Below are 121,896 nucleotides of genomic sequence, written 5' to 3' on the forward strand. Positions count from 1 at the left end.
CCACCTGGGCTTAAATATCAGCTTTTAAAAAATAGAAATGAGAGATATGTATGACATTGTCTCCAATATCTTGTGGCGTTATTTATAGTATCAGAAAGTTGGGAAGGATCTGAAGCCCATCAGTAGAGATGCTCCACTGTTCAGTCACCGTGGACCACTGTGTGGCAGTACCTGGGTACTAGAGAGGAAGTGCTAGACTGACACTCACTCATGCTGATTTGGAACTGCACAAATGAAGGGTTGCCCCAGCAGTTAAGAGTGCTGCTCTTGAAGAGGACCAAAGTTTGGTTTTCAGCACCCACATCAGGGGACTCTCAAATACCTGTAACTACAGCTCCAGAGGAATCTGGTGCCTCTGGCCTCTAAGGGCACCTGTACTCACACACAGATATACATGTATGTATATAACTAAAAATAATTTTTTAAAAATCAGTCTTCACATAATAATACCTTAGAGCAACCAGTTAGCTACATTTTGAGTAAACTTTATTTAATACAGTTCCCAAAATGGATATGACACTTTCCAAAACAATAAAATAAATGACCAACTGAGATGACCTAAGGATATGATTTGTTGGCGGGTGTTTTTACATAAAATCTATTTGGTATTATTATTTGCCTATGACCATTCAAATTCAGCTTTTAGAATACAAGTTAGAACACTGCCAGTGACTCAAACGGCTGCATTCTGGCATCGTGGATCTGTGACACAGACGGTAATTCTCCAGTGTTAGCTCAGCACACAAAGTCAGCATGCACAGGGCAGTGAGGAACTGAAAGGCAAGACATTGCCACCTGGCCCATTTAATGAAGTGCGGCAAGTGGTCGAGAAGACTGAATGTGTAGAAGGAATAGCGAGTGATCTCGGTCACAGTCCAGGAGACCAGAAAAAGCACCACGCTCTCTTCGTTCTGGATCTGCAGATCAGAGAAAGCCACAGTGCTGTTGAACCTTGGGCTTTCTGTTCAGTGAGATAAGTATTTCCTTCTATTATTTTGTTGCCTTTTATTATAATGGAATACAGGACACAATGCGGTCGTTCATTCTGTAATTGGTTATAAATGTGAACCTTAACTGTGTCCTGTAGTTGGAGTGGCTGACTACTTACTGATATTTTCCCCCTTCGTTCCTCAGCACAGCCAGTAAGTGCAACATCCCAGGACAACATCATTGCCTTAAAAGCTGAATGGGAACAATTGACCCTTCCAACTTCCTATTAGTCATTAAATCATATAAATTCTACTGTGATACCATAGCGGGTTGAATGAGAATGGCCCCCATAAGCTCATATATTTAAATGACAGCAATGGCACAGTGACTACAACACACACCAATTCTCTAATCTGGCCATTCATCTTCATCCCTAACATTCATATTTCAATTGGGGCCTTATCATGTCTCAGCTGGACCATTACAACCATTTCCTAAGTGGTTTTCCTTCTTTTATTCTCCTCTCAGATGAAAGTTTTCTTAAAAACAAAACAAATAGTAATGTTGTAGAATATTGTTTTAAAATATGTTACATTTGTTTATTCTGTGGAACATTTGTTTAATGATGCAAAGATGTGTTGCATTCTTTTATGTTGCATTTGTTTAACTCTGTGAAGCTGTGCTACTTTGCCTGTCTTTTTAAAACACCTGATGGTCTAATAAAGAGTTGAATGGCCAGTAGCAATGCAGGAGAAAAGATAGGTGGGGCTGGCAGAGAGAATAAATAGGAGGAGAAATCAGGGAAGAGAGACCGAGAAGTAAGAAAAGGAGGCGAGGAGCACTCAAGGGGCCAGCCACCCAGCTACACAACCAACAATGGAGTAAGAAAGAAAGGTATACAGAAATAGAGAAAGATAAAAGCACAGAGGCAAAAGTTAGACAGGATAATTTAAGAAAAGCTGGCAAGAAATAAGCCAAGCTAAGGTGGGCATTTCTAAGTAATAATAAATCTTCATGTGTATCTATTTGGGAGATGGGTGGCAGAACCCCAGGAGAGTAAAGAGTAAAAAAACAACTACATAATAATAGTAATTATTAAATAAGTCATATGATGTGAAACTTCACATTGATCTCTCATTGCTTAACAGGCTAAAAAGGTAAATTCTAACACCAGAACACTACATAAAGGTCCTTACAACCTGATCTGCAGTGACTTAGCCCTCCCACTTTCTCACTGTGCTGATGCTGATGCTATACTTCGTATTATTTCCAGACCGTGCCTTGGAATGTCTCTGTCTTTACACAATTAGAACTATTGTTTCCTATGCAGAACCCTTTCTGATCTCTTAAGACCCACCTGGAAGATCACAGCCCCTGCAAATTTTCCTGTTATGGTTTAAATTGGAAATGCCCCCCCCCCCAGGCTCATGTGTTGAACATGCCCGGCGGTGACACTACTTGGGGAAGCAATGGAAACTAACAGGTGGGACCTAGCTGGAGGGCACGGGTCTCTGGGGCAAGATCTCTTAAGGTGATACCTGATCCCTGGTCCCTTATTCTCTCTGCCTCCTGCCTACTATGAGGTGAGTAACTTGCACCATGATCCTGCTGCCAGGCTGCTCTCCCTCCTCTGGTCCATAATCAATGGAGCCCAGGACTATGTGCTGAAACCTCTAAAGCCACGACCTAAAATGAATCTCTTCACTCTTAAGTTACTCATGTCAAACATAACTGTCACAGTGATTCAGGCCAACACACGTCCCAAACCTCTCTCGTGCCTGCTCAGCTTCTGGACCACCTTCCCATTCTGACATTACTTTTTAGATTTAACACTCATCAATCTGAACTGAAATTTTCCCCACTCTTTCACATCAGTCAGTGCTCAGCTTACATATGCCTTGTCTATGGAAGCCTTCAATTACTTTCTAGAAAAGACTAAATTCTAGGTATATAATGTAATGCATACTGTGCTCTATTCTCAAAACACTTACACCAAATGCCATGGAGTCAGCATTTGCATAACTCCTTATTTGGCTTTTATCCATCACAGGCTCCAGAGAGTAAGAACCACGTTGGCACCATTGACAGCCACGTCCTCAGCACAGCGTCAGGCACAGAGTGTCTACATGGCTGGTACCTCCTATGACCAATGTGTCCCAACATCCAGCACAGTGACAGCGGTAGTTGTCTTATTCATTTTTGGAAATCCAGATATATAGAATTTGTTCAATAAATGTTGGTTTAAGTAATTAAGGAGTGGGTGATAAATGTCATTGGGAAGCTACTGTTGGATAAAAATCAAATAGTAAAATCAAGGGATAGATCCTCTGGGGTGTGAAAGGACCTGGAGTATCTTTTCCTCTTTAGGAACGCCCCATTTCTAACTTCTCTTTAATAAGTCCCCTCTAGGTAGTATTGGCTACCCGACTCTGTCTTTCTTTTCCCTCCTACCTCAGTTTCTCTGAAGTTCTGGCTCAATTATTATATTCATTCACTGCCTGGAATCATCTTTCTGCTGTTGTCAGTGTGGGAGTCCTGTTTCTAAACTAGTAAGCAGCTTTAGTGAGACCTTGGGCTGTGTGTGAGGTACGCACTCAGTACTGTCTGTGCTGAAGCCCTGGTTAGGGACAGGTGGCTCAAGTCAGCTGAATGAAAGATCCCAGTCATGAGGGCCAAAGTGCAGCGTAGTGAGAGGGCACGAGGTCAGCGATCTGTCCCCACACAGACGGGAGGCCAGTGAGGCTCAGAGGAAATGGAGAGGAGGTTCAGTGTCAGTCCCAAAGCACAGAGGAGACAAGAAGGGGATCTGCGGGATGGAAAGGGGGCCAGAGATCTGTCCTCAAGTGGACAGGAGATACAGAGGCTGTTAAAAAGGTCAGAAGGGTTGAGCTGAGAAATGTTTCTGACATGGGTTTAAAAGGCCCAACATCCTCAGAGAGACATGCATAGTGTTTGTTTTGTCTACATGGTTGAAAGCACTAATTAGATTCAGTAGTTAGGTCTGTCTCCTGTCAAGCCTCCATAAATAATGTGTCTTTTTTTCCTCCAAGTTCCTCAACTTTAACTTTCAAATTTTATTTTAATTGGCAAATTAAACTGCACATATTTATGGTACATAACATGCTGTTCTAAAATATGTATGCATTACAGAATGGCAAATGAAGCTAATTAACTTGAACTTTACCTTGGCATATTTCTTATTTATTTGGGTAAACACTTAAAATCTACTGTCAACAATTCTCAAGTAGGCATTGTCGTCATCTGTAGTCACCATGTACAACAGCTCACTTCAACTTACTCTTCCTGTCTGAGATTTGTATGTTTGGATTTAAAAATTCTAACTTTTAATTCAGGTCTTTTGCTTGTTCGTTCAGGTGTATGGAACTACATTGACTTTTGCCTATTCCTATAACACCTTGTGCTAAACAAGGAAAAGCAAATGAGTGATTTACAATGACAATTCCAAAGATTAAAAAATAAATAAATAAATAAATGACTTGGTTAAGAAGAACTGTCGTAAAAGAGAAAAAAAAAATACGGTTGGCTGGAGATGAAGGTTCACCTGACCATCCAGAAAACACAGGAGGAAGAGACAGAGCAGAAGCTAACAGACCACTCATCTTTCTCAGTGGAGAATATTTAAAGCCCTCCTCTTCTTTGCCCAATCATTCTTCCCCCCCCCCAAAAAAAAAACATGGCAGTATTCATACTTTAGGTCTCTAAGAATGAAAAGCTCCCCTGCGACTCAAGGAGACAGCGTGTCTACATCACTTACGGGTTTTATACTGTGAGTGATGAGCCATACCATGAAGATTCTTGAACTCACTTGGACCCCTGTCACAAGCACAGAAGTGGGTACAATTCCTGGAAGAGAAATCAAGTTAGTGACTGCCTCAAAGGCAGCTTAAAACAATAATATAAAATTAAGGCAAAAACTCACCAATCAGACAGTGGACTACCTGTGGGGAAATTGAGAAATCAAAAGTCAATAATATGAATATCAAATACCCACCAGCAGGAGTAGTCCACAAGTCCACAGGTGCTACTTAATTAGCAAATTAGGATTTGCATTGTTCAACTGAAGTGTTTGCAAATAGACACTGTAGCAGACTAACAACATATTAAAAAAAAAAAAAAAAAAAAAAAAACTTACCTCAAGCAAAGCAAATGTTTGGAAAAATTTAAGTGTCTTCTGAATGCTTTTATATAAACCTCTGTGTGTTCCTTTTTCCATATAAAAGCGTACCATAGCAATAGCTAGAACCAACCACCTAGAGAAAATAAAAGCATTTTACAAAGTTCTATCAAAACTAATATTACTGATCATGTGCATGCTATTATAGCAGCATTATTTACTATTAGCAATAGCTAAAAGATGAAAGCAACCAGGGTATTGATCACGGACTGAACAGATACTTTATGTGGGCTATCAATATTTTGCTTATGTTTCAAAGTCATTCTTCTATAACACTAAGTCAATCTACAATATCTAAATTCAAGTCCACCCTTTTTTTTTTCACTCATTTTGATTCCTGATATACCAGTATTAATATTTTAGATTCCTATCCATGAGAAGCTTTCCTTCAGGCCCAGAATATTATCTGGTCTTTAAAAAGAAGGGACTTCAATACATGATATGCCATAGATGGACCCTGAAGATATTGTACTGAGGGAAATAGATCAATTACAAAAGGGCAAATACTGTACTTCATTTACACAAGGCATCAGAGTTATCAGTCACAGGCATGGAAAGAGTGGTGGTTGCCAGGAGCTGGGAGAAAAGGGTGAATGGGAGTTAATGTTTAAAGGGCACAGAGTTTTGTTTTGTGGGATGAAGTTAGGGATATGAATGGTGATGACGGCCACACAAACTGGGAATGTACTTAATGCCACAGGACTATATATGTTACAAAGTTTAAGACGGTCCATATCACGTGTGTTTACCCCAGCTTTAAAAACTCACTAAACCTCTTGAAAAGAAATGCCAAAAACCATACAATATTATTTGTGTTTTATCATTCTTAGTTCATTATGCTAAAAAAAAAAAGCAGCCCCCAGGAAAAAGACAACAAATGGCATTCTATAGAATACACATGGTGCCAACTACTAACAAAACAATGACGAGGATATTTGTGTTTTCAGCAACTAAACTGACAGACTAATGAAAATAGCTGCAGTACTAGAAATGACATTATCAAAGCATTTCATAATTGTAGGATGCTGTGGTCCCAGTTTCTTTCTATTTCTGTGATAAAACATTCGGATCAAAAGCAACTTGGGGAAGAAAGGGTTTGATTCAGCTTATACTTCCAGGTTACAGTACATCATGGAGGGAAATCTGGGCAGGAACTGAACCAAAAACCATGGAGGAATGGCTTACTGGCTTGCTTCCTTGTTCATGCTCAGCTAGATTTTTTTTTTCTTTATAGAGCCCAGACCCACTGGCCTAAGGATAGAACAACCACAGTGGGTTAAACCCTCCCACTTCAATCATCAGGCAAGACAATGCCCCACAGACATGCCAATCTGATCTTGGCAACTCTTCAGTAGACTTTCTCTCTGCCCAGGTGGCAAGTTGACAATAAGTAAACCAACCAACACAAGTCTCAAAATGAATACCTGTCAAAAGCTGTTTTCATATAAAAATATAGTATATAATTTATATAGGCGCACATAGAAATCTTTAATCAAAATCATTTATTGATTTCCACTAAACAAAACAATGGCTATAATATAGAAGAGATACATACAGACCAGGTATGAGCCTGCTTTCAAAGAACTACTGTTGTTTTGGAAACAGGATCTTACTATGTAGGTCTGGCTGGCCTAGAACGCACGGTGTAGACTAGGCTGGCCTCAAACTCACAGAGATATGCCTACCTCTGTCTTCCACATGCAAGGATTAAGGATATATGCCACCACACCCAGCCAAAAGTCGATGTTTTTAAAAGAGACAAGAACATATATTGACCCCTGTCAGCTTAAAGATGCATGTTAAATATGCACTCTCCTCCATGAACTAACACTTAAAAGCTCCACTTGTGGACAACAGCTTTCTAGAACACACATCTTACTCTTCCTGCAATTCCTGGTGAGAACTAACTTCTTCCTGGTTTCCCTCTCCACTCCTAAAGTATGCTGAAGTTTAAGAAAGTTGCCTTAGCAGTAGCTTTTAAAAGCCTGGAACATTCCATCCACGGACATGAGTAGCTATTCTAGGCTTTAAGACAGGGAGGTATCCAAGTGTACAGTCAACCAGATTTCTGCACTATATGATTATCATAGCTCAGTTTTTTTTTTTTTTTACTAAATGGCTTAAATGAATTCCTGCAGAGACTAATACAGACCTGACAGAACCAAAGGACAGAGTGAAACATGCTGGACCACTCTCCCCTCCCCTTGCTCAGCATAGGACGCACTGAACAAAATGACACAAAGCCAAGCAAATGCCTAAAACCATCAGACTTTTGAGATGCAGAAATATTAACGATTACAGCAAAGGCAGTGAGTGGCTCTTCAGATCTATGTTTCAGACGTGGCCACACAACCAATGTTTGGTCCTTGCAGTAAGCTTCTGGAGGATTATTCTCTTTTCCTGCTGAGCAAGCAGACACAGAGAGAGGTACACACAGCCGAGGCAGCTGAGACCTAAAGCCCCCACTAAGGCCAGCCTGCTCCTGAGCCACTGCGATGTCACAGATCCGCCTCAATCACTATGATCACAGAATCATCTATGTTTATCTCATTGTTAAAGTCATAAGAAGAGACTATGCTCAAATATTTTGATAGTATTATTTCAAAAAGTTTGCAGGCCGCTCTCAGAGTGAAGACATTAATTTACTAAGCCTACCACTGAGGACATAGCTCAGTGATAGATTAGATTGCCTACCTCATATGTATGCAACCCTAAACTCCATCCTTGGCACTTAAAAAAGAGAGAGAGAGAGAGAGCAATACTGAACTTGGAGTAAGATAATGGGCAAGACTGGAATGGATCCTCTGAAGTCCCCAAACCTCTGTCCTACCACATCACAGTTTTATTTGACTCAGCTCATGATCCTGCTTTTTATAAGGGCCATTTCTGGAATCAGCACTGAGCTAAGCCTAAAGCGCTGGTTTGACTGTGTTTTCATGTTTTAGGTACCTTCCCAGCCCAAACTGTAAATCCGCCTCAGTTCTATGTCCCCATGGTTCTAATAAAACCAAAGTTAGTGAAGACATATTCATCCACACTTCCACACACCTGTCCTTTGGAGGTAGAGACAATTTAGATACCTATAAAATTTAAATTTGAGAGACAGTCACTAAGTTTAAAAAGTCATCAAAGCATTAAGTGTGCATTTTAAACAGCATTTATGTGGTACTTCAAGTTTGATTCTGTCCCATAGGTGGCAGCATTGTACCACCTACAGGCTACACAGTACAAAAACAATCGATCACACTGGGGTTGGAAAGGACCACCACGGCATTAATTCCAACTCCATCTGGTTTTCAGTAAACAAGGCCAAGAACTTCTATAAACTAATCAGAGCTCGCTTCCCAAGCATGCCTTCCCAAAGACTGTCCAAAGTTTCTCTAAAGGCCCTACATTTAGCCAACTTTGGGTGTCAGTTTAGCAATTAAAGAAAAGAAAAACATCAATAGGCAACTGGAATTTCTCTCACTAGAAATTAGTTTGGGGGGTGATCTGTTTCTGTTTTGTTTTTAAATGTGCCAGGGATATTGATTCCATGAACTCAAATGGATCCCATCAGTCCTTGACAAACCAGATGGAATGGTGTACACCTGTAATGCTAGCATTCCAGAGGCAGAGGGAAGAGGATAGCTTCAAGTTCGAGGCCAGCCTGGTCTACATAGCAAGTTCGAGGCCAGCCTGGTCTACATAGCAAGTTCCAGGCAAGCCAGGGCTACATAGTGCAGTTGTCTCAAACAAACAAACAAAACCATCAGATCCTCTTTGGGCAAAAACAAACAAACAAAAACTGTTTCAAAGAATTTTTTGCTTGTTTGATTTCACTCATTCATTAATTCATCTCTCAACAAGTATTATTAAGACAGGTAGGTGCTAAGCTAAATGCTGGGAACTAAAGATAAGCAGGACATGATTTCTTTTGACCTGGGCACTAAACTAGCAAGTAAAGATAAAAGGACAGTGCTGTAACAAGAAGCATAAGCCAAAACCTACAAAATGAAAGAGCCTTTTTATGTCACTCTGCCTACAATGTCCTTAAAGAAAGCTTATCTCTTTTTTCTAGCTATCTTCTAGCCTTTCCTTTTCTTCTAGATTTCTTAGACACTACACCTGTTCTTTGAAACACTTGGTTATCTACATTCATATCTCCTTTGGAAAACTTCCATTAAAAGTTCTCATGTGAACATGGCGGAGGCAGGAGTGATCTGTGAGCGAAACCTCCACCAAGAGTCTCCTCAATAAACCCAAGAGTGAGGTGACCCCAGAGGAGCTGCAGAAGCGGGAGGAGGAGGAATTCAACACAGGTCCCCTCCCAGTCCTCACACAGGCAGTCAAGAACAACACACAAGGGCTCATATAACTGTCGCAGCAACAGGAAGCTCCTGGGACGGGTGAAGGCCTTTGACAGGCACTGCAACATGGTGCTGAAGAACGTGAAGGAGATGTGGACAGAGGTCCCCAAGAGTGGTAAGAGTAAGAAGAAGTCCAAGCCTGTCAACAAGGATCGCTACATCTCCAAGATGTTCCTGCTCGGGGATTCAGTCATTGGTGGCGCTGCGGAACCCACTCATCGCCAGCAAATAGAGTAGAGGCCTCTTCCCTCTATGAGAGCCTGCTCCCTGCCCTGCTGAGCCCTGCCCAATGGGATGGAAATAAAACCAGGGGGGTTTTGTTAAAAAAAAAATTTTCATGTAAGCAGCTTAAACTTACACAAAGTTACAGAGAATGATAAAATGATGTCACCAAGTGCCTACTGACTAGCCTCAAGGATGACCATGCGGTAGTCAATCTTGTTCCATCCAAGCCTCTACTCCTTATTCTACCCTGGTTAATTTGAATCCACAATACTCTCTAATATGGTCCACAATGTTTTATTGTATGTCTCTAAAATCATTTTCTTTAAAAGCAAAACTAGAATTCCAGTACCCAACCTGAAAATAATAGCTTCTGGCTGTCACAAAACATAGAGGGGCTAGCAAGATGGCTAAAAAGGTGCCTCCCACTAAACCTGGTGACCTGAATTTGATGCCTGTGGTGGAAGAAGAGAACTGACTCCTGAACTTGGTCCACTGACCACATGAGCATAGCAAGCTTGCACACACACACACTCACACACACACACACACACACACACACACACACACACACACACAGAGAGAGAGAGAGAGAGAGAGAGAGAGAGAGAGAGAGAGAGAGAGAGAGAGAGCATTAAATTTCCTTAATTGTCTCATTTTTTTAAATCGTGGTTGAAACAGAATTCATATACTCAATTATCTGGTGTGTCTCTTGTTACTCTGGAATCTGCAGGCCTCCTTCTTCCCTCCTCCTTCCCTCCAGCCCTCCCTTTCAAGCTGTCTGCTGAACATGGGGTGGCTGGGCCTGCCGAGTGCCCCACTGTCTAGATCTTGCTAACTGGATACCTTACGTCATTTACTATGTTCTGCCTCCTACATTCCTGTAAATTGGCAGTTAGTTCCAGGGGCTCCATCAGACTCTGGCAAGGGTACTTAAGTTGTCCGGCACATTTCTAAAGGAGCAAACAATTTCTAGCTGTTCTTTCTTTGTGATGTTAGTAGTAGCTATCGATCCTCACTGCCTAGATCCCCCATTTCAACCATTGTTGAAAACGACACCCTAATTTGAAACTTCTCCTTTGTACCTCCTTCAAGTTAACAGGCCTGCAGAGAGATGGCCTCCTCTCACACAGCTGTGCTTTCATATATAATCCATTAACACCTCTTGATTGCATTTCCTAGACTAAATTAATACTTCCTTTTACAGCCAACACATGCTTTCACCAACTGCAACTAAGCACTCTTGTGGATAGAGTTAAACTGGAAGGTTCATAGACTTAAGATTATGACCACCTGCTCGTTGAGAGCCACTGTTAGAAGATGAAAGACAAGCTGCAACCAGAAGAAGATATTTGCAAATCTCATACCTGGCAAAGGACTATTTAAAGAGTTCTTAAAAGTTAATATTAGGAAACCAAACAGCTCATCAAAGGAAAAGAATTGGCAAAAGATGTAGACAGACATTAAACCCAAGAAGACATACAAGCTTGCCAGGGAGTAAGCCATGAAAACATATCCAGTGTCACTGGTTATAAAAATGAAAATAAATTCACAATGAGGATATACAATAGACTTACAGAGTGTGGTGGCTAAATTTAGGTGATACAGGCTAGAATCATCTGAGAAATCGGAACTTCAATTGAGAAAATGTTCTCATAAGATCAGGCTGCAGGCAAGCCTCTAGGGCATTTTCTTTTTTTTTCTTTTTTTTTTTTCTTCTGGGTTTTTAGAGACAGGGTTTCTCTGTGTAGCTTTGCGCCTTTCCTGGAGCTCACTTGGTAGCCCAGGCTGGCCTCGAACTCACAGAGATCCGCCTGGCTCTGCCTCCAGAGTGCTGGGATTAAAGGCGTGTGCCGCCACCACCGCCCAGCTCACAGCTTTATTTATAATAGCCTCAAACTGGAAATACCCACCAACAAGTAAATGGATAAACCAATTGTGATATATCCAGCCACTGAATCTACCATCCTTAGCAATCAAATGTTATCTAAAAGATATGGCTATAACTTAACATTTTGGAAAATGAAATTGGATTTACTGTTCTATCAAAGCACATTCAGTATAACAGTGAAAAAAATCTCAAATAGTTTCTCTTGTAATTTCAAATTAACCACTAGGGATTGGAACTAGTATCTTAATGAGTACAGTGCCCATCAAACACTTCTGCTAAGAACTTCAGATTCATACCTCTACCCCTTGTCATACTCTATCAAAGGAGCTGTGTTGTTCCAGTTTTACAGATGGGAAAAGTAAGGGTCAGAGGTCAAATAACGTATCCAACTTGACTCCCCTACAGAGCAGTAAAACAGAACCTTTAATGAATCGTGTACTGTTTACAAAATGAAAACCACACATCAGCAAGGCACCTGAGGCCTTGCAGTGGATGGGCCAAGCCACCTGTCTGTATTTCAGGTCCATTGTTGTTGTTGTTGATTCGGTGCCTCCCAACCTCACATCTCTGTCTTCACACATGCTGTATCCTCACCCATGTCGGGTAAGTCCTCTTCACCTTCAAAGACCCACGCAAATGCTTTCACCTCCTTCACAATGGTTCTTCTTAGTACCCCCCCACCCCCACCCCGCGCCCCAACCCCGTCCTCAGACACCTGTTATGTATGTACTTATCTAGTTATCTTTATTGCAATTGGCCTCTATATATAAATGCTCAGGCTGTGCTTCTTCAAGGATGAGCCTAGAATAGTTGTCTCATATTCCCCGCTTGACCTAAAACAATGCACTAGTACCTCTAGGCTCAAAAGTGTTTGTTGAAAAGCAAGGCACAGATGCTCATGACTCTAGTCAAGAACCTATTGTTAGTAACCCATAATATACCATAAAAATCCTCCCATCCTTCAAAGGTGCCCCCAACTCTGGATCTACCTAAAGCCACTAATTCCACAGGGACAGGGTAGGCGGACTTTAATGTCACTGGGGACTGACTTCATCTGTGATTGTACATTACTTCGGTACAGTCCTATGTAACAATGAAAAGTACTGAAAGACCCTAACCCTTCAGGCTTACACCCCCAAGCCACAGGAGAATACGGAACTAAAAAGAAAACTAGTTCCATGGGCAACCTGACTCAGCCATGATTCAACCACCCCTGCCACAATGTAACAATGTAAAGAGATTTCTATTAAGAGATGCGCTCAACTGTGACTGGGATAGTTGCAAGTGCTCCAGGAAGGACCACTGTGACCTTTATGTAAACTCCACTCCCGCCCTGATACCCCCCTTGAGGTTTCATGAAGAATGTACATGCGGACGTGACTGTACCCACTCTGTGATCAGACCATGATCTTGTGAAACGAAATTGTATGGAAATTGTAATCTTATGGCTTTTGTGGGTTTTTCCTTTAAAAGTACCCATGTGATTGCAATAGGTGCGACTCTTGCTCTTTGGAGCTGAGTTAGCCCAACTGTACAGCCGCATTAATAAACACCTCTTGCTGTTGCATCAGCTGGATCGGAGTCTGGGTTCTTGGGGCGCCCCCTCGAGAAGGTAGTACCCTGGCTGGGGTCTATCATTATAACTACAAAAATCAGAATGACTGAATTAAATATTAAGTGAAAATCGGAGCTTATACAGTAGATATTCATCACCAATGCTTTACAAGATACTCATTGATTCACTCAATAGACATTTATTACTTCTTGGAGACTGCAATGAAGAATTAGTAAAAACACATGGTATTGCCAAATGGCAGTAAGTGGGATGGAGAAAAACCAAGCAGTCAAGGTGTGCCAGGACATCCATGAAGATGCCCAGGTAAAGTATCCCTGAGGTAAGAGCTCTGAGCATAAACTTCGAAGAAATCAGATACCCAAACCACAGTAAGGAAAAAATGAAAGATTATCTATAGGAGGCTTGTAGAATTACATGGATTACTCTGCCTTGATGAAAATAACACTGGACCCTCTCCGTGCGAGCAGACAGACACATTTAGGATAACCCTGGCTTGCTGGAAAGAGCAGAACAGGAGTGAAGGGCGAGAATGCAAAGCACGGGATCATTTTAGCTTGTTTCCGGTGAGGCCAGGGGAACCTAGTTCAAACAAGCTGACTCAGTCACCAGAACAAGGATGACACTAACTCCCTAAAAGAGTGAACAACCTATGAAAAGTCAGAAGGAGCTGTAAAATGCACACTGAAAAGTAGGGAGTTGGGGATTTCAAATGGAGGAAAACTGGAAAGATAAACGGGGGAGCATGTTGAAAATGGTCTTCAATGACCACAGCCCTGGGACCACTGTGGCCATTTAAAACTATTCATTCAAGATTTTAAACTGGGATTGTGAGGTGAGTTTTCACTTTTGAAATAGTAACATGGCCTTAAAAAATGGAGACTGGACTGTACAGAGAAGGGACAGCCAATCAACTAACATAGGGTGGGTATTCCAAAAACATTTACTAACTGGATGAGACTATCTCAGAGCAGAAGTGAGTCTCTCAACCCCTGCTGCATTTTAAGGCAACAGAGCATTGCGGGCAATGAACTGTCTCCCAGTTGTTTTGGGCCTGTTAGTTTTCTGAAATCGAGGGCAGCAAGAAGATGAAGTTGCACAGCTCTGGAGTCAGTCTCAGTGGAAACCCATGCCTGACACTTTCTGGTTGTGATCTCTAGACAGTGACTTAAGGTCTCTCCATGCCTCACTATAAAATATTGTTCTGTACCCCTCACGGGATTGCAGAAGACCAAAAATGAGGTGATATACCCAAAAGAAACAGCACAGTCCCTGGCACACAGTAACCACCAATAAATACATATTTATGACCTACATTTGCTGCTCAGTATCATAAATATACATGATCAACAGGAACACTTGTTAAATAGGACAATAGCATTTTTCTACATTTGACCAAGAGGTCAATTCAATCACACTTTTTTCTATGAAGCTCAGAGACGGTTTAAAATACTAAACATTTCCTAACATTCATTCAGTGTAAGTTAAAACTTCGGAGGATATTTAAAAAGCAACTCTTTCTAAAGACAAGATAGCAAAGGGCATTTCCATAATAGTTTGAGTCACCGGTAGACACAAAACTCATTTGACATTTCTTTGAAGACTGATCTTGTATAAACCCTAACTTCCACGTCACACTAAGCCTGAATTTTTAAAAAATGGACAGGATTCTGGGAAGGATAAGGCCATAACGATGCTGGACACCTGCCTGGTCCCAATCAGGTTAAGTGTTCAAAGTCCCAAGTAAGCATTTCTAAGTGCGGTGCTTTAAAAGAAACAGTAGGTGAAGACACTGCCCCACGATTGCAGGCAGCTCCAGGAACCACATGCCCGGGGTCCAGTGTGCACTGCCCGCGGACAGCTCCCGGCTGGGGTGAACAGACCCCGGCGTTTCTTCAACAGCAGCGGGAGGCGACAGGGGCGGCCGGGGCCAAAGTCGCCTCCCCCGTGGGTCGGCCCCGCATTCCTGCCCGGGTCTATACTTAACCTCCGGCCCGCGCCCCGCGCCGCCGCGCCACGCCGTGCACCGTATTAGGCAATGCCCAGCGAGCGGCGGCCGGCCGCCCCGCCCCGCTCCATTCAACCCGGCTGCGCCCCTCCCCCACCGCGCCGCGCGCGCCCCCGCCGCGCCGCGACCCCCCAGGGGCCCAGCACGCGCGTTCTCGCTCTATGCGCCCCGGACGCGCGCCCAGAGCGCTCTGACCATAAGCCACCAAGCACCTGCGCTCCGGCTCCATGTGCGCCCGCGGCGCCCCGACTCCCCCCCCCCCCCGCCCAACACGCGCGCTCTGGCTCCTTAAGCCCCCTCGCCGCGCGCCTCCGCCTCGACCCCTTCAGTGTTTCCCCCCTCGCGCGCTCCCGTCCCACCCCATGCGCGCGTCCTCCCCGCGGCTCGACCCTCCCAGCAGCCCCGGGAGCGCGCGCTGCCCCGCGTCCCCGAGCCCGGAACGCGGAGAGATGGCACAACTGCGCGCGGCGCGTGGCGGGACCTTCGCGCGCACGTACCCGGCGGTCATGGCGATATTGTAGAAGGTGAGCCAGGCGGTGGCCAGGAAACCTAGACGTCTCCGCTTGCCCGGGGCTTCCTTCTCGTCGCCGGCCTCGGAGGCACCGTTGGTGCCGTCCTCCTCACTGGACGCCATGGTGACCGCGCACGCTGGCCTGGAGGAGCAGCGCACAGGAGCGGGAGGGGCCGGCTGAGCGAGCCACTGAAGCGCCGCTGTCCGCTGCCGCCGCCTCGGCCCAGCGCTCCATGTGCGACGCGCGGGGGGTCGGCGCCGCCAGCCCGGCCGCCCGCGAGGGGGAGGAGCGCGCCCCCGGCCGCGCGCCCCGCCCCGGCGCCGCCTCTCGGGAGCGCGCCCTCGGGGCCCCGGGGTGGGCCAGCCGGGGTCACGGGCTTCGAGGCGGTGCTGCGCAGCGCGCTCCCGTGGAAGAGCTGTCCGCGCTGGCTGCGACCTCTTCCTAGAGAGACGCGGGCGGGGACGCGCGTCCTGGCAGTGGGTGCCCGGCGGGTACGCCTTGTCCAGGCAGCGAGCGCACCTCGGGTGGCAGGGGTTCTGTCCCGGGAGCAGGGTCTCCCCACCAAAGACTCAGTCTTCCAAGCTTCTGGAGAAACAGCACCCGCCTCACCTTGTCCCGTATTATTGCTGGGCCGGACCGGTATGTAGGTTCTAGGGAGTCTGTTCTAAAGTTGCAAAGGGAAGCTGGGTGAAAGGGCCTAGAAAAACCCGCATAGGTGTTAGGGTTCATACAGGAAACCCAGACGCGGGGTTAACAAGTTCCCTGTCCTGTTGGAAAGAAATGTCCCGCTGCTCTGCACATGTAATCTCTCGTTTTTCTCTCTCCCTTTCAAGAACCATGCTTCTGTTAGCTTCAGTTCCCTTTATAGCACGTGGATAAGAAAGCAGGCCCTGGAGTCAGCTTACCGAAATTCAACCCCCAAATTCCTGACTCCATCCGTCTGTGAATTGGTAGTTTATGTATGCCTAAGTTTCCTGAAATGAAAATGAAGTAACATACCTCATAGAGATGTAGGATTAAATAAAATATCCATCAAAAGCAGGTACTGTCATGCTTCAGTTTGTCAACTCAAATATGCATATTAATACTTTTTCTGGTGACCTTGCTTATAATCCAGAGACAGAAATTTTGCAAAGGGCAATCACAGATGTTGGGCAGTTCCTGAACGGAAGTCCAGACACCGGCAGAGGGGAGAAATGACTGTACAGGCCAACCCATGAGCTTCTCTCGGTGTGCACATCATCCTGGTTATGGAATGGGACCTGAGGGAGCTAATCATGGCCAAGGAGCACAATTCACCCAATTTGGGAAATGTGGGGGATTGGGAAAGGGGGTAAGGAAAATCTTCCAACAGGGAAGTGTAATAGGGATACGTTTACTAAAGCGCATGCTAGCCTGTGCACTGAACACTAATTCACTGCTGCAAGATAGGCCTCGGAATCTCAATGTGTTGAAATGTCAGTTCTCTCCAAAGGCCAGTGGATTTTGACAAGCTAAAATCTAAAAACCCATGAAAGTGTGTGTGTATGTGCATAGCCTATTCTAAACCTTGCCATGAAGCTACCATCTAAAACATCACATAGTAAGCAAAAGGGAGGCAGGGAATGGTGTGACGACAGAGTCCAAATACACTAAAAGTAGAGGTAATTCGATATGGGAATTGTAATCTTCCAATAAGGAGGAAACTGGACGACCACATACAAATGAATCTCAAACCACAGACACGTGCTGACTTCTGAGTAATCATAGAACTGAGCACAGACACAAGCACTATACAACCTCTTGAAGAAGACAGCAGAATCTGTGAACCTAGGGCCGGCTAAGACTTCGGAGGTGTGCCTTCCACAAAGTGAGGAAGAATGAAGGGTGGGCTGGGGGACAGGGCGCGATGGTACTACAATGATGGACACACAGGAAACCCAGATGTGGCCCTAGTGAGTTCCTGTCCCACTGGGAAGAAGTGCCCCACTGCTCTCCATACTGAACTCTCCATCCTTCTCTCTTGCTCTCAAGAACCATGTTCTAATAGCCTCTTTCTCTTTCCCTTTATAGCATGCAGCCAAGAAAGCAGGAGGGAGGAGACAGAGAGGCAGAGAGAATAAGACTCTAAAACATAAACATAAAAATGTAAAAATATATTCCAAAAAATAACTGTAAAGTGAAAAATATTCACAATACATTCACCTAGCAAGGGAGCTATATCCAGATTGTATGATGACTTCATAATTCAATAAGATGGGCTGACGAGATGGCTCAGTAGTTCAAAGTGCTTGCTGCTCTCTCAGAAGACCTGAGTTTGGTTCCTAGCATCCAGGTCAGGTGGTTTATAGCCCTGTAACTCCAGCTCCTTTTCTGGCCTCCTCGGACACACATACAACACACACACACACACACACACACAACACAACACAGTAAAATAAAGCATTTTTGTAATTCAATAAGAGTCTGAATTTTTTAGCAAATAAAAGAATGTAGACCACAGGAGAATGTAGAAACAGCCAGTGGTACACGCAGAGAGGCTTTGCCTCGTTAGTTATTTGGGAAATTAAACCCACAGGCAGAACAAAAGCACCGTTGAAGAGGCTAACGTTTCAAAGCGCTGGCTAGGGTGTGCAGCAGTTGGCAATTGGCCTTCTCCACAAGACTGAAGCGAGCACTGCTTTGGAAAACAATTTATCAACTTATTTAAAAGATCAACACCTTTAGTCGTCCTATGGCCCAGCAATTTCCTCCTTTGTGTTTAACCGAGACAAATAAAACCATATGCCCACACAAAGAATTAGACACAGATATTCATAACAGCTTTAGTCTCAGTAGCCCCAAACTAAAAATAACCCACGTGTCTACTAACACATGAATGGATAGACAAATGGTAGTGTATTTGTTGAATAGGATATTACTCAGCCGCATAAAGAGATAAGCAGCGGTCCGTTCCACATAAATGAATCCCATAAACTCTGTGCTGAGCTAAAGTAGCCAAACCAAATGTGTGATGTATGATTATTTCTCAGGAAACTAGAAAGAGAAAAACTACGGTGACAGGATTGCTTGAAGCTGACGATGTCTTGGGAGAGGACAGACCAAGACTAAACAAGGACCCTGTTTGTTCTGATTAGTTTTCACACTAAATGAAGGATGGGTTCATTTATGTATGAATTATTACCTGGAGTTGATCTTAAAATACCTTGCATATTATTTTAAGATGTGTGCTTTTACATATTAGTGATGACATGAGACCCAATATTATGGCAGAGGTGAGTTTTATTTTTGTGGTTAATAGTCTCCCTTCCCAATAGCCCTTTAAAACACTGAATTTGAGTCGCTTCTTGGCCCTTGGGCTGAGATTAGTGCAAAATGCAGAAGCTGGCACAGGTTTGTACTTAGTTTTCACAATAGTGATGTTTCTTGCAAAATTCAAAATGTAACAGTTTGGAAAAAATAGCATCAACGGATTTATTAAATTGTCCCTTTGAAAATGAATAATTTGTTATGTATAGTTGTAAATAGATTATACCGATGAGTGAAAAAAATGAGAGTATATCTTCACAAAGCAGAATTTTAGAGGGAAGAAGGAAAACTAGTCATATAAATGAACAAGGTATATTCTCTATCTTTGAGTAATAAGATGTGTTAGTTGCATAACACCTCTCCTACCTGCGAGTTGTTTTAATAATCTCTTTATCTCTTATGGATGACAAGAAGGCCCCTTAAGTCCTAGACAGAATCTAAAATCTCCTTCAGAATGGAATCAGTTTGAGAGATTGATATCCTGTGAGCTGGAAACCAAGACTTTCTCAGTAAAAACCTTATGCTTATAGATACGTTGTTATAAGAACTTTGATTTAAAAATTATTTCATGCATAACAAAATCGATCATGAAAATATTCATATGCTATGATAAACAGTCATTTGTGCATGACTGAATATAACCTCAGGAGGAGGTATTTTAAGTTTTCCTTTAGATTTGGTGTTCAAATAAGCAGAGATAAAGTCCAGGGAACTTTAGAATGTATATGCTTTTCTTCTTGTGAATCTCCCTACAGCAAGCATCTGCATGTTTCAGTGCTAAACACTGAATTCCCTTCAAAACTGAACTTAATTTAAAAAAAAAAATCTTAGCATGGCAAATTGCTTTGGAGAAGCAGATTCCTTGGTGAGGTCTTCCTTCCAAAGATCCTTCATGATGTATCAGCTGCAGACCCAAGCAGAGGAATCACCTAAACCCAGACTAGCTGGTTGATGCTGGTCATCCACTAAACAGCCCGTGGCAGTTATTAAGTGTTAGGTGTGATCGCTGTTATGGGAAAGAGGGAAAGTCCCAAGGTGAATTGCTATAAACTGGGGATGCTTGTATGTGTTATAAAAACCATCGTTGGTTATGAAGAGGTTATTTACAAACTTTGGCATTATAAACAGTAGTTCAACCTTTCCCATGCCCCCTGAAAAGAACATGTCAGAAGCAACAGCTATTCAAAAGTACCTGTTAGGAAAGGGAAAGCAATCTAAGGATGGGAGAATGCTGAAATTTTCAAGCATTTTTACCTTTTTTAAAAACTTTTTTTCTCCTGTAATTATTAACATTTATTTTGATACAGCAAGCCACACAGCAGTGTTAAAACACAATATGCTGAGTATACAAAATGTCTCACGGGTGAATGCTGGCAAAAGGAGTAGATTATTTCAATCTTTTCCTTATCTTTTAGTAATATTTCTGTTAATTCTTCAAGAATTTCATATAGTGTGTCTTGATCATATCAGCCTTCCAGATCAATCTACGAACCCATCCAACTTATAGCTTTTTTTCAAACTTATTTTATTCTTAATTAAAATATAATTATATCATTTCTCCATTTTCTCACCTTCCTTCTATCCCTTCCATGCCTCCCACCCCCACCCCACCCCCACTTCCTCCCAAATTCCTGGCCTCTTTTATTATTGTTACGTATATATCAAAATAAATATAAAAATACAACCTACAGAGTCGGTTTTGTGTTGCTTGTAAGCATATGTTTTAGTGTTGACCACTGGTATTGGACAACCAATTGGGAGGATCATCCTTCGAGAACTAATTCTTTCTCTCTCCCCAGATGTTAATTCCCTGTAGTTCTTCATCTATGGGCAGTGTCCCATGAAATTTCACTGCATTCATTTTGGCATTTCAACTGGTATTGTCATTGTTGAGATTTTATGGGTGTAGCTTTCATGGCATAGTTGGAGGACACAATTATAGTTTTTTTTTTTTTTTAAACTCTTTGCTCTTTGAGGGCACTCCACCCAGCTCCCAAATAAATACACTGAGACTTATTCTTACTTATGAATGCCCAGCCTTAGCTTGGCTTATTTCTAGCCAGCTTTTCTTAACTTAAATAATCCCATCTACCTTTTGCCTCTGGGCTTTTACCTTTCTCTATTCTATATACCTTTCTTTCCTTCTTACTCCAGCTGGCTGTGTGGCTGGATGACTAGTCCCTGGCATCCTTCTCTCCTTCTCCTTTCTTTCTCCTCCCTCTTCTTCTATTTATTCTCTCTGTCTGGCAGCCCCACCTATTTCTCTCTGCTGCCTAGCTATTGAATGTTCAGTTCTTTATTAGACCAATCAGGTGTTTTAGACAGGAAAAGTAGCAGAACTTCACAGAGTTAAACAAATGCAACATAAAAGAATGCAACATACCTTTACATCATTAAACAAATAATCCACAGCATAAGCCAATGTAACACAGCTTAAACTAATATTCCACAACACACAATCTTGCAGAAGGTTTCCTGATTTTCTGGCTCTTATGATCTTTCTGCCCCTTCTTTTTTCATGTCCCCTAGGTCTTGAGTATAAAAGTTGTGTTGTAGATGTATCAATTGAGCCTGAGAAGCCCACAGTCAGTTGTTCTCTGTATTTTGACCAATTGTGGCTTTCTGTGTGGACTCTGTCTGCTGCAAGGAAGAAGCTTCTTGGATGCTGGGTGAGAGTAACACTTATTTCTGGGTATAAAGATGAGTGTTAGGAATGCAGTTAGGAATTTAGGTAATTTAGGAAAGTGGTAGTAGTAGGTTCTCTAAGACCCATTACCTCACTAGCCATGGGTAGTTGGCTAGGTGTCTTAGTTAGGGTTTCTATTGCTATGACCACCGCCATGACCACAGCAATTCTTAGAAAGGCAAACATTTAATTGAGTAGCTTACAGTTCAGAAGTTTAGTCCCTTATCATCATGGCAGGACATGGTGGTGTGCAGGCCGACATGGTGCTGGAGAGGTAGCTGAGAGTTCTAAATCTTGACTCACAGACAACAGGAAGTGAACTGAGACACTGGGTGGTATCTTGAGCATAAATGAGACCTTGAAGGCCATCTTCACAGTGACACACTTCCTTCATCAAAGCCATACCTTCTAGTAATGCCATTCCCTGTGAGCTTTTGGGGCCAATTACATTCAAACTACCACATTCCTCTCCCTGGCCCCCATAAGCTTGTAACAATATCATAATGCAAAATGCATTTAGTCCAATTTCAAAAGTCCCCATAGTCTATCACAGTCTCAACAATGTTTTAAAAGTTCAAAGTCTCTTCTGAGATTCATAAGATCTCTTAACTGTTATCCCCATTAAAATCAAAAATCAAAAAGCAGATCACATACTTCCAACATATAATGACACAAGATACACATTTTTATTCCAAAATTCAGGGAGCACAATGAGGACATATTGGACCAAAGCAGGACTAAAAACCAGCTGGGCAAATTCCAAAACTCTGCATCTCCATTTCTGATATCAAAACACTTTTCAGATCTCCAACTCCTTTCATCATTGTTGACTGCAACATATTTCTTTGCTGGGGCTGGTTCCATTCCCTAATAGCAGCTTTCCTCAGTAGGTATCCCATGGCTCTGACTTCTCAAACATCTCGTGGTCTCCAAGGCAATCCAAGCTTCCACTTCACAACTTCATGCAATGGCCTCTGTAGGCTTTCATTCAGGGACACCCCTGACACATGCCTGGCCTCAGTGGCTTTCCTTTGTCACAGAGACAAATTCCATAATGCCTTCCTTCTATCCTTGACTCTAAAGCCAGAATCATGTGGCCAAGCTACCAAGTTATGCGGCTTGGTGGGGTCCCCTTGTTTAATTAATTCTTCACCAGCTTTCTGTTTTCCATAGTTTTCTTCACTGCCTAAGCTCCGCAGTGAAGCTTGGCTATCCTGGAACTTGCTCTATAGACCAGGCTGACCTCAAGCTCAGAGATCCACCAGCCTCTGGGATTAAAGGCATGTACCACCACACCTTGCACTAAGATTTTCTTTAATTCCTTTTCACAAATTGGGAATTTAGCTGGGTGGGATTTTGCCCTGAGGTCATCATTCCATTTATTCCATTTCTTAAACTGTTTATTTCCTTGAACACAGAATTTAGCTTCATTCCACTTTCTGGTGTTCCTTTTCTCCTCAAATATTTTCCCTTGTTCAACTTGCTCCTTTTCATTAGAGTTAACACTAGTAATCACACAACAGAGTCTATACTAGGCTGTTTTGAGATGTCCTCTGTCAAGGGAACTAATCCCAAAGTCTTCACTTTAGCCTCAAGCAAACTTTTTTGACAAGGGCAAAAAGCAACCATATTCTTCATCAAATATCAAAAGAATTATTTCTAGGCAACACACTAAAATTCTTCTCCTCTGAAACCTCTTGAGTTCCCCCACAGTTCAAATCACTCTTAGCACCACTGTCTTCCATGTGCTTACTTGTATGGCCCATTAAGCAGCACTTAAGACATTCCACTGCTTTCCTAACCCAAACTCCCAAGGTCCAAATTCGTCCAAAGAAAATCATCCGGCCTTTCACTGTAATACCCTAATCCCTGGTACCCACTTCTATCTTAGGGTTTCTATTGATCTGAAGAGACACCATGACCAACTTATAAAGGAAAGCATTTAATTATGGTGGCTCGCTTACAGTTCAGAGGTTTAGTCCATTATCGTCATGGCAGGAAGCAAGGCAGCATGCCGGCAGACACGGTGCTAGAGAAGGAGCTGAGAGTTCTTACATCTTGATTCACAAGCAACAGGAAGTGGTCTGAGACACTGGGAAGTACCTTGAGCATATAGAACACCTCGAATACTGACTCCACAGTGACACACTTCCTCCAACAGGCAATACTCACTCCAACAAAGCCACACCTCCTAATAGTGCCACTCCCTATGAGCTTATGGGGGCCAATTATATTCAAACTACCACACTAGGTTTACAATACTAAGTGTGATTTTCCTCCTGTTGGGTGAGTCATAAGTCCAATTAAATAGCTGTTCATTACCGCCAAGCTATGAGTGTCACTATTGCACCTTTAGGGATATCTTGTCGTTCATAAGTGCCACAGTGTGGTAGAACTGTTGATTGCTTTCTTCCCTTGGCAGCTTGCATAGCACCTATGAAAGCTAGTATTCCTTTAGTCCTGTGTATGAAGTGCAATTTGAAGATCCCATCTTACTCCAGTTATGATGGCTAAGATCAAGAAAACAACTGACAACAGGTGCTGGTGAGAATGTGGGGAAAGGGAAATGCTTGTTCAGTGTTGTAGGATTGCAAAATGGTGCAGCTGCTCTGAAAATCAGTGTGGAGAATTCTCAAAAGGCTAAAAATAAATCTACCGTATGACCTGTCTAGACCATTCCTTGGCGTATACCCAAGGGACTGGACATCTGACCCCACAGATACTTGCTCCAATGTGTTCTTTGCCACTCTGTTTACAATACATAGGAAATGGAACCAACATAAATGTCTTCCAACTGATGATTGGATAATGATAATGTGGTATATATACACAATGGAATACTATTCGGCTCTAAATAAAAATAAGTAATGATGAATGGATAAAGAAAATGTAGTATATTTATACAACAGAATATTACATAACCATTAACAATGAAATAATGAAATTCTAAGGTAAATGGAACAAGAAAAAAGCCATCCTGAGTGAGGTAACCCAGAAAGACAAATATAGTATTTATTCACTCATGTGTAGATATTAGCTGTTAAGTCTATGATAACCAAGTGTGGGGAGGGGAGGGGGAAGGGGGACAAGGGAAGGAATATAAGGAGAGACAGATAAAATTAAGGGCCATTTGAGGAGTCGTATGGAAACCTAACACAGTAGAAGCTTCTCTTTGTAGCCTCAGCCCCCACATACTGGGATTTCAGGAGTATTGGGATTATACACATATCTACCATGTGCAGCTTGGAATTTCATTGTTAAAAATACCTATAGGCAAAAACATTTAAGTCACCTGGCTGCAAAATTGAATTTACAAACTTTAATCAAGAAGATTATAGATTGACTCCATCCAGGAAAACAGATCAGTACCTTGTTGAACTATCACCAGAGAAGCTCGCTCCTGCAGCAGATGGGAACGAATACAAAGACCCACAGCCAGATATTATGCAAAGAGTGAATGAGAGACTTTGGAATAGTCAGCCCTAAATGAGATGTCTCCATCAAATTCCTCCCTTCAGGCCCCAGGGAACCCTGCATAAGAAAATGAACTCAACTGCATCTTTGGAGGATCCTTGTCTCATAATGTCATGCCAGGACTTTTTTATTTTATTTTATTTTATTTTAATTTTGTTCTTCTTTCATATTTTACATCCTGATGACAGTCTCCCTTCCCTCTTCTCCTCCAAGTCCCTCTCCCCTCCCCTCCCCAAGACCCACTCTTCCTCCATTTCCCTTCAGAAAAGGGCAGGCCACAGAAGTCTCTGTGTAGATCAGGCTGGCCTTGAATTCATAGAGATCTACTTACATCAGCCACCAGAGTGCAGGGATTAAAGGCATGTGCCACCATGGCTAGCTGGGTCCTCACCCTTAAGATGAAATGGGATGTTATGGAATAGTCTTTCTGTATACTGTGAAGATGTGCTGCTTTCATTGGTTTAATAAAGAGCTAAATGGCCAATGGCTAGGCAGGAAGGAGCTAGGTGGGGATGAAAAAGGACAGAATCACACCAGAAATAAGGTCATCGAGGGACAAATATGCACCTCATTTTAGACTGTCCAGGAAGTGCAACGAATTGCTGTGTGCTGTGCATGAGGGCTTACCATCCAATTGGGCCATTTTCTTTCTGGCATGTTTTCCATCCAGGATGTGATTACTTCATATACAGTGTGCCCAGAAAGACTGTCCAGTGTGGTGAAGTAATTGTTAAAAGGAAAATCAGCTTCCTTGGCAAATGGCAAGCCATAGTACATCATCGTCCTCTTGATGCTCTCTGCTGAGGCTTCAGTCCCCATGAACCTGGAAGAGTTGGCGAACTTTCTTGTCTTTGTTCAGTTGGAACCTCCAATTCACCCCTGTATGATCTGGAAAGCCTCATTTCTGTCTCTCTCTCCAAACCCCGCCCATTCAGAAAGTCTCCAAAGAAAAGGCACCAAAAAACCCAGTTCCACATTCTTGGTGGCTACAGCAGCCTCCTCCCCTGAAGTAGCCATCCACCCAAGTCCCCACCTAAAGTGCTCAGCTTTTGACCATACTTGGGCACAAACCCACCTTGTGATGGACACGTCCTCACCCCTCACCTACCATCTATATAATCTCCCTGCATTAGTTCAGTCACGCAGCTTCTCCAGCCTCTATCTCTAGGACTGCAGAACTCACCCAGGAATTGCTTTGCTCAAATAAACCTGTTGTTATACTTTAAAGAAAAAAAAGAAAAGGGCAGGCCTCCCAGGGCTATCAATCAAATGTGGCATATCATATTGCAATAAGACTAGGTATATCCCCTTATATAAAGACTTCAAGACAACCAAGTCAGAGGGAGAGGGTCCCAAAAGCAGGCAAAAGAGTCAGAGACAGCCCCTGCTCCCACTGTTAGGAGTCCCACAAAAACCCCAAGCTACACAATCGTAGTATATATGCAGAGGGCCTAGGTCAGACCCATGCAGGCTTCCAGATTGTTGGTTCAGTCTCTGTGAGCCCCTCTAAACTCTGGTTAGCTGATTCTGTGAGTTTTCTTGTGGTGTCCTTGACCCCTCTGACTCCTACAATACTTCTTCCCCCTCTCTATAGGATTCTCTGAGCTCTGCCTGATGTTTGGCTATGGGTTTCTGTATCTGCTCCCATCAGATGCTGGATGAGGCCTCTGATGACTATGCCAGCCTCCAGTCTACAAGTATGGCAGGGTATCATTAGCAATCATTTCATTGACCTCCCCACACCCCCCACATCCCAGACGTGTTTGGTTCTGTCCTGGGTCTCTGGGCTACCCAGTCTCTGGTTCTTGGCCCTCAAGACAGTGTCAGGTGTAGACTCAATCTAGTGGCATGGGTCTCAAGTTGGACTATCTATCTATCTATCTATCTATCTATCTATCTATCTATCTATCATCTCTCCCTCCCTCTCTCCTACAGGCCCTTTATGTATATATTATAGTTTCCAGTTTTGTGTTTTTATGGGATTCCTGAGTGTGTGAATGAGTAGGTCTCTGCATCTACTTTCCCTATGTCTTTTCTTGAGCTCTTTTCCTTCTGTTGTGTACTATTCTAATGTGTTAGTTTTTGTTTTATCTTATTTTACTATTAATTGATTATTATTATTTATTTTTTAAAAGAAATAATGAAATTTGCAGGTAAATGCATGGAACCAGAAAAAATATTGAATGAAGTAGCATGGACCCTGAAACACACACACACACACACACACACACACACACACACACACACACGGTGATATTATGTTCCCCAAAATATATTGTGCACCCTAATAAATTTATCTGAGCCAGGCGGTGGTGGCGCACGCCTTTAATCCCAGCACTCGGCAGAGCCAGGCGGATCTCTGTGAGTTCGAGGCCAGCCTGGTCTCCAAAGCGAGTTCCAGGAAAGGCGCAAAGCTACACAGAGAAACCCTGTCTTGAAAAACCAAAAAAAAAAAAAAAAAAAAAAATTATCTGGGGTCAGAGAACAGAACAGCCACTAGACAGACATAGAGGCCAGAAAATGGCGGCACTCACACTTTTAATCCTAGCCTTCTGGAGGCAGAGATCCATCCAGATCTCTGTGAATTTAAAGCCACACTGGAAACAGCCAGACATGGTGACACACGCCTTTAATCCCAGGAAGTGATGGCAGAAAGCAGAAAGGTATATAAGGTGTAAAGACCAAGAACTAGCTGGTTAAGCTTTTAGGCTTTTAGCAGCAGTTCAGCTGAGATTCATTCTGGATGAGTACTCAGAAGCTTTCAGTTGAGGAAACAGGATCAGCTGAGAAGTTGACCAGGTGAGGTGGCTGTGGCTTGTTCTGCTTCTCTGATCTTTCAGTGTTCACTCCAATAACTGGCTCCCCGTGTTTTTTTTTATTAATGAGACCTTTTAAAATTCATGTTACACAAGGATGTTCTGTTCTTCTGTGGTTTCTTAGCCCTAAATCTTCAGATGTGAGTATATAACTTGAAGTAACCATAGAAACCAGGAAAATAAAAAAAGAGCCACGGTGTGGAGAAAGGAGCTTTAGAGAGGGGCCCTGCACTGTGGTCAAGGGCCATGTTGATGTCTGTGGTCTATGCTGCTGGCGTGTGGGTGTCCATGGTCTGGGCTGTTGCCAGAAACCATATGGGTGTCCAAGAGCCATGCTGCCACGGACTGTAGAGGGCGAAGAAGCTTCTCTTGCAGTGGTACTGGTGACTGCAGACTCAGAGTTGAGAGTGAGTGGCAATGAAGGCTTCTGTGACAGACACCCCCCCAACACACACACACATACACACACCACAAAGAGAGAGAGAGAGAGAGAGAGAGAGAGAGAGAGAGAGAGAGAGAGAGAGGATGGAAGAAAGGAAGGAAGGAAGGAAGGAAGGAAGGAAGGAAGGAAGGAAGGAAGGAAGGAAGGAAGGAAGGAAGAGAGGGGGAGAGGGAGAGAGGGAGAGAAGAAGAGGGAGGGAAAGAGGGAGGGAGGGAGGAACAGTCTAGACAGGAAGCCGTTGAAGAGAGCACTTAAAAATTGTGACAGGGATGCTGAAGTGTATCTCTCCACAGTTGACAACTTCTGGTGGGGAGATTGATGTAGGGTTGGATGTGGGGAAGGACTCAGTTTCCCTGAAGGGGCTGCCCACTGGGAGTTTGACCATGCTCCAGTGAGTATATATATGGGCAACACAGATCAGACGTGGTGTGTTTTTTTTCTTTTCTTCATTTCTTCTTCTTTTTAGGGGGTGAGGGCGCAAGGGTGGAGAAGTGGACCTGGCAGGACTGGGAAGTAAGTGTTATCGAGGTGCATTGTGTGAAATCCCCAAATAATCAACACAAATATTATGTTGAAAAAAAAGGGGGGGACTAGCAGGATGCAGATGTATGATATAAAGAAGGAAATGGGAAAATGGGGGGGCTTCAATTAGGTGGGAGGGCAATACAGATGGTAAGGTAGGGAAGATAAACATTAACTGTGTTTTTGAAAGTGAATCATATTACCTTAAATTTACCTAAAATTACACAAGTACATATATGAATATCTATTTTTATTTCTTGATTTTTTGAGACAGGGTTTCTCTGTGTATCCCTGGCTCTTCAGTAACTCACTCTGTAGACCAGGCTGGCCTCAAACTCAGATATCCCCATGCCTCTACCTTCAAGTGCTGGGATTAAAGAAAGGCGTGTGCCACACCATATATATGGAGTGATAATGCTCCCTTTAAAGAGCCATAGACTGTCTAACAGAAACTCCAGTGCCAGGTATGAGAAATGATCTTTCGAGTTGCTCAAGAGAATCCAAGAGATTCCCAAACAAAATAGGCTATTTCTATTGCCCTTGTTTGCCTCTCAGAGGGTGAAGATAAGTTCCTATTGCTGAAGACATCAATGTTTTCATTTAAAAATTTTAGTTGGAGTACAAAACAGTTAGTTTGTGACACTTTATACATATGACATTGTACTTTGCTCATATCAGCCTATGCATTAATGTGTGTGTGTGTTTGTATGTGTGTGCAAGTACATGTGGAAGCCTGATGTCGGTGTCAGTTGTCTTCCCTGTTCTTATTCCACCTTATTTTTTGATGCAGTGTCTCTTGGAGCAGTGAGCCTCCAGGAACTGCCTGTCTCTTCCTCCTCTGGGCTGACGTTGTAGATACGTTTTCCCATACCAGCTTTTAATGTGGATTCTGGGGACCTACAGTCAGGTTCTCTTGATTGGAGACAGGGTCTCAACTACGTAGGTTTGATGGACCTTAAGCAATGTAAACAAGGCTTGTCCTGGACTCACAGATGAGGCTCTGCCTCCTGAGTGCTTGGATTAAAGTTCTGCATCACCATGTCAAGCCCTGAAAACATCACCATGATCAAAGCAAAACTCCAGTGCCCCTCATGAGATTACAAGCACACACTGCTATACTTGCTCTTCATGTAGGTTTTGGGGAATGAATTCAGGTTCTCATCATACATGCACTTTACCAACCTAGCCATCTCTCCATCTCATGTCATAGTATATTCTTTTTTGTTTGTTTTTCGAGACAAGGTTTCTCTGTGTAGTTTTGGTGCCTGTCCTGGATCTCGATTTGTAGACCAGGCTGGCCTTGAACTCACAGAGATCCGCCTGGCTTTGCCTCCTGAGTGCTGGGATTAAAGGTGTGCACCAGCACTGCCTGGCTCATAGTATATTCTTATATTTAAGGTCTGTATGAGGACACCAGATCCCCCTGGAAGTGGAGTTACAGTTGTGAGCTGCCATGTAGGTGCTTGGAATTGAACCTGGATCCTCTAGAAGAGCAACCATCTCTCTAGCCCCAATTTTCCCACCTTGAAACAGGGTTTCTCTGTGTAACAGCCCTGGCTGTCCTGGATCTCAGTTTGTAGATGAGGCTGGTCTCTGCTTCCTGAGTGCAGGGATCAAAGGGCATGCTTCATCATGCCCGACTTTTTTTCTTGTTTGTTTTTGTTTTTCAGTACAAGGTTTCTCTGTGTTGCCCTAGCCACTTGCTCTGTAGACCAGGCTGGCTTTAAACTCAGAGATCCACTTAATTCTGCCTCCCAAGTCTTGGGATTAAAGGTGTGTGCCATCATACCTAGCTTACTTTTAGGACTGGATCTTACTCTGTAACCCAAGCTGTCCTCAAACTCAAAGTAATTCTTTGGCCTCAGCCTCCCCGTGCTGGGATTATAGACATGAGGCACCATGCTTGGCTTATATATTTTTTTAATTTTCTTTGGAACTTCACACATGGTATCCTGTTTTTTTTTTCTACAGGTAATTAAGGTTCTGATTTTTTTCAGTCTGCTTTGATTTGTGTTTTTGTATTTTCTTCTGTTACTACATCTATTTTAAAATTTCTCTTATATACTGTTTTCCATTTCTACAATTTCCATTTGCTCTTTTTTGATATCATTTCTTTCCCCCTTTTCTCTTTATTATACTCACTTTTCTGTAAAATCTGGAATACATGGATCATAGTTATCGCAGCTCTTAAGACATTGCTGTAGTAGCTGAAACATCCTTTCATTTCAGTGTCTGTTTCTATAGACTGTTCTGTTCTTATTCTTTTGTGACATAGTTTATTAACCACATTTTTCTTCACATGTTCAGTAATTGTTTTATTTATTCAAACCTGGCCACTATAGAGGTGTCCATTTAAAAATATTGTGTTGTGTGATATTTTGTTTGTGTTTTGACAAATAAAGCTTGCCTGGATATCAGAGGGTGGAATTAGCCACTAGTTAACCATAGAGGCCAGGCAGTAGAGGCACACACCTTTAATTCCAGCACTTGGGAGAAGGAAGCAGGAAGATCAGGAGTTCAAGGCCACCATGGGCTACACAAGATTGAACCAGTCTAAAAGAGAAACAGAGCCGGGTGGTGGTGGCTCACACCTTTGTTCCCAGCACTTAGGAGGCTCACACCTTTAATCTCAGCACAATCGGGAGGTGGAGACAGTATTATAAGGTGGGTGGAGACAGGATCTCAGTCCCATTCAGTCTGAGGATTCATAGAGCCCCCCTCCCCACTTTGTTCTGGGATTTCATGGAGGTAAGAAGGTAAGAAGTCTCTGGTGACTGGCTGTTCTGCTTCTCTGATCTTTCAGCTTTCACCCTAATGTCTGACTCTGGGTTTTTATTAATAAGACTAACTAGGATTGAGTTCCATCATTGCATCTTTTGGGCACTACAGTTTGGGCCATGTGTCCTCCCTACCCCCAAGTGTCAATGTGTTAAAGACTTGGTCCTCATCTTAACATTTTTGGGAGGTGGTGGAAATGTTAAGTGGGCCCTACCAGGCGATCTTTAGGTCACTGGGGTGTAGATGTAACCAATCGTCTTATTAAAATAAGAAACACAGAGCCAATGTAAAAGAGAAAGCCGAGAGGTCAGAGCTCAGAGATAAAATCTTACCTCCTGCAGTGCTCCTAACTTCCCAGAGAGAGAGCTACTTCCTGTTTGTCTGTGTTTAAATAGTCTTTCTGTTCTGCCTTCTCATTGGTTCTAAACCCAACCACATGACTGCCTCATCACTGCCTGTAAGTACCGCCCTCCAGGTCTTAAAGGCATATGTCTCCAATACTGGCTGTATCCCTGAACACACAGAAATCTACCTAGCTCTTCTAACCATCACGCTCTTGCTACGGCTCTAATAGCTCTGACCCCATGGCAACTTTATTTATTAACATAAAATTAAAATCACATTTCAGTACAAATAAAATATCACCATATTTCCCCTTTTCTATTTTAATAAAAAGAAAAAAGGCAAAAGGTTATAACTAACAAAAGAAAAACTATATACAAAAGTACAATAACTATATACAATATATACAAGTAACAAATACCTAAACGATGTCTAGTCCATTTGTATTTGACAAATCAGAGAAAATAATTCCCTTATCTACCCTATTTTAGTAAGTCCAAAATGTATCTAATTCACTTTCTATCCTAATTAATCTTCAACTATAACTAACTAATCTTCAACTCCCTCAGAGACCCAAGAAGGAAATAATATTAGCTAACAAAAATAAAAACAGGAAGTACACACAAGCAACTTCCAAAAAATTTTGTGAGTTGACAGAAACAGCCAGCTGCCTGGACAGTCACCTGAGGTTTCTCCGCAGTGTTGGGGCATCATCTTCAGCCTATAGGCTTATCGTATCTGACAGACTCATTTGTGAAGTAGGATGTACACAGGGTCAATATTCAACCTCACATTGGGTGAGAGCAGTCCATGTACCAGAAACACCTGAATTCCACTAGTGTCATGTCATGATTCAGGATTTTAAATTCTGGAAATTGTTGACAGTTTTTTAATTCAGCTGTCCATTCTTCTTGGCTGTATATATATATGGCTTCATCTCAGCATCCCCTTCTTCTCCACATCCCTCTATTAAATGCCAGTCTACTATTGAGAGGCGTAAGCTTTCAGTTGCTGTTCCATTGCACAACAGAAGCCATCGGCCCACTGCCTGTTCAGCTGCCTTCTAAGAAAAGGGTACTGTACCTTTTCCAGATTGTGAAGGCCACTTCAGGGATGGTGCCATATTGTCCTGGCCTCAGAAGATGCCTTCTGATAAAGCCATAACCACACTTGTTTTGGCAGGAATTGGTAGTCCTTTGTTTCGTGTTCTGTCTGTCCATTTTGTCCTGTTGATTTGAGGATACTTTGTTGTCCAGTGGCTAACTTTTGCCACAATGAAAGTTAACTCCATATGCAGTTTCTTCAATGCCCATATTTTCTCTGAAGTAGATTGGTACTGCCAGGAGCCGACATGTCTCAAAAAAGAAAAATTTCTAAGTTATTAAAACATTTTAAATGCCATATTCGGTAGATCTCTGAAGGGTTTGAAGATGACCTGTCCAAAATATATCTGCTCAATTTTTAAAACATATCTAATATGACTACAATTTCTATTGTAATGTCTAACTACTAACTTTCATTTCTTTATATCCTAATAGTTGGTAATAATGTAAAGTATTTTAAACTAGTAATTGTCTTTTTCTTTTCTTTTCTTTCTTTCTTTTTTTTTAAACAAGAACCTTAAATCTAATCTCCTTTGCTTAGCCTTTTCCCCAACCCTTGACAATAACTTGTAACCAATCCCCCTAAACAATGAAAATTATCCCAGACCCAAAACCCATTAAAAAGACCAAAAAAACCCACCCGCCCCACACCACCTCTTTGGGAATGTGGGCGTCATATTCTTAAAATTGCTTCCTGCTGGGTATGGGCGAAGTTATCTTTATCCTGAAAGAAAAATTTTAGGTTAATTGTCAAATTCTAGGAAAGGTAACTATATCCTTCATTATTATCCAGTCTGTGTATAATGCCAAAGTTCAGGGTTTATCTCAAGTCCTTATTCAAGTAGTCTTTGAGACTGGATCATCTCAGCTAGTCATCTCAAAATTGCTCTGAGCACCTTGTAGTTGAAAGCCTCACGTTGGGCGCCAGATGTAGATGTAACCAATCGTCTTATTAAAATAAGAAACACAGAGCCAATGTAAAAGAGAAAGCCGAGAGGTCAGAGCTCAGAGATAAAATCTTACCTCCTGCAGTGCTCCTAACTTCCCAGAGAGAGAGAGCTACTTCCTGTTTGTCTGTGTTTAAATAGTCTTTCTGTTCTGCCTTCTCATTGGTTCTAAACCCAACCACATGACTGCCTCATCACTGCCTGTAAGTACCGCCCTCCAGGTCTTAAAGGCATATGTCTCCAAATACTGGCTGTATCCCTGAATACACAGAAATCTACCTAGCTCTTCTAACCATCACGCTCTTGCTATGGCTCTAATAGCTCTGACCCCATGGCAACTTTATTTATTAACATAAAATTAAAATCACATTTCAGTACAAATAAAATATCACCATACTGGGGCCCTGGAGAGGAGACAGTGCAACTCCAGACATGGGCTGTCTTTTGCTTTCTTACCATGAAATGTGTGATTCTGTTTTGCTACCTGCTCTTGCCAAGCTATGCTACCTCAAAAAGGGGGGAGGGAGTGAATGAATGAGTGTGGCCTGAAACCTCCAGGCTGGGTGCTAGTCTCTTGGCCTCCCCCAATTCTCATTTTTTTCCTCTTCTGTACATTATGACAATTTGGGGTTATTTTGGGGTTCTCTGCTACAGTTCAGAAAACAGTTTTGGGCTGAATGCTATTGGCTGTTATGTGACTCAATGCACATTTCCTGCCTTCTTGGGATCAGTTTTGTACTGCTATTGGCTCATGCTTGAAGTCAATCATAACCTTACTGTGTTACTTTTTCATCACTGTGACAACATGTCTGGCAGAAGCAACTCAGAAGGAAGAAATATTTGTTTTGGTTCACACTCTCAGAGGTCTCAGCCATGGCTAGCTGGCTCTACTCTGGTTCACACTCTCAGAGGTCTCAGTCATGGCTAGCTGGCTCTACTCTGGTTCACACTCTCAGAGGTCTCAGTCATGGCTAGCTGGCTCTACTCTGGTTCACACCTCAGAGGTCTCAGCCATGGCTAGCTGGCTCTACTCTGGTTCACACCTCAGAGGTCTCAGCCCATCGCTAACTGGCTGTACTGTTTCTGACTGTGAGAAGCAGCACACAAAGCTGCCATTTCACTGTGCCATGAAACAGAGCTAAAGAATGGATTTTGAAGGTATAATTTCTCCAACCAGACCTCACTTCCCATTCCACTATGAGCATTATCCATTGATGAAGTTAGCATCCTCATAATCCGGATCATCATCACAATATTGTGGTAGCATTTAAACATGCCCCCTATCACAATTCCCTGAAAGTCATTTCACCAAAAGGTAAATTTTGTTCTCTGTCATTGAGTGTACATATTGTGACTCCAATAGAGCATAACTGAAGTGATGCTCTCCCCATTTCCTGGTTCACATCTTAAGGAATTGGTGGCTTCTTCTTCCTGTCTCCTGATTATATTCTGACTTATGTCCATCCAATATGCTGGGAGGAGCTGGGCAGGTACATAGCAAGTTCTGCACAGCTGGGGTGGCTGACAGCCCCAATGACTCAGCCAACTTCCACCATCTATTGCCAGATACAAATTGAGCAACTTCTTTAAATATTGAAAATGTACTGTAGTCATCCAGTCATTTCCACTTCTCCATGCTGTATGGAGGAAGAGAGGAAAGCTGTCCCTGCTGAAATCTGACCAAAGTTTTGATTTGTAAGCAAAAGAAATCGTTGTTTTTACTCTAAGAGGCTACATTTAGATGGTGTTGTGTAGTAATCAATATCTGGAACCAATATCACACCACTGAGTGCTGTGATGGAAGTGACCACTCAACCAATTAATTAATTACCAAAATTTACTATGTAGCATTACTGGTCAGGTACTGAGTTAGGAAAGGCCTTTGTTGGTGAGATCTAGATAAGTACTCTGTCACTGAGTCACATCCTCATCAGTCTTTACAATCTTTTAAAACTTTATGTACTCAGATGCCTATCTATGTAGATACAGATCTATAGTGTTACTTTCAAAAGCTAAATCATTTTCATATCACAGGTACTCTGACTTATTTGAGAAGTATTACAAGGGATTTGCTTCTTATTATTTATTCAGTCCTTGATAGTTTATTATTGTTTCTTATTAATGAAAAAACAGGCACTAAGAGATTAGTTTGTTCAATCTCTTCAATGTCTGTGGTGGTATTGTGTTCCCCAAAATATTGTGTACTCTAATAAATAATGTCGGATATTTTAGTGGTCATCAGTGCTTTGATATTACAAACAATGCTACCATTAATATCTTGGTCCATGATTTTAAAGAATGTCTTTAGGTAAGTTCTAAAAAAATCAGAATTGTTGGGACCAAAGGTGTATTTCAAAAAAAAAAAAAAATTTTTTTTTTTTTTTTTTTTTAAAGACAGGGTTTCTCTGTGTAGCTTTGGAGTCTGTCCTGGAACTCACTTTGTAGACCAGGCTGGCCTCGAACTCGCAGAGATTCACCTGGCTCTGCCTCCCAAGTGCTGGGATTAAAGGCATACACCACCACTGCCTGGCCCAAAAGCTTCAGTTCCCATTCCTTGGATTCTTTTATCATTTGTTTGTTTGAGACAGGGTTTCTCTGTGTAGCTGTCGCTGTCCTGGAACTTGCTCTGTAGATCAGGCTAACCTCAAACTCCTAAGAGATCAGCTTGCTTCGGCCTCCTTAAGTGGAATGCACCACACCCGCCCGGGGGATTCTTTTATTTTTAAATGACTGAAAACATTAACCGCTACTTTAATTTGCTCATCTCTCTCCAAAATTCGACTTCATTTTAAATTGAGTTTCGTAAGCAAGCTTTTTCTGTACTGTCATACCAATTCTGTTGTTGACATGTATCTGTTTATAAGCTACATTTATGAGTTCCTATTTGGGCATACTTTACATGACTTCACTGTATGTGCAAGACGAGCTCTCTGACTTTATGTAATACTTCCAAGAGATGATCCTTTAAGATTTCCTCATGATTTAGAGGGCAGTGTGTGTGTGTGTGTGTGTGTGTGTGTGTGTGTGTGTATGCGCGCGCGCGCGTGCGCGCCACACACATGTACAAACTTAGATCACCAAATCAACATTTTTAAGTTGTCAAGAGTCCTCATCAAGGTCTGGTTCCATTTTCGTTTTTGTTGTTTTGTTTTTCTGCTGTTGGCTACGTGTGGTTATCTCGGGCTGCGAAGGACTAATCTTCCAGTCACTCCAGGGGCTCAGTGACAGCACTTTTAGTCAGTGGGTGCCCACACCCAGCCAGCTTCCCTCTGATCTCAGGCTGGGGAAGGAGCCAGCGTTAGTTACCTCAGCCTCTCCAGAGGCTGCGCGCCTCGACACTCCCCTCCAAGGGACTCAAGCCAGTTCCACCAGCTCACATGACTCCATCCCAGCGACTTCCTTGTCCCCTCCGACAGGCGCACTGAACGTTTTACTCGGATAACCCAAAGGGACTGCCTGACCTTCTAGAGGGATGGCAATACTACAGCAACCCAGCGAATAAACCCAAGGAGTTGGGAAAACAAAAAAACAAAAAAACCAAGGGCTTGATGAGACCCAAACGCTGCCCTCTTTGGTGCTCAGTCTCTGATTCACTCCAGCAGCGGTGCTTAGTCGGCCTCGGCGCGCCTGAAGGACCTCGTCCTCCCGAGACGCCCGAGCAATGGAAAAGCCGAGAACATAGCCGCGAATCCCACGGATCTGCGGGAGGGTCGACCGAGGAAGCGGCAGAGGCGGCTCCTCGCGTGGGCCTCGGCGGAAGGACAGGGTTCTTGACGGACCTGGCGCAGGCAGCGCTCCGGGCGCCTAGCTTCCCGACACGCCCCGCGCGGGGGGCCTGGGCCGCTTCTCTGCTGTTGCCGCCGCCGCCGCCGCCGCCGCCTCTGTTGCTGGGGGTGGGTGAGAGGAGGGGCGGAGGAGGACCCTGTCCGGGCTGCCCGGGTTGCTGTTTTTGTACCTGAGGGGGCCTCCTTTCTCCGTCCCTTCCCCTGACTGCCGCGGTGTCGGGGGGCCGTCCCCGGGGACACCTCGGCACGCAGCGGACATGCCTCTCTTTGCCACCAATCCCTTCGACCAGGATGTGGGTGAGTGTTGTCGCTGCCCTCGGTCGGTCCCCCGCCAGACCGCGAGCCCGCGCCACCCACCCTCCGCATTCATGCTGGACTCCCGGGCCGAGCCCGCCTTCTCCTCTCCTGGGGCCCCTGGTTCAGAGGCGGGAGAGGCGGGAGGACTTGGCTCGTCCTCTCCGAAAGAAATGGGACTAAAGCCCTCTGATGGGCCTTGGGACGGGACTCGAGGGGGCTTGGAAGGAATTGCTTAAGGGATTTGGGGGTCAAGGGTTGTTGCCCCGGGAGGAGCAGCCGAAGAAGCCGTCTGCCGCTGGGGCTCGGCGTCTGGAGAAGGGCCGGGGCGTATCTTGGCTCGAGCGAGACTGATGATAAGCCCTCCTCGCCAAAGTGTTTGCCTGGCCCAATGGAAAGCTCCAGGCAGGGAACGGGCAACATGTTTTAGGTAAGGTTACCTAGGGATTTTATAAACCGCTCTTATAACGGTCCCTGGAGGAGAGAGGTCTGATTATGGGTAGATTGAAATATTGGGAGAGATGAAGATGGACTACTTGGCAACAACTGAAACGCTGTTGAAGACATGTGAGCGTTTGGGATGCCTTCCTCAGGCTGGGCCTCTGCCTTGGGGAAGCGTGGAAAAGGATTTTGCGTGGAAAAGTCTAGGAAGAGGCCTGGAATGTTATTATTATTTTTTTTTTCTGAATCACTGATACTAGATATCGATCATATCAGTTTAACAGGTTGACTGTCTCTTTTTGGCCTGAAGGTAATAGTGAAATTTGAATTTCTTGGAGGGTGACTTGAATGCACATGGGACTACGCTGGCAAACAAAGTGTAGAATGAACGCAAACCAGTATCATAGCCAAATTCCGCAAGACCCGAGTTTAACCATCACTACAGTAAAAGACTGTGAGGATTAACCTGTGAGAGTGGCTTTATGAATTTTGTTTATGAGAGATGAATTTTAAATTTTGCTCTCTGAACTCTTTATAGCATCTCACTGGAAATCCTAACACTGTTACTTCCTGCGTGGTTCGTGGTGATTTAAATGAATGTCCCGAATCTGAGCAGTGGATGGAACTTTAGAAATCATCAATAATGCTAAATAAGTAATGAATTGGAAAATTGTGTTTACTAAGTGCTTAGCACCAGTGCTTACTGAACACAGTGTTCATTGACTGAAGAGAGAGAACTCTGAAGACCATCCCATTGCTGCCCTTTGGCAGGTTTACAACTTACTGCATCCGTCACCAGGGCAAGTGCTTATAATAAAACCAGACTTGCTGCTTCTGTTCCCAGCGCTTATACCTATGCCTGTCTAGTTGGTTATTTGTGTTTTGTTTTTTTGAGACAAAGTGTCTCCCTGCTGGGATTAAAGGCGTGCACTACCACGCCTGGCTCCTACAGTTTGAATGGGCCTGGTTGTAATGGCACCTTGCTTCCTGCTAATCAGTCCCATTTATATTCTCCTGACTTGTTTGTTTCTGTGGTATTGGGAATGGAACCCAGAACCTAATATGTGTTCCTTCTGATTTGTTTTTTGAACCCACATTTGCACTGGATTCGGATGAATTTCTTAATGTTAAACTTACTCTTGCTACCCATGCCACCCATTTCAAACACAGGCACCTTCTTGCCTTTAAGCTTTTGTCTCTGTTATTTATTCTGTCTTTCTACATATATGCCCTCGTGCTTTAAGGTCAACTTAGAATCCAACTTGTTCTACCTGAATTATTTGCTGATTCCTGCAACCTTCTTGTAGCAACATTATTGACAGTTTGGAATAGATAAAATTCTTAAGGGGGTTTTGTTCTACACAGTGAAGACTGTTAGCTTTGTTTTTCCCCTTTACTCAGTAGCTGCCAGTAATATCTCATGGCCAGTCATGATTTTGAAAGTCTTAGGCATTATTTAATGTCCCTTGGGGTGTTTAAATACTTTGTGTTTCAGAGCTGTTGTAATTTTTCACCTTCCCCAAACTCTTACAAATTTCAACATTTTTGTGTTTACTAAAATTAAGCATTAGAAATCATTGTGTTCTTTATTTTGTCCCTTTTTAGTGGCTGCTACATAGTTGGCTTTGAATAAATGCTTGCTGAGTTGAAAATATGTTAAACCTGTTAGATATGGATTTTTTTTTTAAATTTAGTTTGAATTATAAAGCTAGTTTATACCATCAAGTTCCCTACTGATTTATATTTACCAGTTCCAAAAGTCCATTCCTCATCCTTTTTTTTTTTTAATCAAGGTCTTAAATTTTTCTTCTGTGCTTTACGCATAGGTTTCTTGGACACTAAAGTGTTTCTGGTTTTCTGCTGAGCTTTTTAGTCTTTTTGCCTTTTATTTTTTCAGTGTCTAAATTTTGAGCAACCTGGACTCAGTAATAAAACCTCTTCTCCGTTGACACTTTGTTCTCTTAGAGCCTTAGGAGGCTTAGTGTTAAGTAGAATTTGGAATGATTTATTTGAATTGAAGTTTTAGGCTTGCTGTTTATCAGCAGCGTGGCTTTGAGCTAGTTGGTTAGATATTCTGTACCTTTGTTTCCTTGTTTTTACATATGGAGTATAAGAATTATAATGTTTCTTAACTCACAGACTTGGTAGAATTGAGCCAGTGTTTAAAAAGCACATAGAATTTTTTTTTTAATTTGTGAAGTAAGTTTTAAAACAAAAAAACTACTCTTTTAGCGTTAAACACTTTGTGTATTCCAGTGACTCACAAATGTAAATAGTCTTGGTCTGTATTGGAGATTTAGGTATCCATCTACTCGATATTTCCACTGGATTTTGATAGGAGTCTAGAAACAAGCATGGCAGAAACTTGGTTCTCCTCCAGCTTCTCACTTTGTTGTCCTAGGCCAACTCAGGGATTGAGTCACTAATATTTCCTGTTAGTCAGTTCTGCTGTGGAAGAGTCATCCTTGATTCTCTCATGCTCCATTCTGACAGTAAGATCTTTGGGCTCTACTTAACTTCTGTCTAGAATCTTGTTGCCTCAGTATTATCATACTCAGCCATCTCAACCCCCTTTAGACAGAGACTATGGCTTTGTGGTAGAATTTCTTGTTACTCTTTGCCCTCCAATAAGGTTTCATTTATAGATGCCATTAGTTTTTAAAAAATACTGGCTAAGGTGTCCTACCTGTTCAGAAATCTCTGGCGATTTTCTATATATACACATAAAGAAAGATATGATTGTGATCTTTGGATTCAATGTCATGTTAAGCTTCTTGAATCTGAGCATTCCAAGCGTTTCTGCCTCTGTAGCTTCATAGGACAATTTTCTTTGCTTATATTACTGTTCCCTTAGGTATTTTAAGGTTGTGATGTCTAACACATTTTGAGACCCTATTCAGAATTCACATTCTAAGAGAGGCTTCTCTAGTTGTCTTCTTTAAAACAAATAATTCATTGTTTTGTACTCACAACTGTTCATTTTCTTGATAAGTTCATTAAATGATGGTCTTGTGTGGTATAAACTTTATAAAGATGAAAACTTTTCATTTCTGTCCCTAGTACCTTAGAGGCAATTCCTAGAACATACTAAACACACAATTTATCTAGTAATGAATTACCGATAATTTTCTAGATTGTTAGTTTGGTGTTCTATTATCACTTAAAAATCTATTAGAAAACTGAATTTACCTTTCCATGTTGTTCTCTTCATTATTTGATTGTTTTATAATGTTCCATTTATCTTGACTTTTAAAATGTCAGAGTGCCGGTCTCCCTCCCTCCCTTCAGTGCCAGAGATCCAATGAGGGCCTTGCAAGTGCCAGGGAAGCACTTTACCTCTTACCTACACTGCAGTTCCTGGCCTTGTCTTGAAATGGAGTCTCACTGTGTATCCAGGTTGGCCTTGAATTTGAGGTGCTCCTGCCTCTGCCTCCTAAGTGCTGAGGTGACAGGTGTGCAATAGCAAGCCTGGTGCCAATAAGAAATGTCTTTGAATCATTCCTTTGTCTCCATTAAATGCTGTTTTTGATTTTTATAAAAGTAAGTTAGCAGCCAGGTATGGTGGCCCACTCCTTTAATTCCAACTCTCAGGAGGCAGAGGTAGGTGGATCTCTGGTTGGAGGACAGCCTGGTCTACCTTGTGAATTCCAGGCCAGCCAAAAGTATATAGTAAGGCCTTGTTTAAATAAAAATAAATAAGTTAATTATTTTTCAAAAAGTAAGCATTTTAGTCAAACTCTGTTCATATCCTGCCTACTGTTAATCTGCTATACATACTTTGTTTTCATTTGCTTAGTCCAGTCAGTATTATAAATCACAGTCAGATTAATTTTTGTCCTAACCCAGTAGTTCTCAACCTTCCTAACATGTCCCTTTAACACAGTTCCTCATGCTGTGGTGACCCCCAACCATAAAATTATTCTCATTGCTACTTCATAACTATAATTTTGCTATTGTTATGAGTCATAATATGTTTTGAATATGTTAATGAATCATAATGTAATATTTTTTTGGAGAGGATTTGGCCATGAGGTCATGATCCATATGTTGAGAACCACTGTCCTAAAGTGCCGAGACCTTGGCTTTGGCTAAAAAATTGCACATTTAATTTAGGAAATGTAAAGCCATAATTATGATAATAGGCAATTTGCTAAATTATTATTGGTGAATGTGAGAATTTTGTATTGGACCAGATCAAACCCCTTTGAATTCATTTTCTAGTATTGTAAGGAGTTATGAAAATATCTCATTCGTAAGGTTGCTATCAGGATTATTTGTCAAACATTTTATATTCTGATTCTTTACTGGTGTTGAATATGCTTTATTTACTTCAAATTCAATATGTTTAAAACTATAATGAAGCTTTTTTAAAAAAAATTAGTTAATATTTTTCCCTTTGTTTTTATGACCTGACATCAGTTGTTTACATCGTTCCACAGGTCAGTAGCCTGTGTGACATTTTGACTTCTATGGTTGTAATTCTCTACATTCCTGACAACAAATATGTACTGTTGACTGTGTAATAGGCACACCCACCATGCTCCTTCAGGATTCTGATATAGTGTGTATGCTTTGAATCCATCCCTCTATTCCTGTAACTGCAAAGGTATTTACCATTGTAATCTGTAAATACCTTTCAGATTAATACCGAAACTTCCTATTGTTTTCTTCTTTCTCTAGTGATGGTTGTGTTTTAATTATGTAAATGTGCTGTGTGGTGGTTAATACCAGCATAGGCTGGCAGATCTGTGTGAGTTCAAGGCCAGCCTGGTCTGCAGAGCGAGTTCCAGGATAGCCAAGCCTACACAAAGAAACCCTGTAAAGAATGTAAATGTAATCCTTTTGATTAAGATATTTTTAATTGAATCTACAACCTAATATGAACTCATGATGGCTTATAACAACTTAAATCTTCTGGCTCCTTTGTGGCTTGCTGTGAAACCTTGACAGGCCGAACTGCTTTATGTGAAGCAGGCTGTACTTTGAAGCAATCTACCTGCCTCTGCATTTAAATACTGGGATTACAGATTTGGAGCTCCTGTGTCTGACTTGGCTTCTTTAATTTTGCAGCCTCATCTTCCATTCCTTTTTTGAAGGTGTATTTCTACTCCTTATTTTTTTTTATGCAACTGTGTTTGGTCAGATATATCTCTCTTATGGCCTGGAATATATTTCTTTTCACTAGCTTAATTTTTTTCCTTTGAATGTTGAGGATTGAACCCAGTGTCTGAAACATAAGGATACCTATTACCACTGAGTCTTAAACCCACACTGCCCAGTTTTAAAGAACTGTAACATCTTGAAACTAATGACAATCTTTTCCCTATAGAATGATTGTTACAGGTAATTATCCTGTCCCATTTCTTTACTTCCTCAAAAGTTCAACAAGTCATTTTAGAAAATCAGAAGTACCTGCTTATCAGTAAAAAGTCTAATCTGTTGAGAAGACTTAAATTTCAGTTGAGGCATTCATGTGTGATCCTTCTGAGTACTGTTAGAAAATACTTAATCTCCTTTTTTTGACTTTAGTGTTCAATTGCTGTGATGAGACACCATGATCACAGCAACTCTTTTTTTTTTTTGGTTTTTCGAGACAGGGTTTCTCTGTGTAGCTTTGCGCCTTTCCTGGAACTCGCTTTGGAGACCAGGCTGGCCTCGAACTCACAGAGATCCGCCTGCCTCTGCCTCCCGAGTGCTGGGATTAAAGGCGTGCGCCACCACCGCCGGCGATCACAGCAACTCTTATAAAAGAAAACATTTAATTGGAACTGGCTTACAGTTCAGAGGTTTAAGGGGCTGGGGATTTAGCTCAGTGGTAGAGCGCTTGCCTAGCAAGCACAAGGCCCTGGGTTCAGTCCTCGGCTCCCGGGGGAAAAAAACAAAACAAACAAACAAACCCCCACAGTTCAGAGGTTTAGTCCATTATCATCATGCCATGAAGCATACAGGGTGACATGGTGCTTGAGAAGGAGCTGAGAGTTCTACATTCAGATCAGCAGGCAGCAGGAAGAGTGAGTGACACTGGGTCTGACTTGAGCTTCTGAAACCTCAAAGCCTTCCCCCAGTGACACACTTCCTCTAACAAAGCCACACCTACTCAGCAAGACCACACTTCCTAATAGTACCACTCTCTATGAACCTATAGAGGGCCATCTTCATTCAAACCACCACAACTGTAGAGATAAAGATAAAATGAGATGATAAGCTTTGAATTCTTTAGAAGCAAGTCTGGTGTGTGTGTGTGTGTGTGTGTGTGTGTGTGTGTGTGTGTGTGTGTGTGTGTGTGTGTGAGAGAGAGAGAGAGAGAGAGAGAGAGAGAGAGAGAGAGAGAGAGAGAGAGAGAGAGAGAGAGATGTCCATGCCCCTTCCCCTGCCCTATGCTCTGGTTTTATCTTAGAAATTGATAGTTTTTACTTTATTTGCTGTTTAGAAACCATGTTGAATTGCTACTGGTAGTTTATATTCTTCTGATTTAGAAAATATTTTTTTTATAAGAGCTAGGAATTGTGCCATTATTTGATTAATCTTGAGGCAGAAACAGAAATGATGCTATCAGTTCAGAGTTGTAAAATGCATTGTTGTGGTTTTTGTTGTTGTTGTTTTGGTTTAGTTTTTTGAGACAAGATTTCTCTGTGCAGCCATGGCTGTCCTGGAACTTGCTCTGTAAACCAGGCTGGCCTCGAACTCCGATCCACCTAAATCTGCCTCCCAAGTGATGGAATTAAAGGCGTGTACTACTATGCCTACTGTGTGCATTGCTTGCATTTCTGATTTACATGAAAAAATTGGAGTCAGATGCTGATCTTTGTATGCATAGGAAGTGAAGAAGGGAATTCATAGTGTTCAGCATGTTTGCTAAGGAGTGTACCATATATGCTGGTTGGATTATTATTAATTTTTTTTTGTCAATTTAACACAAACCTGGACATACCTGGTGAGGAAGAAGGAACCTCCACTGAGAAAATCTTCCATCTGGATTGCCTGTATGTAAGCCTGTAGGGCATTATCTTAGTTACTGATGTGGTGTGATCCCTGGGTAGATGGTTCTGGGATGTATAAGTAAACTAACTGAGCAAGCCCCGGAGAACAAAGCCAGTGAGTAGCATTCCTCCATGGTCTTAACTTCAGTTCCTGCCTCCAGGTCTTGCTTTGACTTTGCTAGGTGTACTGTGACCTGGGATATGTAAGCCAAATAAACCTTTTCCTCCCCAAGTTTCTTTTGGTCATGGTGTTTTGGGTTTTTTGTTTTTGTTTTTGTTTTTGTTTTTTTTTTTTTTGGAGCTGAGGATCGAACCCAGGGCCTTGGGCTTGCTAGGCAAGTGCTCTACCACTGAGCTAAACCCCCAACCCCTTGGTCATGGTGTTTTATCACAGTCATAGAAATGAAACTAAGATGCCATACATGCTTAGAGATGTCATTAGTTTAGGAAATGTAAAGTCATAATTATGATAATAGACAATTTATAGTTGATCAGAAATGGGTTTATTACTTTCAGTTAGCTAGTGACTTTAAAAATAGGTTTCATTTTGATCACTTAAATTTATTTTTAATTAGGTTTTAAGATTTAAATGTTTTAATTACATGTAGGCATCTCTTTAAAAAATAGCCTGCTTGAGCTGGGTGGTAGTGGCACATGCCTTTAATCCCAGCACTTGGGAGGCAGAGTCAGGCTGATCTCTGTGGGCTAGAAGCCAGCCTGGTCTATACAGCAAGATCCAGGACAGGCACTAAAACAACACAGAGAAACCCTGTCTCAAAAAAACTAAAACCAAAACCAAAACAAAACAAAAAAATAGCCTGCTTGGCTACCAGTCCAAGATGAATTAATTATTAAAATGTACTACCAAGTCAAAGTAACAACTGGCTTTTCTTTCCAAAGATGAAGTAAATGTTAGACTGAGGGATACCTGTTCAGGCTGGCTTGAGTCTTTTTGGGATTCAAAACAGCTGAGGACCTGTCCTACAGGGCTTTAGATACTCAACTTTTATCTGTGGGGCTTTCTTAGCATATGTTCAATAATTAGGCTGAGAGCATGGGTTTTTGAAACATTTAAAATAGAATTGATTATTTTCAAGAAATCTAGTGTATTTTGGATGCCTGAACAATTGCAGGTAAATTTGGGACAGTTCTTCCCTAGTCAGAACAAAACCAAAAAGCATTTTATAGTTGCATTCTAAGCAAGCAACTTAGTTATAGTAGTGTCATTTTTTTTCATGTTTTCTTTTTTTTCTCTCTTATAAGCTGCTTTTATATTGGTAGAGAATAATTCTTTTTCTAGCAGCCCAGATCTGATTGTATTTTTTGCTTGTTCAAGGCTCTTGGCTCTCTAATTTTTTGTTTGTTTGTTTGTTTGGTTTTTCAAGACAGGGTTTCTCTGTGTAGTTTTGGTTGCTGTCCTGGATCTCGCTCTGTAGACCAGGCTGGCCTCAAACTCTCTGCCTCCTGAGTGCTGGGAATAAAGGCATGCGCCACCACCTCCCATCTAATGTTTCTTGAATTAATACAGATATCTCTTCTAATGGGTTACATTGTAGTGTAGTTGTGTCTTATTTCAACTTTTTGGAAAGTGGTCTGTTCAGCAGCCAGACTGTATTCATCATTATGGTTTTCTGTGTGTATTGCTTTATGCTTTATCACTTAAGTAGAAAGAAAAGAGGTCTTTCTCTTTCTTTTTAGTTTCTAAATATATCCATCATCCTTTTTGATTTTATTTTTCTTTCTTCCACACCACACTTTACTTTTCTTTCAAATTGCTTTGGTCTTTATAATTTCTGTGACACCTTTCCTATTTTATATTAGGTCTGTATCTGTTAATTTCATCTGTCATTTTAGTTGTAAGCCACTTCAGATATGATGTGGAATGGGCTAGAAATCCATTTTATTTTCTTGAATATGTACTGACATTATTTTCTATAAAATTAACTTATCCATGTAGAGGTGGGGAAGGTGATCCTATTTCTGAGATGTACCATGCTCTATATCCTTGTATCATGACAGACTAAGCTGAGCATGGTGGTGTTTATTTGTCTTCTTATCTATCATTCAGATGGCTGAGGCAGGAGGATTATGCATTCAGGGCCAGCCTGGGCTTTGTAGTGAAATCAAGGGTTGCTTAGGCTACGTAGCAAGACCCTGTCTTAAAAGGAAATCAATTAAGACAGGTTAACAAGAGATAAACATAACAAATTGATGTGATCATAGTTTTTTTTTTGTTTTGTTTTGTTTTTTTGACATGGAAGTTGTCTTATTTGAGTTTCAGACATCTGGGGTGTTCTGTTCATTTTATGCTTAAATTTGATGTTTGCACAGCTATGTAGAAAAGTTATTGGATAGAAAGGTTATGAGCTCTTAGTAGTGCACTGAGTGGAAAAACCTACCAGGACCTAGATGCTTCTCTTCTCTGTTACAGCAGTTGTTTCTCCTGAGTATGAAGCAAGACACCACTGGAAGGAGGGTCTTAATTTTTTTTTTTTATGGCCTGCTCCTAGACAGAAAGGCAGAGGAAGATTAGAGAAATCCTAGTTTTTACTGCTGACTGTGGAAAGGATGGCTTTTAGTTATTACAACATACCCTTGTAAAGAATAATTCTAGTTTTGTGGCTTTTGTCATGGGAGAATGAGGGATAGGACTGGACAAGTGAAAATTAAAAACTGCATATCAAAACTAAAAACTGCATATCACTTTGAGATACCATTTTCTGAGCTAACAGTGAAATAAAAAATGTTTTGAAAATTGTATATTCTTACATAGTAATGAATAACTTGCTTTCTTATTTAACTTATTAAAAGATTGTACAACAACAGTATTGTAGCTTGAATATATCCCTCAGGTTCATGAGCTGGAAGCTTATGGAATTTTCTTGAATTAGCAGGGTACTGAGGAGGAGAAGGAAGCAGGGGGGGCTTCATTGTTAACATGATTATGACCAACTACTACAAATAAGAATCTTGGTATTGGTTGATCTATCTCAGGCTAAAAAAATTGAATTTGTTACTGAAGGTCATGATGGTAACGTCACTTTATCACTGTGCCCTAGTCAAGACTAGCTAGCTACTTTGTGCTTCTATGCAGCCTTGACTTTTGTACATAGCTTCTGTTTAACCTAAATTGCTTTTTTTCTGATTTCTTTTTCCCACTTGTTTGTATTTTCCTTAATCTTTCATGTTAGAAGATTGTCTGTCTCAGCTGTTAATCCTTGGCTGAGTGCCCCTGGTTAATACTTAAAAAAACAAAAACAAAAACAAATACACATTGGAAGTGCTGATAATATAGTTAGTTCTCTTTGACCTTGACCTTCATCAGAGTAAGTTTTTCTGGTGGTGGTTCCTAGAGTCTCTTCCTCAACCCTCCATATTTTGTTTTTAGTATCTTTCATATTGAGCTGTTTCAAAAGGTGATAGTCTTTCAGAAGGTGATAGTCTTGATATTTAACCAGCCTTGCATAATCAGTACAAATCTCTCTTGGTCCAAGTGTATACATTTTCTACACATTGTTGAATTCAATTTGTTCATATTTTGCTGGGAGTTTTTCATTTATAATTATGTAAAGGATTTATTCATAGTTTTCAAGTAACACTGTTGCCTGACTTTAGTATTAGTGGTAATACTGGAAGCATTGGTTAAGTTAGGGAACATTCTCTCTGCTTCTGTCTTTTGCAAATGATTGTGGAGAATTGGTGTAATATTTTCCTTAAATGTTTTGCAGAATTATCTTGTAAACTCAACTGGGTCCTATGCTTTTTGGTTTGAAAGATTATTAACTTTCTTGACTTGATTTTCTTAATAGGTAGCCTGTTTGGATTATCTGTTTTCTTGTCTAGGCATATACCTGTAGCATGAATCTTAAAAGTTCTTATTAATAAAATCAAACCCGAGGCGAGTTATTGGGGTCCATGCTGGTAGATCAGAGAGACAGAACGAGCCACAGCTATCTCACCTCGCCGGATCCTCAGCTGGTCTTGTCTCCTCAGACTGGAAGCTTCTGTGTCCTCATCCAGAATGAATCTCAGCTGAACTGCTGCTCGAAAGCCTGAAGCTTAACCAGCCACATGCTTAACCAGCCAAATGCTTCTAGTTTCTGGTCCTCACGCCTTATATATCTTTCTGCTTTCTACCACCACTCTCTGGGATTAAAGGCTGGCTTTCTGGGATTAAAGGCGTGAGTCACCATGCTTGGCTGTTTCTAATGTGGCCTTGAACTCACAGAGATCCAGAGGGATTTCTGTCTCTGAAATGCTAGGATTAAAGGCATGTGCTATCACTGCCTAACTAGTGGCTTGTCTGTTCTCTGACCCCAGACAAGTTTATTAAGGTACACAATATTTTGGGGAACACAATACCACCACATATACCTTTAAAGGAGTTGGCTTGCTTCATCCAAGTGATCAAATTAGTGGGCATAGAGTTTGTAATATTTATTTGTAATATTTATGAGATTCTCTCTCTTTGATTTCTGGTACTAGTACCTTGTATCTTTTTTATTTTCCAGTTAGCTTTCCTAGAGGCATACAGATTTTGCTGATCTTCAACAGTTGTGCTGATTTTTTTTTTAAATTGCTTTTCTGTTTTCATTTTTGTTAGCTTGCTTTGTATTTCATTTGTTTGGAGGCTGTCTCACTGTTCTATTGCTGTCAAGAGACACTGTACCAAGGCAACTCTTAAAAAAAGAAAGCATTTAATTGGAGGCTTGCTTACAGCTTCAGCGGGTGAGTCTGTTTCCGTCATAGCAGGGTACTGGAGAAGGAGCTGAGAGCTGCATCCTGATCCACAAGCAGAGAGGGAGACTGGGCTTTTGAGACCTCACAGCCCACCCCCCAGTGAACACTTCCTCCAATAAGGCCACACCCACTCCAACAGGGCCTCACCCCCTAATTCTTCTAATCCTTTCAAATAATGTCACTTACCGATGACTAAATGTTTAAATATATGAGTCTATGGGTGCGTTCTTATTCACACCATAACAGACTTTAAACTATTTTATTCATGTTGTTTAGAAGTGTATTGGGCTAAGAGGTAGTTAAGTTGGTAAAATGCTAGTCTATCACACACAAAGCCCTGGTTTTCATTCCTAGAACTGCATGAGCCTGGTGTGGTGATGTACTGTTAACCCCAGTACTGAGAAGTAGAGAAACGTGGATCAGAAGTTCAAAGTCATTCTCAGCTACATTGTGAGCTCAAGGCAGCTTGGGGTACATGGGATCCTATCTGAAAATAAAAACCCTAAAACAAGAACAAACAACAACAAAACAAAAAACACAAACAAACTAGGGCCACTGAGATGGTAATGGTGTTTGCTGCCTAGCCTAATGACTTGAGTTTGATGTCAAGTATCTACATGATATTAGCATAGAACTGACTCTGCAAGCTGTCCTATGACTTCCCACATACATATGTGTGCACATACACACAAAATAAATTAATAAAAAGAAGTGTATTGTCTTCATGTATTCAAGGATTTTTCAGTTATTGCTTACTACATTAATTCTGTAGTGGTCTGAAAGCAAACATTGTATGATTTGTATTTATAGTACTTGTCTTAATGTGTATTATGGTTCAAATGTAGTCTATATTGGTGAGTTTGCATATGGGCTGGAGAAGAGTATGTATTCTATTACTGGTTAAAGTAGTTCGTTGACATTAGGCTGGATGGCCAATGGGCCCCAGGGACCCATCTATCTCTGTCTCCTCAGTATTGGGACTATAATTGTGTACTACCATGCCTAGCTGCTTCTGCTTTTGTTTCTTCTTCTCCTCCTCCTCCTCCTGAGTATTATGAGTATTACAATTATTTTGGTTTTTTGAGGCAGTGTTTCTCTGTGTAACAGCCCTGGCTGTCCTGGAACTAGCTCTGTAGATGAGGCTGGCCTTGAACTTACAGCAATCTACCTGCCTCTGTCTCCCAAGTGCTGGGATTAAAGGCATGTGCCACCACTGCCTGGCTGTTCTTTTTCTTGTATCTTTTTAATGTGTGTACTGGGGATCAAACTCAAGTAAGTTCTCCTGAATGCATGTCAAACAACTTGACTGACTGAGAAATTTTGTTAACCCTCCTGTTTATGATTTTGATTTCTAATACTCATTTTTATTCTTAGATTTTTATCTGCTTGCACTGTCTGTTGTTCTTGTAGACTATTCTTGCATAGTAATCATATTTTCAAAATTCCAAGGTTCTTAAACTCTTGCTTTCTGTCATCTATCAGTCAGAAACTTGCTTTGTTTTTCAAATTGTTTTTATCTTTTAGTATGACTTGTAAATTTTTTCTAAAATCCCAACATTGTGTACTGGAGAATAGGAACCAATGCTAGACCTTTACTGACCTTTTCCCAGGCCTGAGCAGTGTATCAGAGAGGCATGGCAGAGTGGCAAATACTTTGATTTGATGAACCTGTGCCTCTGAACCATGAACTTCACAAACAAACTGCGGGGTGAACTGTAATTGGGTTCTCCTCTTTCTTCAGGTGGAAAGCTCAAGGAGGCTGGATTTGGGAATTTTCCTGCCTTAAGTGAGTTAATCTCTGGTTAAACTAATTTGGTTAGTTATTAATAAAATATAGACCTTTATTTTTCTTAAGGGCAGGCTGTATTAAGAACTGAGTTCTCTGGGGTCTTTGAAAATGGTTCCTTTTTTTTCCTCCTGGCATTTTTTTTTTTTTAAATATATTCACTATGTACCCACTGCAATTCTTACAGTCAAAGCTTACTTTATGTGTGGATCCCTTTGTTTTACACCTGGAGTTTAAACTTGGGTACGTGTCTTCACTGAGCTCTACCAGTCTGTCACTAATATTTGGGCCCTCCAGCTTGTCATTGGTTCCTATGGAGATGACTGTGCTAGGTTGGAATTCTTTCTTTTTGCTAGTCTGTGTAGTTTTTGGGTCAGCTGTTGGCGGTGAGTTCCCTTCCCTGAAGGATCTAAAAAGAATTAGGTTTTCAATGTATCCATCTTTTGGTTTGTTGTATTGAAGGGATGACATCTTTTCTCCTTACATGCTGGACCAAGAATTAATACTTTATTTTTGTGCCCATCTCTACTCTTCTTGGGTCTACTAGTCCAGAAAAGCTTTGCTTGATCTTCAGAAAGCAAACATCCATTTTTTTTTTTTTGTTCCTTTGAGGAGAGGTAGTTGCTAGGACTCTTGAGTAAGGGAGGCAATTAGTGACCAACCTCCATTTCAAGTGGCTTCTATTCATTCCTCTTAATGTTTGATTTTTTTCTCTTGAGACAGGGTCTCACCTGTGTAGCTCTGGCTGGCTTGATACTTCCTATAGCTGGCATTTATTCCTTTTAAGTCCTCTTTCTTCATTTTCATTTCTAGAGCTTCTTGATGTTGCCAGTTTTTTAACTTTCTTGTAACTCTAGTGTAAAACAGCCTTGTTCTTAAGGCTTTATTATTCTTATTTTGATTTTCCTTTCTTATATCGTCTATATAGGGTAACCTATATATCTATATTGCTAGAAAACGTTTGCTGCCAAAAGCTTGTTTTGTTTATCCTGCTCTTGTTTTTAAAAATCAATCTGCCTGCCTCTGTTGATGCCTTTAATATACCAAGCTTTAGACTTATTTTTAGTGTGTGTGTGTGTGTGTGTGTGTGTGTGTGTGTGTGTGTACATGTGTGCACAGGGCAACTTTCAAGAGTCAAGTCTCTCCAAGTGTAGGATTCAGAGGTCAAATTCAGTGTGGCAAGTGCTTTTACCTACTGAGCCTCTTATCTTACTATCCATCTTACTGGCCTCAATGTGTTGTGTTTTATTTGAGGAAAATAGTAAGCTTCATTTGTTTTTTGGAGCCTTCTCTCTTCTTCATGCTGATAAAGCCAAATCAACAAATGTAGATAAATAACTTAATTACCTGAAATATTTTGATAGAGATGAGTGCTTAGTCCCTGTCCCTTTCACTACCAAGTAAAGCTAAAAATTTTCTGAAAATAAAAATATTTCTTTACTTAATCTCTTTGCAGTTTCTTTGTAAAGTAAAAAGCAAATGAAGTGTGAATAGGGAAGATTGTGGTAGATTGAACCTGCCCTGCTGTGGGCTAATGCTCTTGTACACTGTAAAGATTTGTCACTTGATTTCGTTTAATAAAATGCTGATTGGTCAGTAACCAGGGAGGAAGTATAGGCAGGGCGACCAGTCTAGGGGAATTATGGGAAGAGGAAGGGCGGAGTCAGGAGTTACAGCCAGATGCAGAGGAAGCAAGATGAGAATGTTGAGCTTAGAAAAGGTACCAAGCCACGTGGCCAAACATAGATAAGAATTATGGGTTAATTTAAGTGTAAGAGCTAGTCAGTAATAAGCCTGAGCCGCTGGCTGAGCATTTATAAATAATATTAAGCTTCGGAGTCAGTTATTTAAGAAGCTGCTACTGGGTGTTTGGGAACAAGCAGGCAGGAGAGAAACTTCTGCCTGCACTGCCCCTTTGAAAGACGGACATCAAAATCTGATTAATCATAGTGCTGGCAACTATTTGGGTTTGATGTTGAGACTTGATTGCATTACAGTTTGGTGATTTGAATGTGGTAACATAACAATTTTTACTTTAATGTTTCTGTAATTCTTTTATACTCTACAGAGAAAGCAACTAGTGAGATGAATACTGCTGAGGACTGGGGCCTCATCTTGGATATTTGTGATAAGGTGGGCCAATCTCGCACTGGGTGAGTATTCAAAGATTCAAGTATTTTTGTTCATCCTTCTAATAATTAAGACAAATTAGAAAAGTAAAGCATATCATAATTCTAAATTAGTTTGAAAAGAGAATGTTTTTACTAAAAAGATTTGAAGAATTGTTCTACTTAGTTTACCCCTATTGTGGTTTGAACACTTGGTCTCTAGGTGGTGGTGGTGTTTGGGACTCTTGTAGAACCTTTTGGAAGTGGAACCCTGTTGGAGGAATGGGCGACTGGGAATGTGCTTTCAGGGATTATCCCTGGCCCTACATCCTGTCCTCAGTCTGCTTCCGGAATTCGGCTGCCTCTTGTTCCTATCATTATGTCTTCCACACCAAAGTCAACAGTAACCCTTCTTGAACTGTAACTGAAGTAAGCCCTTAATTTGCTTCTGGTCCAGATCTGGTCTCAACCATGAGAAAAGCAACTAATATAATTCCTTATTGTGGCCTGGGAGGGTGATAGGACTGCTAGAAAGTTGGAGCTTTGTCATTCTGGTGCATCATTTTCTTTCTGAAATCTATCTTTTCACTCACTTTAGAGTCATTAATTATTTCTCAGTTGCCAAGTTTCATGGTTATATATGAATTTTTTATATTTCTCAAATGATTAATGATGATTGAAAGAGATAAGCAAAGTAGAATCTTAAACCTTAACATAAATTACAAACTTTCCAAACAGTTCAGAGTGGATTAACTGATGTGCATATAAACGATTTTCAGCTTCTGGCCTAATAACATTCAGCCCATAGCAATATCATTTACCATGCATTTGTGGGCGTTGTTCAGGGCACTGTCAGGTATGTGCTTCATTCTTCTAGCCACTACACAATTCAGCCATGCAGCCTTCATAGACTCTTTCAAAATGTCTGTGTTACAAAACGTCCATAATCCATAAGCCTGGCTAGACAGAGGCAATTTATGGCCCAGGCCAGTCTATACCTTTATTCCAGTGATTTCAGCCTCTGGTTTGCTGTGTTTATTTGGTTCACCAAGATTGTTTGAAATGTATCCTCTGCCTATTCACTTAAAATTTTTTTAAATGTGTGTGTGTGTGTGTGTGTGTGTGTGTGTGTGTGTGTGTGTGTGCATGTGTGCATGTGCATGCCACAACTAGACAACATTGAGGAGTCAATTCTCTCCATCCATGGTTTCAGGGACTGAATTTAGCTCCTTAGGCTTGCATGGAAACACTTCTAGCCATTGAGTCATCTCCTTAGCCTCTACCTCTTTCAGTTTTATCTTTATATTAACAGTGAGACTATTTTCTGCTGGGTGGTGGTGGCAGTGCATGCCTTTAATCCCAGCACTAATGAGGCAGAGGCAGGAATCTCTGAATCTGAGGTTAGCCTGGTCTACAAAAGTGAGTTCCAGAACAGCCAGGTTTGTTATTTTAAAAAAAGACTGTTTCTGGTCTGGCTCATTAATTTAACTGAAATTTGAGTGACTACTGTGTTACTTAGCTGTTCTCCTTCACTTTTCATTTGACCCACTTTATTTGGAACATCTCTTATTATGGTTAGCTTTAACTGTTACCTTGACACAATGTAGAATCACCTGAGAAGAGAGTCTCAATGAGGGCTTGTCTAGGTTGGATGGCATGTGGGCATTTCTGTGGGGGATTGTCTTAATTGATATGACAAGAGTCAGACCACTCTGGATAAGTTAGAGGTGAGGATGGGTGGGTGGGGGTCCTGAACTGTTTTAAGAAGGAGAAATTGAGCTGAGCAGTAAGCAGACAACCTACTGAGCATGAATAAATTAATTCTTTCTCTGTTTACCCTCAGTTGCTGTCCTGATTTCTTCCTGATGATGATGGACTGTGACTGGGATTTGTAAACTAAATAATCCATTCTCCTCTCAGTTCCTTTTTATTGTCAGGCAATAGCAACAGAAGTGCAAGTAGAGAACACTGAATGTTGTCTGGGGTGGTACATTAACCTGTTGTTCTTCTGTGTCTAAATCTGGTGCCCCATTGCAGTATAAAAACTGCTAATGTCATTCTTGCCTTCTGAAGTGACTTTTCAGTTTTCCAGATCATTTAACTTCCTTTAATTCTTTCCTACATGACATTGACTTCAATGCAATTAATTGCTGGAGTTGCTAGTGGTGGGTGTTGTTGTTCTCATTGTTTTTTGTTTGTATTTTTTTAAACCGCAGTTAAATGCTATTAGTTTCTTTATTCCTTAAATATAGAACATTTTCTTTCATTTCCTACCCTTTTGACATATGTCTTACCAGACTCAGTTTACCTATCATTTTTCTCAGTTTTTTTTAATCCTCTTCATTGACAATAATATCATGGTTCCTCAAAGTACTGTGCCAAAATAATCTTTCTCTTTTTTTAAATGATTTTATTTTATGTGCATTGGTATTTTGCTGGCATATATATCTGTGAGTGTGTCAGATCCCCTGGAGGTAGAGTTATAGGCAGTTATGAGCTGCCATTCAGGTACTGGTAATTGAACCCAGGTCCTCCAGAACAGCCAATGCTCTTAACTGCTGAGTCATCTCTCCAGCCCCCTCAAAAATAATCTTATGGCCGAAGATATAGCTTAGTGATAGACTGTGGGCTTGGTCTGAAGGAGTTCCTGCTTTCAGCCCCTGGCACAAAGTAAAACAGAGACAAAAACAGACAAATTCTTACTTGTATATTTAGTAATTTATGTAGTAAATTTATTTAGTGCATTTGTAGACTGAATGGTTTGCTTTTTCTTTTTTTTCTTCATAATGGAAAGAAACAGATAACTCAGTGGTTGAAAGCATGGACTTTGGAAGGGCACTGGGTTCAGATTCTGGCTCTGTTGATCTCTGTCACACTGAGCAAATAACTTCCCTTCCTGGGATTTCTGTACTTTGATAGTTTCCCACAAAGGAGTAAAAATCTCCTCCTCCTCCTCCTCAGAACTGTTAGGACTTTGAGATTGGTTTACTTGTAAGTGTTTAACAGTGCTTGGCACTTGGTTAAGTGTGCACCCTTGATTAAAGACATGTTTTGTGACTTTGTCCGCTGAGGACTGGGTACCAAACAAGGTTGGTCGGGTGTATTGTAAAATACAGTATAACTTTATCTAGTATCGCAGTTATGAAGTTTGTCCTTTCTTCTTACTGTTTTTCATCTTTTCTTTAGTGTGTTTTTTTTTCCCCCGTAGGTACCTTTTATAATAATTTGGTCAAATGTCTAAAATCACAAGCATATATCCCCTTTCATTACTAGAAATGTTTCCTATTTTTCTAGTTAAAAATCAACTTGAAATTTTGTGTGGTGTCTATGGTGGAGAAGTTATGTCATTTTTTTTTCATTATATTAACATTGTACCAGCTATATTCATTAGACCTTTTTACTTATATATTTGAAATTTATTCATTTTTAGCTATAAGAATGTTTTTGTCTTCATTTTGTTTTTTTCAGCACCAGTAGGTTTAGGTACATGCTATTAAAAAAAAAAATCAATCCATATACTTTTTTCTATGGTATCCTTACCATTTGAGTTATTGTTTGGGAATTTGAATTAGGTGTACTAAATCTAGGAATTTACTTAGGAGATAATTTCATCTTAGTCAGGGATGGTTCTCTTGTTCATCTGCTTCATTTTGTTCATCTTGTTCACTTGTGGTTTTCCCCTCCTCTTTTCCCTTCTTTCCTTCTTCCTTTTTTCCTCCTTCTCCCTCCCTACCCCTCCAAGAACTATTGGTCTCTAGTTCTTATGAACCAGTGGTTCTCAACCTTCCTAATGCTGCAACCTTTTAATACGGTTTCTCATGTTGTGGTGACCCCCAACCATAAAATTATTTTTATTGCTACTTCATAACTGTAATATTGCTACTAGGAATAATAATGTAAATATCTGATATTCAGGAAATTTTGTGACCCACAGGTTGAAAACCATTGAAAGTCATCATTATTTTCCAAGCATTTATTTGCTTATATACACGAGGCGTTTTGTTAGAGTCCTTGTTAATGATTTGGAAATCTAAATAATAATGGAGGTACTGTTTCAGTATTATTGAGGTTTAAAAATCATATGTAAGACTGGCTGTAAGACAGTTTTGGGAACCAGAATTGGTGGCCCATTCTTGTAATCCCAGTACTCAGTAGGCAGAGGCAGGAAAATTGATGGCCATTCAAAGCTAGACTGCTATATAAAGAATTCTGGGTCTGCTGGCTTACACAATGATGAATGAATGAGTGAATGGATGTATGTATAAATGTTTTGTGTTTATGTACATACATGTGTTTCTGCTTTATTGCAGCATCTCAATATTTTTATTACAGAAAATGATAACATACAGTGCCATTCAGACTTCCCTGATCCTAAAGCATTTTTGCTTTTATGGGATACTTTCTCCATTAAAAAAAATAAAGGCAGCTTTTTATCATTGAATTGTTATAAAGAAAATTTACATATATGTTAAACCATTTTAATGTAAAGATTGTTCTTTTAATCTTTAAAGGAGTTTTAACATTTTTGTGTGCCTCTAGAATTACTGTGGGTCAAAGATGCCATGTGTCTACATGCCCAAAAGATTAGCATTATAGGAACATTATAGGTTCCCAGATCAAGTCTGTAATAGAAAACTATTAAGCTTCTTTTTCAAATGAAAGTTTGATTTGTGTGTTGTTTATGTCTTGTATGAGGTGTATGCCTGCTCACATGCAGAAGCCAGAGGATGTCAGGTGTCCTGCTCTGTCACTGTATCTTACTCTGTTACCTTGCATAGCAGGTGATTTTAGCTGCTGAGCTCTCTCTCCCATTAAGTTTCTTGTCAAGAGAGCAATAAGCTGGGATACAGGATGGCCTTGTACTCTTCATCTTCCTGCTTCATCTTCATATGCTGGAATTGTAAGCATATACTAGCATACCTGTCTGCAGGAGGAAGCTTGACAAATCTTACTTCCATTCCTGTTTCTTATACCCACCTTCTGTAGGTGAAAACATTTTTATCTACATTTTTCATTGTGTCTATATAAATGCAATTGTATGTTCTCCATTCAATTACAATAAGCATATTGTATACACTGTTTTGTAAATGCTACTCTGTACTTAGTACATAATCCCTTAATTAAGTCACTCTTAGAAATGTATTTTTTCTAATATCTATTAGTATTGGATTAAATAAAAACATTTTCTAACAGCGTCAATTTTGGTTATAAACAGAATATTTAACAAAGTTCATTCACTAATGAATAAAAATTAATAGTCTTTAGTAGCTGTATCAACCTTGGAAAACTACTCATGTACTCCCTATTTTCTTAGATAGGTTATGTGGTTTTTATTAAGATAAAACCAAACTATCTGATTATATTAAACATAAAACTTGGTGTTTTGAAAAATACTTCAGATTTCTCGAGATACTCACATGATTTTTAGTGTGTAGTTCCAGTGTATGAGTCAGTGGTTAAGAATGCCAACTAAGTCATATGATGAACTAAACAGCCTTTGTTTGTTTAGAAATCAAGTGAAGTTTCAGAATGATACCAGTTTTCTTTAAAATGTCTTCTTAAATAGCTTCTTTTGTGTGTTTTATTAGTTATTCATGTAATAGACATGGGGGTAGGCATTTGTCTTAATTGGGGTTTCTATTGCTCTGAAAAAATACAATGACCAAAAGCAGCTCTGGGAGGAATGGGTTTATTTTGCTTACACTTCCTCTTCATAGTCTACCACTGAAGGAAGTCCAGGGCAGGAACTCAAACAGGGATGGAACCTGGAGGCAGGAACTGAGGTAGATGTCATGGAGGAGTGCTGCTTACTGGCTTACCTATAACCTGCTCAGCCTGCTTTCTTACAGTGCCCAGGACTACCTGTCCAAGGGTGGCCCCACTGACAGTAACCTGGGCCCTTCCACATTAATCATAAGAAAATGCAGCACAAGTTTGCTCACAGATTAATCTGGTGGGGACATTCCCTCAGTTGAGGTTCCCTCCTCCTAAGTGACTCTAGCTTATGTCAAGTAGACATAAAAACTGAGAGCACAATATTGATTATCCGCATTAGTTGAAGTTGTATAATTGATTCTGGATTAATTGGTACTGTTTTGTTTGTTAATTAATTGTTCCCCTTTAGTTATGAAGAAATTGGAAAGCATAATGTCATTCTTTAGTTGGCTAAGGATATATTTAGCTATTAAGTCAATCTTAACATTTCTGAAACAGAATTAAAAGGTTAAAATGATAGTCATTTTATCTGATATTTTGTGAGAAATAAAAATATAAGTTCTTGGGAAGTGTATTAATTTATTGAATAAATGCCTAGGAACATGAATGTGTTCTTGTAGCTAGGACTGTATTTAGCTTTGTAAGAAGTCACTACACTATCTCTAGTCTCTATATTGTTTCATCTTTTACATTGAGGTCTTTGGTCTGGTTTGGTGTTTATTGCAGTATTTATTAAGCACTGTGAGAAATTATTCCAGCTTTACTTTTTTTTTTCTATTCAGCATCCACAGTGCTGATAGTTTCCAAACTATTACATGTTTCCAAACACAGCAGTACCGTTACTGAACAATCCTTTTATTTCCTTCTGATTTGAAATACTACCTTTCTATAGTACATTCCAATTTGTATTTGAATTTTTGAGTTTTCTCTTTAGTCTCATTGATGCTGTGTCTGCTATGTGTTTTGTGTGTGTTACTTATGGATTTAATTGTAAAGCTTTGTAGTGTGTTTTAATACTTGGTAAGACTAGTCTTCCTCATTGCTTTCTTAAATTTTAAATTTTTAAAATTTTAATTAGAATATAATTTCTCATTTCCCTTTTCCTTTTCTTCTAAAACCCCTGTCTTGTTTCTGCCTTGTTCCTTCCCAAATCATGGTCTGTTTTTCTTTGATTGTTTTACACACTCACTGCTTACTCTGTTTAGTGTTGCTTGTACGTATATGATTTCAGTGCTGACCACTTGTTTTTGGATAACCAGTTTAGGAGCTCTTCCCTGGGGAAGATTAATTCTCTCCCCCTCTCCAGCATCCAGCATTCCTTAGTTGCCTGTAGAATGCAGTTAGGAATTATGCTGGTCTAGTAAAGTAGAGGTAGTAGGTTCTCCTCCAAGAGCCATCATCTCATTACCATAGGTAGCTGGCTAGGTTTCTAGTAATAAGCATAATTTTCTTACAGAGTGGGATTTAAATCCAATTAGAGAGCTTTTGGTTTCCATTCATGAGTGCCACTATTACACCATTAGGATATCTTGCCATATTTGGTTATTATTGTGGTTCATAGAAATCACAGCTGGGTAGGACTGTTGATTGCTTCCCTTCCCTGGCAGTTTGCATAAAAAATTCTGATACTATGAAAGCTGTTCCTCAAGGAGGTGGTATTTAGGTAAGATCCAGATTGAATCTTCCAGGTTGTGTGTCCATAGTACATGGTATCTTCAGCAATACTAGAGACTACCTTCAGCCTCAGGGAGGCAACCAAGGGCAACTACAGTATCCTGTATTGTTTTAGGAGTCTATCCTAAACACGATCAGTCCACGTGAGTCTGTTAAATGGGTAACAGAATTTATTAAGATATAAATTGAGGATGTACACTCAGGAATACAGAATGGAGTAGACAGTAAGTCGTCCTCTGATCTGACTGGGAGTGAATCCACCTTGCAGGCAGGAGCAGGGAGAAGGGGCATGTGATCCTTCTTCAATTCCTTATACTTATAAGGTCAAATACAGTGGCAGGAAGCACCGCCTCCTTTGGGTCGTATAGCCCAAAGTCATGGGCGGAGCAAATTCCACTACATTTTTCCTTTTTGTCTAAATAAGAAGATTCTAATCTTAGTGCAAACTATATACAATAAGAATGATTATCAAGTATTATCCAGGAAAAACAAAGGGTAATAACATAAACAAAAATGCAGCTACAACCAACAAAATTAACTTCAAACAAGAAAGACATGCTAAATGTCAAGAACATGGGTAAATGGCAAATTACCGAGATTACTTCAATAGGTGTCCTGTCTTGAAGATTCAATCTAACTGTAGTACTAATATGTTCTAGCTAAGATACCAGAAGATTGTAACTGTAACTATTTAGTCGTCAACTCCATCAAAGACCTGAGAAGGAACATAATAATACCTGAGAAAACGGAAAATGCAAGCAAGCAAGTTTTGAAATTCTTGCAGGAATAGACAGAGACAGCTGGCAGTCTGGCTAGTCACCTAAAGTTGCTCAGCGTTGTTGAGGCATCCAATTTGGCTATAGGCCTAGACTATCTGACAGACCATTTTCAGGAGCAGGAATTTTGAAAGACCATCTTACCCTGTCTTGGCAGAGTTTAGTAGTCACTTTTCCTTGTGTCCTGCTCATCCAGAAAGGACAGCATTTGTATTGTCAGCAGTTGAGGCAAGGGTAGTTCTTTGCCCAGCAGGCCATTTTATGCCAAGAAGACAAACTTCCAAATGGAAATGTCTTAGAAGCCCAACATTCTCTCTGGATCAGATTGGTGCTGCCAGGAGCAATTGTGTCTCATGTCAACAGAATTCTAAGTTATTTAAATGCTATATTCTCTAGGTCTAAGAAGTGTTTGAAGATTACCTATACATCTGACATATGTTCTGTAGAACCTAACTAACATAACTATAGGAATGACAAGCATGTGTGACTATAGTTCTGTAAGTCTTATCTACCTAAATAACCTAATGAATAAGGCTTCATATTAACAAGATAAACAGTCTATAAAGCAGATGTACCGTATAAGGACAGTGACCTCAAAATTGTGATAATACATAAAATAGCTTAAACAGAGGTATAGTGCAATATGACAGTAATCCTAAATATGTAGCAATCTACAAAATATCCTAAGCAGGTAGAACATACATATAGTATGACAAATATAATATCGCATTTGTATCAATATATAAAATATTTCAAATAGAAGTAGGAATATGTATACAATACAACAAATATAGTTTTGTATTTGTATCAATATACAAATTACCTTAAATAGGAATATAAGAATAGTTTGCATTTGTATCAGTGTACAAGAATCCATATCAGTGCAAATTATCTAAGGCTGATATTTTACTGAATTAGTTTACTAGTAAATACAATAATCTACCTTAATATCCTATACCTATCCATTCTGCTATTTCTTTTCTAAATGAAAATACAGAGTCCAAATTTTATTGTTCCACCCCCCACCCAGCCCTACAACCATCCATCCATAACCCTGATAAAAATGAAACATTTGGGAGAGGGGCTTCGTTTTCTTAGAATTGCTTCCTACTTTTTTTTAGGGGGCAATGGTATCTCTGTGGGGTCTTGTAAGAAAGCTTAGAATAGTTGAGCCTCAATATGGCTAGCCATAGAGTCTGCAGCCAGGTCAGTAATTGATAAGATTGTCTGAGATTCTGGCTAGAAGTGTAGTATGATGGACCATATTATCTTAGAACTGTCTTGAAGAGTTTTAAGTTCAAAGCTGATCATTGAGTAATGTTCTTATGTACCATGGCATCTTTGTGGACCAAGTAGAGTCATTGTGGGGGCCCATCTTCCTTCTAAGAGATTTCAGAGATTGCTATTGGGAACACTTATTTTCACTGTGGAAAACTTGAACAATATTAATATCAAAATGGAAAGTTTGGTTATAAAGATGACATGACATGTAAGGAAGGATTCCAAGAAATCAAGAGTAAGCATGGAGAGAAATAGAATCTTGATAACAATGGTCCTTAGATTATTGGTTTTCTTCTGTCTCACACCAGTTGGCTCTTCCAATATGAGACAGAATTTCTTAATTTTTTTCTTTTAGCAATATACTTGGATTTAGAGAAGGAGAGAGCCATATTCCAACTCCAAAGCCAGCTTGATTTATAATTGAATTGGGACCGCTACTATTCTAGAGTTAAAGAGATATTGATGCTAGGCAGTGAGATATTACCCTGTAGAGTATATTGGTACCAATAGGTTCTTCCTTTTTGTTGTAGGCTTTTGGGTGTCCAAGGCCTTATGATTTCTTAAAGATGAGTATTTCTCTTATCCGGTAAAGACAGAAAACAGAACCCTCCCTAAACCCCTGTTTGTTAATTTTTTTTTTACAACTTGTAGAGATGTCACATCTGTGGATGAGCTTTTTTTCTCCTCATCAAGGGGTTTCTCCTGTTTGAATCAAATTTTTATTTAATTTTGTTGGTATCCATAGCTTTTCTTCTGCAGAAACAAAAGCAAAACCCCTTCCCCAATGTAGGATGTATCCTGTTTTCCATTCTGAGGTCAACACATCTTTGAAATAAACTGGTTGGTTTAGTTCAGAAGTTTTTTCTGTTGTCCAATGTCTCTCCGCAGTTGTTGTTTCTTTCTCATCAGCCTTGAGAAAATTCAAGGTTAATAAGGCATTATGCAATCTATTCCTAGGAGTCATTGTTACCTGTTGCTGTTTATTTTAGCATATCCTTTAAAGTTAGATTGGCTCTTTCTATGACTGTTTGGCCTGTGGGGTTGTGTGGTATACCTGTAACATGCTTTATATTGTAGTAAGTAAAAAACCGTCTCATTTTATTTGAGACATATGCTGGGGCATTATTAGTCTTAATTTGTACAGGTATTCCCATGATGGCCAAAACTTCTAATAGACTCTTGAACTCCTCTAACCAACAGCTCAAAAGGAGTTTCTCTGCTGGATGGTAGGGTTTTGTTAGGTGGTCCATGGCTCATGGGTAGGGGAACATTGTTAGCTTAGTTTCATAACTTCTTTTAAGATACACATACATACACGCACATGTATACATACACTTAGATAAATATAAAGTATTTCCTTAAGGTGTTCTCAGATATACCCCCTTCTTCCTTCTTCTGCATTGTTCTTTCCCTTCCTAATTAAAGCCTCCCTTCCTCCTACTTCATATCACTTGTATTCTTGTTTTTCTTACCTGTTTTTTGCTCTTCTCTTCTGTCCCCATATACATTTTAGAATTGGCTTGATTACTTTAAAGGCAAAACTTTGCCTCCATGTTTTATTCATGAATTTTGTTCTTTGACAGTTTCATGCATGTCTATAATCTATTCTGATTGCTCTGACCTCCACATCACCACACCTCATTTTGTCCTTTAGTTTTACCATTTGGTTTTGTGTGAACAGAGTTTGAATAGGGCTGTCTGCATGACCATGAGATTGGAGCTATCCATTAGAGCCTGGTGGTTCACCAGTGGGTACAAAACTGAAGACAGTGACTCTGTCTCACAGTCTTTTCAGTAGCCTACAGTTCAGCAGCAAGGAGCGTAGCCCCATGATTCTCTCCTCCATTCATAACTGACTGTTGAGTTTGTCTTATACGGGTCCAGTGCAAGTAACTGTATCTGCTGGGAGTTCATGATTTTGTTTGTGAATAGAGGATGAGAAATGAATTGTTCAGGTCTGAGCCCTCATCCATTACTTATTCTCTGCATATCGAGTCTCTGTATTCACCACTGTTTCCTGGAGAGATAGGCTTCTCTCATTAGGGTTGAGAGTAGCCTTTGCCTAAGGGTTTAATACAGATATTTAGAAGGCAGTTTACCATTTATGTCTATTTAGCTTGAATTAACATCAGTAGTAATTTCCCTCATAGAAACTGACTTCTTTTTTCTTCTGTGGAGCAGGCCTCAGATCCAATCGGAAGTGGTTGGTTAACTCCACAGAGCAGTGGTGCCACTATTGCACATGGGGTCACATTTTGCCTGACAGATGTGTTGGAGTATGTGGAGTTCACTATGAATAGGATTTTGTTTGTTTCTTTGTTTTCTTTCCCCAGTAGCCTGCAGTTTGAAAGCTATCCTGCAGAGAGCTTTCTAGTTCACTTGTAGCTTGATTTCTCTGTATCTTGCAACCAAGATGTGTAATGTCTTAATAAGTCTTGCAACGGTGGGAGACCAGGTGGAAAAGCAGGAGACTGTATTGTTTTGGAGCCTCTGGGCCTCACGGACCAATTACTCATATGAAGATTTCCCATACTTAGCACTAGGATTTTAGTTCAGTGTCTTGTCATACAGGGCATCACCCTTCAAACTTTTTTTTTTTTTTTGGTTTTTCGAGACAGGGTTTCTCTGTGTAGCTTTGCGCCTTTCTTGGAACTCGCTTTGGAGACCAGGCTGACCTCGAACTCACAGAGATCCGCCTGCCTCTGCCTCCCAAGTGCTGGGATTAAAGGCGTGCGCCACCACCGCCCGGCCAAACTTTTTTTTTTTTTTAAATATTTTTATTTGGATTAGAAGATTGTAGGTTTTCATATGGCCTTTTCATACCCCTGTATTTTTTTTTGTTGTTCCTGTCCCCCTGTTTTCTCCATCCCTCACTCCTCCCTTAACTCTTTCTTCCTCCATCAATCCCCCTCTGTACTTTCATTTTTACCTGTGTTCTGCAATTTTCTTCCCTAAGGTCCTTTTCCTACTCCCACTCCTAGACCTCTTTCTAGTTTCATGGCTTTCACAAGTATTCCAAGTTAAACACACATACACACAAAAAAACAGAATTGAAGCTAGGATCCTTAATGAAAAAGAACATGTGGCATCTGTCTTTCTTGGTTTGGGTTACCTCACACAATACTCCTGCCCACTCCGGTTTCATCCATTTACCTGAATAATGCAAAATTTATGTTTTCTTTTCAGCTGAGTAGAATTTCTTTGTGTGTATGTACTACATTTTCCTATCCATCAAGATGGACATCTAGGCTAATGCCATTTCCTATCTTGATAACAGGGTAGTGGTGAATATGGATGTGCAAGTATTTCTTTAATAGGACATAGGTTTTGTCAGGTATATGCCCAAGAGTGTCATAATAATTTTGTTTCTAGTTTTTTGAGGACTCTTCAGGTTGTTTTCCTAAGTGATTGCACTATTTTGCATTTCTACCAATAGTGTGAAAGGACTCTGCTGCACAAGCATTTGTTGCCATTCTTGATGATGGCTATTCTGACTGGGATGAAATGGAATTTTAATGTAGTCAGAATCTGCATTTCCTTCAAAGGATATTGAAAAAATTATGAAGTGTTTAGTAGCCATATGTATTTCTTCTCTTGAGAACTCTTTGTTTAGTTCTATACCCCATTTTTAATTGGCTTGTTTGGTTTTTTGATGTTTAGCTTCTTCAATTCTTGTATATTCTAGTTACTAACCCTGTGTCAGATGTATAACTAGCAAATATTTTTTCCCATTCAGTGGTAAGCCTCATCCCGTAGCCTTTGCATTGATGCCTACATGACCTCTCTCTTGAATTGATTACACTTATTGCCCCGATGCTTACCTTGACATTCATTCCACATTCCTGGCATTTCTGACTTTGTAGGATCTGCATTCTGTTGCATCTGTCAGGCCCTACTATCACAGATTTCACAAATTACAGTCTTGGCTGCTGCAGGGATCTTGACCTTTTTCTTGGCTTCCCAGGTATTTCTTTGAAATCTGGTGGGAAGCTTTCGTGACCATATAACTTTCAGACTTTGTGTGTGCAAAACCAGCCCAATGTGAACAATGCCAAGGGCTTCTCCCAGCTTGAAGAGTCACTGGATCCCCTTGGTCATACCATAGAGAGCCTGGATATGTGATGGAGTTTCCTGGGCTACTCTCAGAGTAGGATGTCCTACAGCTCTCTTCTTAAAACAGTCAAATGTGAGGTATGGTGTGACTCCTTCAGAGTCCTTGAAGTGTCTTTCCTCTGTACTGATGTAGAGTATTTGACTTATTTTTTTAATGGTTTTCATCTCTTCAGCAAGCAATTTCCTGACCCCAACTTTATCCACAGTTATTTCTGAGCAAACTGTAAACTTTCCCAGCCTTTCTAGTGTGTTTTCTCTGCCATTCTATGTACACTTGGCTAAAAGCAGCTAGCAGTAATCATGCTACAGCCTGAATGGTGGCCTGACTTGAAATATCCTCAAACAGATTAAGTACTCCACTCCTTTGAAGTTCAACCTTCCACGAAGCCTCAGGACAAGAATAAATGTAGGCAAGTTCTTTGCCAGAGTGTAACAGAAATGGCCTCTGACTCAATTCCCTGTAGAGTCCTTAGATCTTGTTTGAAGCCTCTTGCATACAGCCTTTACTGTCAATATTTTGAACTCATACCTGAACTTCCCACTGAGCTTTGCTTACAGCCCTGTAGAACTCTCTAACTTGTATTTCTAAGTGTTGTGGTTTGAAAGAAAATGACCCCCCAAGGGAATGGCACTATTGGGAGTTGTGGTTTTGTTGGAATAGGTGTGGTCTTGTTGGAGGAAGTGTGTCACCATGGAGGTGGGCTTTGATGTCTCTTTTGCTTTAGCTTTGCTCAGTGCTGTAGATTTCCTGTTTCCTACAAGAAGTAGACTCTCGGCTTTTACTCCAGCATCACATCTGTCTGAATGCCGCCATGCTTCTTCTGTCATGATGATAATGGACTGAACCTCTGTAAGCGAGCCACCTAAATTAAATGTTTTCTTTTATAAGAGTTGCCATGGCCATGGTGTCACTGCACAACAATAGAAACCCTAATTAAGATTCCAAGTTTTTACATATTTTTCCCACCAACCTGTTCTGAAGACTTTTAAATCATATCATCAAGAAAATTCATAGCAACAACCCTACTTCTCAGGTATCGGTTTTTCTGTTGCTGTTAGAAAGCCAGCTTAAGAGAGGAAGGATTTATCTTGTTTCATAATTTGATGAGTTTCAGTCCATTTTGTAGAGGCAGAGTGAAGCAGCTCACATTGTTTTTTTTTTTTTTTTTTGGTTTTCCGAGACAGGGTTTCTCTGCATAGCTTTGCGCCTTTCCTGGAGCTCACTTGGTAGCCCAGGCTGGCCTCGAACTCACAGAGATCCGCCTGGCTCTTCCTCCCGAGTGCTGGGATTAAAGGCGTGTGCCACCACCGCCCGGCAGCAGCTCACATTGTAATAGAGAAATCTTGTTTATTTCAGTTCTTTAAATTATATAATTTGTGTGTTTGGTATTTGTATGTGCACATGTACATGAGTTGTATGTGTGTGCATGCATGTGGAGTCCAGAGGTTGATGTCAGGTGTCTTCTCTAGTCATTCTCTACCTTATTTTCTAAGACAGGGTCCTTACTGAACCCAGAGTTCACCAATTTCGCTAGGCTTGTATGGTCATTGAGCTCAGGTCCTCATGAACATGTGGCAAGCACTCTGTGAACTAAATCTCTTGAATTCTAGGATTCTTGATGTGTAGTACCTTCTTTTCCATCCTCTGGTTTCTAATTATTTTAGGCTTCCTCGTTTCTAATTTATTTCTGCTCGATTCAGTGAAGTCACTGTATTCTCAGAATTTCAGAATCACCTTCCTTGTGCTGTAATCTGGAAACTGTTTTTTTAAGTCACAAGTTTGTACTAAGACTTGGCAACTCTCTGGAGGCAGGAAAGTGAGACTAACTTGTGGCTTATTTGACTTGTTTCTCCTGCCTGGCTTGATGTCCCTAAACACCTTAATATATATTAATTAATTAATTTGCAGTGATGGGGATAAAACTCAGGGCATGCTAGACACTCCAACACTGACCTCCATACATATCTATTTATTTTTAATTTACAGTAGTTTTATTTGTTTTAAAAATAGATTGAGGGAAAAAAATGAGGCCTAGAAATAGAAAATACAAGTGTAGACTGGGGATGTATCTCAGTGATAGAGTGCTTTCCTATATAGTAAAAGTCCTGTGATCAGTCCCCAGCGTCTTTGAAACAGAAAACAAAGGCCAGTTGTTTTCTTAATTGCTATAAATAACCAGAACTACTGTACATAATAAAAGTTCAAAGAATTAAGATGTTGGTTAGGATGACTGGTGATTTCTGTCTCTGGTATCTGGTAGTTAGCCTAAAGATCTTTCCTTTTGGGTAGATCACTGAGTTTGTGACCCAGTCATTTTAGGCAGTTTTGAGCAGAAGATTGGCACTTAGCCCAGGTAGAAGTAGATGCAGGGTTGTGTTTCTTATGTCATAGCTACTGAAGTTCCTCTCCGTGACACGGTGCTTTTCTCATAGGTGGGTTATACCTCTTAGCAAGCTCCCTTTTTGCACTTGTTCCTCATTAGAAGGACCATGACTGCTCTGCACTACTGTCAATAAGACTTAGGCTGCAGTCCTTTCCTATGTCAGGATTCTCCTTGCCTGAGTAGATCACTCCACCAGTTCCTGTTGCATCTCCTTGGACCTGTCTGCTTTTTTTTTTTTTTTTTTTTTTTTTTTGGTTTTTCGAGACAGGGTTTCTCTTGTGTAGCTTTGCGCCTTTCCTGGAACTCACTTGGTAGCCCAGGCTGGCCTCGAACTCACAGAGATCCGCCTGGCTCTGCCTCCCGAGTGCTGGGATTAAAGGCGTGCGCCACCTCCGCCCGGCTACCTGTCTGCTTTTTGATCACCACATTTCTCTTGCCCATAATTGTATGGAACAGGTCAAGCTGGGTTCACATGGGCCAGGAGGGAGCTGCTGTCACTACCAAAGCTATCGGGCAGTATCTCTCAATACATATTTCATATGTATTTTATAGTTTTGTAATTGTTTATAGCAGGAATGTATGTGTGTGTGTGTATATGTATATATATGCTTTATATATATCTTTATATGTATATAAATCTTGCTGAACATTTTGTTATGACTTGAAATGTCTTAGCCTTCCAATTTACTTAAAATTTTTCATGCAGAATTAGCTTGAAATGCTTCCTCTCTGTCTACTAAGCAAGAGAACTTGTGATACCTTTGGGAATTTGAAAGGAACTAGTATATGGTTTTCAGATGTCATTAATAACCTAACTCTTGTACAGTAATTTCCCTTCTATACACTTAGTGGAGAGAGCTAGATTTATTATTAATTGTTAAACTTCTCATTTTTTTAGACCTAAAGACTGTCTTCGTTCTATTATGAGAAGAGTGAACCATAAAGACCCCCATGTTGCTATGCAAGCTTTAACTGTAAGTAGGTTCATTTTAAGTAAACCACACTGCTTAATTATCCTTCAACATTAAGCCCTTTTCATTTCTCACTTTATCCTTATAGCTTCTAGGAGCATGTGTATCAAACTGTGGCAAAATTTTTCACTTAGAAGTATGTTCAAGAGATTTTGCTAGTGAAGTAAGCAACGTATTAAATAAGGTAAGGAATGTTATATCCAGAAATCAAGGAAGTCTTTTTTCATGTATTTTTTATTGTTAAGTTTTTCCCATTTTAAATTCTAAAGTGTGTGTGTGTGTATGTGTGTGTGTGTATTCTTTCGTTCCTAGATTATAAGTAAGAACTGTATTTCCTTAAAAAGACTACAAATCCACATAAATTTTAGTGTTGGTTCTTTTGCAAACCACATTAAAATAGGTTTAGGGTCCATCTATCCTTTCATTTGATAAGAAAACATACATTCCTATATATTTAATGAAATAATACCAATCTACTTTAGACAATTTTTTTGATACCATTTTTGTACCCACACAAAGGTATTTCCCTAATGTAGAATCCTTCAGAAGAAACTGCCAGAATTAAGATCCTGTTGAATCTTCATCTTATGTGAACTACCTGACGGTCCATCACAGGGTTTTCCTACTGTGTTACTGTTCCACTGGGCTTGACCTATAGATAAAGTTGCCCCTAAGCCAAGACTGGGCCAGTTGTGATTCCAAACTAAGAAGCACTCAATTCCATAGCCCATAGCACTTGTTAGTGGAACTTAGATACTGAAGACAGCAGAGTCCTTGTGATGGACATTGTAGAAAAGAGATAGTCTCTCCAGATATGTCTATAATGAAGGTGGCTGGTTAGAGAATTTTAGGAGGACTACACTATAGACTTGAAGAAATTGCTCAAAGCCAGGACTGGATTCTATATTTTCACCCACATATTTGATCTTTAGTATTTCAGCCAAGAATTTAAACAAGCCCAGCTTATTTTCAAGTCTATAGAGGAAAACATGTAGCTGTTCTGGTCATACATGTGTTTGTGTGTTTTTATCTGGACAGGGAGAGCAAGAGAGCTGGGAACTGTAATATTGCCTATTTAATCACATGTCAGAAAAAATTCAGTGCCTAATTTAAGGAGTCTAAAAATAGAAAAGTAACAGTTTTTCTAGTAAAAAATTTAATGTTTTATAAGTAATTATTTCTGGCTTAAACTATTTGGTATTGTATATCAAGAAAAGGATTTTAATGTTAATAGGGGAATTCTTCGGGCAATTTTGAAGTATATGAGTGCTTCAGAGTTTTAGCAGGAAAAAAAAAAACTTGTACAGAAATGTGAAAGGAAATAATACTTTTATAGGTGTCTGAGTCTTGATTCCCTTTTCTGTTTCAGTGAATCACATTTGTTTTTTTAATCAATGAATGGACATGTCTTACAGTGTTCTGAATGTCCAGTGAAAGGGGTGATTGTTTAAGAAGATAGCTTGCTATCATATTTTCTGTAATTTTAAGTAAGATACAGAGAAAAAGTTACATCATACTATAAACAGCTGTTTGGAAAGACAGAAACGTATAGAGAGAAGACTTTAAATGCTTTTAGCTTTTTCCTCAAGGGGGAAGTGCTCTTTGGATGAAAAAAGCCCCTAAGATGATTAGCATGTAGTGTACTTCACACAGACCTCAGCTAAGAGTCATGGGAAAACACAGGTATGAAAATTGAAAGGAAGGAATTAAGGGAAAAGGAACCATAACATTTATTCTTTTCTTGCATTTTTTAAAAAATAAAAATAGCAATGCAAAATAAGGTATTTTTCTTTGTTGTTCTGATGTGTAAAGCATCTAAAGCTGTAAATTGCACTGAAAAGGCCTGTCATTCCAACCTCCAAAATAAGTTATTACATATTTAATGTTTCAGTTTTGAAGTGAGATATAGCTAATAGTATCTTTCATTGTTTTTTCATGGTGTGAAAGTAATGTTGTTGATTTATAGATGCTATTTTCTTATTTTCACATGTATAATCTATTGCTATAGAAAATGAATATATACATAGACATATAAGATACATATATGTATTTAATTTTATATTTAGAAGGATATCTCTTATAAAGGGACAATTTGTGATTTTAAAAGAGATCTGTAACACTTGAGAATTTATATTTTACTTATACCAGAAAACTGGTACTTTTTCATATCTCTCTCTCTGCTGTTCCTTAGGGTCATCCTAAAGTATGTGAAAAGTTAAAGGCTCTTATGGTTGAATGGACGGATGAATTTAAGAATGATCCACAGCTTAGTCTGATCTCAGCGATGATTAAGAACCTTAAGGAACAAGGTGTTACATTCCCAGCCATTGGCTCTCAGGTATTCTGTGAAGTTGTGTGCTACAGTTCATTTTTTCTTCTAAAGTAGTTACGTCTGACTTTTTCCTCTGGCTTTCATTTATAGTTAGCTTTTACTTCTTTAGAGTGGTTTATAGTAGACTATTAGTGGACTCCAAGCTCTCCTTTCCTAATACCTCTCCTTCAAAAAGGAGTTGCTTTAATGTTTTGTAATTTAAATTCTTTATTTAGTTTTACTACAACAAAATTGCATTGGATCAGCTAACAATGGATAATCTTGTTAAATGCTCTTAATGCTGTTACTTTATCTACAAAGAATGATAGCTTCCCAGGCAGTGGTGGCACACGTCTTTAATCCCAGCACTGGGGAAGCAGAGGCAGGTGGATCTCTGAGTTCGAGGCCAGCCTGGTCTACAGAGTTTCAGGACAGTCAGAGCTACACAGAGAAACCCTGTCTTAAACCCCCCCCCCAAAAAAAAAAGAATTATAGCTTAAAAATTAGGGTATATTTTTTATTGAGAAATTGATGAATACCTTTATATAAATTAGGAGATATTAGAGGCCAGTGGAAAAAGAAGCAAATGAGCTAACTTTTGTTTTTAAATAGGAGCTGGGTAGAGCCTGAGTCTTGCTTTCCCTCTAAAAGATGGGGCTGGCACAGGGGTGGATTTCCTTTGGCACATACAGCTGTCTGTGTAATGCAGTGAATGTCTGATTTGTGTCGTATAATAAAAAAATCAAGGGACATCTTGTATATGTCTCTTCTAGGTAGCCAATCCTTAAGGGTATATACATAGTAATATAGTATATTTTCTTTTCCTGCTGTATGGATTGGAACAAACTCTTAACAAGTTATGTGAAACCATGAAGGAAACAAGAGCTTACCTTGACCGTTGATCCCTTTCAGGAGTCATGTTAGATTGTATACTTTTGTCTAGAGCTATCTAGATTTTCTTCCCAAGACATTTGCATTTTATCTGAATGCTCTTTAGATGTGAAGACCCAGAAAAATGTCCAAAAGAGAAAGGAAGCAAGTGGATTATTTTTTTTTTTGCTTAAAATATTACTGTTTTAAATTAAGTTTATGGTGATAGGTCTTAATATTCATTCATAATTGATGGCTAGATTTTATTAATAATTTTGAAAATTTAAAATTAATGATTTTTATGCAGAACAATTCAAGGTACTATAAATTCCTTGGCAACAGAAACAATGTTTATCAAAGAGTAGATGCACTGCAGAGACATAAAGCACACTTAGTAGAATTGCATTTTCTATGCCTGTTCTAGAACTTTTACTCAAAATGTAATTCATTGACCATTGTCGTCATGATCTCTTGGGAGATTATCAGGACTCCAGCCTCTGAGGTGCCACTCCACACCTGTGAACTCATTGTCTCCATTTAATAAGATCCCCAGATGCTGTCCACTGTGCATAGGAAGTTGAGAAGCACTGCTTTAGAGCACAGCCTTTAGTGCAAATGCAAGCCCTTTTCATCCATAAGTGGAATTGCCCTTATAAGAGGAGGAAACAGTAGTGATGTGTTTGACATAGAACCTTCTTCATTAGTCTAGAATCTTAGTTATGGGAGCAACTTCAGGGGTCCTCTAATGTAATCCCTTCATTATACACATGAGAGAACTTCTGAGAGTGGCTGGAGGAAGGACAGTTGAGTTCATTGTTTTTATACCACCTGCTCTTGCCTGCTTTCCAGTAGCATTCACTGGATCCACTTCTGTTTAGATCAGGCTTCATGGGGCAAGAAGTGTAGTGGTCACTGGCAAGAGCATTTATTATTAATTGGTATAGAAATTACATTATTCTCTTGTTCAGATTATTCCAGATGTAGAAGACTGAGACTGAAGACTTTTTGTTTAGATACATGCAAAACCATTTTTATTTTAATTATCTTTCAACTACAGAAAATTACATAGAACAAAAAGCTTGTCATTAGAAACTGTAAAGATGTGTTTAATGAAAAGCAAATGATAGGGGCTGGAGAGATAGCTCAATGGTTAAGAGCACTGGCTGTTTTTCCAGAGGACCTGGGTTCAATTCCCAGCACCCACATGGCAGCTCACAACTGTCTGTAACTCCAGTTCCAGAGGATCTGATACCTTCACACCAATGCACATAAAATAAATTTTTTAAAAAAGAGAGAAAAGCAGATGATAAAGGTCCAACTGCACAGTTTCTTCTAGACTTTAAAGCTACTTAGCTACTGAAGTCCTTGCTACAGTTTTATGAGACTAGATTTTTATCGGCAGACTTAATAAGAGATTCTGAAGATACAAAGATATTTTATAAATATATTTTTTTATTCAAGACAGAAGAAAATGCAAACATGCTGTAGAGATTATACTTCACAGTTCTGTTACCACTTGTCATAGTAGTAGAAGACTAGAACTGCTTCCATGCTGTACTGGGTCATGAGAAGTGTCTTGGTTGGCTCATACCTCTCTTGATAGGAACTCAGGAGCACACAGCTTAGGAACATGGTGCTTCATATGGCTTCTTTCTGTACTTCCCTCTCAGTTGGTAGAGAGTTTCTTCAAAGAGTATAAAATACCTACTTACGTGCGTGTTAAGTTAGGCAAATAATGAAAGAAATTCAAATACATGATAAAGGCTGTCTCTGACCAAGTATACTTATAACTTGTACACGTGTATAGTAGTCACAACAGAATCTAAGATTCTAAGTAAGTATGGGTCAGAATTAAGAGTTGCTAAAGTTGTGTTTAAATGAACATACGGCACTAAAGAAAAACTGCCTAGGCATCTGATCATGTACAATACAGTAAGTAGCAAATCTACAGCTATATTTTGTTCTCATGTTGACTGTTTGCCTTTCATTGCACTCAACATACATTTTATTGTTTGCTTGTATAGGTAGACACATTCCCTCAAGGATCATAGTCTGATGGGAGAGACAGAAACTGAGTTACACTAGAAGTTGAGGTTCACTGCTCTTTGCTGTGTGTCAGTCATTGTTCTGAGTGCTGTACATGTCATCATTTGAAAAATTCTTATAATTTCACTTTTCTTAATTGGTTGCAATAATTTCTTTATTGATTTGTAATCAAGTCAGTGCTATGTCATTTGCTGTTTCATTTACTCCCTGCCTCAACATCTCTTGTAGTTGTCATATGAATCACCTCTATATGCATTGTGGTAAGCCCCTGATATAAATGTTACACTTCTGCTTTGAACCCAAATTAAGCCTCCTCTCATCTGATCTTAGAAACTACATATGCTAACCTAGGCCTCTAAAAATGTTGAAATGCCCCATGAGAAGCAGATGTTGTTATATCCTTACTTTATTTCAGAGTTGAGTCATCAAGAGTATCATATGGCTAGAGACACCTGCTAACATATGACTAGAAAGTATGGTAGATGTAAATATTATGTTTTTCTGATTCTTTAACTTGTATTTCTAATCACTCCTCTCATACTACATTGTTCCAAATCCTTGTTTAAATACCAGCGGTCACAAAGAATGCTTAACTAAGGGTTTAGGAATGTTTCATTGAGAAAGTGATTTGTTAGCTACTTACTAACTGTTGAGTTGAAACTTGGTAGGGACAAAAAAAAAGTAATGGAGCACAATGAACCAAGAGGAACATTATAAATAGAAGAAGCACATATGGGCCATGGGTATAGAAGATCCAGTGTGAGTCTGCTCAGGAACCACTCTTACCTTCTGGGAACTGGCAAAATAGGCTGCATTCTGATCTGCACTGAGTAAATGTATATTCTAAGAGGCCATGAAGCTTAGAAGCTTCTAATTCCAGACATGTGAATTAGCATGTATTTCTAGCTGCACATTGTCTTGTTTACAACATAGTTGTAAGCACTGACACACTGCCAGAGTTGCTTGCATTTTTGTTTATATAAAATACAGTTTTAAGATTATCTTTAGCAGGGCGGTGGTGGCACACGCCTTTAATCCCAGCACTCGGGAGGCAGAGGCCGGCGGATCGCTGTGCATTCAAGACCAGCCTGGTCTACAGATCGAGTTCCAGGGCAGTCAAGGCTACACAGAGAAACCCTGACTCAAGAGAAAAAAAAAAGACTATCTCTATTTCATTAAAGTGATCCCTTGCTTTTCTCTCCTGACCCCTCTTCTAGTTCTGGAATTTTTCTAAAATTATAAAATATTATTTTTGTTTTCTTTCTGACTCGCATATTGTTTCTAGTTTATTGTCTTTATATTAATCTGGTCTACCAGTCTTTCCAGTTGCTTTTCATTTCTTCATTTCTGATGCTCCTTCCTCTTTGAAGTGGAAGGCCTTCCAGATTGGATGTCTGTCATCTTGAGAAGTCTGTAGTGGACTAGTGAGAGGGGTCTTGCAAGGTTTTAGGGGAGGTACACTTAGGACAATTTGAGAACGACTCACTCCTTGGCTTGATTTTTCCTTGTATATTAGGCTGCAGAACAAGCGAAAGCAAGCCCAGCTCTGGTAGCCAAAGACCCTGGCACTGTGGCTAACAAAAAGGAAGAGGAAGATTTAGCGAAAGGTGAGTTTGTAAGTCCTGGAAAGGGGGGAGGGGAGAAGATAGGTCTCTGATGGAATGACACTTTTAGTGATTTACAGATGAAGGAAATGGCTTCAGATGAAGCAGAGCTGCTTTATTTTTTTAAATGAAGTTTGTCTTTTTATTACCCAAAATAACTTAAATTGTTATTTTTATTCTTTCAGTGATGGGTGAATGTATATAACTTCTAATGATTTGTTATTATATGAGGATATACATTAGTCTCCTGTTACACTATTGAGAAATAATACTGTCAGTATATTATTGGCTGTTATTAATATTTGAGGACTTTAAAATCTGTTTTGCAGCTATTGAGTTGTCTCTCAAGGAGCAAAGACAACAGTCAACTGCCCTGTCCACTTTATATCCAAGCACGTCTAATCTCTTAACTAACCACCAACATGAAGGTAGAAAAGTTCGTGCTATATATGACTTTGAAGCTGCTGAGGATAATGAACTGACTTTTAAAGCTGGAGAAGTTATTACAGTTCTTGATGACAGGTAATGGTTAATTACACATTGAACACTTGTGAAAATGTATTCTATAAAACCCCTGTTTTAATATTATTTAATTAAATGTAATCAATTACCAAGCATAATCAAAATATTGACTAGATATGTTAGATGATGGTTAACTTGCTTGCCTTATACTATATAGATTCATTTTATAGTGTAATTTTCTCCTCCTTTACGTACTTAAATAATTTTTATTTGTTTTGGAAACCTGTTTTTTTTTTCTGTTTTATTTTTTGTTCCATCTAGTAATTTGAGTTGCTAAATCTTGTAAAAGGTTAAAAGATTTAGAAAATAATGGTAGATTTGAAGGAAGTACATGATCTATTGATAGTATCCATACAGAACCATAGATCTATGTAAAATGTAGTAGTTTTATGCTTATAGTGTGTGTCATGGGGGAAGAACTGCACGGCATGAGGTTTTTAGTTTTTATTGTTAAGTCTTTTGTGTTGCCAAACAGGCCTTTAAATAGCAGAAATGGATTTCCCTTAGTTCTGTCCAATTTGGCACATGGTTTGGGCCCTTTCTGGTTCCGACACAGCTGTGTAGTCACTGTGGTATCACATGTGGCAGGAGGAGCAAAAAAAGAATCAGGAAATCTCTTTTCTAAGGTCACAGATCCCATTCAAGAAGGCTCTGCTATCATGAATTAATCACCTTCCAGAGGGCCCCCCTTCCCCCGCCTCTGACTTCAGCATGTGAATTTTAGGAAGACAAATGTTCATTATATTTTAATATTTTCACGAAGAAGCCAAAATGATGTAAATTTCAAGCTGGCTAGCTAGAATTGCATCGTTCATTCTTTGGAAAGAGCGTTTATTAAACACTTGCTGGCTTTCAGTATAGTGGGCGCTGGAGACAGTTCTGTTTCAAGTTTTGTACTACAGGTGGTGCCATCTTCTGTATGTGTCACGTTGGGAGGAGAAAACAGTCCTTGGTAGTGTATGCATGAAAGAGTAGTGGTGTGGCAATGGAGATGTGGTCCCTGAGTCTACTTCCACATCTTATTAGAAAAAGCTCTTATGTTGAAACCCAAGGGACTACCTGACACTGATGGTTTTAAGTCTAGGGCCTCTTTTTGGGGGAGAGTCCATAGCTCTCTATTGACTTCTCAGAAGATTTACTGACCTTCTGAGGAAAATAACTGTGGCTTCAAAGACTTCTTAGGGGCTCATTTCCTGTTTGTCTCAGAACCTCACACTAACTGATGGTGCCACTGTAGCTCTTCACTCCTGTTTGTGAAGATAGGCTTCAATCTCCTTTATTGCATTGTTGTAGCATTCCAGTCTGGTAAGAATGCAAGTTGAATACTGTGGACTACTGGTAAAATCTTACAGGAATACTTCTTTCTTTTGGTAAAGCATTCTTTTTTTTTTTTGTTTGTTTGTTTGTTTGTTTGTCTTAGTGATCCCAACTGGTGGAAAGGTGAAACCCATCAAGGAATAGGGCTTTTTCCTTCTAATTTTGTGACTGCAGATCTCACTGCTGAACCAGAAATGAGTAAGTACTTTTTGATCTGTTGATGGATGATCGATAATCCATAGTCTTCTTGATGAAAGTTGAGTAAACTCAACTTTATAGGCAAATGACTTAAACGTTTTTGCCCCTATGTGTTTTAAACAATGAAATTCCAAGCTGCATATGGTGGTGACGCATGCTTGTAATCCGAACTCCCCTCCAGTCCCAGTCTGTGGAAGAGTGACCGCTACCCAGGGAAGTGAAGGCTACCCTGAGCTACATATCAATAAAATCCAAATCCTTATCAGAAACAGTTTACGAATTACAGCCCTGTGTCTGCCAGACTTTGTTATATGTATCTATATCAAAGACTACATAATGGATAAAAAAGCCTTTTTTTTGAAAGGCTTTTTTTGAAAGTGAAAAAAAGCCTTTAACAGCAAGTCAAAAATTCTAAATCTTTAATAATAAAATGGTTCTCTCTCATAGCTACTGACTTACCTTTTTTACTTTTGTAGAGTCAGATCTTGATACTCATTCTTTTAATACAGTTGTTGGAGCTAAACTACTCATAAACAACTGAGAAATGTATGAACTTGGGGACTGGAGAGATGGCTCAGTGGTTAAGAGCACATGCTGTTCTTCCAGAGGACCCAAGTTCTTTTCCCAGCACCCATGTTGAGTGGCTTACAACTATCTTTAACTTGAGCTCCAGGAGATCCAATGCCTTTGCCCTTCTTGGGTACCTGCACTTAACATGCACATACTCTAACACACAGACAGGCATATATACATAGTTTAAAATATATATATATTAAAAAGCCTATATAAACCTATTTGAATGGCCTTGCATAATATGTCATTTTTTTTAAAAATCTGGTCAGCTGGAGGTGTTTGTTGTGTTTTGGGCTTTTTTTTAATGTCAGCTTTCAGTAAATTTAGAACTTCTTTGGACTTTTGTTCAAAATGAGAGCCTAGATTTCACTCATGTCTGTTACATAGCTATTTCATCTTTATCTCTCATCCAGCAGTGCACCTGTACTGTGAGTTTTCTGGTTCTTGTATGTTTCACTCTGGACAGCTTAAGAGAAACAGGAGGATAGGGACCTATGTAATATAGTAATAGTCCTCAGATTTAGAAAATATGCTAGCAAGATCCCTGTATCATCATTCTTTTATAGGAAATAGAAGCCAAATTCACTTGATCTGTCACATAGATACACATGCCTCATTTATGTTACTTTATTATGGAGACAAAGCTAGTTATTGTGAAAATATGCCATTATATATGTAAATAGCATATTTTGTGTATCATATACATTTGGTGTCAGTTTCTATGAGGAAAGGGGCCGCAAACTTGCGCATTATCAGTTCTGTGAAGTCTGCCATGTGTTTTCTTTTGGGTAACAGCCAATGAATGCAGAGCTGTCCCCGCTCTCTTCTTGATAATAGTGTAATATAGCAAGCAGAATGTCTGTAACAGATGTCTCTTTCCCCATGGGAAAATGAATCAGCCAATTATTTTTTGTGTATGTGTTTTTTGTGGGGGCGGGGGAAGCGGTATGTAGCATATTGCTTTATGGTGACTTGAATGGACTGAATATGATCCTTAAATTTCCAATTAGACAATACCCGAGCCCATAACACACAAGAACTTCTTTTCAAAGTCAGGTAACAAGTCAGATTCCAATAGGAAGGCTAAAAGACAAGACCAATTGACACGCAAGTTCAGCCTTTCCAATTGTTAATTTTCTGCAAGAGATTTTAATCTTTCTAAACCACTTTTTAAAAATAAGCATACCATATAGGATTGTTTTGGAAATTCATCAGGGCTAATTAATACTCCATCAAGCACGTTGAGTCATGTAATGAATATTATTTCTGTCCATAGTTCTTCCTACTCTTACATCTCCCTTTTCATTTTCATTCCTAACATTTTCATTTTTAATTACCTCATTGATGCAAGAACCAAAAATCCAGAAAAAAAATACTCATTCTCTAGAACTCTCTGTACTTTTCAGTGTTATTTGGAGGTGAAGATTGCTTTGGTGAGCAAGAGAAATCTCTTTAAGGCCAGTTGTTTGCCGAATCTTACCACATTTCCCCTCTGAGTACAACAAGATTAGAAAATCAGGCTCATGTTCTGGCCAGTGTAGATTCCTGTGAGGCCACTTCCGTGTTCTTCACTGGCCATGATGTTCTCTTTGGGAAGAAAGCCCAGTGCCATGCCAGAGGACATGTATGATTTTCCAGTTCATTATGTTGTAGTGTTTCTATCAGAGAATAATTTTCTTTTGAATTGTCTGGTAATTTAAAAAGAATTGTTTTAAGTTACAGAATTCATTTATACTAGTATTAAGCTTTATTTTTGTAACAGTTTATTGAATTCTGAAGTAGGTCATTTTTATTTCAGAAGGATAACTTATTTTTAAGTGAGATCGCTTATAGGAAACAAAGATCTTTACAAGAGAAAATTAGAAAATGTAAACAGTTTTATAAATAATGTTCTGTCATTTTCTAAATATCTTCAGTTCAGTTATTCCTTTTATTGAGTCTCTAAAGTCCATAATCTCTATTAGGATTAAACTTTAAGATTTTTTTTTTTTCCGAGACATGGTTTCTCTGTGTAGTTTTGGTGCCTGTCCTAGATCTCGCTCTGTGGACCTGGCGGGCTGAGTACTCACAGTGATCTGCCTGGCTCTGCCTCCTGAGTGCTGGGATTAAAGGTGTGCGCCATCACTGCCTGGCTAGATCTGTTTTAAGGAAAATACAATTTTTATGTTTTTTTTTTTTTTCCCAGTTAAAACAGAGAAGAAGACAGTACAGTTCAGTGATGATGTTCAGATAGAGACAATAGAGCCAGAACCAGAACCAGCCTTTATTGATGAGGTGAGTGGTTTCCTTGTTAACAGTGATAAGCACTTTGTATAGAAGCTGGATTACTTGTTTTCTTGTTCTGAAATGTTAACAATATAGGCAAAGCATATATTATTGTTACAACTTCTTTGGTCCCATTTTTACCTTACTCAGATCTTGTTATTTATCCTGCTAAAGGTTAAGGATATAGCTCAGAAGCATGTGTGTGAGACTCTGAATTGATCTCCAGTGCTTTAGAGAGGGGGTAATTTAAGGATGAATGTAAATTTCTGTATAGTATTTTATAGTTTGGATTTATATTGATGTATTTAATTATTAGGCACTTAGGCAGTTTCCAATTTTAATTGTTATCACAAACAACAGTATTATAGTGAGGGTTTTTTGTTTTGTTTTCCTTTTAACATTTAATTTGTTTTTCTTAGCTTAGATATCCAGGAATGGAACTTCCAAACCAAAGGATCTGTGTGTTTTTCATGTTAATAGGTACTGTGAAATTGTTGAACAGAAGGGAAATTTTTAGTTTTGTTGATGCTCTGTGAGAATACCTGTTTTTACAGATACTCAACAGGCATTAAAATTGCTTGTACATTGCAGAGTATAGGACAATTACTGTGTGTTGAAAGAATAAAACAAATTTGCTGGTTTTCAAATGAAGCTGTTATTAAATTACTACTACATAAATCAGTTCAGTGAAATGAATTGTGCTTCTTCCTTGAACACATTTGAGTTTTTGGGAAAACCTAATTTTAAATCGCCCACATGTCATTGTTAATCTGAAACAGTGATTATTTTCAATGGTTATGTCTGAAAATACACTTAGTTGCAACTGGAACAGTATTTTTGGGAGTCATGTTAACTTGATGGGTTGTGTGTTTGTTTTACAGTGCTGGGGATTAGCCTAGGGCTTTGTACTTGCAAGGCCAGCCCTACCACTGGGCTAGTCTCCCACCCAAACTTGGCATCTTTGGAATTAAATTAATACGTCATAGTTCCCTAGGCTGCATAGAAATCTCTGCTATTTCTACACATGAAAAAATGTTAAAATTAGTTATGTATTTATCTTAAATCATCTTTGCAGCTGTATATTTTTAAAATTTTTTTTATATGTATGGATGTATTTTGCTTGTATGTAAATCTGAGCACCAAGTGCATATTTGGTGCCTGTGAAGGCCAGAAAAGGGCTTCTGTCTCCTTAGAACTGGAGTTACAGACAGTTGTCAGCTGCTATGTGGGTGCTGGAAATTGAATGTGGGTCCTCAGAAGGATCTGCCAGTGTTCTCAACTGTTGAGTCATTTCTTCAGCCCCTAAAAATAATTTTCAGTAATGAGCTACTTAAGACGCCTGTTATAACACTCAAAAGCGATGGGAATAATTCAGTGTTGCTGCTCTAATAGCTTGAAATATATGAACAAGATTTTCCATTCGTTTCACTTGTAGCAACATAAAATATGAATATGAATGACCTTAAGTCCTGGCTCATTTGATTCTTTTAAATCAACTTTGTTACTTCAACCCATTACATACTAGTAGGAATCATTAATGCATATAGATGAATTTAAAAGAGTATTGCCAATTTATATACATGCTTTTATTTCAAAAAAGTTTGACATCGTCTTCTGGAAGACTTTAAAGTGCATTTAGATAAAATTTTATAGGAGATAATGAGCAGAAATACAATGAGTTTAAGGAGAAAAATGATCAATTTGGAATTACTGATTTAAAAACAATTGTTTGTTTTTGTGGTCCTGGGCATGGAACCCAGAGCCTTGTACATGACAGGCAAGTGATCTTCAAGTGAGTCATATCTCCAGCCTGGTCTAAATGGTGGTGGTGATACTTTCACTTTGTGAGAAACAAGATTATGGATGAGTGCTAAATACTAAGGAATCCAACTGGGTCAGGGAACATTCTGCATGGCTAGATTGTGTTACAAAAGGAAATGTCTGAATACTCAGCTGTGGCTCATATAGAAACCATGTTGTATTAACAGGAGACGAACATTTCTGTTGCCTTTTTAAATGTCTTAAAATGAACATGAATCTTTCACCTGAAAGAATATCCACTTTAAAATACAGCAGTCATTTGATTTGAAAGGAGCTTTCCTCTGCTACTAATGTAACAATTAATTCATCTCTCGAACAGTCTGTGTTTGAGTAATAATTTTATTCAGAATTTGTAGTCTTTACATTATTAGTTGTGTTTATCTGTGTGTAATAGCATCACTATATAGGAAATTTAGTGAAAAAGGTTTGTGATAACTTTCATAGAATTTGGTAAATGAAAAAATACATTTTGTATAATGCATAGGTATATTTATGCAACTGCCTTTTTTAGATCCTTCAGTCCTAAGTATTAAAGGATTCTGAAATAGACCCAAGTAAGTGGTTGAGATATTATCCATCTTTTCCCACACACACACAAAAAGGAATAAACTACAAGTTTCTTTCTTCTTTTATGACAAACCGAAATGTTGATGGAAAGAGAACAGATTAAATCCTTAGAGCTCCACTTAGAAGAACAGCTGTGAAAGGCCTGAGCTCTGCCTGTGAAACAGCTGTCATACTCACTGCCAGCGAGAAGTAATGACTGAGTTGTTAGTCATAGCAGGCCGTCTTGAGAGGGATGCTCCAACTGTTTTGTGGCTAAGTTACAGCTGCTCCAAAACAAAGTGAAAATCTTGAACATGGTGTAAGAGAATGGGGAAATTATACCCTGTAAGTCTAAATGGATGGTCCTGTTCTAATTTGAACATTTTGAAAAACAACCTACGAATAGCATGCAAGGGCCTGATTTTGCATGGTGCTAAAGGGAACACATAAGATGCTAAAAACATAAAAGGAAATAAACCTTCCTAACTATGAACTGTAAAATCTATCTGAAGCCAGGTAGTAGTGGTGTACGCTTTCAATCCCAGCACTCAAGAAGGCAGAGGCAGGTGGATCTCTTGTGAGTTTGAGGTCAGCCTGGTCTACAAAGTGAGTTCTAGGACAGCCAGAGCTGTTACACAGAGAAACCCTGTCTCGAAAAACCAAACAAACAAAAAAACAAAACTGTCTATGATTGAGTTGTCATGTCAAAAAGAACATAATGTTTCATAGAGATTGCTCACTTTTGACAATAACTATTTCTGTAGGATAAAATGGACCAGTTGTTACAGATGTTGCAAAGTACAGATCCCAGTGATAATCAGCCAGACTTGCCAGAGCTACTTCATCTCGAAGGTAACTTTTTTTTCTGTCTACCTTACAAGCAAAGAGTCACCAGAGGTCTTACTATACTGCTCTAGGATGGCTTTTGAGAACAATCTTAGAAAGGACATTACACCTTCTTGCTGTACCTCTCTCACCTTTCCTGTGCTGTTTAAATCTGGAGTAGAGGTTGAAATCACAAACCTTACTTACTATTCAAATTATTTTATTCAGCATCTTAAAGTCTTGTAAAAGGAAAAAAACATTTGGAAGTCAGTATTTTAAACTGTCACCATTATACTTTAAGAAAATGAATTTTAGGTTCTATTGACCAGAGATAACTAATATTTTAATTACTTCACATTAATTAAACTTCATTTTTTTTTATAAATATTTTCCAGAAGTTTACTTTTTTTCTTGTGTTTTCTTTATTTCTTAAAAAATTGTCATCTTAGCGATGTGTCACCAGATGGGACCTCTCATTGATGAAAAGCTGGAAGATATTGATAGGTAAAGAACTTGTACTGTATTTAAATTGTTTATCTTTCTCTCTGAAACCATTTCAGTAAGCTGCCATTTTTACAAGGTTCTCCAGCCTGCAGAGGTGGCTCAAATGGTAAAGTGCCTGCCACCTAACCACAGGGTTTGGATCCTTGAAGTCCACATAAAGAGCAGGGTGTGGTGGTGCAGGCCTGTAAACCCAGCCAGGGCAGTGAGGGTGAGGAGAAGAAGAAAGAGCTATGGTGCAGGTGGGCAGATCCCTGAGAATCTCTACCCAACCAGCCCAGGTGCATCGATGCGCTTCAGGTGCAGTAAGAGCCTGTCTCAAAAGTAAAGGTGGAGAGCCATAGAGAAGAGACGCCCAATGTGTCTCAGGCCTCTGTGTGTGCCTACAGCTGTCCCAACCACACCACACAGACAGTGCTTCAAAGAGCCATTCTTTATTCACCATTCTCACCTTCATGAGGATTTGGACTCATTTGCCCGTTCTTGAAAAGCAAGGCCGCTGTGGGCTTTCACTGTCTTTTGATATAAATTTTATATAATTGTGCTTACTAAAGTGGCATTACCAGAGCTCACAGGCTGGCATCTGTTGATGAATGAGGAAATCTAGACAGTTCCAGGTACAGTCAAGTAGTCCACCATGGGATCTAACCTGAAAACATGTTTCTTGTTGCCTCAGAGCCAAGGGAGAAGGTGTTTTTGCTTGTTAGTATTTAGAGCACTGTACCATTTAGCAATCAAATTATTGTGTAATATTTCAGAAAACATTCAGAACTCTCAGAACTAAATGTGAAGGTGATGGAAGCTCTTTCACTGTATACGAAGTTAATGAATGAAGATCCAATGTATTCTATGTATGCAAAATTACAGAATCAGCAGTATTATATGCAGTCATCTGGTGTTTCTGGTTCCCAGGTATGTTTTGTAAAGCTCAGGAGTGTTATGTAAATTCTTGAATGTACTTGAGATGGTTTGGAATGTCTGTTTTTGTAAAATATATGCATATATATATGCGTGTGTGTGTGTGTGTGTGTGTGTGTGTGTGTGTGTGTGTCTGTGTCTGTCTGTCTGTCTGTCTGTCTGTCTGTCTGTCTTTGTCTCTGTGAGTATATACCACATGTGTGTACTGGGCCCCTTGTTTGCCAGAAGAGGGTGTTGTATCCCCTCAAGCTGGATTTAAAGTTGGTTGTGAGCTGTCTGATGTGAGTGCTGGGAACTTGGCTTCCCTAGGAGCAGGAAGTGCTTTTAGCTGCTGAGTCATCTCTCCACAGTGCAAAGTGTAATTTCTTCAGCGTAATGTTTACAATGAAAAAAATTAATAGAAGTTTTAAAATTCATAAATATATAATATACTGAACATGCCAGTATATCCACACATATGTATATATGTGTTTTTAAATCTTCACTTTGTACATTAAGTAGCAAAATTACCCACTAAGTAGTTTCCTCCCACCCCTTTTTCTTTAAATAAAGGTATTTTGATCCTACCCTAGACCTGTAGAACCAAAGTCTTTAAAATTTAGGTTCATATTGTAAGATTTCAGGCTTAGTGCTTAAATAGCACTGGCTGCCCTTCGAAAAGACCCAGGTTCAATTCCCAGCACCCAGTATCCAACTGGCAGCTTAGAACTCTCTGTAACTCCAACTCAAGGAGATTCAAGACCCTCATACTGACATACATCCAGACAAAACATAAATGCACATAAAAGAAGAACAAGTAAATCATTAAAAAATAAACCTTCAGTTTTTCTGTCATATATTTTCTTTCTTCCTTTTTTTTTTGTTTGTTTGTTTTTGTTTTTGTTTTTGTTTTTTCAAGACAGGGTTTCTCTCTGTAGCTTTGCGCCTTTCCCGGAACTCACTCTGTAGACCAGGCTGGTCTCGAACTCACAGAGATCCACCTGGCTCTGCCTTCTGAGTGCTGGGATTAAAGGCGTGTGCCACCACTGCCCGGCTTGTCATATATTTTCAAATATTCTGAGTGTCTACAGCTTTTGTTTTACACTGAACTGCTTAGGCTAAGTGTTCATTTTATGATTTATTTTTACTTTATGTTCATCAGTGGTTTGCCTGCATAGTTTGTATGAGGGTGTCAAATCAATTGGAGCTGGATTACAGACAGTTGTGAGCTGTCATGTGGGTGCTGGGAATTGAACCCAGGTCCTCTGAAAGAACAGCGAGTACTCTTAACCACTGAGTCATCTCTAGCCAGGTTAAATGTTCTTATCAAAGAGGGTGGGAGTCAACCTTAAGTTAGGGATATGTTTATGCAATAGATTATGATTATGCTTTCAAGGGTATTATATATTTACCTCCAACTCAGTAAGTTAGATTCACTAAATATATGCAGTACTTTGTATGCCAATTATGTTTTAGTAGATTTTGATAAATGCTCCAAAGTAAAATGTAACATTTCCAGTGATATAAAAACTGTTTTAAACAGAAAATGAAGGTGTACTTATCTGTAAGAGGAGGACCTAAGGGCAGTGGGAAAAGTGAGTTGAGAAGCTGTTCAGCACCAACAAAACGGAATATTTATGTTACACTGTGGCTTTCATGGAGATGCTCCTCCTCCTCCCATTATCACATATACATTCATCATGGAACCTTTTTTCCTCTTTCTGCCCCAAGCAACTGTTTAAGAGCCCCTGTGCCATCAGTTGAGCAAGTTTTAGGTATAATTAGACAGTCTGTTTTGTCCACTTAGAGCAGTCACACAGCATAGATTTTCTTGCATGGCCCATTTCTCATGAAACAAGCTGACATCTTTAGGAGGATGAATTCTCCACCCTCGGGTAGAGAATTGGGAGCTTGAATGGTACCTGCTCAATAGTTTCGGTCACTAGTTTGAGTTAAACAATCTTTCACATTGAATTTGCAAAGAATAATAAAATATAGCCGTGAGAACTTGTTTAGCTATGCTTGTAATGAATACCTTTGTAGTTCTGATGTGGATTTGTTACATTTAATGAAATAGAGGGTGATTGGTTTCTTGATGATTGTGTTAGTTGCTTTAGCACATGGGAACAGTCTTACTATATAGCCAGTAGAATGTCTTTTCAAATATATAAACAGACTTTCACAGTAACTAAAAAAATGTTTTAAGACTTCATTCAGTAAGCCATGGTTGCTCATGCTAGTAAGTTAATTATTAAAGAGGTTGGCAGTGCATGCCTGTAATCCCAGCATGCAGGAGGAAGCAAGCAGGGGGATTGTTTTATATCTGAGGCCAACTTGGACCATATAGTAAGGCTGTAACAAGCCAGTCAGGGTTACAACCAACCTTTTTCAGAAAAAAAAGGACTTCTGTTTCTTTAAATTTAAATAAAACAACAACAAAAAGAACAGCTTTTAGATAAAAGAATTGGCAAACAAACCCAGCCTGCTGCCTGTTTTTAGCTAGATGGACACAGCCCTTCCATTTGGCTCACAGCCACCGCATTTATTTCTGCTTTGTAGCTGCATCCTAAACCTATGTACCGTATAAGAAAATTTGTTGACCCCTACCTTTGAAAATTAGTGTGTTCTCCATTCATTAAATTATAGTTTAAAAAATGTGAATTGTAAATACAGTCTGGGGCTATAAAATAATTCAAGTATATTTCCAAAGTGTTGGGATTCATATATATAAACTTTTCATACAATATATTATGATCATAGTTTTCTCTTTCCTAGATCCTCCTCACCTCCACACTCTTCCAATGCCCCCCCCAAATAAACAAACAGGTAAACAAAAAACCAAACAAACCAGAATTGAAATAAAAAAGACCTTTTGAAAGACCAATATGGAAAGTATATCATGAAGTTAATACAGAGATTATATTAGTATAAGATGTATTTCTTTACTACTACTATGTGAAAGTAAAATCTGTTTATGTAATGCTTAAAGATAAAAATTTGGACTAAGAGGATGGCCCAGTGGGTAAAATGCTTGCCAGACTGGAGCTTAGATTCCCAACTGTCTTGTAAATGCCAGTTGGGCATGATAGTCCACTTGTAATCCCAGCACGTGGAAATACAGAAGGGATCCCCAGAGCAAGCTGGCTAGGTATAGTAGCCTAATAGATGAGCTTTGGCTTCCAGTGAGACACCCTGGCTGAATAGAAGGTGGAAAATGATCCAGGAAGACACTTGACATCATATGCTCCCAAATACTCATGCATGCACACGCATTCCTGCAAATACACATACACTTTCAAAAAGATTAAAAATCACCAGTTTATACTAAAAAGAGCTTTTCATAAAATTCCAACTGATAGTATAACTATAATTCTTGCGTGATAACTGTTTTGTTATATGTAATTTCACTATGTTGAAGTTAAAACCTTTAAATAGAAAGAAAAGGGGAAATGATGAGGGATGTTGTTCTGTATGCTGTGAATATATGTTGCTCTGATTGGTTGATAAGTAAAACTGTTTGGCCAATGGTGAGGCAGAATAAGGTTAGGCGGGACATTCTAACTAGAGAGAGGAAGGAGCAACATAGAGCAGAGGAGATGCTGCCACCAGGAGAAGCAAGATGTAAAGATAATGGTAAGCCACAAGCCATGTGGCAAAGTATAGATTTATAGAAATGGGTTAATTTAAGATATAAGAACTAGCTAGCAAGAAGCCTGCCATGGCCATAGTTTAAAAATAATATACGCCTGTGTGTGTTTATTTGGGTCCAGGCGGCTGCAGGACTGGCGGGTGAGAGAGATTTGTCTTGACCGAGGACCTGGCAGGACACAGGAAAACTTCCAATTACATAGCAATAACATTTAAAAGAAATTCTAAAGAAGCAATGTTTGCTGTTTTTTTGTAACTGAATGTCTCTGCTGAGTAAGTTTGGAATAGGCAATGAAGTTGTATAATGAAATGTTTCCTTATCACCTTTTGCAGGTATATGCAGGACCTGCTCAAAGTGGTACCTACCTGGTTACAGGGAATGCACAGATGAGCCATCTCCAGAGCTACAGTCTGCCCCCAGAGCAGCTTTCTTCCATCAGCCAAGGAGCAGTTCCACCCTCTGCAAACTCTGCTCTTCCTAGTCAGCAGACCCAGGCTTCTTACCCAAAGTAATTTGATTATTTGTTATTTGAGGTTAAAGTTAAAATTCTCTACTTGGTTGCAGTGGTCTATAAGCATAAACCTGGATAAGAAAAACTTGAGGTGGGCATTACTGTTCAAACTACTGCATCTGTAGTGTAGAGTGGTTTGTGTAAGAACCCAGCTTAAATTCCTTTCCTTGAAGCAAGGAAGGCTAACTTTAAGATTCACTAGCACAGTGTTTCTAGGTAGCACAGGCACACTTTCCAGAAAGCAGCAGTGTCTGTAAATGCTCCTGTATGTACCTCACTGTTGTAACATTCATCCATAAAGAGTGTGTGAGCTTTTAAAAACACTGTTGTGTTGTTCTGTTTAGGGTATTAACATGACTTTAAAGAAGGTAACGAAGCTATGGGTGTGGATCCAGTGCCAAGCTTTATGTTTAACACATACCGACTGACTTACTCCTTACAATAACCTATGAGAGAGATACATTGGCACCTCCATTTTGTTAATGGGAAACTATTGCAGCCTGTGAGACCAGCTTCCAGAACTGCACCCAGGGTAATAAAAAGAAATGTCTCAGAGTAGCAGGACTTAGGGATAATTCTTATTTATCTTAAGGAATAAGACTCATACATGTACTGATGATCATTCTCTTTATTTTTCTCAAGCTTCTTCTCTTTTCTTTGTTCTGTATCTCCTTATATACATCCCATGGAAAGCAAAAAACATTATATCTGAGGGGAGTGGGTAACCATGGCAACACATGGCTACAAGGTGCAGGCTGTAACCTGAGACTAGGGACATAGTGCCCAGTGAGACAAGCTGTGCAGGGAATTAGGTTTTTATCAACCAGACTGCAGGCAGGGAATTAGCACCAAAGTTGCTTTGTACATGACCTAGGTTCTACAACCAGACACCTGGGAGTTTGCCCTTGTGTATTTTCTGTGGAGGTTTATTTTATGAATTCATTTGTAAGGGCATTTAGTCTATTTTGAATCTGCTCTGAGGTTTTAAATCAGCTAATTATATGTAGCTTGTCTTGTCAGCCTGAGCTAAAGAAATAAAACAAGCTTTCTAACTGTCTTACAGTCCCCGTGGAACAATAGATCTAGTTGTGAAGCATATCCTAGTGTATTTCTATTCATCAAAATCACACAGCTTAAGAAGTCATCTTTCTGACCATCCAGATGTATGTGTGCCCAGTATGTTCATGGAGAGAGCATAGTTCCAATCCAGGCTGTGAAAGGTAACCCCATAGCTATTCTTTTTAGGGAGGAATTGTGGAAGCACACAAGAAAATTGCAGACAGAAGCAATCGGTCATTTACAGGCAGTGGCCTCATAAGCCTTGCTTGACAAAGTTCCTCCATCAGAGAGTTATTCATCTGGTAGGTCAACCTTATGAATATCAGTTGTCCTTTGCTGCATATTTTTTGTGGCCTCTGGTAAAGCATTGCTACCAACAGCTCTCAGCAGGAAACTGAGATGTAGACTAAGTTTCCACATAGCTAAGATCCAAAACCAGGGATTCTGGCTCCAGAGATTATCACATCACCTGCATACTGAAATTACTTTCTCTCAGTGTAGCACATTTGGAGTGTGTGTGTGTGTGTGTGTGTGTGTGTGTGTGTGTGTGTGTGTGTGTATTAATATCCTTTGGGCACATGCTAAATGCCCTTCAAATGCTAACTGGTTATACTCCTCATCTCATTTCAGAGTTCCACTGTCTATCTGGTAGCCAAGGCTAAACCCTGCAGTTCTCACAAACTCTGTTTTCTTATCTCTCCTCTGCATTGTCTGTTTATCATGACAACTAATATATAATTATTTACTAATCTCCAAAATAAATCTTTCCCATTAATATCATGGTGTTACAGTTGGATACTAATAACTTCCTACTACCTAATCACTGTGGCTGCACAGCTTTTTGTCCATTATGAATCATTCTGTCCAGTTATCACAATAGGCGAGTTTCTCATCAATAATACTGGTTCATTCATTCTGCAGTCCTCATCATTTTCTTCAGGTGTGTCTCTGTCTGATCCTGCCATCCGCTTTAATTCTGTAGTAACTCAGTACTGATAGTATGCTTCAGCACATCCTTTCACAGGCCTTTGCACTTCCTCTGGGCTCCTGCCCAAGGTGCCATTCATTGCATGCTATTCTACCGTGTTTTTGTTGGTTCTGGAACGTCATTCCCATTTTTACTTCTTGGAAAGATACAAACTGGATATATTTTCTTGGAAAGCTTCCTCAAAGCTTAAGGCACCTTAATGCACTGGGTACATACCTAAATTTCTAACTTATCTCACAATAAATATTTGCATATTTTATATATTTCCTCCAACTGAACAGTATCTTGAAACTAAGAAACTAAATCATATTTGTATAGAAAGTATTTAGCTTATGTTCACTAAGTTCTTTTTAATTTTTGATTAATTTTGCTTTTCTTAAGTATTTTCAGGTTTGTTGAATTTATTACTTTTCAAGGAGCTAATATTATTATTGAAGGCTTTCTATGTAATGGATGCTTTTTTTAAGTGATATACATTCATGTCTTTATTGATAAAATATTTATCTACAGTCTCAGGCTCTTCTCTATGTACATTTTTCACTGGGATCTTTTCTATATTATTATGTCATCTTTACCAACTTGGATTTAATATATTTTATGGTAAACTGTCCCCAGAATATATTGTCATTCTCTTTTTGTTAAACATCAGCTCCATTTCCAATTTCTTTGTCATGTAATTAGCATGGCAATGACCTTCCTTGAACACACTGCAGTTACCCCTTATCTATGGCTTTAATTTCTTTTTTTTTTATTAAGAAAAATTTTCCATTCATTTTACACACCAATCAAAGATCCCCCTCTTCCCTCCTCCTGCCCCCCAGCCTCCCCCTCCCCAATCCACCCCTTACTCCCCCCCATACAAGAAGGCAAGGCCTCCCATGGGGAGGCACATAAAAATGGATGCTTTTAAAGTTAGTTTCTCTTTATTATTGCTATCTTTTTATCATTTTTTAAAATTTATCACTTTTTTCCTGACTTTGGAAGTACATTCATATATCAAAGATTCTCTTCTTTCAGTGAAACCTTTCTTGACTACCCCATTTCAAACTGAAATAATCTCATATCAGTTTCTTGAAAGAAATGGCTTTTGTCTGTGTCCCACTCCTTTAGCCATACACAGTCTTCACAGTGCTGGGGATCAAACCTACCTTATATATGTAGGCAAGTGTTCTGCCGCTGATTTATACCTCATCTTAGTAAATACTTAAACATCTGTTTAATAGATAAAATAATTGATAAATAGATCCACAAGCTATGGTGACTTTACTTACTCACTTCTATAGTTAGCTTTTGGAAACTTCGTGAGTACCACCTCTTGAGTGAGTACCTTCCAAGTGGCCTAGGGGACAGATGTCTGAAAAGCTCTTAATTCTAAAACTAAAACTGTGTGTGAAGGAATAAGAAATGGTCTCTTGTGTGTTCCCTTATTGGTTCTCCAGTACAAAGTTGTCAGCCCCCAAACCATAAACAAACAACAAAAATTAACTCAGCAGGTTATATTTATGTATTTGTGTATACATATACATGCACACACACACACATGCATGTAACAATAATCAGAGGGGAAAAGCTATCAATTTGAGAGTAGGGGGCATGGGAGGGGAGGGAGGGAGGAAAGAGAGATGTATGATAATGCATGTGTGTGTATGTGTGTATATATATATGTGTGTGTGTGTTTATATACATTTTATATATACACATATTGGATATGTATTTATATATATATATATATGTATATATATATATATATATTTTTAAAGAAATAGCCTCCTAGATGTGTGTTCAAGAGAGCTAGGAAAACCTGCCTGTCAGTCAGGAAAAATTCTCATGGCCTAGAAAGCTCAGTCAGATATATAGCCTCCCTGACTCACCTTGCTTTTTTCTTCCATTTTGGTCTTTTTGTTTGTTTGTTTGTTTTTGTTGTTAAACCTCCATTTGTTGTGTTAGCAGTTGCCTTATTTCTTCCCGTAAGCACAATTTTTTTTTTACATTTATGAGTATATTAATCAACTCTTAAATTAATTTAGACTGATATACTTTCAAAGAATTGAAAAACAGCAACCCATTTCTGTCTCAATCTAGTATTTGATATTGTCATCATTAACACTTAACATTTAAATATTACATACTCACTGAGTTCGTGGTATAAAATTGTGTCCTGCATAGATGGCTGTAAAAAAGGTGAAAGAAACTCAGTTCTAGCTGTTAAAGCTGCCGTTGTTGATAGTAGACACATAAAAATGGCAGCCACCAGAGAAAACAATGGCAGATGTGCAAGTAGATTCTGATGGTACCCAGGAGCGACAGATAGAAACGAAGAAAGGCAAAAGTGTTCTAGAGAAAATGAAGCCAAGCTAATAGCTAACTAGAGAACAGATAGGAGCCAAGCCAAGAAGGGTAAACATTCAAAGGACGTGCCCTACAGAGAGCACCTGTAGAATGCACAAGTGTTCCTTCGGAGGCAACATTAATGTTCCCCAGCTTGTAAGGTCAAGGCTCTAAGGATATAGATGCACATTTGAACAGGTACAGTCATGGTAGTTGATAGATGTACTGGTAGTTGCTGTGTGTAGGGGGATGCCCTTATGCCGTACTTTTAGGGAAATAGGGAGATGATGCTCACGTCTCACTAGTCCATTGAAACTATTCTCTCAAGATGCTGCTGATGCCCATACTGCCAGATTCTGTGGTCATTTCACAAGTCTTCTACCTGGCTTTACAGTTCATTCCCTTCCTTGTTTTTAATGTGTTTCAGGCCACTGTCACTTAGTTTTCCTGTTTTCTTACTGTTCCTCATTTGCCCTTGCCAGATGCACCTTTATATTCCTGACATTACGAAGTCTAGGTCTCATTGTATGAACTGTTCTGATCAGTTATTTCCTAAGGGCCCTCAGAACGAGGACTCTCTTAGGGTATGTTTTGACTCCTGCTCTCCCCTGGGACCCCAGACTGCATGTGCATTGTTTTCTTGTGTCTTCTAGACATCTCACTTGAGGTGTCCAAAACCATTCTTTCTTCTTGCCCATGCTTCTCTTGTTCCAGTCAACTATAGTCCCATGTGTAGTTTTCTCCTTTTAGTAAGTTGTCATTGCAGTTATTTTTATCAGTTATAAAACCAGACATTCTAGACTACTTGGTCCATTATCAGATTTCAATGGCACTTCCTTCAGAGTAGGGTGTGACCCTTCTCTTCTGTCTCCACTATGGCTCTGAGCACCTGCCAGCTCTCACATCTGTTCCCGTTCCCATGTGAGCCTGTCAAAATACAAGTCATATCTCATTACCTTTCTCCTCAAAACCCAGCAAGAGTCTATTTCACTTCAATCACAAGCACAGCCCTGTATCTCCTAAGGTACTCACTGGATCTTCTGCAGCCCTCTTCCTAACTGCCACTTTTTGCTCTGTCACAATTGCCTTGGCCTCCTTTCTATTTTTTGAACATACCACATTATAAAACCTCAAAGGCTTCTTTTTCTTAGCCTAATTGTCCTTTTCTAGACTGCTGGTAATGGTTCCTCTGCTTTCCTAAAATCTTTCCTTGAATGAAGCCTTATCTGAAAGCCCTCCCTCTACCACCCTACATAAATGAGAATCCTTTGTCCCAGGTACTTCTGGTACTATTTGCCATGCTCTTTTTCTTTACTGTGATTTTAACCATTGACATACTGTACATTTATTTACTGTCTTTTTTTTCTCCTACCAAAATGTAAGCTCTATAATAGTAGACACTTATTTTTCTTCCTTCATAGCATCCCAGTACTTAAATAACAGTGTTTGATACTTTGTGTATATTTAATAAACTATCAAATGAATGTAAATGGATGTTTAATGGTTTTCCTGTTCATATCTCAATTCATTATTTAGTTTAGCTAATTAAGTGTTTTCTTTCCTCCACAGTGCAATGGTTAGTTCTGTTCAAGGAAACTCGTATCCCAGTCAGGCTTCAATATATAGTCCTGCTGCTGCTGCTGCCGCTGCCGCTGCCGTACCTGTACCTGTACCTATACCTGCTGCTGTATCTGTACCTGCTGATGTCACCATATACCAGAACGCAGGACCTAATATGTCCCAGGTGCCAAACTATACTTTAACATCATCAACCCTGCCTCAAGCAGGAGGCAGCCAACAACCACCTCAGCCACAGCAAGCATATTCTCAGAAGGCTCTCCTATAGGACTTGATGTTCCTCTGGGTGGCATGTTTCTGCTGAATGCCATTGACAATGTTAGGAGATTCGTTAACATCCTAAGATTTGTTTTTCCTCAGCTTATAGGAATCTGTCTTGGTCAACAAGTTCAAATACTCAAGAGGGTAGAACTATCTTCAATTTGCACTGACTTTTTAGAGGTCTACCCCTACCCCAGAAGAATGAAACTACTTACAACATTATTTCCTTTCATAATATGAAGAATTGTTACAAGATTATTGTCTTGTAAAATTACCTGGTCTGCAACACTCAAAAGTTCAAAAACTGCTATGGCAAATGTTATGTACATATATTGACATGTAACTTCATCAGTGACCATTTCAATTACAATGGTGATCATGTGAATATATTTAACACTGTGCTAAATTAATTTACATTGCTGTTTTATTTTAATCATGAACAACTACCATGTTTGCTAATGTTTTGTGTAAATTTAAGATAAGTACACTATCTTTTTAAGCTGCAAGAGAACCAAGTTGTAGCACATTGACCTGAAGGCATTGTCTTGTTGTAGTGTCACATGAACTCGAACCTTTCTTTTACTAATTGTGAGCAAAGCCTATGTATGTTATGTCTTTCTGTAGCTTTTGCCCACTACTGGCTGTCATCACACCAGCTTACAGTAGCCACATTTTTGGTGCAGTTAGAGGAGAATAATGTTCCCTTTAGACTTTTGTATTTTGGCATGATGTTCCAGGTATTGTGGACCATGAGACAAAAATTAGTCTTTATATCTTATTTTTAAAGAAGCAATGTTGATTTACTTTTCCCTAGTTGAATGTGGTGATTAGGTTTAAAGCTGTATACTGTGTTTATTGGTAGCAGTGACACCAAAGATAGAGGCGATGCCTAGAAAGTTTTCAATTGGAAACAAAAATGAACTAACACTACATTTTCAGAGTCTCTTGTAATTTTTAAGATATAAACAAAATTTGATTCACTTGTCTTACCCAACTAGTTTTTAAAATGTCTTTGACACATTGTATCTTTTAATTCTCATTAAAATTGCTATAAGTAGGTGTTTCAAAGTAATTTATATTCCTCATTTTGTTGAATAGTTTACATATTTATTGTTAAGTTTCAAACTGGAGTTTTTAAGTTTTTCCTCTCTGTCTCATTTGTAGTTCTATTGGAATTATTTTTGCTTCTTATTCAGGAGTAATTTTAATGAATCATTTTAGTCCATACAAAAAGGTATTCCACTGACATTTTAGTTATAAATATTTATAATTTCCCTGGTTGTACTATGCCAGTATTTAAATAACCTAAAATTTGAGTACCATATTTAACTATAGATCTAAATTTTCCTCCTGTGAATGCAAATTAGATCTGCATTTCCAAGACTTGTCTGTTTCCTTTTCAACAAATGACTTCAGCTTTGGCAGATAATTTTAAGGGTGATTAATTCACGGGGACATATTTAAAGCTTTTTTCACTTGAGTTTAAAGTATGTCACCATCAAATAGTAAAGTTAAAATTTTAATTCATGTGTCACATTTTAAATATTTTTTTAATAAAACCTTGTTAGCAGTTAGATTATAATCTTTTGTTCCAATTTAAATATTATGGTTTAAATGATACACTTTCCTCTGAGTCATATTGTATTTTCTTTTCATTTTAATAAGTTCTTGTTTACAACTTTATTCCCATTTTAATTTTTGATATCTTCATATTAAAATATCAACAAAATATTTTTTAGTATTCTTCTTACCCTTTAAGCCTATCAGTGGTGAAATTAAAAAAAAGTTACCAATTTTACAATGCATATATATATTTTTTATTATGTATTAGAGTGTATAAAGAGTTAAATGAGTGATTGACATTGATTCTGTCTAAGTGACTTGACTTGGTGCAGGTACTTGGTAGAAAAGTTCCAGTGAGAATGAAGGACTGGTCTTTCATCCTGAAGTAGCGTGACAAGGGTGGAAGGATGGTGCTAACTGGGATCACAAATTGTTGTGTTTTAAATCCATGCAAGTTGTGCTTCTAGAAAATCTTTGCTGTGTGTGATGATGCACACATTTAATCCCAGCACTCAGGAGGTAAAGGCAGGCAGATCTCTGTGAGTTTGAGGCCAGCATGGTCTACAGAGTGAGTTAGGCCAGCCAAGATACATAATGAGATGCTGTCTCAAGAAAACCAAACAACAACAAAAAGAAATTTTCATTGACAGCTATCCATATTTTGATGAAATAGACTAACTTATAAAACAAAGTATCTGAAGAGAAAACATCAGTGAAGGAAATTTTTGGTTTATTCCTTTTTTTAAGTTTGAGAAATGTTTCTATCAAAGTGACAACTAAATGAGGCAAAATGCAACTCTGCGCCTGTGCTGCAGTACCCATGCGTAATTGGATGTGATAATATGTGAGTGCCCTGGAATTACTAGGTGTGACTTGTGCTTTGTGCTAATACGATTTTAGAGACTTTTGATCTTCTGTCACTGTTACCTATCACCCTCTACTTCGGGAAGGACATTTTTCTAATACATGCCCAGAGATGCCCTTCTTACTAATTTCTTCTGGAACATTTTTTCTTTCCTCTTTGCTTTTAATACTTAAAGTGATCAATAAATCAACTTCATTCATTTCTAATATAGAGGTCTTTCATGTGTGACATCTGTCTCATTGAACTTGAAAATATCCGTTGTCCAGTGCTTAAGTTTGTGTTAGATTAATGTCCTGCATAATAAACTGTGTAACTCTAACCAGTTGTAGAAATTATTTCCTAATATGAGGTTTATAGGTATAATTGGTCAACTTTTTACCCAATATACATTAAAATTACTGTTTGATTTATCTTACCTATTACCTTGTTTTACTTGCCAATTACATTATAATAATAATAATAGCTTCCTGTTATAGCTCCTTTTTATGTTAATAACAACTTAAGTTTAACATGTTGATTCATTTGTTGTTTTCTAATGATTTTGTTAGGTTTTTAATTTTTGTTTCTCTGGTTTGTTAGGAGTTAATAACTGCTTGTATCTCTTAGTATAAGGAATATACAGAAGAAACTGTCTGGGTGGTATTTTCAGTTATCTTTCATCTTGGAAGGTGAGTAGGAACTACTAAATAGGCTGATGCTGTGGTTGGTACATTGCCTATCAGCTGTCTGCACAGAGAAGTTTCAGTCCTACAGAGAGATTCCTTCACCAAAGACAGAAAGAGTAAAGCATTGACTACCCAAATATTCTTCTAGATTCACTAATTCCTAACATTTAGCCTTATGTCCTTGTGTATATTTATATGCATGTGTATTTGTATGTAGATGTACATGTGAATAGACATGCACCTACTTTTTTGAATGCGTAAACATGCTACAGATGGAAGCTGTATGCATGACTATTTCATGTTTCCTGTAAGGATGAGAACAACCTCCCAAGTAATGTAGACCATTGTTATGTTCAGGAATACTGGCAGTGATTCTTTTTTTTTTTTTATTTTTTAGTTTTTCAAGACAGGGTTTCTTTGTACCTTTGGAGCCTGTCCTGGACTAGCTCTGTAGACCAGGCTGGCCTCGAACTCACAGAGATCCACCTGCCTCTGCCTCTGCCTCTGCCTCTGCCTCTGCCTCTGCCTCTGCCTCTGCCTCTGCCTCTGCCTCTGCCTCCTGAGTGCTGGGATTAAAGGCATACGCCACCACAGCCTGGCCTGGCAATGCTTCTTAAGATATTACTACCGCCGGGCGGTGGTGGCGCATGCCTTTAATCCCAGCACTCGGGAGGCAGAGTCAGGTGGATCTCTGTGAGTTCGAGGCCAGCCTGGGCTACCAAGTGAGTCCCAGGAAAGGCGCAAAGCTACACAGAGAAACCCTGTCTCGAAAAACCAAAAAAAAAAAAAAAAAAAGATATTACTACCAACACCCTGCAAACTGTCTTAAATATATATTATTCATTCTTAAATCTAGGCTCCATTCAGGAATATATGCCACCTATATAATGTCCCTTTCTACTGTTGTTAATCTAGATTAGCCCCCATTGTTATCTTTCGCTACTCTTCATGTTGACTTCTTAAGATCCATACCACGTCAGAGAAACGCCCACATTCTAGATTTTTGTCGTAACCTTTAACTTGATTTTTCTATATTCAATGGAAATTTTGATTATCTTATTTAATTTTTATATTTTATTATAAAAAAGCATTATAAATAAAAACATGCAACAAGGTTACCCATATCAAAAGACCAAACAACCAAATTAACTTCTATACAGTTAAAAAAATAAGCATTCATTAGGGAAACTGTAGAGCTTCATAATGGGTTTTATACTTTTTCTCAAATACATTTTTATGCACTTATCTACCACCCAAATCTGAAAATCCATTTTCATTAAAGTTATTTTTTTTTAAAGATATATTTATTATGTATACAGCATGTATGACTACAGGCCAGAAGAGGGCACCAGATCTCATTACAGATGGTTGTGAGCCACCATGTGGTTGCTGGGAATTGAACTCAGGACCTCTGGAAGAGCAGTCAGTGCTCTTAACCTCTGAGCCATCTCTCCAGTCCTAAAGTTATTCTTATTCCTAAAAGATACACAATCACAACCCACATGACTTGTACATAGAAGTAATGAAACTCACCGTGCAGTGGTGGCGCATGCCTTTAATCCCAGCACTCGGGAGGCAGAGCCAGGCGGATCTCTGTGAGTTCGAGGCCAGCCTGGGCTGCCAAGTGAGCTCCAGGAAAGGCGCAAAGCTACACAGAGAAACCCTGTCTCGAAAAACCAAAAAAAAAAAAAAAAAAAACAGAAAAAGAAAAGAGGTAATGAAACTTCAGACTGGGAGCTGTCTCATCAGGTAAGAGCATTTTCCATACAAGCTTGAGGACCTGAGTTCAGATCCCCAGTGGTGTTGCTAGGGCTTCCTGGTTGCCAGCTTAGTTCCAGTTTCAGTGTGAGACCTGGTCTTAAGGGAATAAGGCAGTGAGTGGTAGAACACTTTACCTGATGTCCTCTGGCTTCCCTGAGTGCATAGGTAATCTACATACAAGAGCATGCATAAACTACACATAGACCACACATAACAGCACAAGAAAGTAGTGAAACAAATTTTTCGTGCTCATTTCAGGAACTGCACATTTAAGTGATCGTGGTTAACCTGACAGTTTCTGTGTGCTGTGTATAACCAACTAAGCTTAGGTTACTGAGGCCAGAAGAGGGTGCTGCAAGTTTGTTTTCATTTTCAGTAGTTTCAGAGAACTGAAGACAATTGTGCTGCAAACAATAGCTCGTTTCCCTGTTCTCACCAAAGTGAACTTTTCTCAGTGGTTCACACACCCATTAGACTCAGGCTGGAGAGCTTTGAGGTAATTTCATAAGTACTGTATTCTATACAGACTGTATTTTCAGATATGTATATTTGGTTTGCTTGTAAAAGATTTCTCCTTAGCCTAGTGTCAATACCTTGGTGCTGAAAGGGCAAGAAAATCAGAATTGTTCATTTCCTCCAGTTGATTACCAAATTGGAATCAGGTTGAGCAAAGCATAATTAAGTTATAAACACAAGATGCAGTAATGAACTCCATTAGATTGCTAGGATTCAGGATTAAGTCCTACTTCATCTGATTAAGGGATTAAAAAATACAACTAATTGTTGTTTGGAAGGATGTGTGTGTTCATTATAGATGATTATGTTTCTTAAAGACAAACATAGTTGAGAAGAGTTTTGGTTAAATTCATAGAATAGAGTATCTGCTAGGTAAGACAGATCCTAGATGGAAAATTTATATAAAACATACATGATAGGTTACTTTTTATCCAAACCAAAATTACTGAAAAATTAATGAATGCGTAATCAAAGGGGTTGTTGAAACTGAGGAAGTAAACAAGGATACAGATAAATTCACTTTCAAGAGGCTTCATAATAAGTTCACTCATGCAGTTGGATAGATAGCACAAGGTAAAATAGTGACATTAACTTGTAAATGTGTCATAGTTTGCTGTCATAAAGATCTCTTGGGAGTGCTTGATGGTGGTGATAGTATTTTGCATTGGAGATACAGAAGTTGAAGTTGATATATATGTTGTCTATATTTATATATCATATATAGATATATGTATATCACATATATGCACACATGTTTTTGTTTGTTTTTTGAGACAGGGTTTCTCTGTGTAGCTTTGGAGCCTGTCCTGGAACTCACTCTCTGTAGACCAGGTGGCCTCTGCCTCCCAAGTGCTGGGATTAAAGGTGTGTGCCACCATTGCCCACCTCACATACTTCTATTAAGTGAAAATTTAAATTTTTGCCCTAGAAATTCAGAGGACTATACTTTCACAGAGATAAAACTTTTCTCACAAGAGTGTTCTTGGTCAGTACATGATCTTGGGCAGCTTTGTGATTCCTCCAAGACCTGCCTTTTACTTACTTGGAATTTACAGTGCTTGTATACCTACCGAATGGATGCTAGTCTCTGCTCCTGTCTTCTGTGTCTGTCTGAAATATCAGCCATTTGGCCTGGGTAACTTACTCATGACATAAGTACCTCTGTGTACTTAGATGAGGAGAGAGTGTGGGATGGTGCTGGGTATGATGGCCCTGGAATTGCATATCTCTAGCATAGCTGTGAAAACTTACTTTCTGAACATCCTTTGATGATACTGATTCTCTCAGCAAGCTGTCGAGCCTTTTTCCATGAGATTCCCTGCCAGGACAAATGCTGTCTGGCAGAAGTGTTTTCTTTTCATAGTAGCCCTTGTTTTATTGGTTCTGGACTGGCTGTAATTATCACCATCATCATTGCAGTGCTGGGACATAGAGAATATTTGTATACTTAAACCAAAGAAGAGAGTGTGGTGGTATTGTGTTCCCCAAAATATTGTGCACCCTAATAAACTTATCTGGGGTCAGAGAAAGAAGAGCCATTAGGTAGCGTAAGGCTGAGATTTTATTCTGATGTTCTACTGTACGATGTGTTATTCTTGGTCCTCAAACAAAATGGAGATAGTGCAACTCCTCATTTCCTCCTTCAAGTCTTCTGGTTGGCAAGCAAGCTCAGATACTCTTAATACTGTGATATTGCAGTTTCTATCCTTGGTGCTAGTTAAGAACATGTTGAAACATTTCAGATGAGGCACAAGGTCAGCATCCTAAATAACTAGTCAAGAAAAATGCCACTATATACCTTTTAGTTCCAAGTTACCGATACAAAATTTAATGTTAGCTATTATGTTGATTATTTTAATGAACCTTTTTATTGTATTATTTATGTCTCGCACAGTAATCCTATAAAATACTGGGGTTTTGTCATGATACTTTCATCCTTGCACATCTGTACTTTGGTCACACTCATTCTCTGTTACCACCCCCCCTCCCTGGTACTTCCCCTTCTGTGTTCATGTCATTTTTAAAAATTTTTTACAGCTACATAAAAATAATTCCAAGGATAAAGTGTACTTATATTTTATTTTTCTGCTTGACTTTAGATTAGATACCTTGTTGGTATTTAAATTTTTTTTCAATTATTTTCTGTTTTAATGGAGTCCAATAAAGATATAATGGCTTCAAGTACAGACTAAACATACATTTTCTCTTGGTAAGTAGATGATTTGGAGAAGTCCTTTTGTTTGTTTGTTTTGTTTTGTTTTTGAGTCTTATAACTCAGGCTGGCCTTGAGCTCCTGCCTCCTCACCCCTGGTGGCCACCATGCCTGGTCAGCCCTTTTCCTTTTCTCTTTCTTTGCTTGTTTACTTTCCTTTTCCTGTTGCATCACGAAGTCTTTCAGAAGTGGGTCCCAGAGTGAAGGAAATACTCATGGGGTTTATTCCTTCAGTGACAAAATACTGACTTCATATTTGCTTCTTTTTCTTTCCTTCAACAACAACTCATACTCTAATAGAACGGGGTGAGATATTTTAACATCAAATGAATGTCAGGGCCATCTTTTATTTGTGTTGTTGCCAAATATTAGTTCAAATGGAGAGAGAAGAAGTCCTGTGGCTTCTCTTCAAGTTAGCTTTATATGCTTTTGAAGTGGAAGACAGACCTTGCTAGGCAGTAGTTCCAAGTTTTACTGTTTGCTGAGGGCAGAGAAAATGGAAGAGTACAAAGTTTTACTTTTATGCATGCCTTTCATATGTTAATTATTTTCTCAAAATTATTAGCATGATAGGAGAAAATTTTGCTTCTGATGTTCATCTAGAGTTTATAGTGATCTATACTGATTTGTGACACACAAAAATACCATCTTAAAAAACTTTGTGAGGAATATTGAAACTTGAATCAATCTTTCTTGTCTGTGGGAAATTTTAAATTGATTATTCAGTTCATGCTAGATGTTTGTTTTACGTAAATGGCTGAGAAAATTGTTTGAAAAACCAAACTCCTCAAAAGATGAGATGGTGAGGAGTGAAAGAAGCTGTGTTCAGGAGATGTGTGTGAATAGTTTTGTCAGAAGTAAGCATCCTGAGGTTTGAACTGATGACAAGTGCTAATGCCCAGTCTTGACTAAGTCAAACAGTACTCAAGTAAAGCTGAATAGCATAGCTTGATCTAATTGCTATATTTGGTGTCTTCTTAAGATGCTATTTCTAAATATTCCCTCTGTTTACTAATTTTTGACTTACAAATCAAATGCCATTTATGACTCCTTAGTTTCTTCCTCTTAATTCCTAGAGCTGTCTTTTGAGAAATGTACAGTGCTCTCCAGAATGTTCACAACCAACCGAAGAGAACTCAATGGTGGTAGTCATTTCCAGCAGCAAGATTTTGTAGATTGTCTTTTGACTCTTCCTGTTGTGTTGAGCTGCGATGATACATAAGTTCTGCTATAATTCATATATTGTGTCCTAAAAATTGCTGTTCTGGGGAAAATTACGCAATAAAAAAATACCTTCAGGTTTATGGGGAAATTAGACTAGAAACACAACATTCAAAACTTCAGCAATGAATAAATATGGGAGCTTGATAAAGCCAGCACAGTGTCACACATGTTAAATGGCTCACTTGGAAATATGTGAACACAACAATAAATACAGCACTTTACCTCGGGGAGGAGCAGAAGTGTGCTGTGGACGTGGGCATAGCAAGGCTTACAGCTCTGGCTTATGTGAAGCTGTGGGAGAAGTCAGCTGAAATAAGAGAAGTGACCCAGCTCTGGGTGAGTGTGACTGAGCACTCCTGGAACTGCAGTTGCTCCTGAGGGTTTAACGTGGTTTGCATGTGTGTTTTGTTTATTCCAATGATGACTGCAGTTTCCCACATTTCACCTTGTTTTCCTGGATGAAGTCATGCATAAGCAAATGCAAATTTGCATTTTGTTCATACTATCCCTCCATAGGTCTTTTTCCTGGAGCAAACTTGCATTTTTAAGCAATTACAATATCAAGACTCTAAAGGTCATGTAGGGCCAGAAGGAGTGGCTCATTACCACTTTTTTTCTATTTTAAGAAAATATCTTTTATCTGTTTAAGTAATGGGTAAGAGTTAACAGATAACATCTAGGATCCAAAATGTTCTTTCCTCTTAGCAGATAAGAAATGCTCCAGTTAAAACATCTGCAGCTGGGTGGTGGTGGTGGCGGCAGCGGCATATGTCTTTATATAATCTTGAAGAGATAGTAACTTCCAGTACTAACTACTCATTCAAAAAAGGGTGGAACAGAAGAAAATTGAAAAATTAGAATTTATTTTGCTTACTTAAGGCCCTTAAGCTGTTATTTTAATTTTGTAACTGTTCTTCATTTGGTTGACTAGAACGAGCACAGGGTTTTCATGATTTCATTAACTGCTTTAAGAATTTTTATTTCATAGTTGCGTATCTGCCTGTAGACCAGGCAGTTTGAATCCATGTAATTACAAGCTCATTTTGGTATTAGTAGAACTTTAGTACTGAGTGAATTCTACCCAAGATCTGTTACATAATATACTCTCAAGTCTTACAAAAGTCCCTGAATAAGGCAGGTGTTCCTCAAGCTCATTTTAAGTGCATTTAGGATGTTTAAGAATGATGCTGCTGTGGTTTGAGTGTGAAACAGTTAACACACAAGCTCATACGTTTGCATAAATGGTCCTCTCTAGTGGCTGTTTTGGGAACTTGGAGTACTTTCAGAGGTCAAGTCAGTTGGAGGATTGGGGTTCTGGGGATTGGCACTCAGGGCTACAGCCCTGCCCTTAGTTCTGCTTGCTTCTCTCCTCTACTCCTTGATTGGTGTCATGTAACAAGCAGCTTCCCAGTGCTCCTGGGCCACTGTGCCACCTACCAGCAGTTCTTCCCCACCACGAGGGACAGTGTCCTCTCACACTGTGAAAATCTTTCCCACTTAAGTTGTTTCTTGTCAGGAATTTATTCACAGTAGGAAGGCAAATTACCAAATAGAAGTACTGAATTTACAGATGAGGACATCAGGCTGCAGGCTGCAGTCTGTACTGCTTAATCCAGGCTTTAAGTGGAGTGTAGCATTGTTTCAATGGTGTTGGGAATGTGTACGCCATAAATGTTTTATGAAAAGACACATTTCTAGTGCAAACTGGCATGCAAACAGCCCATCTCCCAGTGCTGATCAACAGTTCGATGATGCCCCTGTCTCCACTATTGAATAGTAGGTGTAATCTAGGCTAGCCTGCTGTCTCCTTTGCATCCCAGAGATCAATCTACCTGTGTTCTTTTTGCAGCTTCAGATCGCACTTTCTCATTACTTGACCCATTTGATGATTGTGAATGATCTCTCAGCTTCTTTTCTCAGAGCCACCAGTCTTAGGTGACTTCCTGGGAGTACCAAGGTTGAACCAAAGAAGCCTACACAGCTAATATCTAGGTTTGAGTCCCTGCACACATGAGCTGAAATTTGATGTTTGTCTGAGTATATCTTGTTTTGCTTTATCATGCTCTCCAGAAGCTTGATTTCCTGTAAACAACATACTTACATTTTTAAATGTAGCTGAAAGACCTCTCTATATAATGTTTATACATTCATGTGATGGACCTCTGTTAGCTTACTTTGCTATTGTTAACAGTGGTTTGATCCATTTCACCCCAGTCAGAATGACTATCAAAACAAAACAATATTAAGTGTTAATGGTGTGGTGGGACAGAAGGAGCCTTTATACATTTCTCGTTGGGGTGTAAATTGATCTAGTCACTATGGAAATCAGTATGGAGATTCCTCAATAAATTAAAAATCGTAATACCATTTGATGCAACTCTTCCACTACTGGGTATATGCCCAGAAGAACCAAGTCAGCACACAATTGATATATCTGTGCATCCATGTTTATAATAGAGCTGCTCAGGATAGTTTTTGCAATCAGTCTGTGGCCTGGAAGCACCATGGCAAGCCTGCTCCAACCTCTACTTTTATTTTAACTCAGAATTGGGAAAAATACAGATACACAAAACAAATGAAAAATTTGCCAGAAAAACGTGCCTGTTTTTTTTGGCATGAAGAGTTTAAAAAGAAAATAAGATGATAAATCTCCTTTTCTGCTTCCTTCTTACACTGCCTGCCTTTAAGAGAGAAAATAGAGCTGTCTTACAAAAGAATACTAGAAAAAAAACCTCACAGCTCAAGACAAGTTCTTGTCCTTAGAGCTTATCCCTGGGTATGGCTAGTCCATAGATTTGAAGTGATGTCACCTCTCAACTTTAAAGGACATAAAATTTCCCTTTGTTGCTCAAACTGTATCAAGGACAGATGAACTGTAGTAAAAAGATAGGCACTTTGGGGCCCAATGATAGAACATGTGCCTGGCACATTTGAGGCCCTGCGTTCCATCTCTAGTATTGCCACCACAGAAGACAGGCAACTTGAAACATGTTGAAAGTTGAGTTAGATCCAGCCTGACATATTTGGCCTGGAGAAAATTAATTTTATGACTAGGTGATTTTTTTTTCTGAGGTTTGGTATTTTTTTAAGATTTATTAAGTGTGTGGGTATATATACACACGAGTAGAGAAACCCATGGAAACCAGAAGCTTTGAATATCCCTGAATCTGGAGTTTAAAGCGAGTGCAAGCATCTTGACCTGGGCAGTGGGAATTAAATCAGGTCCTCTACCTGTAGAGGCATCTCTCCAGCCTCTGGTGTTTGGTTTCTTGAAAACTCACACCTAACACCATTGTCTACATTTCCTACATCTAGCCATTGAGCCCTCTGGGAACTCCTCACCTAATCAATGGCTAGGGACAATCAGCACCAACATTATCTAAAGTGGGAAGATAGATTTTATTTAGAAATTACTACAGTAGGGGCTGGAGAGATGGCTCAGAGGTTAAGAGCACCGACTGCTCCTCCAGAGGTCCTGAGTTCAATTCCTAGCACCCATATAGTGGCTCACAACCATCTATAATGAAATCTGGCACCCTCTTCTGTATACATAATAAATAAATAAATCTTAGAAAGAAAAGAAAGAAAGAAAAAGAAAGGAAGAAAGAAAGAAAGAAAAAGAAAGAAAGAAAGAAAGAAAGAAAGAAAGAAAGAAAAAGAAAGAATCACTACACTCGATGCAGACCTGGTCTGTGGGATATAGCAGATGGGTGGGAAGGGAGGGGAAGTAGTGAGTGGATGAGAAATCACCTAGAGGAGACTAATATTAAAGATACGAAGTGCAAGGTGGTGGTGGCACACGCCTTTAATCCTAGCACTCAAGAGGCAGAGGCAGGCAGATCTCTGTGAGTTCGAGGCCAGCCTGGGCTACCAAGTGAGCTCCAGGAAAGGCGCAAAGCTACGCAGAGAAACCCTGTCTCGAAAAACCAAAAAAAAAAAAAAAAAAAAAAAAAAAAAAAAAAAAAAAAAAAAAAAAAAAAAAAAAAAAAAAAAAAAAAAAAAAAAGAAAAAATATAAACTAATGGGTTTAACTTGAATTTCTAATTGAAAAATTAATATAGGCCATTTGCTGTTTTGGTGGGACTTTATTTCACTGTTGTCACTATGTCACAGAAACTAGTATTGGGGTGGTGTGTGCTCTTTATATTTTCTGTCATGGCTACTAGAAAATTGAGTCATGTGACTCATGTTCTGGTTTGGGGGTTTTATTTGCTTTTTTGTTTGTTATTTTCATGCTGGGGAAGGAACTCTGAGCCTTTTGTAGGGAAGGACCTTTTATAAGGGCTTTGCATGGATTGGTGTACTCATGGGAAAAGTTGACAAAACCTAAAAGGAAAGACAGAATTTGTTAGGAGGTGGTCCTCCACAGGAGGTGGTCCTCCACAGGAAGTGGTCCTCCCTAGGAGGTGGTTCTCCACAGGAGGTGATCCTCCATAAGTAGTCCTCCATAGGAGGTGGTCTTCCATAGGAGGTAGTTCTCCATGGGAGGTAGTTCTCCACAGGAGGTGGTCCTCCACAGGAGGTGGTCCTCCATAGGTGGTCCTCCACAGGAGGTGGTCCTCCATAGGAGGTGGTCTTCCATAGGAGGTGATCCTCCACAGGAGGTGGTCCTCCACAGGAGGTGGTCCTCCACAGGAGGTGGTCCTCCATAGGAGGTGGTCCTCCACAGGAGGTGGTCCTCCACAGGAGGTAGTCCTCCATAGGTGGTTCTCCATAGTTCTTTTGTGTGTCTGAACATCTTACAGGCAGAGGCACTGACTTAAGGAACAAAGAGCAAACTCTCATGCAGCCTTGGTAGATGTGGTTGTGTTTCCACAAAGAGCCAGAGGCAGGCAGGTTTACCTACATACAAAGACTGGGATCTCTAAGTTTGGGTCCCTCTCTTGTTCTGCAGCTCATTGCATGCACATGTGCTGCCTGGCCATCCTACTTCTCTGTGCCCAGAAGATGCCAATATTCTGGCTACTGCCAATGCTGTGAGTAAATGGTCTTGTGTCTTCAAGCTGCGTCTTCATCGTCCATCACTGTTTGAAGAACTAAGCTTTCATTTGCAAGTAAAGTCTCAGACCTTTTGAAGGTCTTAGCAGTGTGCTGGGTAATTATAATAAAGTCAAGAAATTGTTCATTACTCAACAAAAGTTAACACCCTCACGACTAGGCTTTTTCCAGAATAGATTTGGATGCCTGTGGACTTTGCATTATTGGGAGGAAGGTTTCTGTTTTGTTGCCTGATATTGCTTTATCTATTTCTAACTGTGCTGTGTCAGTGAGCAGATCCTCCCAGGAGTGAGGCTTTCCTGGATGATTGCGGCTTTCACTGTGTTTTCCTGTGTCCACCTTTGTTCTTCACAGTGCTTTATGTACTTACGCTTTCTGGGCCTCCATTTGAGCACCTGCAAAATAATAGGATTTATCCCTTAATGTCCAGGTACATTACCTCCAAGTGACAGGGAAGACACACAGGGCTGATCTCCAGTCACCATATGTCTATACACAGGTGAGCACATCTGCACACATGAATGCATCACACACAGAGACAAACATTTTTTATTCAACCCAGTCCCTTCTCTTTTAATTTGAGCTTTCAAGAATACTAATGGAATCTTCTTCCTCTACTATACCAAGAACAATTTTTTCCTTCCTTCCTTCCTTCCTTCCTTCCTTCCTTCCTTCCTTCCTTCCTTCCTTCCTTCCTTCCTTCCTTTTTCTTCCTTCCTTTCTTTCTCTTATAGAATTCACCTATAGAACAGATTAATTTTTTTTTTTTTACAGAATGTGTCTATTAATATGTTGAGTGAATGGCAATTACACTTCTCAATGTGCCAGCAAGGCTGAATTTCCAGAACGCTCTCTTGCAGTCAGTGCCCTGGAAGAAACAGAAATGTACTCAGGGTGTTCGTGTGAACACTCTTTCAGGAAAGAACTAATTAGGACTAAGGGAACAGGCTGGGGAGATGGCTCAGCAGACAAACTAACTGCTGTGCAAGCATGAGGCCTAGAGTCTGGATTCCTAGCACCCGTGTAAAAGCTGGGCATGGCTGCACGCACTTGTAACCCCAGTACTGGGCAGGCAGAGACAAGTGGATCTTGGGGACTTGCAGCAAGCCCAGCCTGAGCTCCACATTCAGTGAGTGACTCCTGTCTCAAAAATAAGGTGGATAGCCATAGAGATAGACACCTGGTGCCTCCCTTGGACCTCCAAAGGCATACACAAGAGTGAACACATCTGCATACCGTGCAGACACATGCAGGCTGAAGGAGCACACAGAGGAAGGACAGGGAGGCACCCTCAACTCACCACACCTAGGCCGACTGATATCGGCAGGTTTGTAGAACTCCAGGAGAGCTGGACTTGAAGAGAGACAGACAGAATTGTATCAGGTGCCTCTGGCAGGACAGACATATAAGGAGAATAAACACCTCAATACATCTTTCTGCCCTCTGACCTCCTGCCACCCTTCTCATTGGCTGAGCCCAGCTGCCACACAGAATGATAGAGCATTCCAGGAGGAAGGAAGCAGCTGGTGATGAAGGAGCATGTTAGAGCCATGGTTTGATGGGAGCATGCAATGCCATTGAATGCAATTTGATCTGACACCTGCAAACATTTTAAGCTTTCCCTCTGGTATGTATATTATCATGCGTATATTGTGAAAAGCCAAAGCATGTTTGCAGGTATTTTCCAGTGAATTACATAATATGTGCATTGCTAGAATTTATTAAAATGCTGACTTTAAACTATCAGTAGGTGGTGCTGCTGAGATTTAAATGGAAAGAATGTAAAATAGGCATTAAGCTGAGAACTACCTATACAGGCTGCAGGAAAGAACTTCATTCACAGGTCATTTCGGATCCACTGTTGCAAGGTGTGACATTTCAAAAGCATTGGCTTTCGAAATTGTGATTTACTTAATCCATAGAATATTCTAGATTCATCCAACAATCAGAAGAATAGTGACTTAGATATGTCTCTGCAGAATCAGAAGGGTCATGTTATTGAACATTGGTAGTTTTCTGACATGCTGCAATGTGGGTATCTCTTGTTTTATGTCTTACTTGGAGACATGTAATCAATGAAGCATAATGTATATGAAGATTTTTCTTTTCTTTTTCTTTTTTTTTTAAAGATTTATTTATTTATTATGTATACAGTGTTCTGTCTGTGTGCCAGATCTCATTACAGATGGTTGTGAGCCACCATGTGGTTGCTGGGAATTGAACTCAGGACCTCTGGAAGAGCAGCCAGTGCTCTTAACCGCTGAGCCATCTCTCCAGCCCCGAAGATTTTTCTTTTAAACTTTGCTTTGAGTCTCCTGGAGAAGAGAATTACATGCGTGGAACTTAAGAGCTTTGCCTTCTGGCAGCATCACAAGTGACCCTCTGAAGTACCATTTCCTCGTCGAATTTCAAGGCAGAGAAAATACTCCACACCATCATGAATAAAAGTATGCCCATAAAAATTAGTTTTACAAAATATTGAACCTGGTAGAGATTTTCAGGATGCTGGAATTCTGATTTTTAAAACTGAATCATAGAGATGTTTGATAAAATTGTCCATGTAGTTTGCGTGAAGAATCTGATTTGATCAACCTGGAATGGGACTGGAAAACTGTATTAATGGGTATACCAGTAGTATGTAGAGGAGACTATTCTGGAAAATTCTGGACCGTTTCAGCCTCTTCTCTTTGAGCTATGTCTCCTTATCCACTCTATCTAAGGCTTAACAATCCCCTTTGAGTAAAGAAAGCCATGGATCCCCAAGAAATCCCTTAGATTCTGCCTATGTAACTTATATTATAAATCAACTAAAAACTCCAGCCTAGATTTTGAGCCTTCTTCCAATCTGCCAATGGAGCCTTGGGTTTCATTATCTTCATTCTTGACAGGGGCTATGGAGATGGACAGCTTTTACAGATTATATTCCTAAACAATGAGAGTGTGTATGTTCCTCAGAATAGGTAGTTGAATCTTTTAAGTAAATATTCAAACCAGGAGTTCATGTGGTACAGCCACTAGAAATTCCCAGGAACAAGAGATAATAAAAGAGGCTGGTGGCCTGTCAAGGTCTACCTCTTTCATCCCTGAGATATGGCCTCCAGGTTTGAGAGCAAAACTTTGAACTAGCAAGTAGCATTCTTCTACTCAGTGATGACTTACATACATGTACTCACCTCAAAAGTTGCTAAAACATTCTTTAGCATCAGCAGGTCTGGATCCTACAAGAAATTGGATTTGTTCAGTCACTCAATACCAATTTGAAATCACAAGATTAGAAATTAGTAATAAAAATGCAATAAAAAGGAATTGAGACTAACCTGGCTTAGATCAGTGGTTTTCAACCTGTGGGTCTTGACCCCTTTGGCAAACCTCTATCTCCAAAAATGTGTACATCGTGATTCATAATAGTAGCAAAATTACAATTATGAAGTAGCAACAAAAATAATTTTATGGCCAGGTGATAGTGACATATGCCTTTATTCCTAGTACTCTGTGAGTTCAAGGATCTTTGTGAGTTCAAGGCCAGCTTCGTCTATAGAGTGAATTCCAGGATGGCCAGGGCCACATAGAGAAACATTGTCTTGAAAAACCAAAATAGTAAAAATAATAATAATTTTATGGTTGGGGTCACCACAGTGTGAGGAACTGTATTAAAGGGTCACAGCATTAGGAAGGTTGAGAACCACTGGTTTAGATAGAGGCTTTGGTCATTTTATATCAACAAATTCAATGGCATTTTCTTCTAGGACTTTTGAAAGAATACACATAGAGAAGATTAAATGAAACTTATGGGAGTCATTTTGGAAGAGGCTTCCATATTAGGCTCTAGCAGACCAGATCAAACCAGAATGGAATCCTCTGTGGTAGCATCTTATAATCTAATTGTAACCATAGTAATGGGCCAGTCTAAAGCAACAACAAAAAGAGCATCAGAAGACCAAGGAAGGGCTCACAGCCAACCGGAATCAGGTTGGTGATGAGTCGGCCTTCTCTGCCTTAGCCCTGTAAGGGAAGTGAGTTAACATGATCCATCTGTCTATAATGCCCATCTCCTCTGCTTGGCTCAGTGGGGCTCTTATTCTATTCTGTTGAGTGCGATGCGGTCCTGAATCATCAATCACTAACAAAGCTGATCACATCATTGGCTCTGTTGTAAATTTCTTTTTGTAAGTGAAGAAAACATACCTATTTTCTTTTGTGAATTTTTAAAAAAGCTTTAAAAAATTTCTTAACATACCATGTAATAAGAACCATTATGGCATTTTCAGACATACATTTGGTGTACTTTGTCCATACTCACTCCCTTCCTACTGTTGGTTCCTTCTCCCTTCATATAGTTACCCATGTACATTGAACACACACACACACACACACACACACACACACACGCACGCACGCACGCACGCACTCACTCACTCACTCACTCACTCACACACTTTAAATCTTTAATCTGCATATGAAAGAAGACATGACAATATTTGTTTAGGCATCTGATTTATTTCAGTTAGTATAATGATCTCCAGTTCCATACATTTTTCCTGCAGATGACATAATTTCATTTTGTATGCCTGTTTGTTTCTGAGACAGATCTGACTCTGGAGCCCAGAGTGGCTCACTATATGGCACACACAGGCCTCCAGCTCATGACAATCTTCTAACCTCAGCCTCCCAAGTGCATGGATTCCAGATGTGAGCCATCTCACCCAGTTCTCATTCTTTATGGCAGAGTAAACCCTCATTGTGTCTGTATATACCCCATTTTCCTATCAGTTCACTTACTAATGGGTACCTAGTCTGATCCATATGGCTATTGTGAGTAGTAGTATGGTAAGTAGTAGTATGCAGGTGTCTCAGTAGGATGCTAATCAGGAATGATTCATCATGATGGTAGTTGTATTTTCAGTGCTCTGAGCAGCTTGCACACTGATGTGCACAGTTGCCAAACCACATTCCCTCTACAAGGGTTTCTTTTTCATTTGGGAAACTTTTTTTGGAGGCAGGGTCTCACTTTGCAGCCCTGGCTAGACTGGAACTTACTCTGTAGATTGGTGTCAAACTCAGAGCTCCTCCTTCTTTTGTTTTTTTGATTGCTGGGATTAAAGGCATGCACAACCACACCTGGATCTTTTGGGAAACTTAGGTCAACCTCCAGGTTGCTCAATGCCTTCTCTTCTTTTCTCCTATAATGCCTTGGGCCTTTCTTACTGTGCTCCTATGGAATTGTCTGCAGATATACCTATCTCCCCCACTGGAGGTGAAGCCTGGGATGACCAGTACAGTAGAAAGTAGAGAGAGAACTCAACTCAGTTTATTTGGGAAATCAGTTAACTCCTTCAGCAAAGACTTGCTGAGATCTTACCATCTGCAGCACCAACATCGGTTTTATTATAAAACAGAGATTAAAAACTGGTAAAAAAAACAAACAAACAAAAAACCCACTTTCCTCCAAGAAACATATTCTAGTTAGGAGGACAACTAACATAACAAATAAGTAGAATTAGCATAATGTTATTGTTAAGTTTTAAAGAAAAAAAATTGTGGCAGAGAAAGTGATAGGACATTTCAGAGGGATGTTGACCTTTAGAGAAGTAGGTGTCTTTGAGGTGGAGTCCGTTAAGAAGGTGAGGTGGCTGACTCGGATGTTTGCTGGACAGCTTTTCAAGCTGTCAAGAGAATCGCTAGGTCTGAAGCCTTTCCCTGAAGTGTTTGGAGGATGCTAAAGAGAACAGTGAAGGAGAGCAGTAGAATATTGAGTTGCAGAGAATGGGGTTGGGGGTGGGGAAAGACAGAGGGCTTGTTTGAATAAAGTGAAGAGGAAGTGATCTTTGGGGAGTGGCTCTGACTTACCTGGTTCAATGTCCACTGATATCAGTGGACCAGATTTACATAGAAAGATGAATCTATTATCTCTACAAGACTCAAGCCTTTAGGCTAAATTTTATTTATTATATATTTTTAGGGTTTTTTTAAAAGATTTTTTTCAGTCCTGAAGTATCCAGGGCCTTGTACATGCTTAACATGTGTTGAAAACCTGAGTTAGATAATTTTCTAGAGCCTTAAAAAAGGCTGATTTTTAGAGGATCAACTCTAAAACCTGACTTAAGCAAAACCAAACATGCGCCACCCAGTGGTGTTAAGGAGAACTGCTTTATAGGCAAACTGCTCGGAAGTTGTTTCAACTACATTGGTCAGATTAACTGCATGTCTTTTGAGTCTCTGGGCAGTCCAACTGAGTGCTTTCAAGATTTTTAACTTAAAAATTGGATCAATTCAGTACTAAATAGTGGGAATTTGGAAAATTTAAGCCCAAATTTATGTGTTTATTTTATGTGTTTGGGAGTGAATTCATGTTAATTGATTAGGGATATATGTACATTTCGATACATTTTGATTGTATAAATTCATTACTCTGAAGTACTAAAAGGCAAACTCAGGTCCTTGTCCTCTCTTAAAAATCAAAATTTAAGAATCACTGTAGAGAGTGATTTCTTTTTTTCTTTGCTGTTTTATTTCATGACTTCTAGCTACCCTTCTCTGCAGTGGTGTGGGGTTGTATAGTGGGATGGGAAGGCATTGTTTTAGTTTTTGCCTTGAGATCTAGGCAGTGTGAAAGGAGAGCATTTATAAAGTAAGGGCCTTCTTTGCATTTTATTGACTTCAGGAAGAGTCAGGTCTGAAAGGGCTTCCTAAACGAATATGGTATTGCTCTGGTTCTTACACAATGGCTTCAATTGTTTACTATTTGGACAGATGAAGTTATGCGTGATCACATACTAAATTTAGTGTAGTTAAACTATGAGATTGTAACAGCGGTGGAGGGTTAGGGAGCACATGGAGTCATAAGCTTATTAAGATGACTTCCAGTGATTCATTTGGTCACACCTGCTTAGGAGGCTCAGCAAGCTTTAGTAATTGTAAATCAGACCCAGGAACATGTTTCCACCTCCTCCCCGGCCTCTCTGCAGATCCAGCTTGATCCCAAGAGCAGTGTCGCTGTTAGCAGCTCCTGACTTTGTGCACTTCAACACCATGGGAGCACAGGAAACAAGCCTCGGACATGCCAGGACATTCTTGGCAGTTTGTACATTTTGTTTCACAGACCCGCCACAAACAATGAATGAGCCTTGAGATTACAAATGCTCTCGCTAACAATTTTAGAGACTTTCAGTTTTTGACTTCCTGCCTTCAGGAAGGAAATGACAGTTGGCAGTGTGGACAACAGGTGTTCCTCTGAACGGAATGGTATCTTCTGCTTACTAAAATAAAAAGCACCGCATCAACACTCCTACATGGAAGTGAATTCAAACCACACGAGTTGGTCTTTCTACCACAGATCCAGCTTCCGAAACCAAATGTGTTTTCTATCAGGAAGTTCTGACACCCAGCCAGGCAAGGGCAGGCTAAGGCACAGGCCTCTCACATCACTGTTGGACTCTTTCGAGTACAGCATTTGGGGTGTTTGGAAATGGTCCCTGCATACCTTCTGGTTGTTGAAGTGCAGTTGCATGACAGATTCATCAGGGAACTTAGGAGGGAAGGCGTCAGGACTGGAGTACCCAGCTCTCCCCTGGAGGGTAGGTGACTTTTGTAGTCCCCTTGCATCTCCCTTTGTCTTTGTCTCCCAAGTCTGGCCATGGCATTATTTCTTCCTCATGGCTTAGTGTTAGCCTAATGGTTTTCTTTTCCTTTGCCAAGTGAGCTAGTTGCTCTATCACTCGTTCAGATATTTTCCCTGCCTGCCAGTCTATTAGCTACAACTCAGGCAAATGAGACAATGAGATGTGAAGACTGATATCACTGAAGGCTGTTGTTAGAATTCCTAGCCACTCCCCCAGCTACATGACTGCACACGCGCTGTCCAGTGTCAGGCAAGATGCTTAGTCATCCCAGGGCCTTACATCCTATGTAATCTGTGCGCTGTGTGATCATGTAATTTGCTTGCAGCGTGGTCACGCAATCTATGTACATGTGTGGCATAGTTACATAAGTCCATAGGCACATGTGCGGTGCAGGGGTGGAGGGGACCTATAAAAGCAGGTTCTGCCTGTTCCTCCCCTCTCTTCCTGCAAGATCATCCCATAGGCCTATGCACACCCCTTCTGTTTCCTTCCCTTAATAAACTCTTATAGTGGGTTTTGGTGTGCCTCGTGGCTTCTCTCATATGGTAAACAGCACTGCTGTTAATAAATAACAGTTGTCCCTTGGACGAGACAAACACCAGGCAGTTCTCTCCTGGTTGCCTTTGTTAGTGCTCAGATCTGTCATGTAGTATGGTTTTGAAGGTAGACAGGTTTGGAAAATTTGGGAAAGATATTGTAGTGCCTTTGTCTGAAAAGGGCCAGAATCATTGCCTAACATCAGTTATGAAACTGGTTTCAGTTATGAAATTAGACTTTGTCTTCCCTCTCTGACCTTAGGACCCCAAAGACCCATGTGATGGAGGAAGGAGACATCGAGCATGTGTGTGGAATGAGTCGATGACAAAGGGACAGATGGATTTCTCTTGATTTCTCCTGAAATGCAGCGTAGGAAACACCACCATTCTCTTGGGATAAAAGAGCAGTTGCCATGACTGAAGGCTGTGCCTTCTGTAGCTGCTCTGTGCTTCCCTTTCTGTCTTCATTCCTTCCTTCCACGAATATGTGCTGTTCTGTGCTGGGTTCTGTGCTGAGAAATGATGACACACAGACGGGAGCAGATGTTTCCTGCTTTCAAGGAGTGTTTGTGCTTTCTGGAGATCCAGCCCGCAAACCAGGATGTAGATAGACATAACTGTGAGCGAGAGGGTCTCCCAAAGCATTTGGCACAAAGGAGGAAATGTCTCATTCTACTCGGAGAAAGTGGCTAGAGAGGGGCTGGACAGGAGAAAGTTAAGGTGAGCACGAAGGATGGAGGCCACATTTCTCAACTAGTCTGCAAGAGCAGGAGACAGCAACCCAGTTCTACTCAGGAGATGGTTTTCCATGCCTTTCTCCTGCTTGATGCTAGCTCTGTGGCTGTTGGCTTCTGTTTAGTTCTTCCATTCATGGGTTAAGTGGAAGTGAAAGTTGTTTATCTGGCTTCTGCCCAAGGAAAAGTGAAGGAAGTAAGCTGGCAAATTAAAGAAACAAAATATAGTGCAAACTTTTTATTCAATTGCAATGATTGTTTTAAAGTTATTTTTTGTTTTATGTGTATGAGTGTTTGGTTGTATGTATGCATGTGTACCACATGTATATCTTGTGTCCTTGGGGGCCAGAAGAGGGTGTCAGATCCCCTGAAACTGGAGTTAACTATGAGTCATCATGTGAGTGCTGAGAATCAAACCTGAGTTCTCTGCCAGAGCAAGTGCTCTTAACTGTTGGCCCATCTCTCCAGGCCAATGGCAATGATTTTAAAATACATTTTTCTTAGTCTAAAATTATCTTCTAACTTCTTGGTTTTATGAAATATTTAGATGATGGCAATATTAATAAAATGATTAAAGAAAAAACTTCACATATTGCTCTCCCCCATTTCCCAGGCACAACACTATTAATTTGATGGGCATCTTTCTGAATTTTAAATTCACATAACTATAATTAAAATATTTTAAAGCAAAGATGAAGTTGTGTCACTTAGAGTGTTTGTTAATTGTGGTCTCTGCAACTTGCTTCTTCCTTGTCCTCTTCAGCTCTGTCTGTAGAGCATGACCACTCTTAACAACAGTTTCCAGAGGGGAGGCCTCTCCCATTCCCCCATGCGAAGAAAGGGCTGCAGCCATAAGTAGATACTGCTTTGAGTCAAGAGGAAGAGTGATAGAGGTCCGGACTCAGCTCTGAGAATGTTCCTCTGCTTTCTACATTTTTTCCCCCAGGGTCATGTTTTTAGAATCATCAGCTTTTGCACGTCAGTTCTGAATGTTATTTATCCCTTGCACCTAAACCTTATAATCTTTTTCTTAACGTTAACAGTAAACTTAGTGTGTTTGCGTGTGTGTGTGTGTGTGTGTGCATACATGTACATGTGAACATATATGCAAGGAGCAGTGGCTCCCTTTTGTAATGGTTCCCATGAACAGTTGAGGCATTGCTAGAGTGGATGTTCTTGGTGTGTTTACTTCTTATCAGTCTATCACAGTCATTGTACTCTGTGGATCAATATCATCCTTCTACTGAGTCTTCCATTCCCTCTGCATCTGGCTTCTGCTTATTTATTCATCCATCACATAGTTACTGTCTTAGTTAATTTTTCTGTTGCTGTGAGAAAATACATTGACCGAAGTGATTTAAGGGAGAAAGGGTTTATTCTGGCTCACAAGTTGAGGATCTGGTCCAT

General features: G+C 39.7%; 2 protein-coding genes and 1 pseudogene across 3 annotated transcripts in view; 2 read left to right on the forward strand and 1 right to left on the reverse strand.

The window, feature by feature from the left end:
- Positions 1-15,929, reverse strand: part of Hacd1 (3-hydroxyacyl-CoA dehydratase 1) — a 22,658-nt gene extending 6,729 nt beyond the window's left edge. The window contains 6 exon segments of the mRNA XM_028870512.2: positions 796-917; positions 4,706-4,794; positions 4,871-4,889; positions 5,084-5,201; positions 15,666-15,851; positions 15,853-15,929. Of these exon segments, the coding sequence (XP_028726345.1) occupies positions 796-917; positions 4,706-4,794; positions 4,871-4,889; positions 5,084-5,201; positions 15,666-15,851; positions 15,853-15,914 (596 nt within the window). The 5' untranslated portion in view covers positions 15,915-15,929.
- Positions 9,327-9,706, forward strand: LOC114693947 (annotated as a pseudogene).
- A 22,017-nt stretch (positions 15,930-37,946) lies between the features above and the next one.
- Stam (signal transducing adaptor molecule) lies at positions 37,947-99,594 on the forward strand. Of its 2 annotated transcripts, none has more exons than XM_028870509.2 (14): positions 37,947-38,160; positions 54,173-54,257; positions 71,054-71,129; positions 71,215-71,310; positions 73,318-73,464; positions 77,870-77,960; positions 78,287-78,479; positions 79,900-79,994; positions 82,753-82,841; positions 85,964-86,051; positions 86,474-86,528; positions 87,284-87,437; positions 91,404-91,579; positions 97,527-99,594. In XM_028870509.2, the coding sequence occupies exons 1-14, from the start codon at positions 38,121-38,123 to the stop codon at positions 97,801-97,803; spliced, it is 1,662 nt and encodes a 553-aa protein (XP_028726342.1). In that variant the 5' UTR covers positions 37,947-38,120; the 3' UTR covers positions 97,804-99,594. The 2 variants fall into 2 exon arrangements, with proteins under 2 accessions (XP_028726342.1, XP_028726343.1); XM_028870510.2 differs by lacking the exon at positions 37,947-38,160 and adding an exon at positions 38,189-38,587.
- Positions 99,595-121,896: the final 22,302 nt, after the last annotated feature.

The sequence above is a fragment of the Peromyscus leucopus genome, chromosome 5 (genome assembly GCF_004664715.2).
Source record: "Peromyscus leucopus breed LL Stock chromosome 5, UCI_PerLeu_2.1, whole genome shotgun sequence".
NCBI classification, from domain to species: domain Eukaryota; kingdom Metazoa; phylum Chordata; class Mammalia; order Rodentia; family Cricetidae; genus Peromyscus; species Peromyscus leucopus.

Excerpts from the sequence above, each read along its gene's own strand:
- Stam (XM_028870509.2), top strand. The coding sequence starts at position 38,121 with ATGCCTCTCTTTGCCACCAATCCCTTCGACCAGGATGTGG. Across the intron at positions 82,842-85,963 it reads AACCAGCCTTTATTGATGAG|GATAAAATGGACCAGTTGTT; the intron begins GTGAGTGGTTTC and ends CTATTTCTGTAG. Across the intron at positions 86,052-86,473 it reads AGAGCTACTTCATCTCGAAG|CGATGTGTCACCAGATGGGA; the intron begins GTAACTTTTTTT and ends TTGTCATCTTAG.